The sequence below is a fragment of the Lithobates pipiens genome, unplaced genomic scaffold (genome assembly GCF_037356315.1).
Source record: "Lithobates pipiens isolate NorthernLeopardFrog02 unplaced genomic scaffold, aLitPip1_a1.2 Scaffold_13, whole genome shotgun sequence".
NCBI classification, from domain to species: domain Eukaryota; kingdom Metazoa; phylum Chordata; class Amphibia; order Anura; family Ranidae; genus Lithobates; species Lithobates pipiens.
This window is the reverse complement of record NW_027507718.1, coordinates 68409734-68553912: the sequence shown is the minus strand read 5'-3', so window position 1 is coordinate 68553912 and position 144179 is coordinate 68409734.

The following is a 144179-nucleotide window of genomic DNA, read 5'->3' as shown; positions in this document are numbered from 1 at the left end:
ATGGTTGGAGGCAGAGAAAAAAACCCTTCTATTTTGTATTTTTGTGATCGGTTTTCTGGCACAAAAAAAAAAAAAACACTAAGCGCTGCTAAAAGCTCTTAAACGCTAGTACAAAAAGCACTCAATTTTTTTTATTTTTTCTGCCAAGAGCACTGCTGTTTTTTTAAGCCAGTGTGCATTGACACTTAAAGGCAATCTCAATCCCTCTTTGTCATTGTATAAGGATGAAATGGACATCTTTGCATGTATGCTTGACTGTGGTGTCTGGGAGGGCATTTAGTATGCTGCATGAATCCATGAATCCATCTTATTATGATACAATAGGTGTGCTGTCACAACAGAATAAGGACAAATGAGCGGTGTCAATAGAGATAGTTTGTAGAATACTCCGATAGTCTCCAGTAGTCCAGTACTCTTTTACTTAGAAAACATGTCACACACAGTCAAACAATCATGGATCTCCAAATTTGTCACCTTGATAAAGGAGACCTACACATCCCCCTGAAATATCACATTGGTTATCCATCTGTATGGCATGGGTATTGTGAACGGGCCTAATGAAATGTATGAATTATTTTTATCAGTTCTGAAAAATATTGGTTAAGGCTCTTTTTCAGATGCTGCAAGGATTACAAAAAAATGTTCCTTCTGTGAAGATTATTCCTTCAAATGCACCCACACAACTCCCTATATTTAACCGATTCAGCCCCGGAAGATTTGGCTGCTCAATGACCAGGCCATTTTTTGCGATTCGGCTCTGGGTCGCTTTAACTGACAATTGTGCGGTCATGCGACGTTGTACCCAAACAAAATTGAAGTATTTTTTTTTCCCCACAAATAGAGCTTTTGGCAGTATTTGGTCGCCTCTGCGGTTTTTATTTTTTATGCTATAAAGAAAAGAAAAGCAAATCCACTTTGCACTGAAAGTGCACTTGGAAGTACAGTCACTCTAAATCTAAGGGGTAGATCTGAAATGAGTGGAAGCTCTACTGATTTTATCATCCAATCATGTGCAAGCTAAAATGCTGTTTTTTATTTTCCTTGCATGTCCCCCTCGGATCTACAGCGACTGCACTTCCAAGTGCACTTTCAGTGCAAAGTGAATTTTCCTTTAGTAAATAACCCCCAGTATCTTTTACATTTTGTTATAATAAATATCCCACAGTTTTTATAAAAAAAACTATTTTTTTTCCTCAGTTTAGGCCATTATGTATTCTTCTACATATTTTTGGTAAAATAAAAACACAATAAGGGTATATTGATTGGTTTGCGCAAAATTTATAGCATCTACAAAATAGGGGATAGTTTTATGGCATTTTTATTATTATTTTTTTTTTACTAGTAATGGCGGTGATCTGCGATATTATGGCGGACTTATCGGACACTTTTGACACATTTTTGAAACCATTGACAATAATACAGCGACCAGTGTTATAAAAAATTGGCCCGGCAGAAGAACCGAAGAGGGGGGCAAGACCCCTGAAGAGCGGGACAAGACCCCCGAAGTCAGAAGAAAACCCCCGGACGACGGCGACGAAGAAGAAATCCGGGCTCCTCCGCTAGTAAAAGAGCTAGTAAAAGAGCAGAAGATAGTGCAGGAGTCCGGCGAGAAGACCCCCAAGACGGAAGACCACCGGAGCTGTCTAATAAATAATTTTAACCACTACAATACAGGACACTTTCGCCCCCTTCCTTCCCAGCCCAATTTTCAGCTTTCATCGCTCTAGCACTTTCAATGACAATTGCGCGGTCATGCTACACTGTACCCAAATGAAATTTTTATCATTTTGTTCGCACAAATAGAGCTTTATTTTGGTGGTATTTATTCACGACTCCGTTTTTTATTTTTTGCGATATAAGCGCAAAAAAAGCGGAAATTTGGAAAAAAAACAATATTTTCTTTTTTCTATTTTAAAAGAAATCCAATAAAATCTAATTTTGTCATAAATTTAAGCCAAAATGTATTCTGCTACATGTTTTTGGTAAAAAAAATTCAGTTAAGTGTATAATAATTGGTTTGTGTGATCACGGACATATGTACGCAAATGATCATGTACATATGTGTGCAGGTGATCACGTACATATGTGTGCAGATAATCATTGGAACATGTGATTTTAGTGGGACATGTGTTTTTTTATTTGGGGACATGTCTTTTTATTATTTGGGGACATGTGTGTTTTGGGGACATGTGTGGTGACATGTGTATTGTGGTGACATGTGTGTTTACACTGTAGGTTTATACTAGACCGGTGATCAGTTAGTAAAAAGCTGTAAAAACAGCTCATACTCACTGATCACCAGCCGGCTGCAGCGATCTGCTCTCCTCTCCTCAGCGACGACTTCCGTGTGAGGAGAGTTTGTTTACATCACATGAGGGCCGTGATTGGACACGGCTGTAATGTGATCAGGAGGGCCAATCACAGAACCCTCCTGCCGATCCGAGATGCGCCGTCTGGGTGACACGAGCACATCAGGATCGCGCCGCTGCGCGGGCACATGCGCGTGCGCGATCCCCCTCCTTCTGAAGGACGTTCCTGAACGTCCTCTCAGAAGTAGAGAGCTTCCACCCGGTCGTATATGTACATTGGCTGGGTGGGAAGTGGTTAAAAACTTGTGCTGTTTTTTTATTTACACTTTTTTCACCAGGTGAATGGGTAGGGGTACATCATACCCCATACTCATTCACATAGGGTGGGGGGCTGGTATCTGGGGGCCCCCTTATTAAAGGGGTCTCCCGGATTCCAATAAGCCTCCCGCCCGCAGACCTCTATAACCAATGGTCAGGGTTGTCGGGAAGAAGCCCTTGTCCTCATCAACATGGGGACAGGGTGCTTTGGGGTGGGGGGCTGCAGGGCCCCCCTTTCCTAAAGCACCCCCCATGTTGAGGGCACGGGGCCTGGTATGCTCAGAAGGGGGGCTGCTCGCTCGTTCCCATCCCCTTTCCTGACCGGCCAGGCCGCATGCTCGGATAAGGGTCTGATATGGACTTTTGGCGTAGGGCTTCCCTTTTAAGGCCATACCAGGTGCCGCTGGGCCAGCGACATGTCAATCTCGCCGATGGAGGCGGCGACAGTGACTTCTTGCGCTAGTCTACCTGGAGCCGCGTTCAAAATGAATGGACTTTTCTCCGTGTGTGGGCAGGTCCGTTCATTATAAAGGTCCGGAAAAGTCCGGTCGTGTGTGGGCAGGTCGTTCGGAAAGTCCAGCGGACCTCCGCTGCAAAGTCTGGCGGTTTGTCATAGTCTGATCGCGTGTACGCGGCATTACTGTGAGGGGGTGAACACACAATCTGTCTCCTCTCCGCTGAAAGAACCACACACAGTAAACACACAGATGCCGGTTCTCGCACTGTCACAAGCAATAACGGGAGCCCGGCGGTCATCGCGCCTGCCGGGGACTCTCATCGAGGTCGGGCACACGCTGCACACGTGCACGCGCCCTAAGTAGCCATAAGGCAAAGTGACGTAACGTAACGTCGTTTCGTCCAGCTGCAGTGGCTGGTCGGCAAGTGGTTAATATAGGGCCTGTTTTGGCAGACTTTGGGCTTGTGTTAATGGGTAAATGCAACTTGCTTTCAGGTTAATTCCATCTGTATTTGAGATTGGTTAGAGACACTTTTAAGATTATTCAGAGTTCATTGATAAGTGCATTTGGCCTCATTTTGGCTTACTTTTGACTTCCTTCTAAGTTGCATAATCCTGCTTAACCACTTCACGTCCCGCCTTTAGAAGAATGGGGGCCTGGCTGTTGTTCTGTTATCATGACTCATATGATGTCTTTCAAGATAACAGCCGGTGCGATCGGTGGTGCGGCGTGTCAGTCTGAAACACTGCAACACCGACCTGACTAAAGAGCCCCTGATGGAGGCTCTTTTCCATGTGATCAGCTGTGTCCAATCACAGCTGATCATGATGTAAACAGGAAAAGCCGTGTAGTGGCTTTTCCTGCTCATGTCTAACAGACGTGAGTAGAGGAGAGCCAATCGGCTGCTCTCCTGACAGGGAGAGTCTGCGCTGATTAATTATCAGTGCGGCCCCCTGAGGATGCCCACTTCAGACCACCAGGGATACCACCAGGGAGTGCCACCACCGATTACCACCGGTTATGCCACCCATGGCCACCAGGGATGCCAATCTGTACACAAAATCGATGCCAATCAGTGCCCACAAATGGTGCCAGTCAGTGCCCAGTAACAATGCCTGCCAGTGCCTCCTTATCAGTGATTCCCATCAGTGCCATCTATCAGTGTCCATCAGTGTCCATCAGTGCGAACTATCAGTGCCCATCCATGCCCATCAGTGCCAACCTATCAGTGCCCAACAGCGCCACCCATAAGTACCCATCAGTGCAGCCTTTTAGTGTCCATCAGTGCCACCTATCAGTGCCACCTATGAGTGCCCATCAGTGCCGCCTATCAATGCTTATCAGTGCTGTATACCAGTGCCACTTATCAGTGCTCATCAGTGACGTCTATCAGTGCTGCATATTAGTGCCCATCAGTGCCCGTCAGTGCCCACCAGTGAAGGAGAGAACTTATTTACAAAATGTTATAGCAGAAACAAAGAAAACCTTTTTTTTCAAAATTTTCGTTTTTTTTATTTGTTGTGCTAAAAATAAAAACCCCATCAGTGATCAAATACCATCCAAAGAAAGCTCTGTTTGTGGGAACATAATGCTAAAAAATGTGTGGGGGTACAGTGTAGCATGACCGTGCAATTGTCATTCAAATTGCAACAGCGCTGAAAACTGAAAATTGGCCTGGGCAGGAAGGGGGGAAAGTGCCTGGTATTAAGTGGTTAAAGCTGCTTTTCATTCCCATTGACTTGTATGAGGAAAGAAACATTTTTGACACAAACACAATCAATCTGACACAGGGCCTTGACCTAATATTGATAATGAAAATCTACCTGGAAGCTACAAATCAAAGTAGCTGATATCCTGACTTGATGCTTTGGTTCTCCCATTCGAAAGCTGTCATTGTTCCTTCATTTCCAGATGGCAGTCCTGCACATCTTCATTGTTGTAGGCAAAATACAATGTTTTTTTTTTTTTTTGCAAACTGGGGACAAGAGTCCTTGCAGGCTTATGCCACAAGCTATATGAAAGCAACAAATTATGTTTATGGGATTATGAATGGAGCCATGATCTCCAGTTACACCTGTAATTTCTATATAAATATAAGTGTTTATGATTATGTTTCTCCAACTGTATCTAAATGTATTTTTATTGTTGGATGGAGAACTTAAGGGATAGAAGCTCTGTCGGGTTTTTTTATGTTGTGAGGGTCTCCATAGCAGATATTCGCTCTCTGTTTTCCTGAGTAATCACTGTATGTATGGGAAAATGCAAAATTTTGAGCTATAACAGGATTAGGAAAAACAACTGTCTAAGAAAGGATCTCCTTCACTTTGAAGCAAGTTGCTCCTGCTTCCACAGTTTTTTTTAACATACTATCACCAGTCAGTATCCCTGATCACCATCACACCAGTCATATGATGATAATATATTGCACTGGTGATAGCATGTAAAGAAAGAAATGTAGCAGACTACATTTTGACCTAAATTTATGCAACATTTTATAACAGAAATTAAAAAAAAAATATAGCAAAAAAACAAACAAAAACCCAGTGGTGATTAAATACCACCAAAAGAAAGCTCTATTTTTCTGTGAAAAAAATATATATAATTAACCACTTCATTACCCACATATATTCATATGACATCCACAGGTGGGATCTCCCATCCACGATTGCTCATCACAGATCAGGAATGTGGATCAGTGTGTGTAAACACACAGATCCACGTCCTGTCAGGGGAGAGGAGAGACAGATCGTGTGTTCCTAGTATATATAGGAACATCGATCGGTCTCCTCCCCAAGTCAGTCCCATCCCCCCATAGTTAGAATCACTCCCTAGGTAACACAGTTAACCCCTTGATCGCCCCCTAGTGTTTAATTCTTCCTGCCAGTGTCATTTATACAGTAATCAGTACACATTTTTTTTAGCACTGATCACTGTATAAATCACACTGGTCCTAAAATAGTGTCAAAGGTGTCCGATGTGTCTGTCGCAATGTTACAGTCCGGATAAAAATTGTAGATCACCGCCATTACTAGTAAAAAATAATAATAATAAAAATGCCCTAAATCCTTCCCCTATAACTTTTTTGCAAACCAATCAATATACGCTTATTTTTATTTTTTATTTTTTTTACCAAAGATATGTAGAAGAATACGTATCGGCCTAAACTGAGTAAAAAAAAACTTTTTTTTTAAACAATTTGTGATATTTATTATATTAAAAAGTAAAAAAATATATTTTTTTTCTCAAACTTGTCGCTCTTTTTTTGTTTATAGCGCAAAAAATAAAAATTGCATAGGTGATCAAATACCACCAAAAAAAGCTATATTTGTGAGGACAAAATGATAACAATTTCATTTGGGTATAGTGTTGCATGACTGCGCAATTGTCATTCAAAATGTTACAGCACTGAAAGCTGAAAATCGGCCTGGGTAGGAAGGGGGTGAAAATGTCCTGTATTGAAGTGGTTAATTTGCGTGCAGTGTTCCATGACTGAGCAATTGCCAGTTAAAATAGTACAGTGCTGAGTAGCAAAAAATTACCTGGTCATGAAGGATAAAACCGTCTGGTGGTCAAGTGCAGGGGCGTAGATAAGGGGGGGAGTCAGGGGTGTTCAAACCCCCCTAGATCATCCTGGAAAAATGCCCAGACAGTGTCCCTTCTGTTAAGCCTCAGCATAAGCACAGTAGAAGCAATCAGAGTTTCAGAGTGCAGCAGCCAGCCCCCCTTCTATTGTGCCCCATCCTCTCATTTTAAACACTTGCCTACTGGGCACTTAAACACTCCTCCTGCCCAGACCAATTTTCAGCTTTCGGTGCTCTCACACTTTGAATGACAATTACTCAGTCATGCAACACTGTACCCAAATGAATTTCTTGTTCTTTTTTTTCCCACAAATAGAGCTTTCTTTTGGTGGTATTTGATCACCTCTGGGTCTTTAATTTTTTTGCGCTATAAATGAAAAAAGACCGAAAATTTTGAAAAAAACTAATTTTTCTTTGTTTCTGTGATAACATTTTGCAAATTATTAATTTTTCTTCATAAATTTTGGCCACCATTTATACTGCTACATATCTTTGGTAAAAATAACCCAAATTAGTGGATATCATTTCTTGTGACCCGAACAAGCCAGGAAAGTACAAATACCCCCCAAATGACCCCTTTTTTGAAAGTAGACATTCCAAGGTATTTAGTAAGAGGCATGGTGAGGTTTTTGATTTTGTCATTTTTTCCCACAATTCTTTGCAAAATGACGAATTTTTATTTTATTTTTTTTTTCGACAAAATTGTCATTGTAATAGGTTATTTCTCTCACATGGCATGTGTATACCACAAATGACACACCAAAATAAATTCTGCTACTCCTCCTGAGTATTATGATACCACATGTGTGGGACTTTTTCACAGCTTTTTCTGTTTTAGGAAGGAGGAAGTAAGAATTCCAGTCTGGGGGAGTTTCTTTTGGTGGGAGGTTAAGGAAAGCGCAGGGATTTGCTTCTGGGAGAGAGTGTGACTCAATAAAAGGAGATTTTCTTCATAATTAGAAATCTTTGCTGGGGCAGAGGGTATTGACTGAGGGAGATATTTTTGCTTTGGTGGGTCAGTTTAGAGACAGGTGGGTTTAATTTGTGGGGGGAATATTTGGGGGATGGGAGATATTTTACAGTGGCAATCTTTGCTCTGGGAGAGAGGGTTCTTAGGCGGGAGAGGGGGATTTATTTATTTTTTCCTTTAAAAGAGATGTTTTTTTTTTTAATTATATTTACCTAGGTGGATGGATCATTAATCCAATGTTGCATCTGTCCCCAGCTGCTTCTAAGCCCAACAACAGAGCGATCAGAGACCGCTGATTACTCAGTTCTCAGTCTTCAGTGAGCAAAGAGTGGTGACTGTAAGTCCCTGACTCTGCCCCCCCAGCTCACTGGAATGCCAGGCTGTGGATGGGGCAGGAGCGGCTGGCTCAAGGTCTCTGCAGCTCACTGAGAGGCTGAGCGAGCTGCTGGTCCAGGCATCTGGGTGACTTTAAAGTTAGGATCTTTCCACAGCCTGGACCTGCTGAGCGCTGTCAGCTGACAGGGGGCTATAGCTGGCTGTCGGCTAAAAATGGGTCTCAAAAGTGCAGAATGAACTGCACTCCTCCCCAGAAGAAGTACAGCCAAGCGGTAGGCTGTCCCTTCAGAGTGCATGCACCGGTGACATCACTGCATGCTTTCCATGTGACTCTCTCCTAAAGACCACAAGTTTAGGAGATATTCACTAGGTACAAGTTCAAAATATGGGTTTGCTACAGTTTAAGACCAAATAAAAGCCAAACATATTAACCAGGTGAAAAGGGCACCATCCTATGGTAGGCAGTGCACAATATTTTTTATTTTTTCATCTCTTTAAACATTTCATAAAATTTCTTAGGACACAGTTTTTTAAGGTTTAAAAAAATCACTGAATTTACTGCCCACCACAATATCAACTTGCACAGTAATGCCGCGTACACACGATCAGACTTTCCGGCGGACCAGAGTCCATTGGACAATTCGATCATGTGTGGGCTCCAGCGGACTTTTTCTTCCCCAAAGTCCGGCGGACCTAGATTTAAAACATGTTTTAAATCTTTCCACTAAAAGTCCACCGGACCCAGCTCCTGACGGAAAGTCTTCTCGTCTGTATGCTGGTCCGATGGACTTTACAAATGAATGAACTTGCCCACACACAGACTAAAGTCTGTTCATTTTGAACGAGAATTCAGGTACCGTCGTCTGGTATGGGTTTTAAGGGTAACCCCCTCCTGAACCATACAATGCCACATGCCCTCAACATGGGGGGTTGGGTGCTTTGGGGAAGGGGGGCCACAGGGCGCTGCGTGCTCAGATAAGGGTCTGGTATGGACTTTGGAGGGACGCTGTACTAATGAGTACACTACAGCACCACAACTGCGTGCATTGCGTTCTATTCAGTTGAATGGGGATAACTCTGTTGTCACATGTTTTTACCATACCTCCCCCAACATAACAATTTAAATAATGCCTTTAAGTTTGAAAGACCTGAAGCCCCGCCTTGGAAAAAAAATGATCTACGGCCCTGGTCAAGTGGTAAATGAAAAGGTTTCTGAGGGTACGGCCTCATGTTAGTGGGGCACTAGTGGCTCAGTTGCTTCAATGTTTTAGACTCTGATGAATCATCAAATGAGCAAGATTAGCATATAACTGTCTCCAAATGACAGCACTCTATACAAACAGTTGCAAAAAAGTATGTGAACCCTTTTGGAATTATATGGATTTCTGCACAAATTGGTCATAAAATGTGAGCTGATCTTCATCTAAGTCACAACAATAGACAATCACAGTCTGCTTAAACTAATAACACACAAGAATTAAATGTTACCATTTTTTATTGAACACAAAAAGGTAAACATTCACAGTGCAAGTGGAAAAATTATGTCAACCCTTGGATTTAATAACTGGTTGAACCTTCTTTGGCAGCAATAACTTCAACCAAACGTTTCCTGTAGTTGCAGATCAGATGTGCACAATGGTCAGGAATAATTCTTGACCATCCCTCTTTACAGAACTGTTTCAGTTCAGCAATATTCTTTGGATGTCTGTTGTGAATCGCTTTCTTGAGGTCATGCCACAGCATCTCAATCGGGTTGAGGTAAGGTCTCTGACTGGGCCACTCCAGAAAGCGTATTTTCTTCTGTTTAAGCCATTCTGTTGTTGATTTACTTCTATGCTTTGGGCCGTTGTCCTGTTGCAACACCCATCTTCTGTTGAGCTTCAGCTGGTGGACAGATGGCCTTAAGTTCTCCTGCAAAATGTCTTCATAAACTTGGGAATAGATTTTTCCTTTGATGATAGCAATCCGTCCAGGCCCTGATGCAGCAAATCAGCCGCAAACCATGATGCCTCCATTAGCATACTTCACATTTGGGATGAGGTTTTGATGTTGGTGTGCTGTACCTCTTTTTCTCCACACATAGTGTTGTGTGTTTCTTCCAAACAACTCAACTTTGGTTTCATCTGTCCACAGAATATTTTGCCAGTACTGCTGTGGAACATCCAGGTGCTCTTGTGCAAACTGTAAACGTGCACCAATGTTTTTTTTGGACAACAGTGGCTTCCTCTGTGGTATACTCCCATGAAATCAATTCTTGTTTAGTGTTTCACATTTTGTAGATTCGCTAACAGGGATGTTAGCATATGCCAGAGACTTTTGTAAGTCTTTAGCTGACGCTCTAGGATTCTTCTTCACCTCATTGAGCAGTCTGCGCTGTGCTCTTGCAGTCATCTTTACAGGACACCCATTCCTAGGGAGAGCAGCAGTGCTGAACTTTCTCCATTTATAGACAATTTGTCTTACCGTGGACTGATGAACAGCAAGGCTTTTGGAGATACTTTTATAACCCTTTCCAGTTTTATGCAAGTCAACAATTCTTAATCATAGGACTTCTGAGAGCTATTTTGTGGGAGGCATCATTCACATCAGATAATGCTTCTTGTGAAAAGCGAACCTAGAACTGGTGTGTGTGTGTGTTTTTTTATAGGGCAGGACAGCTGTAATCAACACCTCCAATCTAATCGCATTGCTTGGACTCCAGTTGGCAGATAACTCACTCCAATTAGCTCTTGGAGATCTCATTAGTCTAGGGGTTCACATACTTTTTTCCACCTGCACTGTGAATGTTTACATTGTGTGTTCAATAAAAACATGGTAACATTGAATTATTTGTGTGTTATTAGTTTAAGCGGACAGTGATTGTCTATTGTTGTGATCTAGATGAAGATCAGATCACATTTTATTACCAATTTGTGCAGAAATCCATATCATTCCAAAAGGGTTCACATACTTTTTTTTGCAACTGTATATACCAGTGTGTACATGTTTTGCAAATATATTTTCACTGTGAGACCCATAATTTTGTAGTCATTTTACAAAATGGCACATATTATTATTGCACAGATTATCAAATAAAGTTTTACTTTTTACACATTTGTAATGTTAGGTGTTTCCTGTGTGACTTTTTTCTTTACTAACAGAAATGCTTTCTTATTAAAATTAGTTTTATGAATGTAACATAAATTGCTTTAACCTTTCAAACTGTTTATCTTTGTCACTTCCTTGTCAATATTGACTGGACAGTGGCTCATGCAGGAATTTGCGTTCTGCTGTGAACCTGTGTTTCATTTGTTCTGATCCTATCTTTATATATTCGGTCTATATTCAATAGCATTGTGTGGGGAATATCATACTTTTTGTAGCTATTTATTTATAATATTTCTTAAACCTGGGAGAAGAGAAATGAGAGCTCTCATTTGTTTTTGTTTTTTATTTCAAGTGTATACATTGGCTAAACAAAACAAAAAAATATATATTTGCAGTACATCTGTGCAATACATAATATTTCCCCATGATCTTTTTTTTTCTATTTTAAAAAAAGACATTCCAGGTAATGGATACTTTATACTTTATAACTATGTACAACGTATATACCATGCTAGGCCAATGGTGCTGGAAGATGGAAATCATTGACGCAGACACCACTACTTTGGTGATCTCCAATTTCCTCTGGGTCACGTGCTTTTTTGTTTGGTATGATGCATTTTGAAGCATTAGGGTGCATTCTAATGCATGGATGACATTCAGAGAATGCTTTACATCTTCTGAATGAATGCAAAGTGTTCTCTGATTGGACGAGGTGGAGAGACAGGGTGGTGACATCACGGGACCTGGAAGCAAGTGGAGATCATTGGAGTAGTGGTGTCTACTTCAGTGATATCCAGCTTCCAGGGGCATCAGCCAGGTATGGCATATACATAGTTGCATTGGTCCAAGCTGGAACAATGTAACTATGTAAAAATGTACCACATCTGGAATTCATCTTTAAATATGTTGTAAATAGAGCAAAATATCCAAAATTATATGTGAAAAGTCGATGCTAAAATAAAATCCTAAAAGTGTTGAAATAAATTTGACAGCTGCTGTGTGAATATCAAAGAAAACTTTTGATATGGTAAATCTGTGTGACACAGCACTCAGTGGCATAAATATATGTAATGTGCAAACATAAAAAATCCATACTAACAATAAAGTGCAATCAGTACTACATCAGTAGCTAGCTTCGATAAGAACAACTGAAAACATCAATTACCCAGCACTTAGCACAATAACTATAACTAATGTACAAATGACAATAAATAAGCACACTAAATATCAGCAACTAGAATCTAACCCTATGCAAACACAATGCATAAAATGTGCAAATAGGCAAACAAGTATGTGCAAACCCAGATATGCAATATAGTCTCCTCTATACACCATGGGATAGCTCACAGAAATGAAAAAAAAAACATGAAATTAGAAGGTCAAAGCACCAGTCTTCAAGATTGTGAATAATACTACAGCACAAAGATGGTCTCTCAGTCCTTCCAAGGGTAATTTCCAGATACACCATTACAGCTATACCAATGAAAAACAGACTTACCAGAGGGAGTTGACCAGTTAAGTAAATAATCTGTCCTAACAGTATCTGTAATTGATCCTGGTCTTCTCCATTGTGGGCTTGGGAAATTTTGTATCCTCGTTTGAATGAATCAGGCAGAGAAGAAAGACATAATAATTTAACATAAAAAAGCCAGGAACAACTAAAAACATTCTCAGGAAATAGTATTTTCTCCCCATACTAAGGGTTATTTGTTCAGAAAAGTAAAGAGGAAGAACACCAGTTACTCCACTGCTGTTGACGGTTTATTTATGTTTATCAAATCTGTTCCATATATTTATATGTTCCCCTATTGTGATAGATAACTTTCTTCTTGTGTCATGCTTGTGGCTGTCAGAGTCTTGCTATGCACACTTGTAGTTCTGCAACAGCTGGAGGTCCGCTAATTGCATATCCCTGTTCTAGTGCAACCCACATATTGGAGGCCACAAGGGCACTCCAGCACATAGATTATATAAGTGGTGTCACATGAAATAAATCTATCGATTTTAAATAACTTCCCTCACCTATTTTTTATAAAATTACCCTTCTTTATAGGGTTAGTGCCTACCACTGTACTTCTTTCCCCCCAAAAATTTTTTACCTTTATAAAAGGTATGTTTTCTCACTGGTTGATTAATGATATTATGAAGTAACCTCTGTCTAAGAAAAGGGGCCTGTCTATATTAAAAGATGTGCTTTTGGCAATAGAGGTCTTAATGTTTTGTGTTTGAGAAGACAAGGCCAGTATTTCTTTAAAAGAATGCCATGTACACACGATCAGACTATCCGGTGGATTTAGTCCGGCCGACAACCTGCCAGACTTTGCAGTGGAGGTCCGCCAGACTTTCTGAACGAGTGGACCAGCACACACATGTCCACACATGACCGGGCTTTTCCGGTGGACTAGGTCTGACGGACGGCCGGACTTTTGAAATAAACGGACTTGCCCACACACGGAGTAAAGTCCGTTAATTTTGGACGTGGCTCCAAGTAGATGGAAATAGCGAAGGAAGTCAATGTCGCCACCTGCATCTGCGAGATTGACACCTCGTTAGCCCCGTCACCTGGTATGGATTTAAAGGGGAACCCCTATGCCAAAAAAACAGCATAGGGTCCCCCCAAAGTCCATAGAAGACCCTTATCCGAGCACGCAGCCCGGCCGGTCATGAAAGGGGGTGGGGATGAGCGAGTGGCCCCCCTCTCCTGAGCCGTACCAGGCCGAGTGCCCTCAACGTGGGGGGTGCTTTGGGGAATGGGGGGCCCTGCGGCTCCCCCACCCCAAAGCACCTTGTCCCCATGTTGATGAGGACAAGGGCCTTCTGTCGCTGTCGCCGCCGACTTCTGCTTCTTCTGTTTCTTCTTCTTCCGATGTTGACACAATGTTCTCTCTGGCCATAATGGCAGGGACGCATTGTGCGGCGACTTATATAGGGACAAGGGTGACATAGTGACCCTGCCCCTTATTATTTCACAGTCCCAACATCCTCCATCCAACCCGTGTTGTGTTTTTTTTTATGTACAATTTTTCCCCAGGTGAATGGGTAGGGGTACATCGTACCCCATACTCATTCACATAGTTTAGGGGGCCAGAATATGGGGGCCCCCTTATTAAAGGGGGCACCTGGATTCTGATAAACCCCCCGCCCACAGACCCCGACAACCAACGACCAGGGTTGTCGGGAAGAGGCCCTTGTCCTCATCAACATGGGGACAAGGTGCTCTGGGGTGGGGGGCCGCAGGAAAAATAGATAGGGTCCCATAGAAAATGTTGATTCTAAAAAGAAAATAAAAGTTTTCTCACAAATCTGTTGGGGTGTACTCATTTATGCTGAGCACTTTATCTATCATTCCTTTTTTTTTCTTTTCTTTTAACAGTTCTTTCATAAATGTACATATCATTCCCTTTTTTCTCTTCTTTCAATAGTCCTTTCATAAATGTACCTTTTTTGTCTGCTTTTAAGGTTTTAAATATATTCTATACTCCATTATTTGATTAAATTCTAGTCATCTTTTTCTTCCGTTAATACGTAAGACAATTTCCATTTCTTATCTGCATGTTTGATAACAAGATCCTTCTTCATTTCTATTTCTTTAATCCCTCCTTTAATACAATATAGTCTTTTGTTCTTTTTTTTACTCAAATTGCTAATATCCTTATGCACCATGGTTTTAAATACTTTAGTAAACTGATTAGATACCATAGAGGGAATAAACACAGACCTATTAGTCAATCCATTATGAGCATAATGAGTTCTACCAGATATGTTATTGGCTTTAGTTGTAGTGTCTAGATTAGAAAAATATATTTTTTTCCACATGTAATTACTATGTAGGTAATACATGTATCATGTGGTCTCTTATGTGCAAATTTAATACCAAGTCTAAAATCTTAGTATCTCCTTTGGTTAAAACAGTGTTGCTCAGGTTAAAAAAAATCTCTTCCCCTAAAATGTTTTCCCCATGTTTATAAAAGTTCCCTAAATGGTTTCTTCCTCTATTTCTTCTCTTAAATGTAAATTTCCTCACTTTTTCCTCAATCCTGAAGATTCCTTAGACTCCTGGGCAGTTTTTCATACCACCTGCCATTTATGTCCCCATACTTTTTTGTAATCATTAACATCTCTCTGAATTTTTTATATATTTTTTAACATGAACAATTTCTTTGTTAGACATTCCTGTAGCTTGTCACACAGTTATTAATAATATGGTAATTCCTTAAAAGGTACCAGTTTATTTTTAATCTCTGGAATCCTATTTTCAAATGTCCAAAATGTTGTTCTCCTCTGTAGTTACAAGGAATGTATTTTCATAACAATTAAACAAGGGGTTTCATCACAACAATTCATAATAAAAAATATATATGTGGGGGGCGTGGCTTGGCCAGCGGCGAGGATGGCGGCGCACTAGTTGAGCTCCGGGGAGAGAGTCAGCAAGAGCCCGAATTGTCCACGGTTAACAGCCTAACATGGGTCGGAAAACCCAGCTCACACCTCACTCCAGTGCCCGGAGGACTCATTCCAGCGGTACCACGCGGAACATCAACGAAATGTTCCGTTCCCAGAACGTGCAGAGACAGAGCAGGCCGGACAAGATGGCGCCGGAGCATGGCGAAGAAGAGGATTTCAGTGAGGACTCCCAATCCGCAGCAGAGGATGCAGGTAGGGGCCTCTTGAACACCGCCAAACCCCTTACATATGAACATATGTCTGGCTTTGCGGCAGACATCAAGTCCACATTCTCGGCCGCCATAACGGACCTAAAATCCAACCTGCTTGTCCTCACAGAAAAAATCTCCACAGTAGAGACTGCAGGGAAGCGTAGAGACAGGGAGTTGCGGGCCTTGGAGTCAGTGGCAGAGGCACACTCATCCCATTTCATTGAAATGAATCGCCACTTAGAAGATTTGGACAACAGGGGGAGGAGGAACAACATTAGGGTACGGGGGATACCCGAATCAGTAGAAACGGAGCAGATTGTCCCAGCCCTGCAGAGACTTTTTAATAGCCTATTAGACCGGCAGGAAGACACTGCAATAGAGTTTGTACGCGCTCACAGAGCACTCAGGATGAAAGGGCCGGACTCAGCACCTCCCAGGGACATTATATGTTGTCTCCAGAGTTTTCCCCTCAAAGAGGACATTATGAGAAGAGCCAGGAGAAACGATCGTATAATCTTTAACGGTGCCTCCATTATGCTCTTTCAAGACCTATCCCAAATCACTCTACGTAACAGGAGAGCTCTACGCCCCCTGCTGGATGTTCTCAGAGAAAAGGAGATCAGATACTCCTGGCGCTTCCCCTTCGCGTTAGTTGTCATGCATGGTGGCAAACAGATCTCACTCCGCACTCCCCAAGATCTTCCAGATTTTTGCGAAACCCTACATATTGACTTGATGTCCCTCCCGGACTGGTATCAAGAATTTCAACTGCCACTGGGCAACAGGTCACCTCCCAGCTCACCTCTTTCTACACCGGAGAAACGCCTATCGAAGCGGTCAAGGAACAACAAAGGTGGTCAGCCCAGTGTGGGGACTCCCAACGCCAGACCAACATCATCTAGGCCGAGAGAGGAGGTCCCGGGCTAATTTTCGGTTAGGTCATCTGCCTCATAACTGTTCCTGAGGCACTACTTCACTTCACGACAATGTTAATACAATCTTGACATGTTTGCCGTTGCTTTTACTTATCTCTTTTTGTGCCTCGTGAGTGAACCCTGTGCTTTATCTCCAGACTGCTTCAGTCTCTATGACATTGACCATCGCAGAGGAGTCCATAATTACAATTGATCCCAGATCCAGGAAGCTATATCAGATGCCTCGGTCAACAGGGAGTCTAGTTGAGGATTTGCGGGTTAAGGTAGCTGACACCCTTATCATGGGTTTGGCCCTCTCTTTTGTGTTTTCATTTTTACTCTATGTTTTTGTGCTACGGACTGGGAAGAACACAGGGGCTGTATGCCAAGCAAACTTTTGCTTCTGCACCAATGGACTCACTATCAGGGGCAATTGGTGCTGCTGGACTCTTGTTTTCTTTCGGTGACAACTGGAGCCCTTAGACTGTATTAGAAGCACAGGTGTTCACTCACAGGGTTAATTTCCCTTTAACAATTTACATTATGTAACCATTGGCTCAGGGAACTGATGTTCTAGGCTGGAAAGCTTGCAATGTTGGACCTCTTCTCGTGAGAGGCCCGGTTCTGATGACAATTTTCCATTATTATATTATTTGATAGTTATTTGGCTGATTCTCTCCCCTATCTCAGCGCAAGTTTATGTATTTATTTTTTCTGATTTAATTGACTTGACAGTCGCAAATATTAGTCAGCCCTCTGGATAGCATATTACGCTACCTGGTCTGACCCTCGCTCCTACCGAGCCTCTCTGGACCGGATATTTCTCCGATCCCTAGAGAGGCTAATTTACCACCCTGTTAGTTGGGCTCAGCTAACAGAGGTTTTAATATACGTTGTTTACTATCTAGAGACAGTCTCTTCTTTCTGGCTGTTTCCATTTTTTCTTTCCTCTCTTACTTCTTTGTCTACCTTACGTCTCCCACTCTTCTTTTCTCTCTTCTCTTTGCCTCTCTTTTTCCTCTCCTTCTTAGTCTTCTCCCTACCTTTTCCTTTCCTCTACTGCTTCTTCCTTTTTTCCCCTCTCTCTCTTTCCGTTCTTTACCTGAATCGCCTATTTTCCTCTGAGAGACTATACATAGGTATATAACTCCCAGAAGTTTCATTGCTTCATTGATAGTTGTTTGACTAACGTCTTCTTAACAGCTGTGTGATCCAAGCCATTTTAGGTTGCATTTGCCTGTACAATTTGGGGGGATTGCGGAACACAAAAAATACAAATGGCTTACGCGACACTGGGCCATATGCCCACGATAATATCACATAATGTGAAGGGACTTAACATCCCAGAAAAAAGAACCGCGGTTCTCAGGGAGCTGCAAAAGAGTAGGCCACAGTGTGTCTTCTTACAGGAGACGCACTTTGTCTCTCACCAGACTTACAGAATGACAAATAAATTCTTTACGAGATCCTTTCATGCAACGAACGTTCTCTCAAAGACGAAGGGCGTGTCGATCCTATTAGGGAAAGACGCCCCTTTCGTGGTCGCGGAGACGTTGTTGGATCCGGAGGGTCGATACATCTTCCTAAAGGGCTCCTATAGGGGTAGGCCCCTCACCCTAGCTAATGTTTATTTCCCCAATACAAACCATCTTCAATTTCGTAGACGTATGATGTCAGAACTACAAGGCTTTGCAGAGGGGGGTGTCATTTTAGGAGGGGATTTTAATATCCCACTAGATCCTCTGGCGGACACTTCCACGGGGAGGTCATGTGTCTCTTTCCAAATTTTGAAGCGAATCAAACGTCTGTTACAGACACTGCAATTAGTAGATGTATGGCGTATGCTTAATCCGGAAGGAAGGGATTACACGTATTATTCGATCCCACATAATAAGTATTCCCGCATTGATTATTTATTTGTGACGCAGCGTGACCTCCCAGTGGTTAGTGCGGCCAAAATTGGTACACAGGTTATTTCAGACCATGCCCCCATTGCAATTTCCCTCGACCCTGATAGACAGACCCAGACATACAACTCTTGGAAACTGAACCCCTCCCTCCTGACGAATCCGGTGACTCTACCCTTGATTGAGACAGCTCTTAAGGAGTTTTTCGTAAACAATGACCTACCGGACACAGACCCATTGGTGTTATGGGAAGCGCATAAATGTACCATAAGGGGAGTACTAATCAAATTAGGGGCGAGACGTAAACGTGAAAGAGAGACAGAGATGAAGGATCTTCTAGTTAAAATAGGTAAACTAGATACACTCCACAAACGCACATTGTGCGAGAGAACGGCCACAGACTTAGTGAACTCTAGGAAGCAATATCTGGATCTGTTACATATGAAAGCTAGACGTATGCTCTTTTTTAAGAAAAAAATTTACTATGAAGGGGGCAACAAGGCAGGTAGGCTGTTAGCCAGCGCCCTGAAGGAACATAATTCTAGCCATACCATAACTGGCATACATAGTGCGACTGGTTCCCTAGATGTGAATAATGAGGACATTGCAGCACATTTCCACAAGTACTACACTGAGTTATATAATCTTCCCCCCCAAAATAGACCTAGAGACCTACAGGGCGACAGATCCCAAATTATTGGAGAATTTCTGCGAGAGAGCGGTCTCCCCTCTCTAGGAGAGCAAGACTTAGATTCCCTAGACGTACAGATTTCTGACACTGAAATTAAAAGGGCAATAACAGACTTGAAGACGGGAAAATCCCCAGGACCTGATGGCTACTCAGCCATCTACTTTAAAACTTTTTCGGAGATTCTCTCCGGCCCTCTGAGAAAAGCTTTGAACTCTTTGTCCTCACCCCGGAAGGTTCCTCCCGAGTTTTTATCGGCCCACATAGCGGTGATACCCAAGCCTAACAAGGATCCATCATCATGTGCGAGTTATAGGCCAATCTCTCTCTTAAATCTGGACCTCAAAATATTAACCAAGATATTAGCTAATAGATTGAACCCCTTTTTGGCCGAACTGATTGGTCCAGAACAGGTTGGCTTTATGCCAGGAAGAGAGGCTAAAGACAACATTATTAAAGCGCTTTTGCTTTCGCAAGTGGCTCACAGGGGGAAGATCGGAGGCCTTCTCCTGTCCACGGACGCGGAGAAGGCCTTCGATCGAGTGGCGTGGGACTACATGACTGCCACATGCCAACAGATAGGGTTGAAGACACGGATGATGACCTGGATCTCAGCTATATACCAAAATCCCACTGCTAGAGTGAGGGTGAACGGTTCCTTGTCTGCTCCTGTGAGTATTGCAAATGGAACCAGACAGGGTTGCCCTTTGTCACCCCTTTTGTTTATTTTATCCCTAGAACCGTTCATCAGATTGATCAATAAGGATGCCTCGATAGGGGGACTCGGGGTACAGGGCAGAGAGTTCAAAGTTGCGGCCTACGCCGACGATTTGCTATTTTTCTTGACAGACCCACACACGACGATTCCCAATTTATTGAAAGCCTTTACTAAATTTGGATACTTGTCTAATCTAAAAATTAATTATTCCAAGTCGGAGGCCTTGAACATTGCTCTATCCCAAGACGAACTGAATAGAACCAAGCATAATTGCCCCTTTCGTTGGGAGGCTGTGGCACTAAAGTACCTTGGGGTTTGGATTTCTCCAGACTCCAAAAAAGTCTTTGAACACAATTTTATTCCAATGCTGAAAACGATAGAATGTGACCTAAGTTCATGGAATACGGGGTTGTTCTCGTGGTTCGGTCGTGCGGCGATCTTGAAAATGTCGGTATTGCCCAGACTGACCTATTTATTTAGAGCATTACCAATTTCCATCCCCAGAAGCTTTTTTCTTAAACTTAACTCCTTGGCCCTACGCTTCCTATGGCACAATGGGAGAGCGAGGATCAAGTATGCCTTCTTGTCGAAACCAAAAGTTGATGGGGGGATGGGACTACCCGACTTTAAGAAATATCAGGTAGCAGCACATATTACTAGGATAATTGATTGGCATTGTCATATGGCGGACAAAGATTGGGTAAGATTGGAAGATATGCTAACAGACAACAGATTGCGCTTTTTTCCCCTTGGCTCTCTTTGAACAGCCTCAAGAACACGATTAGTTTGAACCCCCTGACAGAGACTACGCTATCAATTTTACACGCAAACTCAAAACGGTTTGCGGTGACTACCCCCCTCAGCCCTCTAACACCGCTCTACAGTAATCCCAACTTTAAACCAGGTATAGAGAACGTCCTGCTTCACGACACAGATTCTAACGCCCCAAGACTGGTAAAAGACTGTCTCTCGGGGGGCAAATTGAAAGATTTAGAGACCCTTAGAAGAGACTGGGGGGATCCAGCGTTTCCCTTATGGAATTATTTCCAGATCAGGAGCTTTGTCACCTCCTCAAACCACAAACGACACTTCATTAGACAGCTCACAGACCTCGAAGAGGTATGTGCTTCAGGCGAAAGATTACACAAGGCGACCTCGTTGGCCTATAAGTGGTTGCAACAGGTGAAGGGGCAAGAGGTGGACAGATTCAGGAACAAATGGGCACAGGGTTTACAGAGGAACATTACGGATTCCCAATGGGGAAGGGCATGTACACTGGCTCATAAGTGCTCTATTAGCACGAGAACACAAGAAACGTGCTATAAAATGTTGACACACTGGTATCATACTCCTGATAAACTGCACAAATGGTTTCCTCAGGTCCCGGAAATGTGCTGGAGATGCCAAGGTGAGGTGGGCACGCTTACACATATATGGTGGGGATGCTCCAAACTGGCGCCCTTCTGGGATGAAGTGAGGAATTTGATAGCTCAAATCACGGACACCTCAATCACGTTAGATGCGGCTTGCTGTCTCCTCCACATTACTGATGTACCCCTGAAGAGATACAAACACTCTTTGCTTAAACACCTACTCAATGCAGCCAAGTCCCTAGTGCCACTGCACTGGAAGTCCCCCAGAGCCCCAACGGTGGGTGAATGGCTGCTCAGGGTTTCTGAGACATACACCATGGAAGAAACAGTGGCTCAAGCCACTGAATCAGTGGAAAAATTTCATGCTACTTGGACACCTTGGATAGTGTTCCGTTACTCTACAAAATATGCTCAGCTTCTAGGAGACAAAGGTAATGCTAGAGGTTAAATTGGTCAATCTACTTTCACTCTTTCCTTTTTCCCTTATTTTCTTTATTTGTTCTTGTTTTCTTTCTTTTGTTAAAAATGAGTGAATTATTAGACATCGACTGTGGACAAGGTCAGAATATTGACACAGTATGCAAATATGTTCAGTACAGACTGGCTTTAGTCATGTGACTTGATTACAATGTTTGAATTATAGTTAGCCTTATCACCCCAGGTATAGTGGATAACATCATTTTAGGGTACGAATTGTATGCTGAATTGGGGTATAACGCTGTACAATACTATCTGTATTTCCTTAAGCTTGTTTGCAGTTGTATTACTGTTTACTTTTCCTTTAACTCAATAAACGCTTTTAATGTGAAAAAAATATATATATGTATCTGTATATTTCACAGAATAAAAAAAATATTGTACAGACTCCATAGACACCAGTACACTACAGCAGTTAGAGTAGGCGACATTTTAAACATGACACAACATGCAGATTTAAATCCCAACAATCCACATTAAAATGTATATACTGCATTTCACCAAAAAGAAGGAAACATTGTACTAACTCTATAAGTAGTGTTTATTTTGGTAAGCCATATTTGAATTAGAGAAACAACATTCAGCTTTTAATCCAAAAATACACATTAGAGTGTATTTATTTCACATAAAAAGCAAGATAAATATTGTACAGACCCCATACAATGCCTAACTGTATTAGTACCTATGGCAATAAGGGGATTTAGGATATAATACTATGCCGCAGGAAATTCTACTGCACTAGTATGATATGAAAGACCTAAACAAAATTATATTTAAATAAAATGTACCTACCACGTAAAAATAAAACCTAAAACATTAAACTACAAACCTAAAACACTAAACCCCAAACCTGTATATTTTCCATGGTTTCTGTTAACTAACTGAAAATAAAAAATAATAATGAAATATAAATACATAAAGTAAAAGCAAAAGAAGTTTTTTTTTTTCTACAGAAAGGCAGTGTTAGGAAAAACTGCGAAAACATTTTTTGTAGCTTTCAGAAAAATCCCAAAATGTTAGATATGCTAAACATATGTGAACACATATAAACAGAAAAATACATCAATAAATAAAAAAAAATAATATTTAAAAGTCCCAGATATATTGTGCTGTGATAAACTGCTATAGATGAAATGCCAAAATAAACATTTTCTGTCCATCAGATGTGAAACTCCAAAATGTAAAGTGCCCGTGAGAATTCTTCACCTCTCTCAAAATCCACATTCACAGAAAATGATGGACCTCAAGTTATAAATGTCTTGTTTTTCATTACATAATCCAAAAATTAAGGAAATTCTGCTGTACAAACAACTCTAATACCATATTATCGGTTTTATTAAAAGGTAATTAAAAACCTTCATAAGGTATTCTCACATTAATAAAAAGTACACCGAGAACCATGAATCTGCTGTGCAACTGTGCGTCTCTAACACCTTACTTTGCGCCCCGTTAAAGATATCCACAAGTTCAAACCCATGATTGCATTGACAGACAGTTCAGCCAGTAAAGGGAATAGCTTTTGCGCAGTAAGCCTACATTCCTCAAATCAGCTTTTGACCCCATAAGTGACATGCCTATAGCGCTGCCCTTTGCAAAATAAGTGCCATGCCGAGACCAACTGCACACTCCCACATCTCAAGGAACAAGAGAGCGGAGGACACACAATCTCTTCAATCAGCCCTCACTAGCCATACTGTAGATATTACAAACAATAATGTTCACAAGACTGCTTTATGAAAAAAAAAAATACAGTATTTCATGGATTTTTTTTCCTATGAGCAAGATGAATATGTTACATTATAACTTATAGTGTACTAATATCTTTCGACATTTAACATCTTTAGTATTTGTATACACTTTAAAACTTCAATGTTCCTAAATTACATTTGTAAATTCCCAGGGTTTTCAGCCACTCATCTAACTATATAGACCTTTCTGAGCTATGGCTAATTTGTCTGATTGTTAGTGTAGACATAAAGGTAACAATATTACAGCAGTTCTTCTTTGTTTTTACCAGAATTTAAAAGCGTTTTATTTGTGAAACAGTGCGACTATATGTGACTTTATAAAAGGTTTTCATTAAAATGAAAGTCAACATTACATTTAACACACTCTTTATCTGGAAAACATCAAGAATCTTTACAAGGCACAACACATAATAACCTTTAAAATCTTTTAAAGGTTTATATTAAAAGGTTATAATAAAAGCCTATTGACAGAGAGTTGTGATCAATAAATAAAAAGGTTTGGCATTAATGCCTTGCCTTGGATGAACACTAAAAATATTAAATGTTACATAAAACATTTTGCTGACCTCTTGGTGAAAGGATTAACGTAACATTGTTAAGCTAGTGATATACATGCTATAAACTGTTAATAATTACATTCTATACAATTTCCTGTTTGTGCTAGAGCACCTTGGAGTTTTTAGACTTTGAGGATGGAGTTATTGGGGCCTGTGAACAGGAGGATCCCCAAACGAAGTACTCAATCACGCACCAGTGAGAGATGGGTGTGGCTTACTCTAGTGGGTGGGTTTAAGTAGGATCAAAAACATTTTTATTCTTTTTTTTTTTTGCTAGTGCTTCCATTTTTAAGGGACTGCTAGAAATCACTTTTTTATTCCAAGAAATTGCACTTTAGCTGCAGATTGCTTAAGGTGACCCTGTTTCTAACAGTATGAAATTGAGCTAAAACCAGCCAGTTAAAGGAAACAATGCATATTTTCCCACGTGTAATCCCCCCGCCCCCACCTAAGAACTGGCTGCAAAGTTGTGGTTATTTACATTATCCTTCCACCTTTCTATCCAATGGCAGTATGTGCTAGAAAGAGGGGTTAAATAGTAGCATCACCTTTGTTAGCATATATACACAACAAAAACTGCCACAGCCATGTGACTGTAATATCCAAATATCATTAAACACTGAAAATAACTAATTTTTTCACTTTCACCTTTAAGGTGGTTAGTGCTGACTCCAGGTATGTAGGCTATCTGTACATTGCTAAATATGTCTCATAGTTGGCAAACTTCAATAGTTTGAAGTTACAGGCCACTTTAGAGGTGCCTTTACAAGGCTGTCTGGCTTCTACATATGTATACAAAAGTGTGCAGCTAAAACAAACATATTCCTTTTTTTTTTTCAGGCCCCTTTCACACATGCCAGTGAGTTTTTTAAGTGGACCTGAACAGACGCTCCATACAGTTCTATGGAGTGACAGATGTCAGCGGTGACATCCGATCCGCTAATTTCAGATGGATGGAAACCCTTTTCACAGAACTCTGTGAATGAATGTGGGGGAAATGATTTATGCGGCCGTGCTGTTTTTGAACTTTGACAATAGGATCGGGGAGAAGATGCCCGTTTTCACAGTGGGAGATAAGGTCAGGGTTCAGGCAGGTGCTTTAGTAACATGTTGCACCCTATGGGCATATTCCCCCCTATTGAACCACTTGCATCATTGTGGTAAGTGCACATACAGTGATACTATGTTCACAACACAGCTAACATCTCTGGATCCCCTAGCTCTTTGCTATTTAATGATATATTCACTAATTCTTAACATTTGGAGTGTAGTACAGATGTGAGGGTTTTGACCGTTGGGGGTCCTGTATCATAATGCAGCATGTACATTTGTCCTTCCCTGGTAGCTGCATATCTGCTTTGTCTGTGTTTTTGTATTTTTGTGGTGTTTATGTGGTTGGTGCATTGGTGCACTTCACTTCACCTCTTAACCCTCCCTCATTCCATCCCATGGGAGGGGCCATGGCTCTCACGTCATGGGTGGGTCTGTAGGGTATAAGTAATGTGAATTAAGCCATTTAAAGCTAGTCTCTAAAGAAGAAGGCCAGTCTTTTTCTAAACGTGTCAGCCTGAGGATTCTCACCCAGGACCCCCCACTCCCAGGTTCGATGATTTGAGCAACCGATGATAGATAGCCACACATGTGGCCTGATGAGCGTGTTTTTAAATTATGTTTGTGAGTAGACATCTTTATAATTTTATGATTTTTTTCATATCTTTTAATACATCTGTTGGATAATGCACTAGGCCAGTGTTATTTTTTTATTCTTACACCACTGTCAGGATGACCCCAGTCCGAAGACAGCAAGGCATCTATGAGATTATCAATGACATTACACAGTCAGCTGACTCTAGCGCAGGAGTGTTTTATTCTTTTCTGCTGTGGCCCCTGGTTTAACCTGTTGATGCCAACTGTATGTATACTGATAAGAATATCAAAAAAATAAAATAATTGCAATTTACTCCAATATTCTTGTAAACATGGGCTGCCCCCTTAAAGTTTTAATATAGATGTGTGCTCTAGTCAAAAATGTGATGTGTGGTAAAGCCAGCATGGCAAATCTGCATACTTGTTTCAGATAAGTGATTCATTACATAATGAGGAGCATGAACACCTGGAAGCTGGCAACTTGTTAATGGCAGCACAGGTATTATTTGAATTCAGTATTCAGATTTTATTAAAGACATTGTTTCCCGAACTGCAGGTAGATATACGAGACACAAAAGACTGCATCTCTATATCTATTAATACACTTTTATTTATTTATTGTTTTAATGCAAGACGTTTAAGAACAATGAACTGTCTTCTAATAAGGAACCTGCTGATATGAGGAGAGCAGAATTGAGCTAATCAATGTGTGCTGCTTCTCTTTTCACTGTGCAGTCACAGGCTGAAGGATCAAAAAAGCCTGTACGTGTTAACTGCAGCAGAGAAAAATTGGGACTTCTGCCCTGCCTGACAGGTCTGTTTTGTGAGAAAGATCTGTGTACTCTCAGAATGCAATGAACAGAAATACAAATCCTTTGGCAGGTGAAACAACTTTAAATATGTTTAAATATGTTTTATTGCAACTTTTTTTACAAAGCTATTATTCTTTTAGATACTTGTTGATTACTAGTACTCTATTCTGTGCAGTTTGGAAGTGTGTCATGCTTTTACTGGTTTGTTCTTTGTCCCCACTCCTTACTATGATGGTCTGCCCTGAAAAGTTGAAATGAATGAAATATATTTCGTAATTAATTGATTTATAGTGCACCCTATTAAGAGGAGTAGGAGGCATAACTCATAATTGCTATTCTTTTAATGAAAGCATCACAAATTGTACAATGTAAAATTCATAATGGAACATTCCAAACAAATGAATAGTCTTTGCTAAAGACAGCATATAATTAATTGGTGTGGGATAGGTCCAGAAAATACATCAAACAGGTTAAGAAACTAGCTTGGTATGTAGAAAGAGCAATCAAGAAGGTTATGAAATGTCGAAAGTGTATGCTTCCCGGACTGAACTCAAATATTACAAAAGATGAACGTTTGTCATTCGATATGTCTGGAAATCAGACATTAAAATACATTTATGCATCTCCAGTTGTAATCTCCACCAAAAATGTGCCTGCAGACCTACTGTTCACATTCATAGTTACATAGATGGTAAGGGTGAAAAAAGACGCAGTTCCATCCAGTTGAATCTACAGTATATGTGTGTCTGTGTTTATGTTGCTACTTAGATGAAATGGTTTTCTCCCAGTGATACAGTCATCTTTTAAAGGTTTTTATATTGAGGTTATAGCCCCTTCTAAACACCTTTTCATGTAAATTTTTGTAGCTGTTCCTCTTATCTGAGGTACTCCAACTGCCTTGTTAGTTTTGTTGCCCTTTTTTGGACACTTTCCAGGTCAAAGACATCCTGCCTGAGGATTGCTTACCAAAACTGGACCACATACTCAAGATTTGGCTGAACCAGGGTTTTATAAAGTGTTAGAATTATAACACTTTGTTGTGCTTTTTAAGGAATTTTCCCGCACAATATTTACTAAGTAATTTTTAACGAAGATATTTTTAAGATACAGAATCAGTCTATATGACACAGTCTATATATGTGAAACTTATTCACAGAGACGAGTGATCATACAAAATAGCTACATTTATTGTTGACAGAAAACAATATTGACATGAAATATTAAAATACAGATTACATTACTTGATCATTTTGACAATTACTGGAAACACCCTCAAACTGGGCGTAGTAGTACCTTGGACACAATTATCACCATTATCACTTCTCGGTAGATTCAATAACCTTTTGATACTTGACAATTAAACAGAATGTCTGTATTTCACACGTCCAACCGTTACTATACTGCAGGTAAGTAAGTGGTTAACAATGTGAAATAAATTAGACATTTGTTTGTCAATAAAATTGGCATCTATGCAAAAAGAAATGTATGAAAAATTTAATTTAGAGAAAAATCTAAAAGGCGGTTATTGATTCGGGAGAAGTATTTCAATAATAGAATATTCAAAAACATCAATATTTAAGAGAACATAAAATAGATGATAAACATATATTTACCCATTTCCTAATATGGCTATTAGTGTGGAGTATTAGTTACCAGGAATTTTAAGATGGCTGCCGTGGCTTCAACATTCCAAGGAGCAGGGATCTTCATGAATGTAAAATGTGTATTCAGGCATGCCTTCCAGTGTCCCTTCTCAGGGGGGGTCCCTAAGCTTCCCCCTGACTCTCTTCCCCCAGCTCTCCTCCGAGCTTCCTTCTTTTCCTTTTTTTTTTTTCATCTTTCTAGTTTCTTAAATATCCTCTTCAACAAAAGGATTATAAAATTATACTAAGTTCTGCCCAGAGGGTATGTGTTCCCCCCTCATTGGCCGACAGACTTAATGGTTAGCTTTCCCGGGAGTCTCGTGATTTTAAGGTAATAGCACCTTCCACCACCAGGTGTCTCACCTATGTTGGGTGTTTTATTTCTTTAAGTGAATATTTTTCTAATTCTGTAATATGTGTTCGTTATTTATATGTTCTAACGAATATATTCGAGTGTTCAAGAATTATGGCATAATGTAGAATACTCTTTAACATAAATTTCAATAATCACTTGCATAAATTGTTGATATATATGTATATCAATGTATATCTGTTAATCTTTAGTCCGTTTAGAAAGGACACAGGTTAGATATATCACAAACAATATCACATACAATTATTATCTATATGGATCCATGTATAATTTGGGTATCCAATCAATATTTGTTTATCTAAACATAGGTTAAATTCTTATACAATTATAATCATGATTATATGTTTTTCATAATACTAATTTGTTGCTAAAACACTTCTACTTATAATCACACTTTCATATATAATTCTTTATGACAAAGTTCTTTAGATCATTAGATACTAAATTTATAATCTCAGTTGTGACCTATGTATAAATTGAATGGCTTAGAAAAATATAGATGATACTGGTAGATGAATCTTACAGCATGTTTTGGGATGAACTCTGAGCTTCCAATAAATGATTAAATGGGTTAGCTGTGTCCTTCAATATGTTTTTGGATGAGGCGTCAGCTATTTGCACGGTTGTATATTGTCCAAATAGTCTTTTACTTACGTACAATGGGGTTCTCTAGTTAAGGGTTATTTCCATGTGATAAATACTTATGCAAGTTTGGCCTTCTCACTCTAACCAACAAAATAAGTAAACAGCTTTTTATTTGGTGACAGAAGATACCATTGTTTCAGCGAGTTTCTTTTTTAAACACAGGTTTTGTAAAAGTTTAACAAGAACTAATCCTTTCAACATTTGGAAAAAAAAACCTGCGAGATCTTGTACTTTGCTTTAAAGGTCTCCAAGAGGTCACAGTTCAATAAAATAATGAAATCCCTCATCTCGGCCAGTGAATATTAAATGTATTTCTTCATGAATTCACAACAAAGCCCCCCTTGTGAAGTGTTCAAATGCCGGAAGTCGTTTGAAAGACTTCACCAATGCAACAGTTTGAAGAAATATGGCTTCGCTCGGGCCTTGTAAGTTGAGTTGTGACGATGGATCCGGATTATGGATATATATAATTAAGAGGTATAGACACTTGCAGATGAGTGTAACTCTTTGAAAAACAAAATGGGTTTGTGATCGATGTGTGCATCTCAGGACCGTCATCTGTTGATTGGCAGGAAATGGACCATTCCGGGCACCTTTAGTCCTGGCCGTCCTGGTGGGTTCCGTCCATGTAGACTGGCCATCAGTGGTATCCCTGGATCCCCCATACGGTTCCTTCTCTGGATGTTCACACATGTTGGACTCTCGGTTCTGTTGACCGGCTCATGGACATCTTAGTCCTGTAAATGAAAATGGATTCCATGAGAAAAGATATATAAGTTTTTTTTAACATGATCTGTGTTTGAGATCTCAGTGTCAAGTTGGTATCCTGGGCTTCCTCAGAGCCCTCCTCTTTCCCATTATGTTATCAGTCCTTTAACTAAACACTCTGGAAATCAAGACAATGTATGACACATTGGCTATGGGAGACCAAGCTCCAGGGCTCATTATCATGAGGCCATTTATTAATATCTGTGGATACCAGACAATTCTGACTGACTTATGTTCTTCAGAACCATTTTTTTTTTTAGCTTAATTGTAGCGGTTCTGGAATAATAACAATTAAAAACATTTCAGTTTGACATGTGACACTTACTGTCAGTATCAAAATATTTGACATCATAGTCAACCTTCTACTTGGGAGGAATAAAACAGATAAAATCTTCCCCCTTTGGGGTGTCAATACAACTCATTTGAGGCAATCAAACTACCTTATACGGGTGACTCCTCATCTTTTACCAAAATATCAAACCATTTAGGCCTCCTGATATTTATGTCTTTAGGATTCGGTCTTCCTCTGGAATTACCGTCTTCGGGACTTCTTGAAATTTGGCTGTTTGGAGCGACCTGTTTATGTCAGAGGAATGAAGTGACCACTGAAAAATAGGAGAATAGTTAATATCTAACAACCACAATCCCTCGGTAGGGATTTCAGGATCCTCATTACTGTAACCTGGGGAAAAACATGGTGTTAGAACCTCTGCTTCCTATATCTTTATTCAGTGCATTCCTCTGATTTATTTTAACATAGGCGCTTAAAAGGCTCTGTGGCCCTTGGGCTGGCCACAGGATTTGCCCCTTGAAGAAGTGTTCTTCACGTTCCGTATAGCAATGAAATCATGTAACATATCCATAATTTTGTCTATTTTGGTTTCCGTATTGCTTACAGGCTGATCAGAATTGGTTCGTGGGACCCGGTTTCTGTACTTTCTGGGGACTACTGGCTCAGTTTTATCAGACATATCCACATCAGAAACATTGTCTTGATTCTGGGATAGTTGTCTGGGCCTTAGTTGTTCCCTATTGTTCTGGGGATTTTGGGGTGTCTTACCCTGTAATTTCTCCCTATTTACCCGTGTAGGCCCCCGAAGTCCATTACACCGGTAAAGGTGAGGGTGTCTACCCTTAGTTTTAAATCTGACCCGTTGGAGATATACCCTATAGTTTCTCCTAAACCTCGGGTCTGGATCCTTTGGATGAGACTCCTGAGGTGGTCTTTTAACTCCCCCTCTAAAGGGTGGTCTCTGCTCCCCCCTTCTGATGGGTGGGGACATTGGTTTCCCGCTGGGGAAACTCGGTAGCATCTTTCCTCTGACTATATCAGCGTATCTCTTTTTCTTGGTTTTGGACTGTAATGATTGAGGAGATACATAAAATTCATCCACAAATTTCATTATAGGGCTTTCAGGCCTTCCATTGTTTTCACCAGTTTGTTGGATAGAGTACAAATTGTTACTCTCTTTTACCAAAGACTCCAGTGAACACCCCCCTTTGTAGTCTTTCGCCAAATTCACTTTTATGTGGGTAGGCGGGGCCTCGAAGAACATGGGTTCAAACTCAAGTTCATTATAACTTGGCTCCTTTTCCGCTAAGTGGACAGCACCCTTGAGCACAGCCATAACTTCGGTGGGGCTTTGATCACTGGTACATGTGATATTGTGTATATCCACTCTAGCTGCGTTAACATTTTTATGTGGGACAAATCCTAGATGACAGATGTTTTTAATTGTTTGCCAGGCAGTACCCCACAGACTTATTACATCTTCGCAGAATGAACGGAGTTTGGGTTCAAATACCCACGGTAAGAAATGAATCTTAGATTGGTCATCTTTTAGGCCTAAAACTGATAAAGCATTTTCATAGATTTCAATGTGGTCAATAATGTGCATGGATCCCTCTTCCTTAAACACCGGGACAGCATCTTTTAAAAATTGTATTATTTCTGAGGCGTCCTGTTTAGGGGTGCCTGTATTTTTCTCTGATCCCAAAGAAAACTGATTAGGCATACCTTCATGTGGCGGTTCAATTTTTACCCCCCTTTGCTCTACAGATGGCTTGGGGTAGAATATAGTTTCTTTTTCTAATTCTTTTTCATTATGTAACTCCCAAATTTTAGGTTGAGAGTCAGATTTTGGAGTATTGTCAGACTCTATACTTTCAGGTTTAAGCATCTGAGCATTATCCTGAAGCATAAACTCCCCTTGTTCTTTTAATTCTTCTGGTTGCTTAATTAGGGATTCCTGTCCTGACCTAAGCTGATTTGTTTCTTCTTTTAAATTTCCACTGCATATTACTCGGCAACTTTCTTCAGGAGACTCGTTTTCCTGCAGAAAATTTTCCTTCTCCTCTCTTGTATTGTTTATTATTTCTTTATTTAATTGATAACATTTGTACAGCATTATTATTGTATTATTGTGCATCTGTTCTGCTTTAATTAAGAACCTCTCCTTCTCTTTTGATTGTTTATACTTTTTATTTAATTGGTGAAATTCGTCCAGCATTATTACATCATTTTGTAACTGTTCTGTTTCATATTTCACCATTTTCGCTATAGCCTCATCAAAAAAAAAAAAAAAATAATCTGCCTTGTCTTTAATCTCCTTTAGCTTTTTTTTGAGCTCACATTCCCCTCCTATTAACTGGGACTGGGATTCTAAGATATCACTCTCTAGTTGGGTATATTGACGTTTAAACTCACTATAAAGATACATCAGGTTAGTGCTTGGTTCAAAATGCATGTGATCAGGCCTTTCTATTTCCTTTGTCTCAGATGAGCTGTCTGTGAGTTCAATGCTTTGACCTTCCACGTTCCCTACGTCTTTTATTGATTGACGGGTGTGGTTTATAAGGTCTTCAATGAGTGCTTCTAGACCATTCTCATTAGACAAACTTTTTTCGGCATGATTTATCATGTTACTTTTTGACATTATATCCCACATTTCCTGTTCTTGTATCCATTTTGTCTGAGTACTCATATTACCACTAAGGGCTAACTCTTGATAATCCCCATCAAAATAAAATTCACTTTGACCAGACATTTTTCTTGGCAACATTTTTTTTTTTTAAAAGTTAATAATTAATAATTTCATGCGAAATATTATTTCTGTCACCACCGTAACTATGATTGATCCTGTACAAAATATCGACGTTATCTCACGCAGTGCCTCCATTTATATATGTCGTGCTTTTTAAGGAATTTTCCCGCACAATATTTACTAAGTAATTTTTAACGAAGATATTTTTAAGATACAGAATCAGTCTATATGACACAGTCTATATATGTGAAACTTATTCACGGAGACGAGTGATCATACAAAATAGCTACATTTATTGTTGACAGAAAACAATATTGACATGAAATATTAAAATACAGATTACATTACTTGATCATTTTGACAATTACTGGAAACACCCTCAAACTGGGCGTAGTAGTACCTTGGACACAATTATCACCATTATCACTTCTCGGTAGAATCAATAACCTTTTGATACTTGACAATTAAACAGAATGTCTGTATTTCACACGTCCAACCGTTACTATACTGCAGGTAAGTAAGTGGTTAACAATGTGAAATAAATTAGACATTTGTTTGTCAATAAAATTGGCATCTATGCAAAAAGAAATGTATGAAAAATTTAATTTAGAGAAAAATCTAAAAGGCGGTTATTGATTCGGGAGAAGTATTTCAATAATAGAATATTCAAAAACATCAATATTTAAGAGAACATAAAATAGATGATAAACATATATTTACCCATTTCCTAATATGGCTATTAGTGTGGAGTATTAGTTACCAGGAATTTTAAGATGGCTGCCGTGGCTTCAACATTCCAAGGAGCAGGGATCTTCATGAATGTAAAATGTGTATTCAGGCATGCCTTCCAGTGTCCCTTCTCAGGGGGGGTCCCTAAGCTTCCCCCTGACTCTCTTCCCCCAGCTCTCCTCCGAGCTTCCTTCTTTTCCTTTTTTTTTTTTCATCTTTCTAGTTTCTTAAATATCCTCTTCAACAAAAGGATTATAAAATTATACTAAGTTCTGCCCAGAGGGTATGTGTTCCCCCCTCATTGGCCGACAGACTTAATGGTTAGCTTTCCCGGGAGTCTCGTGATTTTAAGGTAATAGCACCTTCCACCACCAGGTGTCTCACCTATGTTGGGTGTTTTATTTCTTTAAGTGAATATTTTTCTAATTCTGTAATATGTGTTCGTTATTTATATGTTCTAACGAATATATTCGAGTGTTCAAGAATTATGGCATAATGTAGAATACTCTTTAACATAAATTTCAATAATCACTTGCATAAATTGTTGATATATATGTATATCAATGTATATCTGTTAATCTTTAGTCCGTTTAGAAAGGACACAGGTTAGATATATCACAAACAATATCACATACAATTATTATCTATATGGATCCATGTATAATTTGGGTATCCAATCAATATTTGTTTATCTAAACATAGGTTAAATTCTTATACAATTATAATCATGATTATATGTTTTTCATAATACTAATTTGTTGCTAAAACACTTCTACTTATAATCACACTTTCATATATAATTCTTTATGACAAAGTTCTTTAGATCATTAGATACTAAATTTATAATCTCAGTTGTGACCTATGTATAAATTGAATGGCTTAGAAAAATATAGATGATACTGGTAGATGAATCTTACAGCATGTTTTGGGATGAACTCTGAGCTTCCAATAAATGATTAAATGGGTTAGCTGTGTCCTTCAATATGTTTTTGGATGAGGCGTCAGCTATTTGCACGGTTGTATATTGTCCAAATAGTCTTTTACTTACGTACAATGGGGTTCTCTAGTTAAGGGTTATTTCCATGTGATAAATACTTATGCAAGTTTGGCCTTCTCACTCTAACCAACAAAATAAGTAAACAGCTTTTTATTTGGTGACAGAAGATACCATTGTTTCAGCGAGTTTCTTTTTTAAACACAGGTTTTGTAAAAGTTTAACAAGAACTAATCCTTTCAACATTTGGAAAAAAAAACCTGCGAGATCTTGTACTTTGCTTTAAAGGTCTCCAAGAGGTCACAGTTCAATAAAATACTGAAATCCCTCATCTCGGCCAGCGAATATTAAATGTATTTCTTCATGAATTCACAACAACTTTAATGATAATAGTCTGCTAGCTTCACTTGTAGTTTTGTTGCCCTTTTTTGGACACTTTCCAGGTCAAAGACATCCTGCCTGAGGATTGCTTACCAAAACTGGACCAAAAAAGACGCAGTTCCATCCAGTTGAACCTACAGTATATGTATGTCTGTGTTTATGTTGCTACTTAGATGAAATGGTTTTCTCCCAGTGATACAGTAATCTTTTAAAGGTTTTTATATTGAGGTTATAGCCCCTTCTAAACACCTTTTCATGTAAATTTTTGTAGCTGTTCCTCTTATCTGAGGTACTCCGACTGCCTTGTTAGTTTTGTTGCCCTTTTTTGGACACTTTCCAGGTCAAAGACATCCTGCCTGAGGATTGCTTACCAAAACTGGACCGCATACTCAAGATTTGGCTGAACCAGGGTTTTATAAAGTGTTAGAATTATAACACTTTAATGATAATAGTCTGCTAGCTTCACATGTAGTTGTGTTTCCCTTTTTTGGACACTTTCCAGGTCAAAGACATCCTGCCTGAGGATTGCTTACCAAAACTGGACCGCATACTCAAGATTTGGACCCTCAAATCCTTTTCCATCCTCAATTCCCCAGAGGATCTGCCCCTAGCAAGTAACTTGCAATCATATTTTAACGTCCAAGTGCATTACTTTACATTTTGACCCTCATCTGCCATATAGCTGCCCACCCCTCTATTTTTATTAGGTCTTCTTGTAAAGTTTCTCTATTCCAGTGTTTCTCAACCTTTTTACAGTTGGGGCACCCTTGAAAAGTATTTTCAGTCTTGAGGCCCCTCTGTCCAACGTTACTGCGTGCCATGGAATACACCCAAAATTGCTCTCATTCCTGACACACAGACAAGCATTCTGCTTATTAGGGGTGCCGTTTTTGGTGTGGCACTATTTAAAAAAAAAAAGGATCAGGGACTTGTTTCCCTGCCTTTCTATGGGTAGGGTAGCGCATTGAAATACATGGGCTGCCCTACACATAGCACACAGCCACACAGATGTGAACAAAGTGCTTATATACTTGGGTGGTTGGGGGTGGTAAAATCACATGGTTGAGCTGTTTTTATGACCCCCAGCTGCTCCTCCTTTAGCTGCAGAGGCAGAGGGTGTACACATGCCGTAGCCACAGCTAGAAGTATACCCCCAGGTGAATGGGGCTGCACTGCAACTACCCCGCACCTGTATGCATTGCATGTGGTTGCAGTGGGGTGATGCTGCATTTACAGGGTTAAAACAGGTGGTAAGTACTGAGGAGGCAACATTTTGCCTCTTTACCGCCTATCAAATGCCTCTGTAAGCGATTTGAGTATGGGCATGTACAAAATAAAACAAATGTAATACAGCGCTATTTAAGATTCAAATAATTGACAAACCAGAAAAAATTCATGAAAATAAAGCTGCAACCTAAATGTGAGATACCCACAATTTCAAATACCAATTTTTCAAAAAAGGCCGCGTTTTAGTGATTCAATTCAATATCTATGAATATAAATTAATTTATTGTGCAGAAAAGACAATGAATAAATAAATCAATAAATAATTTGTGCAAAAATGAATATACAAAATATTAGTCCATCTCCAGCTAAACAACGTTTTTGCTTGTGATCTCCACCGTGATGAACCACACCGCACCAATGAAAAAGTGTCACCAAAACAGCAGAAAGGGACTTTCCACCACCAAAAGTACTGACGCTTACCAGCTACACAGATCTCATCTCAGAGATCTAATATCGCCACTGTCATATCCCTCCTTCTGGACCTGAGCTGCATGGAGGATGTATCCCTTTAGGCACTCTGTTCCAATTGCTGGTGTATTCCTACGGCCACACCGCTCATTTCCAATCACATAAATAAAGAAGGGGAATCGCCATAGTATAATATTGCCAGGATATTTTAATACAATTAAAGAATCACACTTACATAACTCGTAAAAGAACTCGCATCCAATAAAAAGAACTCTGCCGGCCGGCTACATGTAACGCTGCCCGTCGCTTCCGGGTTCAGCATAGATCACGGTGACGTCAGCACGTCGCTCCTCCCTACGCCGCTTCATTAGAGATAACTGCACAAGGGAAAAAAAAAAAAAAGCTGGGGGACATGGGGGACAAGGGGACTTTATATGAAATACAACACTCAGGGTTGGCTGAGACATTAATTATAGTATAAATAATGTTCTGAGGTGACAATAATGGGCATAAAGCAATAATTCATTGAGTATTTAATTGAAATCAATAGGTAAGATATACAATAAGAAATAATTGATACAAATACAATATATTAATATGTAATTAATTAAATCAATAGTATAATAAATAAAATATGATTAGTATAATATCTCACAATATAATTGCACATCATACAATAAATCATAATAATAATAATAATACTAATAATAATAATGATAAGTATAATAACATAATAAATAATATATCACATAGTAAAGATAAATAGCAGCAGTACACCCAAAATCGACACGACCATGATGAACATATTGTAATAAAAAATAAATAAATAATAAATAAATCAATGTCTCCGCCCTTTAATAGAGCCCATGGTATAAACTATGGATACTGTGATATAGCAGCAAGGGTAAAAGCTTGACGCGTTTTGTGGACTTATATTCACTCATCAGGAGCAGCTGGTTGGGAATATCTACAATGAATTATATGCAAAAAGTTAATAATGGTTTAAAATCAATTGATACAGCTGGTTGGGAATATCTACAATGAATTATATGCACAAAGTTAATAATGGTTTAAAATCAATTGATACAGGAACTGTATCAATTGATTTTAAACCATTATTAACTTTTTGCATATAATTCATTGTAGATATTCCCAACCAGCTGCTCCTGAAGAGTGGATATAAGTCCACGAAACGCGTCGAGCTTTTACCCTTGCTGCTATATCACAGTATCCATAGTTTATACCATGGGCTCTATTAAAGGGTGGAGACATTGATTTATTTATTATTTATTTATTTTTTATTACAATATGTTCATCATGGTCGTGTCGATTCTGGGTGTACTGCTGCTATTTATTTTTACTATGTGATGTATTATTTATTATGTTATTATACTTATTATTATTATTATTATTATTATTATTATTATGATATATTGTATGATATAAAATTATATTGTGAGATATTATACTAATCATATTTTATTTATTATACTATTGATTTAATTCATTACATATTAATATATTGTGTTTGTATCAATTATTTCTTATTGTATATCTTACCTATTGATTTCAATTAAATACTCAATGAATTATTGATTTATGCCCATTATTGTCACCTCAGAACATTATTTATACTATAATGAATGTCTCAGCCAACCCTGAGTGTTGTATTTCATATAAAGTCCCCTTGTCCCCCATGTCCCCCAGCTTTTTTTTTTTTTTCCCCTGTGTATTTATAGATTAGGGATGGAGACCTTTGTACGGGATGTCCAAGGTCTCATAAAAAGTCAGATACATGTATACAGCTTTTTTTTTTTTTTCTTTATTAAATGTATTGCGTTTTTCAGAATAACAATACAGCAGACAAATGAACAAGTCAAATAAATGGTACAGATTACAGATGGGGGGGGAGAGGGAATAGGGGGTGGGGTGGGGGGGAGGGGACAACAGATCAGATGGTGAGGAGGGAGGGAGTGTAAACCCTGGCCATTATAACTACCAATGGGCTATCCCTTAACTTGGGTAGGTAACTTAGGTATGTTGCCAACATGCAAACATAACTGCAGACAAGAAGTCCTAGCAGAGCTGTATGAATCGGCACCTGTAACGATCTAAATGAAGGCCCGTCTGTAATATTCTCATTGCTTTACTGTCCAGAAGAGTGTCCGGAAATTATGGGGTGGGGGATATTGGATGGGGGCATTTGATCCAATGGTGGAGGTGGCGATGGGGGATGGTTAGACAGCAGTGTGGCCTTAGAACACACTTGAGAAGTTCTAAGGCATCTGGTGGTGCTTAATGTTGTGTGTTAGATCTGTTAGGGCCTGCCTGTCTGCTGGAGAGAGCACTTGGTCCATGAATGGGGCCCATTTGAATCAAATGGATTTTCTAGAGTCCTCTGGGTCACTAAGGATCACATGATCCGTAACTATCTCCTCCCGGCCACATACAACTCCTTGGGTTTCTGGGGAAGGAATTCCATCCCTTGAAGACTGCTGCTGAGTGTTTCGTCTACATCCATGCTGACACAATCCTCCTCTTCTTCCTGCGTGTTTGGTGGGCCTGTAGGAATGCTATCTGGATAGAAGGGGCCTTAAGAGGTAAGGAAGTCCTCCTCTTCCTCCCACTGTTCTGCTTCAAGTGCCCAGTTCATTATTCCACGAAGCGTGTGCTCCAACAGGAAGACTAGAGGGACAGTGTCACTGATGCAAGCAGTGTTGCTGCTCACATACTTGCGGCCTCCTCATATGGTGACAGAGCAGTGCATGCATCCTTGATCAGTAGCCACTGGCATGGTGAAAAGAAGCCAAGCTTCCCTGACCCTGTCCTGGCGCCAAACTCGCAAAGGTACTCATCGATGGCCTTCTGCTGCACGTTCAGCCGCTGTAGCATTGCCAACGTTGAGTTCTACCTGGCGGGCAGGTTGCATTCCCTTTGAATGTCAGCCAGCTGAGCACTGGCATTGTAGGACCAACGGAAATGACCACAGACTTTTCTGGCCTGCCTCAGGAGATCCTGTAAGCCTGGGTACCTGCTCAAGAACCACTGCACCACCAAATTCAGGATGTGTGTCAAACATGGAACATGGGTCAAGTTTCCCTGTTGGAGGGCGGAGAGAAGGTTGGTGCCATTGCAGCATACAACCATTCATGGCTGAAACTGGCGTGGCATCAACCACCTCTGAGCTTGCCCCTGCAGAGCTGACAGAATCTATGCCCCAGTGTGGCTCCTGTCCCCTAAGCAGACCAACTCAAGCACCACATGGCGTCTTTTTGCCTGACTGCTTGCGTAGCCCCTTGAACGCTTACGGAACACTGCTGGTTCAGAGGACAAATCTGCAGAAGAGGCCATAGAGGAAGAAGAAGAGGAGGGGTGGAGGAGAGAACTGTGGCAGAATCACCGCTAGCATTTTGGAGGCGTGGTGGCGGAACAAGCTACAACAATACTGAACCATGTCCTGCATCCTTCCCAGTTGCCAGCAAAGTTACCCAGTGCACCATGAAGGAAAGGTAACGTCCCTGCCCATGCCTGCTGGACCATGAATCAGCAGTAATATGCACCTTATTGCTGACCGCCCTGTCCAACAAGGCCAAAACATTGCCTTCTACATGTCAGTAGAGAGCCGGAATGGGTTTCTGTAAAAAGAAATGGCGTTTTGGAACCTGCCACTGAGGTACAGCACATTCCACAAATTCACGAAAGGGGGCAGGGTCTACCAGCTGAAAAGGCAGCAGTTGTAGTGCTAGCAATTTGGCCAAGCTAGCATTTAGATGCTGAGAATGTGGATGGCTGGGACCGAATTTCTTTTTACGGTTCAGCAACTGGAGTAGGGAAATTTGCCTGCTAAAATCAGATGGTGGTGTACTGCTAGCAGACTGGCTGCAAGTACTTGGGACACCTTTTGCTATACCTTCCTTCCTCGCAGTGCAGGTTTTTGAGAGGACTGGAGGTATAGTGGGGTTGGAGATCCCAGATGAGAAGCAAGGAGAAGTCTACCTTTTTCTTTAATGTGGGTCTTTCAAGTGCTGTTGCCAATGGACTGCATGGCAGGTCATTATATTTCTGGTCAAGTATGTGGTGCCCAAGTAGCTGCTGTTCTGGCCAAGCTTGATCCGCTTCAGACATAGGTTGCAAACAGCAATGGTGTGATCTGCTGCACATGTCGAAAAAGGCCCACACCAAGGAACTTTTAAAAGTCAGCGGGGAGTCAGCAGCACCCTGCACCTGCAGAGCTCTGTGGTGTGAAGAAATAGGGTGACTGCCCTTAAGCTGCCCACTAGAGGACATCCTGCCTCGTTGGAGTTGTGCCTCCTCCTCTCTTCTCTCAGACACCCAAGTACAGTCAGTGACCTAATCATCCTCTCCCTCCTCGCCACTGGAGCAAACTTGGCAGTTTGCTGCAGCAGGGGGAACATGACTGCCAGCTTCTTGTTCTTCTAGGGCTCCCCTTCTCTCTAGGCTCACGTTAGTCCCTTCCTCATCCAACATCAGAGCCTTCAAATCGCTGCGTATCCTCCAGCAGCATGTACCCGACACTGTGGTTGAATAATTCTGGGGAAATAACTCCATGCATGATAGTGAGGCAATGAAAGGAGTGACTGCGGACAAGGAGCCAGTGGAATAGGCTGCTTTGGCAGCTGCATTGGAAGGCAAACTACTCTGAGCCTGGGTGACAGAGGATGAGGAGGATGAGGACGGATTTGTTATTTACTCCACTAACTATTTTGCATGTTCTGGTTCAATAACATGGCCAACAGCAGAAAAAAAGAACAAGCGTGCCCCATGGCCACCTGCAGAGGATGCACCATGTCCATGACCAGCACTGTTGACTGTAGACACAGAGGCTGCTTGCCCTCTTTTAGTAGCCTGTAAGCATCTGCCTCTCCTTGGTGGCCTTCCGGACATGTATATGTATATTTTGTTTTGCAACACCACACTACACTGTATTAGATACTGTGTACACCACCAGAAGTGTAGTAGGAACTGTACGCAATGTATTAGATACTGTGTAAACTGCCTGCACTGTATTAGCAACTGTACTACGGTTGCACTGTATTGTGTACTGTGTACACCACCAGAAGTGCAGTAGAAACTGTACACACTGGATTAGAACTGTGTACATCACCAAAAAACTATACTACGGCTGCATTGTATTGTGTACTGTGTATACCACCACACTACACTGTAGTAGATACTGTGTACTAGGGATGAGCCGAACACCCCCCTGTTCGGTTCGCACCAGAACCTGCGAACAGACCTAAACTTTGTGTGAACTTTAGAACCCTATCAAAGTCTATGGGACTCGAACGTTCACAATCTAAAGTGCTCATTTTAAAGGGTAATATGCAAGTTACTGTCCTAAAAAGTGTTTGGAGACCTGGGTCCTGCCCCAGGGGACATGGATCAATGCAAAACAAAGTTTTAAAAACGGCCGTTTTTTCAGGAGCAGTGATTTTAATAATGATTAAAGTGAAACAATAAAAGTGTAATATTTCTTTAAATTTCGTAGCTGGGGGGTATCTATAGTATGCCTGTGAAGGGGCGCATGTTTCTGGTGCTTAGAACTGTCCCTGCACAAAGTGTCATTTGTGCAGGAAAAAAAGTCTTTTAAAATCACTTGCGGCTAAATTGTCGGCTCCCCGTAATACAGAGAACACTCAATGAGTGTTCTCTGTATTAGCCGACAATTCATTCATTCATTGATAAAAAAAAAAAAAAAAAAGCGTGGGGGTTCCCCTAAATTCAATTACCAGGCCCTTCAGGTCTGACATGGATATTAAGGGGAACCCCGTGTCAAATTAAAAAAAAAAAATTGACGTGGGGGTCCCCCTAAATATCCATACCAGACCCTTCAGGTCTGATATGGATATTAAGGGGAAACCCGCATCAAATTAAAAAAAAAAATTGACGTGGGGGTCCCCCTAAAAATCCATACCAGACCCTTTATCCGAGCACGCAACCTGGCAGGCCACAGAAAAAGAGGGGGGGACGAAAGAGCGGCCCCCCCTTCCTCCTGAACCGTACCAGGCCACATACCCTCAACATTGGGAGGATGCTTTGGGGGTCTGTGACCCCTCAAAGCACCTTGTCCCCATGTTGATGAGGACAAGGGCCTCATCCTCACAACCCTGGCCGGTGGTTGTGAGGGTCTGCGGGCGGGGGGCTTATCAGAATCTGGAAGTCCCCTTTAACAAGGCGACCCCCAGATCCCGCCCCCCCTGTTTGAAATGGTAAAGGGGTACAAAAGTACCCCTACCATTTCTCAAAGAAAGTGTCAAAATGGTTAAATCAGACAAACACACTTTTGAAAAATTCCTTTATTAAAAATAAAAAAATGTTTAAAAAGATTCCAGCGGTGCTAATCCACTCTTGCTATCCAGCGATGGATCTCCGGGGTCCAGCGATGGATGATCATATCCAGCGACGGGGGATCTCTCAGTCCAGCGCTGTCCATACATCTGTCTTCTGTCTCCACTCCGGAGACACTGCAGAGAGCCCAGCGCTGACGTTTCTTATATTAGGAGGGCAGGGCCACCCGTCACCTGACCCCGCCCCTCTGACGCTGGAGAGGGAAGCCAGGGGTTCCCCAGTGACGTGTGGGTGACCCCGCCCCCTCTGATGTAACGCAGGTTTCCGTTACATCAGAGGGGGCGGGGTCACCCATACTTCACTGGGGAACCCCTGGCTCCCTTCACCAGTGTCAGAGGGGGCGGGGTCAGGTGACGGGTAGCCCCGCCCTCCTAATATAAGAAACGTCAGTGCTGGGCTCTCTGCAGTGTCTCCGGAGTGGAGACAGAAGACGGATGTATGGACAGCGCTGGACTGAGAGATCCCCCGTCGCTGGATATGATCATCCATCGCTGGACCCCGGAGATTCGTCGCTGGATAGCAAGAGTGGATTAGCACCGCTGGAATCTTTTTTTTTTTTTTTTTTTTTAATAAAGGAATTTTTCAAAAGTGTGTTTGTCTTATTTAACCATTTTGACACTTTCTTTGTGAAATGGTAGGGGTACTTTTGTACCCCCTTACCATTTCAAACAGGGGGGGCCGGGATCTGGGGGTCCCCTTGTTAAAGGGGGCTTTCAGATTCTGATAAGCCCCCTGCCCGCAGACCCTCACAACCACCGGCCAGGGTTGTGAGGATGAGGCCCTTGTCCTCATCAACATGGGGACAAGGTGCTTTGAGGGGTCACAGACCCCCAAAGCATCCTCCCAATGTTGAGGGTATGTGGCCTGGTACGGTTCAGGAGGGAGGGGGGGCCGCTCTCTCGTCCCCCCTCTTTTTCTGCGGCCTGCCAGGTTGCGTGCTCGGATAAAGGGTCTGGTATGGATATTTAGGGGGACCCCATGTCAATTTTTTTTTTAATTTGACATGGGGTTCCCCTTAATATCCATGTCAGACCTGAAGGGCCTGGTAATTGAATTTAGGGGAACCCCCACGCTTTTTTTTTTTTATCAATGAATGAATGAATTGTCGGCTAATACAGAGAACACTCATTGAGTGTTCTCTGTATTACGGGGAGCCGACAATTTAGCCGCAAGTGATTTTAAAAGACTTTTTTTCCTGCACAAATGACACTTTGTGCAGGGATAGTTCTAAGCACCAGAAACATGCGCCCCTTCACAGGCATACTATAGATACCCCCCAGCTACGAAATTTAAAGGAATATTACACTTTTATTGTTTCACTTTAATCATTATTAAAATCACTGCTCCTGAAAAAACTGCAGTTTTTAAAACTTTTTTTTGCATTGATCCATGTCCCCTGGGGCAGGACCCAGGTCCCCAAACACTTTTTAGGACAGTAACTTGCATATTACCCTTTAAAATTAGCACTTTAGATTTCTCCCATAGACTTGTATAGGGTGTTCCGGCTTTTCGAATTTGCTGCGAACAGCCCAAATTGTTTACTGTTCGCTGAACAGGCGAACAGGCAATGTTCGAGTCGAACATGAGTTCGACTCGAACTCGAAGCTCATCCCTACTGTGTACACCACCAGAAGTGTAGGAGAAACAGTACACACTGTATAAGATACTGTAATATTAAATACAATAAGACAAAACCATACCCAGTGGAGCCTGTACGTCTCTTTTTTCCACATGTGATACTTACAGTTGCAATAAAAAGTATGTGAACCCTTTTGGAATGATATGGATTTCTGCACAAATTGGTCATAAAATGTGATCTGATCTTCATCTAAGTCACAACAATAGACAGTCACAGTCTGCTTAAACTAATAACACACAAAGAATTAAATGTTACCATGTTTTTATTGAACACACCATGTAAACATTCAAAGTGCAGGTGAAAAAAATGTGTGAACCCTTGGATTTATTAACTGGTTGAACATCCTTTGGCAGCAATAACTTCAACCAAACGTTTTGTGTAGTTGCAGATCAGACGTGCACAATGGTGAAGAGTAATTCTTGACCATTCCTCTTTACAGAACTGTTTCAGTTCAGCAATATTCTTGGGATCACTGGTGTGAATCGCTTTCTTGAGGTCATGCCACAGCATCTCAATCGAGTTGAGGTCAGGACTCTGACTGGGCCACTTCAGAAGCCGTATTTTCTTCCATTTAAGCCATTCTGTTGTTGATTTATTTCTATGCTTTGGGTAGTTGTCCTGTTGCAACACCCATCTTCTGTTGAGCTTCAGCTGGTGGACAGATGGCCTTAAGTTCTCCTGCAAAATGTCCTGATAAAATTGGGAATTGATTTTACCTTCGATGATAGCAATCTGTCCAGGCCCTGACGCAGCAAAGCAGCCCCAAACCATGATGCCCCTACCACCATACTTCACAATTGGGATGAGGTTTTGATGTTGGTGTGCTGTGCCTCTTTTTCTCCTCACATGTTGTGTGTTTCTTCCAAATAACTCAACTTTGGTTTCCTCTGTCCACAGAATATTTTGCCAGTACTGCTGTGCAACATCCAGGTGCTCTTGAGCAAACTGTAAACGTGCAGCAATGATTTTTTGGACAGCAGTGACTTCCTCTGTGGTATCCTCCCATGAAATCAATTCTTGTTTAGTGTTTCACATTTTGTAGATTCGCTAACAGGGATGTTAGCATATGCCAGAGACTTTTGCAAGTCTTTAGCTGATGCTCTAGGATTCTTCTTCACCTCATTGAGCAGTCTGCGCTGTGCTCTTGCAGTCATCTTTACAGGACGCCCATTCCTAGGGAGAGTAGCAGCAGTGCTGAACTTTCTCCATTTATAGACAATTTTTCTTACCGTGGACTGATGAACAGCAAGGCTTTTGGAGATACTTTTATAACCCTTTCCAGTTTTATGCAAGTCAACAATTCCTAATTATAGGTCTTCTTAGAGCTTTTTTGTGGGAGGCATCATTCACATCAGGCAATGCTTTTTGTGAAAAGCAAACCCAGAACTGGTGTGTGTTTTTTTATAGGCCAGCTGTAACCAACACCTCCAATCATATCCAGTTGGCTGACACCTCACTCCAATTAGCTCTTGGAGATCTCATTAGTCTAGGGGTTCACATACTTTTTTTCCATCTGCACTGTGAATGTTTACATGGTGTGTTCAATAAAAACATGGTAAACTTTAATTCTTTGTGTGTTATTAGTTTAAGCAGACTGTGATTGTCTATTGTTGTGACTTAGATGAAGATCAGATCCCATTTTATGACCAATTTGTGTAGAAATCCATATCATTCCAAAAGGATTCACATACTTTTTATTGGAACTGTTTGTCAATGAATAGCGTTACCTGGGGATGCTGCGATTCTTGCCCACGGATTGTGAAGCGAGTCCCCGTCCTAGAGAGCTGATGGAGTTGATAAACGGTATAAGTACCCCGACTCAGGCGGAAGTGCTCTCAATTTGTGTAGGTTGGATTGTCCCACGGTAAGGTTCCGCGTGCCTGAAATAAAACAATATAACAATAAACAGTAGAAAGATACGTATTGCTAGGAGCATTCCTGTAGGACTACAGGTCTAGACTTAAACGCAGATACTTTTAAGAACGTGGTTGCGCTAAGAAGGAGAAATTAGTGATGCAAAATCAATGACCAAGGACAGAGATCAACGAATTATGTTACGACCAGATGAATCAGAGAGGCATAGCTTCTTAGTCTGGTCTTTCCTCGGGCTGCATTGTTCTCTCGGATTGATAGTGCGATAGGGGGTAGGGGGCTTGAAGGTGCTGAATAGCTTCTTCCGGATGAGAAAGGGTTTCGGGATCGCCTGCAGGATCTGAAAAGCAGAGTATTGCCGGTTAAGCCAGAGTGAACTTAACTCCCTTTTGGAAGACAGCAGCACATGTAGGTTGGAATGCCTTGCATCTCCTGGAGACCTCTTTTGAGTAGTCTGCAAATAAAAATAGTTTGTTGCCGTCCAGCGGTAAGGATTTGGAATTTCTGAATGATTTCAGGATATTGACCCTGTCAGCATAATTCAGAAAGCGGACAATGATGAGTCTCGGTGTACGTCTGTCATTGGAAGGAACCCCTAGCCAGTGGGCCCTCTCAACTGTGCAGGGGGATGAAATTCCCAGGGCACGTGGAGTGCATGTGGCGCAAATGTCTGCCAGTGAGTCAGCATTGTATGATTCTGGGAGGCAAAAACCCCACAGGTTATTGCACCTGGAATGGTTCTTAAGGTCATCCAGTTTGTAAAATATAACCTGCTATACCTGTTTGGACTGCTGTTCTGTAGTGAAGGAGTTTTGCATCTCATCTTCCTGATCAGATAAACGGTGCTCTATTTCAGAGAGCCTAATGACGTGCTCACCTAGGGGCATGCTCGCCTAATTCCTTCCTCAGCTGTGTGATCCCTGCAGCTATTGCTCTGTCAACTGCTGCAGTTATTGTGGGAGACAATAATGCTGCTACTGCCTTGGCTAAACCCGCATATTGCTCCTTGGGTGGAGGGGGCGCTGCTGCCATATGATTAGCAGAGTCTGAAGGGGTTGTGGAGATGCACGAGGCATCCACTCCATCCTCCATGTTGGCTGTGTGAAGGGGGAGCTCTGGGCCGGAGGCTGCAGCAGCATCAGAGGTGCTGTGGACAATGAATTTGTCAATCCACCTGAGCCTCTGTGCGGGTGAGAGGCGGACCAGGAAGTTGTATACAGCTTTTTAAAAAGTTGCAGTACAGTACTTTCCCTCACACAGCTGGGTATTGCACTGTAGGGGAGACAGAGAGCACAGCACATTCTCACTCTCCCTTTGGTTTCACTTTTTTGAGTTTTTTCAACAGTCTAAAAAAGACAAAAATAAACTCAGCGCTCGTTTGAGGAGAGACTCTGGTGGTGTACACAGATCAAACAAAAGTGATTAAAAAAGTCTCTCAATAAGAGGGACAAAGTACATAGCAACAGTATCTAAGATGAAGAGGGAGATAAATCCATGTACCAGCACTAAGGGCAGCCAGTTTAAAGAGCTAGAAGCAGTCTCCGCAATGCAACAAAGGAAAAGAAACACAGCTCCTCTAAGTGCAGTATTGGTAAACCATTTAATAATAAGTCAAAAGTGAAACTACTCACAAAGGGAGTTTAAGGAAGGAGCAAGCATGCTCCGAACGTGAAGCCGCCTCTTCTCATCCGGCACCCAGAAGTGATGTCATCTCCGATCGCCCCCATGTTCCCTGCTGTTCTCATAGGCTGTGAATGCTGGAATACACCCGCACAAGCTGTCAGCTGCACTTCAGAGACACGGACGTTTAGGAGAAAACCACCCCCAAATTTTACTGCAGGATTACTATTATGCTTGTGTTTGTGCTCCCTTTGTGAGTAGTTTCACTTTTGATTTATCATTTAATGGTTTACCAATACTGCACTTAGAGGCGCTGTGTTTTTTTTTCTTTGTTTTCAACAGTCTGACCGAGCTCCCAGTGCCAATGTACAGCTCGGCTAGGGATCGGGAGCTTGGTCTGATTTGACAGCTCTTCTCTAACAGGAAGTCGCGGCACCCCTAAGGACCTCTGGCGCAACCCTATGGTGCCTCAACACCCAGGTTGAGAAAAGCTGCTCTATCTTGTTGCAAAGTTATTGTGCTACTTAGCATTATATCTTTAGCACATAGATTGAGCAATTTATTTTATGGTTTATATAATTTATGAACAAGTTAAACAGAATTGGTCCCAGAACAGAGCCCTTGAGCACATCACTCACAACTCTCTCTATTCGCTGGATGTGCTCCTACAACCCGTTTTCTATCCAGGTTTATGCAATATCATCAATACTAAAATACCTTCCTTTTTAAATGAAGCATTTGTGGGGTACTGTATCAAATGCCTTATTGAAATCTAGATACACTACATCCATAGGCCTTCCTCTACTTAAATTAGATGTGTCTAATCATCATCCTTGAGGTTAAGGGGCCTATAGTGTACATCCACAATTCTCCTTTGTACTTTTTTGTTGTATGTAGAAATATTGGACAATGCTCTTATACACAGACAGCAGAAGGGAAGGATATGTGGTCACAATTGAAACTGAAATTGTGGAGAAGGTTCTTTATAGTCAGAGCAGGAAAAATGTGGAACTCCCTTCCCCAAGTAGTGGTATCAGCTGGGAGCATTGACATATTAAAAAAAACTTGAACTTGGAGTTTGCCCAGTCCAGAAGAAAAAAAAACATTAAGCTCAATTCATTCAATGCTAACACACCAGCATAAGGATACTTATTTTTCAAAAAGTGAGTTAATTTCAGTGGAGACCAATGAGGTTTGAAAAATACTGGGTAAAATAAAGATTTGTATGCTTGTGTTAAAGCTTTGTGAATTTAGTCTAATGAGTATTTTCCACATCTGTCAGGTACTGTAGCTGGGTCCTATAGAAATCTTTTTTGAAGTGATGGCAGGTCCTCTTCCTGCTGCTCAACTTCTAGCACTAAGGGGGCTAATTTCTCAGAGTCTACTGTGAGCTGCAGCAAAAAAAGATTCTACGGCTGCCTGCCCACCTTCTCCTCACCTCTCATCTATTGAAGAAAGCATGTGCATTAAACTGCAAATAACGTGATCTATGAATGGGGAGAGTCAGATGAATGACTAAATTCTCTCCCACGGTGATACTTACCTTACCAGTGCATCACCACTGCTCCTTCCACCACCCCAGCCAATGTAATTTGCCTAGTCTTCTGGGTATGGGGGAGAATGTGACATCCTCCCATGTGACAGTGCTTAGGCCTAGTGCACATGGCCCTTTACACATGGGATGTTTTGGTGTTAGCTGAGACAGAGGAAGAAGTGATGGGTGAGAGCTGGCAAGGTCAGTATTATCAAGTTGGGTCTGGAAGGTCATTTTAAACAGACAATAAATGGGCAGGTAGGCCATCCTCCAGACATTTCTGAGTGCCATTGACAAATAGGGCCCCAGAAAAAAAAGGATTGTATCCCTTTTCCAAATCAATAATGGATTCATCTCTTATCATTTAAGTTGGAAACAAATATTTTTGCCTAATTGTCTCCCCCTAAAATTGATTTGTTTTTCATTTGCAGTTGTGTTTTTGTTATTTAGTGAAAAATGACTGAAGGTTGAATTATTAATCTAGAAATGTGTGACCCTACAGCTGTTTCTGTTCCACAAGTCCCATCATCACTCCTCAGCAGCTGTGTGAAGATCTTGTAGTTTAACAATATCTGGATAACCACAAAGCCCACCCCTGCTGTTAATGTTTCATACAACTCTAATGAAGAACACATTTTATGAAAAACTTGTAAAAGTATGTGATTTTCCTTTCTGGTCAGCAACATTAGAATATATAAAATTTGGGAGTATATATACATTTTTTATTATTTTCCTTTTGTCATGTGTTGAAGAAAAGAAAATGAGTGTGGTTAATTGCAACCACTCAGATTCCAGCTTTCATTTTTCCAGAGATTTTTTTGTTTTTGTTTATTAAATGACCCTTTTTCCATTACAGATACTTGTTAAGCACATGTAGAATAGGCCAGTGCTACAGTACCCTTCAGTGGGTATTAACAGGAACTGCAGTATTGCCCTGTGCTCATGGTGTTGCTGCAACTCCTAAAGTTCTGTTGCACTTCAGTGGACCCTTAACGTTAGATAAAAACCTTTAGCCTATAGAGCCCACTGTGATGATCACACTACCAGCTTCCCCCAACATAGAGATTTTCCAGTTCACGAGACAACAATCTAAGAACCAGCAAACTGAGAATGATTGTTAAAATGTATACTATCCCAAGCAACAGTTCATATTTTTTATATGGTCTGCGTTACCATGTACTTGTACTGTATTAAAAAGTGTCATGTTCTCTTTGCATTTCTTCCTTTGTTTGAAATCCCTGGAGATCCTGTCAGTCCCCTTGCTTTCCTAGTCCAAATTGACCAAACCAGGACATGGAAACTCACCAATCAAATCATGGTTGGTTTGCCTCTTCGCATTCTACTTGGGAGCACATCCTGCCTATACTTCAGTGGTCTGACTTCTGCTGACATACCCACCTACACAACTCAACAGTGAGAAGATCAGAGTAATGCTGTCTCTTTGCCTCCTACTGACACACCCACCTGCACAGCTCTTCACTGGGAAGATCAATGTACTGCTGTTTCTCTAAAAAAAATGATGTCAGACGGTAGCTGGTGCCACATCCTTTAAAGAGATAAAGAGAAAAATTATATTATGGATGGGACTTTACAGGCACTGTAAACAAAAACACAGATAACATACAAAAAGTTTATTATACAAAGACATGTAAATACCTATCAGCAAAGACCAATACAAGATCATAAATTCTAGGGGTCTTTGTTGATGGGTATTCACGTGTCTTTTGATATGTCAATTATGTATATGGGGTCTGTATTTTTTTAATCCCCTTGATCTTTTTTTTATATATTTGTATAATAAACTTTTTTTTATCTTATCTGTGTTTTTCCTTATGGTGCCTGTAAAGTCCCATCCATAGTATATTTTTTCTCTTTACTGCTGTTTCTCTGCCTCTTGCTGACACGCATCCCATGACTTGCTCTTTACTGGAGAGATAAGTGTACTGCTGTCTCACTATCTCCTACTGAAACACCCCCCCCAGCACAGCTCTTACCTGAGAAGATCAGTGTACTGTACTTCTCTGCCTCCTACTGACATACCCCCCTGCAAAGCTCTTCACTAGGTAGATCAGTAAACTGTTGTTTCTCTGCCTCCTGCTGACATGCACCAATGAACACCGCCAGCCTGTCATTGCTTTCTATGGGCTTCCCATCCCCAGCTATCTGCAGCACACCTGGGCTCCTATACACAGTGTTTCACAAGAAACTGCCAGTACCATGGCTTATTCAGCCATGTGAATAATGCCTTCTCATTCCTTTATCGTTCTAAGTCCAGTGCTGCTAATGCAGCCATCTTTTTATGTTCCTGAAGAGGGAGTGTACAGATTTTATACAAAAAATTGAGTCTGAAGGTGGTGCTGAAGAGGTGTTGAAATGTTTTAATATGCTCCTGTGGGCACTCCTTTAATACCATGTATTCTCATTTATATTCTATTTATTTACAGTATATCTAAATTTCAAGATTTCACAATCTGACAGCCAACAGATTATGAACAGAATGAAATTACAACTTGTTAAAGTATGATATGCATCTTATGATCCAATTTGTTTGATTAGTCTGCTGGACCAGGTAGTGCAGGTGTGTTTGGTGTCTAACCATTTGGCATATTCTCAAATATCAGAAGAACCAACTTTTTTTCAACGTACCTCAATTACTGTAAGGATTATGGTATTTGTATAAAAAACATAATTCTGCGCTGTTCATCTGTATGTCAGTATAGGTCAATACCCCTCTAACAGATGTGCATTCTTCACTAGACTGTTTACACTTATTTACAACGGGGCCATTAGGTGTCTTTTGATTCTGTTCATGAGGTTTATCTGAAACTGAAACTCGAATACTATGGCCACCTAATGAGAAGCGAGGACTCATTAGAAAAGACCCTAATGCTGGGAAACATGGAAGGAAAAAGGAGAAGAGGATGACAGAAAACAAGATGGATAGATAGAATCATCAAAACCATGAACATGAAGTTAAACAAGCTCCGGGAAGCAGTGGAGGACAGAAAAGTCTGGCGCGCTATGGTCCATGAGGTCACAAAGATGCGGGCACAACTAAATGACTGAACAACATTAGGTGTCTCTGGCTAATAGAAATTAATTCCAGCTTGGAATGTTTTAGTGGGATCTTAATCTTAGAATGGCCCACTAGGAATGGGCACTAGGGGGTGCACAATTGAACTTGTCTGTAATGTCTGCATCTGTATGTGTAATGGGAGGAACAGCATTTAAGGCAGTGTGCTGGTATGTACTACATTGCAATTAGAAAATTTGGACTTGCATAAGGGGATCTCTGGAAAATGTTTCTGAAGGAGAACTTACTCTTTAAGCTAACGCAGATCTCTGAGTGGTGCCTTGCACTGACCAGGTGCAACTTATATTACCTTTTTACTAAACATGAGATGGTTGCAGCGTTTCTCCTCGGATGACTGTCGGGAAACCCACAGCTTCTTCCCCAGGTGTCTACACCAAATGATTGTATTACCTGCACTACATTCCACATACGGGTGAACTAAGGTCACCCTGCACAACCTGATTCTACATCAAGTTGCATAACTTCAGGTACGTGTACAGTATAAGTGCATGTTAAAAACAACGAAAAATATAAGACTGCTAACACTAGTCTGTTACTGTGAACTACATGTAACAATACATATTAAACCAAAATATAATTGGAGACCTCTTACAATTCTTTCAACGCTTCACAGTTAATATTTGAAAGGATCTTTTTTTGTTTATAACTTGTCACCCAACAATGAACATGGATGCCATTTGTCTCTTATTATAAGCTCTATCAAGTTTTGCTGCCAAAGATGCAGAATGTACAGAACGTCAGCTGTTTCTGGGAAAATGCTAACGCAAAGATCACTTAAGGACTCTCTTTCTCTAGGCCATCGTATAGATATATTGGCTAGAAGCCTGTAATATGTCATCTTTGATTATGGTTTTCACTTATAATCTGCTTGACGATAAAAACATGGAAATGCTTTGAGACTTATTGATATTAAACAATGTTTGTTTGCTTTTCTTGGTTTTTAATAAGCCATATACTAAATGAACATTACTAAATACTATGTGAATGTCTTACATTTTTTTTTTTTTTACTAACACATGTTTGTAGAAGCTCTAGTGGCTATTAATCCAGTATCAAAACATATATTATATCAGCTGTGCAAGAACTAAATTAAAGTGGTTGTAAAGGCATAAAGTTTTTTCTACCTTATTGAATTCTGTGCAGTAAGGTAAAAAAATCTTCTGAATGCAGCACCCCCCACAGTGCCGCTCCCCCCAAATGCATACTTGAGCCCGATCTCGATCCAGCAGTGTGCACGAGGGCTAAGGCTCTCTCTGCTCTCTCCCTCCTCAATTGCTCCGATAAAGCATTGGGAGCCATTGACCCCCACTGCTGTCAGTCACAGCCAGTGATGAGGGAGCAGGGGTGGAGCCACTTGGCGGAGGGAGAAGCCAGAAGTGTCGATGGGGGAACCAAGAATAGGGGGATCAGGGCTACTCTGTGCAAACTATTGAGCAGAGCAGTTAAGGTAATGCCGCATACACACAAATGGACTTTCCAGCAAACTAGGTCCGACGGAATGATTCCGTCGGATAGTCCGATCGTGTGTGGGATAGTCCGATAGTTTTTCTTTAAAAAAATCAGACGGACCTAGAAATAGAACATGTTTCAAATCTGTCCAACGGACTCAATTCCTGTCGGGGAAACCGTTCGTCTGTATGCTGGTCCAACGGACCAAATACGACACAAGGGCAGCTATTGTCTACTGGCTATTGAACTTCCTTTTCTAGTCCCGTCGTATGTCATCACGTTCAAAATGAATGGACTTTTGAATGGACTTTAGTCCATTTGTGTGTGGGCAAGTCCGTTCGTTCGGAAGTCCCTCGGGAAGACCACCGGACCTTTTCTGCTGGAAAGTCCGGTCGTGTGTACGCGGCATAAGAGCACCAACAGAAAAGAAAAGATAGTGTTTGTCCACATAATAAATCCTCTATAAGATGTGATTGTAATCTGCATAATCAGGGCTGAAGTTGGCACTTATGCACCTAGCTGTCTTTTCTGCATTGTTTAATTATAAATTAAATAGTCTGGGAGTAAAAAGTACCAATTTGTACACTACTAATAAAAATAATATAAATTTTTCTCAATAATTGTTGTTTCACAGATCGCAGTATTTATCATTTTTTGTACACTACTAATGCCTGTTTCTGTATAGCTTCCCATAGTGGAGTTAAGCATGAAATCACAACCAAATCACCTGATCACTTTTTTTGGACAAATGTTCTTAATTTATATTGCCACATAACCCCTCCCCTTCACCCTGGCAATGAATGAGAAAATATTTTACCATTTTTAGTGTGTTTCATACAGGTTGGTTTTGTACATGTTAATGAATAAACATACATGCATGTGGGTCATTGTGGAAAATATCTGTAGGTAGTGCATAAATGTGTCTTTAAAGATAAGGTGATGCTTAGTCCATGCCCTTGATATGTTTCTTTAAGGAAATTAATTTGTGGAGTCAAGCTCCAGCTTTTCTAATCAGCTAAGCAAAAATGGCAACCACTGAGATGCACATGGAAAAGCATCTAAAGCAATGGATACACAAAGGGCAGGCAAAGGATAAATGAAGGGGTCCCCACGACAATTCCAACAAGCCAATTAAAAATGGCAACCACCTCAATATATAACTAACTTTAATGCCGCGTACACACGATCGGAATTCTCGTCGGAAAAAGCTCTGATAGTTTTCCTGTCGGAATTCCGTTGGAATTCCGCTCAAACTGTCTTATCTACACACGGTCACGCCAAATTCCGACTGCCAAGAACGTGGTGACGTACAACACGTACGACAGGACTAGAAAAAGCAAGTTCAATACCTAGTAGCCAATAGCTTCCACCTCGTAGTTGAATCTGAGCATGCGTGAGTTTTTGCGTGTTGGAATTGCATACACACGGTCGGAATTTCCGATAGAAAGTTTTTCCATCGGGAAAATTGAGAACATGCTATGAAATTTTTGCTGGTGAGAATTCGGACAGCTAAATTCCAATGGAGCATACATACGGTCGCATTTTCCGATGAAAAGCTCTCATCTGTCTTTTGCTGGCCGAAATTCCGATCGTGTGTACGTGGCATTGGCATAAGAGTAAGATGCACATAAAAGAGCTTTGCAAAGAGCAAGCAAAGCAAAATGCATTTCCAGGAACATTTACCAGCTATCCAGCAAAAAAACAGAATTACACTGTCTAACAATATGTGTTAAAACTGAGGTAATGCCTCGTCAAAGCCCCTCTGTGTGGTTCAGTCCTAATTTTAGTCTATGAGAGTCTCAATGTCAATGTTTTATATATCAATGGATAAATGAAGGACAGGTATGCCTGGAGTGAGACCATTCCTTAAAGTCATACACCAGAAGCTTAGCATATCACAATGGCAGCTGAAGGCATCCACATAAATTCCAGCAAGCTAGACAAAAACAGCCACTACTCCAATTTTTAATTACTATTAGAGTAAGGTGCACATGGAAGATTTTCTGTATAGACTAATAAACAAATAACTTGATACTTGATCAGACATCCCAACTAGCAAAAACTAATTTCAGGGAGGTGGGAGTGGCCTACACCTTGCTACATATTGAGCGCGACTTATATGGGATGTGGTTTTTTGGAGTCTGAGATGACTTGATGATGTTAAATAGGGAATGTACAGAGCGGAGTTTATGGCGGTGGGTAGTATGTGCAGGAGAGGAGTGCGGAGTGTATGTAGCTGGGTATAATGTGCATTTGAGGAGTGTGGAGTGTACAGCGGTGAGTAGTATGTGCAGGATGGTGTCAGTAGGACAGTGGACGGTATCAGTAGTTCTATATTTTTATTATTTTTTTACAATTTAATTTTTTTAATTATTTTTTAAAATTTTTGTTTTTCACAATGATTGGGGGTGGGGGTAGTGGACAGTGTCAGTAGAACAGTTTTGTTTGCTGCTTCTCTATTGTTTTTTTACAATGTTGGTGTTTATTATTTTCTTTAAATCATTTTTTTAAATATTTTTTCATAGTGCTTCTGGGGAAGGGGTGGGGGTTATGTAGTGGTGATGGTGTCAGTAGGGCAGTGGATGGTGGCAGTAGTTTTTATTTTTACATATTGCTTTTTTTTACAATACATTTTTTTTTTTTAATGCTTTTTAGGGGAAGAGGTTGGGGCAATGTACCGTATTGGTAAGGCAGGGGGTGGTGTCAGTAGTTTTTTATTTTATATATATTTTTTATAATTACATTTTTTTATAATTTTGGTTTACAATTTAATTTTTTTAGATTTTTTGCATTTTTCTTAATCAAGCCTGTTTGGGAGGGGAGCTTTGGTAGGATAGCAGGGGGGTCTGAATAGAACCCTGACATCTCCCCTTTGAGACAGAGAAAGAGGCTGAGGACACAGATTCCCCAGTCCCTTTCTCAGCACTGAAGATGAATGGACAGAAGACAGCGGCTCCTGTCCATTTATAAACTGAGTAACACACAGGTTACTCTGCTCAGTTTTCACAGGACACAGGAGCCATCTCACTCACTGTGTACAATTCAGAAAAGGCAGGGGCTGCTAAATGACCCCTCCCTCTGCTCCCCATCATGATAGATCCCCACAGCCGGAAGGAGAGGAGAGAAGGGAAGCCAGCTGCGGGGGATGAGGGGAGTGGAGGAGGAGGGCAGGTAGCCGGAGAAGAAAGGGGGGTGAAGGACATGGAGGGGAGCTATAAAAGAACTGGGGGAGAAGAACAGGGAGGTAGAAGGACACGGAGGGTGGCTGGAGGAGGAGGATACAGGGAACAGTTGAGGATGATCAGTGCAGCAGGAGAGACAGCGGATGTCAGCTATACAGGGGGATCAGTGTTCACAGCTGTCTCTCCTGCTGCACTGATCATCCCTGACTGTGAACCAGGGGACAATCAAGGATCAGCCTCACGGGCAGCACTTGCGGGAGGCCCCCGCCCCTTGCAGGAGACTTGAGATGTCTGCTTGATGAACTTGACTGACATTTATTTCCATAATTCTAAAGGGGAAATGGGCAAACAAGAGATGGATGAAGCTTATCATTTTATTGGATTGCAATAGAATAGTAGGAACAACTAAAAAAAAGCTAATGTTCATTGTCTTGCAAAATAACCTTTTCAAATTTTTCATGTGGTGTGTGTGTGTGTGCAAGCAGGACAATAGAACTGTGAGTAGCCTAAGGTGACCTGGTACTAGAATGTACATTTAACAAACATTGGGCTAATTATCCCTCAAAATCTTGGGAAAACAAATGTCAGGGCCTGGACTTAAACGTGTGACCTCTGCTGTGTCTGGCAATGCTTGCTGAGCCACCTGGAGTGCTGTACAGTTCCCTGGACAATACCTTGAATAATTCTGCCTTGAATATTATTTGTCTTGAACCTTGAACACTTTGCTCCTCCCATGGATTTCCTGATTGAAACCATGGGGTTGATTTACCAAAGGCAAATCCACTTTGCACTACAAGTGCACTGCAAGTGCACTTGGAAGTGCACTTGGAAGTAAAGTCGCTGTAGATCTGAGGGGGACATGCAAGGAAAATAAAAAACAGCATTTTTGCTTGTACATGATTGGATTATAAAACCAGCAGAGCTTCCCCACATTTCAGATATTCCCCTCAGACTTAAAGCAACTGCACTTCCAAGTGCACTTGCAGTGCACTTGGAAGTGCAACATGGATTTGCCTTTACTAAATCAATCCCAGGCCTCTGCATTTCCTGCTCCCTCCAGCCAATATCTCTCTTTTTTTTCTCTCCTGCTGCCATCCGTATCTTCGCTACCATTTGTTACTGACCTTTGGTTTGTTTCTCAACTATGCTTCTGCTTAATCCCAACCTGCAACCATTTGTTACAGTACCCTGTGCAGGAAGCTGTCACATACATGATAGTTTTCCAGCACAGATATTCTGAATACTGATATAATTCCGTACAGCTTAGAACTGATTTTAATTACTTCCATTTTCCTAATCTGTAAAACAGCTGTAAATAAATGTGCCTCGAGTTCTGTCCACTGATTTCCCACTACAAAAAAGGCATGCTTACATACAGTAGTTGTACTCACAGCAGCATTGTCCCTGTGGTGCTCACCCATGCCATGTCTATTCATAATCTGGGCATGGTAGAGGTGTCAGAACATGCTTTCCTGAATAATTCTGGCTCAACACTTTTTATAAAAGCCTGTGCCACAGTCCGGAAGGGAGTAAACAAGACATGTGTAAGAAGCAGAAGAAAAGGGTTGCTGTGAGCATACCTGTGTTGGCCAGTGTTAAACTGACACTAGACATGTGCGGTGCATTTAGTTCCCATATAGAACTTCGGAACTTCGGACACATTTTTTGTTATTCGGAAATTCAGATATATCCGAATTTCTGAATTACAATAGTGACAAATTTAAACAAATCTGAAATACGAAGACGAAATTCAAATTCAAATAGTTTTTAAAACAAATTCAAATTTCAGAAGAGAATGAATTAGAATAGAATAGAGGCCATATTTGGTGGACATGTCCGCGGGTATGCAGACTTAGGCCAAAATTCCTTCCTGATCCCCCAAGAGGCAATCTGATTTTCCCTGGATCAACTTTACCTATGTTATATTATGTACATTCATGTACATAAATCTTAAAAGAGATCCGTTTGAGGCACTCCTTGGCAAACCAATCAATGAATTATTACGCCCAGAACGGCAACTAGCACAACATCCCTTTACTGTGACTAAGTTGACAATAGCGAGCGCATGGAGAACCCCAGCCCTGAGTTTTGAGGCAGTCAAGAACCGCCTGAACGATGTTACGGTCAATGAAAAATTGTCTTCTGTTCTTTCTGACACTCATACCAAATTTCTTAGCCCTTGAACACACGGTCGGAGATTCCAACAACCAAATCCGTTTGAGTAATTCCGACGGATTAATTCCGGAAGAGGTCTGGAAGTGATGTTGCATACACACGGTCGGACTAAGTTGTCAGAAAATCCGATTGTACATAACGTGATGCCGTTATTTCGTTACGACAGGACTACGTTCAGGCTAGTAGCCAATAGCTTTGGTCTAGGAATTTGATCTGAGCATGCGTGGCACTTTGTCCGTCGGAGTAGGCTACACATGATCGGAGTATGTCCGATAGGAGCATTTTGTCCGAAAATTTTACAGGCAAGTTGGAAAACTTGGTCCGTTGGATATTCTGACGGAAACAGTCCGATGCAGACCACACACAGTCGGAATATCCGACAAAACGGTCTGATAGTAAACATTCCGTCGGAATCTCCGACCGTGTGTACAAGGGCTTAGGGTTTGGCAACCCTGGATTGTATATCATTATTCTCCTAGATTCGATGTCGCTTTACTATCACTGTAGGAGCTCGACTGGGCACACCCCATAAACCCTTTGACTTCTCCCTTTTCCCCCCTCCCTTCTCTGAAATCCCTTTCGTCTCTCTTGACTCCCACTACTCCTCCTCTACTTTCCACTCTAAAAGCTCTTCTAATCTATTCTTAGCCTTTCGTACATATCCTTCTTCCCTTCTCCTCTTTTCTTCTAACCAATTTTCTTAAAATGATTACTATGGGCTTTCTGTATGTTGAATGACACTCTTGTGTTGCAGTTATGTAAAAACCCGGAGCCGTCCGGGTCCAGGAACTGTGTAAATTGCTAGGCAACAGCCTGCTCAAATTTGTACTATACTGTGAAACATCTGTATTGAAATCTGAATGTCAGCCTATTGTATTGGAACATAAGTCTATAAGTTTATAATAAAAACCTTTGTAAAAGAATAGACTGTAAAAAAAATAATATTATAGAGTAAAACTGAACAGAATAGAAAAAATAGATTAGAAAATAAAGGGATAGAATAGAAAATAAAGGAATACAATAGAAAGTAAAAGAATAAAATATAATAGAAAAGAATAGAGTAAAACAGAACAAAATAGAATAGAAAAAAATAAATAAAAAAAAAAGAAAATAAACTAATAGAATAGAATAAAAAAATAGAATAGAATAAAATAGAATATAACCATGTTTTGAAACTCAAATTTCAAATACAATAAATTTGAATTCAAATAGTTTAGAAAAGAATACAATAGAATAAATAGAATAGAATAAAATGGAAAAAAAAACAATAGAATAGAATAAAATAGAAAGAATATAACCTTCTTCTGAAATTTGAATTTTGAATAGAACAAATTCAAATAGAATAGAAAAGTATAGATTTGAATAGAAAAGAAAACAATAGAATAGAAAAAACAATAGAATAGAACAGAAAAAAATATTGAATAGAAAAAAAGGAATAGAATAGAAAAAAATAGAAAGAATATAACCATCTTTTGAAATTTGAATTTCAAATATAAGACATATGAATTCAAATAGAATAGAAATGAATAGAAAGAATATAATCATCGTCTGGAATTCAAATTTAGAATAGAATACATTTGAATTGGAATATAATAGAAAAAATTAGAATGTAATAGAAAATAAAATAAAATAATATATTATAAACTACAATAATAGAATAGAAAAGAATCGGATAGAAAGAAGGAAAATAATAGAATTGAATAGAAAGAATATAACCATCTTCCAAAATTTGAATTTTGAATAGAATAAATTCCATTTCATTTTTTTTGTTTGCCCTCTGTGTCCCATAGGGGAAATTACTTTTTTTGGGGACAGTCCAAAATTTGGAATTTCCTTTCACTTTGACTTCCGGTGGTAATGATAAACAGGACAAATAGAGAGGGTGAATTTGCCGGGGGCACAGAAAAATAAAAGATTCTAAAAAAATTGTCTTGAGTTATACTTTAACCACTTCAGCCCTGGAAGATTTAATCCCCTTAATGATCAGAGCATTGTTTGCAATACAACACTGCGTTGATTTAACTGACAATTGCACGGTCGTGCGATGCTGTACCCAAACAAAATTGATGTCCTTTCTTTCCCACAAATAAAGCTTTCTTTTGATGGTATCTGATCACCTCTGTGGTTTTTATTATTTGCGATATAAATAAAAAAAGGCCGACAATTTTGAAAATTAAGCAATATTTTTATTTACCCCCCCCCCCCCCCCCAAAAAAAAATAAAAAAATTCTTCCTCAGTTTAGGTCGATATGTATTCTTCTACATATTTTTGGCAAAAATCGCAATAAGTGTATACTGATTGGTTTGCCCAAAAGTTATAGCATCTACAAAATAGATAGATAGATTTTTGGCATTTTTATTATAATTTTTTTATTAGTAATGGCAGTGATCTGTGATTTTTAGGAGGACTGCGACATTGCGACATTGCGGTGGACAGATCGGATACTTTTGACACTATTTTGGGATCACTGACATTTATACAGCAATCAGAATTAAACATTTAAGTTAAGGTTAAGTGTGTTTCCTCAGCGAGTTCTAACTGTGTGGGGGATGGGCTACCACTGATATCACAGAGATCGATGTTCCAGATGACAGGGAGCAGTAGATCTCTGTCATGTCACTAAGCAGAACAGTCATGCCTTGTTTACATAGGCACTTCCCTGTTCAGCCTCTCCTCACCGCAATCGCGGGCTGCCGGCAGATATCGAGTCCGTAGGACCCGTAGGCACACTCCCCCTGGGGGGGCACGTGAGTGCCCGCTATCCTGCTTTTGCTGACTGGCATATGGGTACATCAGTTTGCGCAGGAGTTCCATTCTGCCGACGTGAGCCAGTCGGCAAGTGGTAAAGCTTATTTTTATGATGAACATAAAGATGCCAGAAACAAAGGGGAAGTTAGTATCAAAGATGATAATGTTTATTAAGGGCTTCATTGTTTACAAGGAAAGCACTTTAGTTGTGTGAAATCCACATTCACTCCTTAGATTTTTTCCTTGATTGCCTGAGAATGTAAAATCTAAATCAAATGAAAAAAAAATGTATCATCTTTTTTTTTTTTAGAAAGATGACTACTGGCAGGTTAATATCAAAACAAAGATATGATCACTACTGTGTAATTTTAATAAATTCTTCTTGTGGATACCATTTGGTATCAGCCAATAAGATGTGTCACCACAAATACAGACATATTTGGAGACAGTGAAGATATTCAAATACTAGCCAAAGACATGATCATAATTGGAAGAGGATTGTACTGATATTCTATACAAAGTTATGGGAACAGCCATAACCCTAAGGCCTCATGCACACTGGACGTTTTTACAGCTGCTGTTTTTTGGCTTCAGCAGTTTTTTCCTGCAGCCAATAAACTCCCCAGCATGTTATCCTGTGTGTCCATGCACACATAGGCTGTTATCCGCGTATTTTGGCTGGGAGGCGTTTTTTTTGCTGGAAAAAAAAAAGAACTACCGTATATACTCGAGTATAGGCCGACCCGAATATAAGCCGAGGCCCCCAATTTACCCCCAAAAAAACTGGCAAACTTATTGACTCGTGTATAAGCCGAGGGTGAGACATGCCTGTCCATCCCTGTGTGTGTGTCCGTCCATCCCTGTGTGTCCGTCCATCCCTGTGTGTCCGTCCATCCCTGTGTGTCCGTCCATCCCTGTGTGTCCGTCCATCCATCCCTGTGTGTGTGTGTGTCCATCCATCCATCCATCCCTGTGTGTGTGTGTCTCCATCCATCCATCCATCCATCCCTGTGTGTGTGTGTCTCCATCCATCCATCCATCCATCCCTGTGTGTGTGTGTGTCTCCATCCATCCATCCATCCATCCCTGTGTGTGTCTCCATCCATCCATCCATCCCTGTGTGTGTCTCCATCCGTGTGTGTGTGTGTGTGTGTGTGTGTGTGTGTGTGTGTGTGTGTGTGTGTGTGTGTCCAGCCTACCTTTGTCCCGAGCCTCCGTCCCGTGCCTTGCCTCCTTGCCTCCGTCCCGTGCCGTGACTTGCCTCCTTGCATCCGTCCCGTGTCGTGCCGTGCCTTGCCGCCGCCGTCCCGTCCCGTCCCGTGCCGTGCCTTCCCTTGCCTCCGTCCCGTGCCCTCTTCGTCGGCGGCCATTGTAAAGTTCAAAAGCTGCGCCGCCGCCTTCGCCTGTGATAGGCGGAACACTGAATTTCCCAGCAGCCTGTGTTCCGCCTATCACAGACGTCGTATCATCCTCGTCCGTAGTACGAGGATGATACGATGTCCGTGATAGGCGGAACACAGGCTGCTGGGAAATTCAGTGTTCCGCCTATCACAGGCGAAGGCGGAGCCGGAGGCGCGGCTTTTGAATAGAATGGCCGCTGTCTGTCTGCTCGACACGCTGATCGAGCGGGCAGACAGCGATGACTCGAGTATAAGCCGAGGGGGGCACTTTCAGCCTCAAAAAAGAGGCTGAAAATCTCGGCTTATACTCGAGTATATACGGTAGTTGGGTTTTAGAAGGAGTTTTAGAGCTGTAAAATGCTCTAATGCCCTGTACACACGGTCGAACTTTCCAACGGAAAATGTGTGATCGGATCTTGTTGTCGGAAAATCCGATCATGTGTGGGCTCCATTGGACTTTTTCCGTCGGGATTTCCGACACACAAAGTTTGAGAGCTGGATCTAAAATTTTCCGCCAACAAAATCCGATCGTTTAAATTCCGATCGTGTGTAGACAGATCCAACGCACAAAATGCCATGCATGCTCATAATAAATTACGAGACAAAAGCTATTGGCTACTGGCTCATTTATAGTCCGGACGTATTTCTTTTACGTCACCTCATTCTGAACGATCACATTTTCCAACAACTTTGTGCGACCGTGTTTATGCAAGACAAGTTTGGGCCAAAATCCGTCAGAAAAAACAGACAGATTTTGTCGTTGGAATGTCTGACCGTGTCTACAGGGCATCTCTGATAAAAACTTAAAAATGCTGAAAAATGCAGCTATTCTGCATTTATCAGTATTTTTGGCCCATAAGCTTTTGCGTGAGTAAAATTTTGCTTAAAAAAATCTAAAGAGCCAGCTAAAAAAAACGCTAAAAACCGCTACTGCAAAAAAAACTTCAAAAATCATTCTACAGCTACAGCTTTTTACAGCTACGCTACTGGCATTTTTATAACGTTCAGTGTGCATGAGACTTTAATAACAAGTGATGAGGATAAAATGCCTTTTTTCAAATGTTGTTAAAAAATAAAATTTATAAACTTTTCTTGAAACTAGTGAAAGTTTAAATATTAAAAATTATGTCCAAAACATGGGACAAATAGGTTAAGTGTACATATTAGGCAACAACTAAATGCAATACATTTCAATTAAGATTTTTCAACTGCATTGCTAAGAATATTACATTTTAAACATGCTATGACAACTGGGAACCAAACAGAAGAAAATCTTAAATCTACTCAAGACCTATAGATATAGCTTGACAGTGCACGTGTTTCAAGCTTTTATAACTTGCCCTGACATTTGAAAATACAAACAGATGTATCCAAAGATGGAGCATGTCTCACGCAAGAAAATTGCTATTTTATATACCAAGTGGAGTACAAAATTAGGTTAGCAGTTACAGCTGCAACAAAAATTCTACTAATACATGCCCTGTACACATGACAGGATTTTCCGACAACAAAACCATGGATTTCCAAAGGATGTTGGGTCAAACTTGTCTTGCATACACACGGACACACAAATGTTGTTGGAAATTCCGAACGTCAAGAACGCGGTGCCGTACAACGCGTATGACGAGCCGAGAAAAATGACGTTCAATAAGCAGTGCGGCTCTTCTGCTTGATTCCGAGCATACATGGACTTTTGTGAGTCAGAATTCTGTGCACACTACACACGCTCGGAATTTCCGACAATAAGTTTTGTTGTTGGAAAATTTGAGAACTTGTTCTCAAACATTTGTTGGTGGAAATTCCGACAACAAATGCTCTATGGAGCATACACAAGTTCGGACTTTCCAATAACAAGCTCACATCCAACATTTGTTGTCGGAAAATCCTATCGTGTGTACAGGCATAAGTGTAAAACCTTGTACGCACGATCGGACTTCCATCAGACTTTTCCGTGGATTTTTGTCCAAAGGGGCATTGGCCGTGAACTTGTTCTGCATACACACGGCAGAAGTTTTTCAGCCAACATTCCCCAAATCACTTGGTTTTTCAGCTCTTTACCGCCACCCTCTGGGTAACTTCTGCTACTGTCTGATCTTTAGCATTGGTTCTGAGCATGCATGTTTGTCCGATGGACTTGTGTACACACGATCGGATTATGCTCCATCGGACATTTGTTGCTGGAAAGTTTGAGAGCATGCACAGTGAAAATTTGTCTGATGAAAAAACAAAAACAATTGTCCAATGGAGCATACACACGGTCGGATTGTCCGATTAAACACGCCCATCGGACGTTATTGTCAAAAAGTCTGATCGTGTGTATGGGCCGTAAAATCTAACAATGAGCCACTGGAAGATATTCTGTGAAGACCAGTTGGCCATGCATGCAGCTCATCAGGGAATTCAGTACTCCCAGGCAAGTCTAATGCCCTGTACACACGACTTTCCGACAACAAAACAGTGGATTTTTGTTTGAAGGGTGTTGTCTTGCATACACATGATCACACAAATGTTGGCCTACAACTATAAACATAGTGACGTACAAGACGTATGTGATATCTCCATTACGAACACTAGTTTTACAAGGCTGATCGCTACCGGCTCGTACTTGATTCCGAGCATTAGTGGACTTTTGTGCAACGGAATTGTGTACACACGATCGGAAAGTACAAAAACAAACATTTGTTGGCAGAAAATTTGAGAAACTGCTAGCCAACATTTGATGGCGGAAAGTCCGCCAACAAATGTCCGATGAAGCATATGATTAAAAATAAGAATGCACACTAACAAGCATGAAGAAAAAGCAGGCTTTAAGTGGGCTGCTCCAGCCGGACGCACACCATCACAAACCCGTCCTCCCCAGATCGTATGCACAAGCAACGAGGTGATGTCAGCACATCGCTCCGCCCTATGCATTTCGTAATAAGTTACGTCGTCTGCTTTTTCTTCATGCTTGTAAGTGCGCATTCTTATTTTTAATCATATTAAATTGGGGTTTTTACACTATTTGGAGCCATTTTCTTTTTTATACATGGACGTCCACCTATGAGTCCCTGTTAATGGGAGAGCTATTTGGAGGCCAGTTACAGTTGGTGCATACACTGGAGATCATACATAACATTGGAGGAATGTGATGGTTGGAGAAGCTGCCATAACCTTTACAAGCCAATTCTGACCCTCTGGGGTCTGAACGTTCTGGTAAGGAGCCAATTCTCACATAGGTGGTAGTGTATTCTACACGGCTCACAATATTAGAAGATTATTGTGGATGGACTGTCATTCATTCATTTTTTATTCTAATTTGACACACTTCTGGTTACAAGTGGTGCACATATCTTCTATTGGACTTTTATTTTAGAGGACTTTAGTATGTGTTGCCAGTCATGTGCCTTCTCATTTACAGGTTCGGAGAAATTTAACACATATATAGTATCATCTTTGCACTATATTTTCAGACAATTGATTTGTGCTTAATTTTTCAATTCATGGTGTAAGTTTGGGGTATATCAACATTTTTTATTAATCACACTGTGGCTTTTTAGAGCAATCATAGTTGGTGGGGGGGAGTGTGACCCCAATTGGTGAGAACATTCCTTAACCAAATATAATTTCACCACGGGTTAGCGCAGTTCTCATAATTTTTAGTATTACCAAACTCAAGCCTGTGTTTACAACATTTGATATTCTAAGGGCTCTTGCATTAAACGCCCTTTCTTTTAATCCATTAGAGAAAACCAATAAGATGATTTAAACTGTATAAATTATTTTCAAAAAGTTATACAGTACATATGTTGATTTAGACTATGCATTTTGTACAGTTAGTACAGCTGTCTACCTAATGCCACGCACACACGACCGGACTTTTCGAGGGACTAGGTCCGACAGACTTTCGACAGAGTTCTGACGGAGTTCTGACAGAGTTCTGACGGACTTTCCGAATGAACGGACTTGGGCTGGGTCATAGTATCATGGACTATGGCTGTAAGCTTTTCCATACGGCTGATATGTTCTAAGTTCTGCAAAACCTGGGTGAGATCGGGCGGAATATGAGATAACCACCGTGTAGGGATGGCTCTTTTAGCCGCTAATAAAATGAAGGTGGCGAGCTTCTGAGCATGCTTAGAAAGTCCAGGAATCGATAACCCTAATAGGAAGTACAGAGGATCCAGTGGGAGGGAAATCTCAAACAAGTCTTGGATGAAAGACTGTACTGTCAGCCAGAATGGGCTAATCAATGGGCATTCCCAGAAAATATGAAAATGGGAACCTGTATCTCCTCGGCGTTTCCAACAGACCGCACGGGCCATGGGGTCATATTTATGTAGAATTTCAGGCGTTCTATACCACAAAAGCAATATCTTATAAGCCGTTCGCTTCTGTTCTACACAACGTGATGTCTGAGAGACGGCTGCCCATATTCTCTGCCACTGTAGGAGCAATATGGGGTGTTTTAGCATTTGCGACCACTTCCGCATATAGGAATGGGTAGATTCTGTAATGGGTACCGATTCCTGGAGTATTCGGTATATGTCAGAGATTAAATGGGCCTGGTACGGGCCTTGAGCGCATAAAAGTTCAAATGGGGTTGGCTTGTCTAGACTTAAGGTGGGGGATTTAGAAGCAAAATAATGTCTGATTTGTAGATAGGAGTGGAAAAGTTGTTTGGGAATCTGGTGTTGTGTCTGCAATTCCGCGAACGATAGAAGTTTCCTGGTGAGAGGATGCACTATTTTGCGGAGCTGAAACATACCAGCTTGGGACCAAGGAATCATCCTATCATAAGCCAGGCTGTCCGGGATATCTGGGTTAAACAATATGTTTATCAAAGGAGGGCATTGGGAGGCTAGAGAGAACAACTTTAAGCATTTCCTCCAGACATCCAGGGAGAATAACATCGGGGCTAGACAAATGCTACGAAGTGTGCCCATGGAGGTTTTAAGGTCCGTCCAGAGCATGGCACAAATGTGTGCAGGTCTGGTGATGCTCATCTCAATTTCTGCCCACACCGTAGGGGCTTTCCTGGATGACCAGATAATAACTGGTTTAAGGTGTGTAGCGTAATAATATTTAATCAGATCTGGGGCTCCCAGACCTCCGCGCCATCTTGGAGATAACATCACCGGACCTGCAACCCTATGCCATATAAAATTAAGAAAAGTTCTCTGAACCGCTTTTAGTTGGGACATAGGGACTGAGATCCGGAGAGTGTCAAAAAGGTAGAGGAGTCTAGGCATCACCGACATCTTCAGGACATTAATACGGCCCAGAAGTGAGAGGGGAAGCGAATCCCATTGCTTCAATAGCCTATCAATGTCGTGAAACAGTGGAGGGTAATTAGCCAAGTATAAGGTTGAATAGGAGGGCGTGATATTAATCCCTAAGTATTTAATGGAATCTGTACACCAGTGAAAGGTATAATTATCTTGCAGTAAATTGAGAGCAGAAGAGTGAATATGTATGGGTAAAGCTTCAGTTTTACTTGTGTTAATCTTGTACCCTGATATGGAGCTAAAGTCTTTCAGCAGGGATAAGAGGTTCAGAAGTGAGATGTGGTGACTAGTCAGCATCAAGAGGATGTCGTCTGCGAACAGGGACAGTTTATACTCCCTGTGGCGTAGACAAACCCCTCTAATGTCTGGGTGTATGCGGATGGCCTCTGCTAGGGGTTCCAGGCATAGAATAAAAAGAAGAGGCGACAAGGGACAGCCCTGTCTGGTGCCGTTACTCAAAGGGAAGGAGGAGGATAAATAGGATGCCAATTTGACCTGAGAAGAGGGGCAGGAATAGAGCACTTCAAGGGCTGCTACAAAAGGACCTGCGAAACCATATCTAGAAAGAGTGGTCAACATATATGGCCAACTAATCCTGTCAAAGGCCTTTTGAGCATCTAAACTAAGGACCAGGGCTGGGCGGGAGGTTTTGTTCAGTAGATCAATCAGGTCTATTGTGTGTCTGGTATTATCTCCTGCGTGAAGGGTTTGTACAAAGCCCACTTGGTCTCTATGGATGAGTGTAGGGATTATATGGGTCAGCCTGTTAGCCAGGATCTTTGTAAAAATGTTATAGTCTGAGTTTAACAATGCTATGGGCCTATAATTGTCCGGTAGGGAGGGGTCCTTACCAGGCTTTGGAATGACCGATATGTGGGCATGGAGGAATTGGGCATGTGGAGTAGAACCTTTAAGTAGGGAGGCATAGAGTGAGATCATGTGGGGGCTCAGGATAGGTAGGAAGGTCTTGTAATAGTAATAGGGTAGCCCGTCTGGGCCTGGAACTTTTTGGCTAGGGAGCTGCATGATTACTTCTTCAAGTTCATCGGGTGATATGGCTGAGTTCAGAGTTGCAAGATGATCAGGAAGAAGTTTAGGTAATTTCAAGTGCTTAAAGAAGAGATCGAATCTCTCTTGTGTAAAGTCATAATTTGGATCCGTCTGTAGGCAGTTATATAAGTTATGGTAGAAGTCTCCGAATATCCGTCAGGGGGCAATATGTAAGTGAGCCATCGGGTTGTCGTAGAAAGTCGGGAGAGGGTTGAAAGGGGCGTGGTTTTAACCTATTTACCAGCAGCTTATGAGGTTTATTAGAGAATTCATAAAACTTCTGTTTGGACCACAGAAGAGACTTGTCTATTTTGCTCATGGCTAAGGATTTGAGCCGATTGCGCAGGGAGACAACCTTCTGGAGCCTGTCCACCGTGGGGGAGGCCAACAGCAATCTCTCTGCCAGGCGCAAGTCAGTCATAATGGCAGAACGCTGGGATGCCGCGTCTCTTTTTAGGCTGGACCCCAGCGCTATACACTGTCCGCGGAAAACAGCCTTGTGGGCCTCCCACAGGGTGGAGAGCTCCGTGACCGAGTCAGTATTAAGTTGGAAATATTCCGTGAGACCATTTGTTAAAAGACTCTTAGTCTCTGGAGAATGGAGGAAAGTCTCATTCAGTCTCCAATGACAGGTCTTAGGAAAGGTAGATGAAAGGTGGATATCCAATTGGACTGAGGAGTGGTTGGACCATGTGATAGGGTTGATTTCAGAGGAGACCGCTGACGTTAATAGGGGCGAGGAGATAAAGCTGGAATAAAGCTTGTGGGGATGTGAGAAAAAGGTGTACTGTTGATGTCTCACAATCGCCTAGATCTTATCAGCTTACAGAACGATTTGGATAGGCGAGTGGCTCGGGGTGGGGAAGCTGAGGGAAATAGAGTGCATCTATCTCTGTCTGACGACATCGTCATATTTAAGTCTCCTCCTAATATCATAAACGGTTGGGCAAAGCGGTCGAGAGTGTCAAAGACTGAGGACAAAAAATTAAGCTGACCCGAGTTAGGGGCATAAATGTTAACTATGGTGAGGGATTTAGCAAGTAGGGAACATTTCAGGATGATAAACCTTCCATGAGGGTCTAAATGGGATGATGTGACCTTTAACGGGCAATGTCGACTAATTAGTATAGCAACACCCGCCTTACCCGATGGGTCAGATGCCAGAAAGGAAGTCGGGAAATGTTTTGCTAGCAAACTTAAGTGAACCTCCAACACGGAAGTGGGTCTCTTGGACCAATATCACGTCCGCCCTGGAGGCTTTAAACTCCTTCAGAGCCAGCCATCTCTTTTGAATGGAATTGAATCCTTTAACGTTATATATTAGAGGTTTTAAAGCCATAATAAGTCAACCAAGGGCCAGAGCATGGCAGAAAACCTCACAAGTGCAACAAGTAGGGTATAACAGTGGACCCAAAACAAATCTATATTACATAACAAAGCAATGTGCATGACATAAATATCGGTGCAATCGTTCAAGAAAATCTGTATCAGAGGCAAGTATAACCAGGGAAAGATCCCAGTGTCCCACCCAGAGTGGAAAAAACGTTCCAGAAAAGAAAAAGGGGAAGGGGAGAAAACGGGGGTAAAATGAGGGGTCGGAATTTAACGACCAACCAATAGAAACCTGGATGGCTCGGCGCCACCAGGGAGCCCAGGTCAAAGCCATGGGTCAGAAGTGGAGATTTGTACATCTCCAAAACATGCAAAAAGAAAAGAAAAGAAAGAAAGAGTCACATTCTTGCAGATCACGTAGGGAATATTGGATGCCGTCTTTAGAAGCGGAAAGGCAAAAAGGGAAGCCCCACCGGTAGGCCACTTTGTGAAACTGTAAATGCAAAGTCAATGGTCGAAGGGTTCTCCTCCTCGCCAGGGTAATGGGTGACAGATCACTGAAGATTTGGAGCTTGGAGCCTTTAAATTCAACTCTGGACTGGTTGCGAGATGCTAGAGTCAGGGCTTCTTTGCTGTCATAGTAGTGAAAACGTACAATCACATCTCTCGGGTTGGCCCCCAAAGGAGGTTTCGGAGCTAGCGACCGCTGTGTTCTGTCTAGGCGCCAGTCTATGTCTGGGACATTTGGGGCTCTAAAGTTGAAAAGGCTTAGGAGGTAGTTGCGCAGGTCCTTGTCTTCCACCGTTTCAGTAATGCCTCTAAACCTAAGGTTTTGTCTACACTCTCTGTTTTCCAGATCTTCCTGCTGGGCTTGTAATTGAGTCACGGTATTTTTAATGGTGGCATTGTCTTCCTTGAGAACCTGGACATATTGCACCATTTCGTCAAATTTATATTACAAGGACTCTGTGCGTTCACCCAGCTGATCAATCTCCCCTCTCAATTCCTTGGCTACTTTCCCTATCTCCTGTGCAATGGTATGGGTGATTGCTTGTAAGAGGGAGTGTAGTTTAGTGTCCAGTAGCTCCGCCGTTAGGGGGGGAGATAGGGAGGATGAGAGCGAGGAGGTGTCATTGAAGAACATGTTGGTGCACATGTCAGGCTGTTCCGGTGGGAACTGTGAGCCTTCGGGAGCCCCCGAGGCATTTTGAGAGGGTTTGCTCAAGTAGCGGGCCATCGCCGCGGAGGGCTGTGATTTTATAGAAGAGGAATAGGTGCGTCGTTGGTCCCCAATTTTGCCCATGGGGCGTGTGGCCGGTTGAAATGAGTCAAAAAGGAAACACCCGTGTCTGTAAAAGCTCACATGAAAGAAAGACGGGAGTCACGGAGAGATGATGGGGGAGCCAGGTCCCGGCCCTAGTAGTCTATCACATTTGTAGACCTTATGTGACTAGTATGAGCTGTTCTGGGTTTTCTTTCCCCCTTCTTTTGGGGGGGGGGAGGAGTAGGTGTATAGGTGCGGATGAGGTGTCAAGCTTCCTCAAAACTGTAAAGGGGGGGAGGAGAGGGTGTAGTGCCACCAAGTTATAATGTCTTTGATAGCCAAATGTCCGGATTTAGTAAATGAGGGGCTCGGAGCACACCCCTGGCGGAGGTAAGACACACCTGTTGTTTAGAGAGAAGTACGGTGGATTGCGAAGCACATCTATACTAGTAAGAGTATCTGCAGCAGTATGAAAGGTGGGTGAAGTCAGATGGGTGAAGCAATATGGCCGCCGGGTGTATGGCATATGATGGAAAGCCAGCACATGTCTGGGGGCTGCAGAGTAGCTGAGAAGCCCCTGGCTGCTGAGAGGTGGTTCAGGGGTGAAAGTAGCCAGGACACTTAGGCTGAGGCAGTCTGGTAGGGAATGGGGGGGATCTGTTCAGGTCTGGGAGTAGTGGGCCTAAGGTGTGCCAATATGGCCGCTGCTCCTCTCACCTGCCCCCCGTTTTTCGGGCTCATCCGCCGGTCCCTCTTCTCCTGGAAAGGTGGCTCTCGGGGCTCCTCTGTCAGGGGGCTCCCCGGGTGGTCCTCGGATGTGGTGGGGGATCCGCGGAGCGCCACAGGCCGGCGTTAGGCTTACGGACCCGGCAGGCCTCAAGATGGCGGTGCCGCGCCGTGTAATGTGGATCGGGATTCGGCGACTAAGGTGTCCGATATTGACACCGGACTGTGCCCCTCGCTGTCCGCACTCGTGATGTGCGGCGTGGAACTTCTGGGGAGCTCGCTGGGCAAGGATGACCTCGGATTAGCAGAAGGCCTCAGCGGAGCTCCTCAGATTCACGTCCGCCGTCCTCCGCTTCCGGTCACGACCCCCGACATACAGTATTATTAAAGTACAAGCACATAACAATTGTGAAGCATAAAGGCCTTCAGATACTCACATTGAAAACATGTATTATGCCAAATCCATAATCATGTAAGAATAAAAGAATCCAGCATTATGTGATGTAACGGACAACCATACTACTCTTTAAAAGGTATTTCAGAACTTAACATGTTTTGATATGCCTAATATTTTCCTTTAAGGTACATGCGTAACAGTCCCCAAGTTCCCAAGTAATAAAAAAGTTACAGGAGCCAATTTAGTATGAGCTTTATCATTTCAGAAATAAGCACTAGTTTAGAGTAAGTAACCTTGTAATTTGAGTTTGGTATAGTAAATTCTAAGGTATTTATAGGACAGCAGGCTGTTTCCAGCTTGAAAATTGTCTCTTACACATTATGGACAAAAAGAGCAGCAGGAAAACAGCTAAAACAACAATTGAGATATTTACTATATATAATTTGTGTATATATATATATATATATATATATATATATATATATATATATATATGTGTATATATATATATATATATATATATATATATATATATATATATATATATATATATATATATATATATGTGTATATATATATATATATATATATATATATATATGTGTGTATATATATATATATATATATATATATATATACAGTGCTGTGAAAAAGTAATTTCTCCCTTCCTGATTTTTTTTTTTTTTTCATATTTCTCACACTTAAATGATTCAGATCATCAAATAAAATTGTAATATTGCATAAAGATAACCAGAGTAAATCCAAGATGCAATTTTTTAATTATTATTTCATTTATTAAGGGAAAAAAGCTGTTCAAACCTGCCTGGCCCTATATGAAAAAGTAATTGCCCCCTCTCATGCTGAATCATGAATGAACTGTGATTAACCACATTTGTTTGGAAAGCTAAGTTAAATTTCACTTGCCATACCCAGGCCTGATTACTGCCAGACCTGTTGAATTAAGAAATCAAATAAATAGAAGCTGTCTGACAAAGTGAAGCATGCTAACAGATCACAAAATCCACACATCATGCCACAATCTTAAAAAATTCAAGAACAGTTTAGAAACAGAGCAATGCACATGTATCGGGCTAGCAAGGGTTTCAAAGCCATTTGTAAGGCTTTGGAACGCCAGTGAACCATGGGGAGAGCCATTATTCACAAATGGAGATAATTTAGAACTGTGGTGAACCCTCCCAGGAGTCGTCGGCCTACAAAAATTACACCAAGAGCATGACGGCGACTCATCCAGGAGGTCATAAAAAAAACCAGAACAACATCTAAAGAACTGCAGGTCTCACTTGCCCCAGGTAAGATCAGTGTTCATGATTCAACAATAAGAAAGAGACTGGGCAAAAATGGCATCCATGGAAGAGTTCCAAGGCCAAAGCCACTGCTGACCAAAAAAGAACACAAAGGCTCATCTCACATTTACCAAAAAAGATGAGAAGATGGTTTAGTGGTGGAGCAGATATGAAGAAGGTACAGTCGGGGGGCAGATGAAAAAGCGGGTTACAATGGTGGGGCAGATGGGCAGATAAGTTCAGTGTTAGGGCAGATGAGAAGATGGTTCAGTGGTGGGGCAGATCAGCAGGGGGTTACAGTGGTGGGACAGAAGAGAAGGTTGGTACAGTGGTGAAGCAGATATACAGGGGGTTACTGTGGTGAGACAGATTAGCAGGGGTGTACAGAGGCAGGGCAGATGTGCAGGGTAGTACAGTGGTGGGGCAGATGTATAGGGGATTACAGTGGTGATGCAGATGTGCAGGGAGTCACAGTGGTGGGCAGATGAGAAAGGGGGTACATTGGTGGGGCAGATGAGAAAGGGGATACATTGGTTGGGCAGATGAGCCAGGTTGTACATTGGTGGGGCAGATGTATAGGGGCTTACAGTGGTGGGGCAGATGAGCAGGGGAGTTACAGTGGTGGAGCAGATGTGCAGGGGGTTCAGTGTTGGGGCAGAAAAGCAGGGGGGTAGAGCAGTGGGGCAGATGTGAAAGGATGTGTATTGGTGGGGCAGACGAGCAGGGGGTTACAGTGGTGGGACAGATGAGCAGGGGGGTACAGAGGTGGGGCAGATGTACAGGGGGTTACAGTGGTGGAGCAGATCTGCAGGGGGATAAAGTGCTGGGGCAGATGAGCAGGGGGGTACCGTGGGCGTGCAGGGAGTTAAAGTGGTGGGGCAGATGTGCAGGGGGTTACAGTGGTGGGGCAGATGAGCAAGGGGGTACAGTGGTTGGGCAGATGAGAAGGGGGGTACAGTGATCTGAGGTGTGAAGGTGCAGGAATTGGGGCTGATCTGATGGGTGAGAGTGCAGGATGTTAAATTTCTCACTGCTACTCAAGTAGTTTACAGCATTTACTGTACTTTATAAAAAAATCCTTTTCGTGATTGAGAAAGGGAAGTTGACATTTTTTTGTTATAAAATCAGCACGCTCAATTTCTTTGAAAACATTTTTCAGCACACTGTGCTCAAAAGGTTGCCTACCCCTGGTCTAGAGTGTTGAACTGAATGGTTCTACACAAGTCTGCAACCGAATATTAAGGTGGATGTAAACCCAATTCATTAAATTTGAGCTAGGCACATATATCTGCAGTGTTTTCTTATCTCTCTTCAAAGAGCTAAGTCCTGTAGCTGTCTCCTGACCCATTCTTCTGTTATCAGCCTGATAACTCCTGATAAATTTTGGGGCACATCAGATAAAAGCAGCCTGAAATTTGTGTCGGGGGAGGTTGCTACACATAGATTAGCATGCAGCTGGCCCTGTTACAAAACACCTCTGAGAGTCTCTGCCTATGTGGAGAGGGGGTTGTTTCCTCCAATCAGCAATTTTAGCTATCTTGGCTGTATGCCCAGACATCACACTCTGTTTTAAACAGGAAGAGAACATTTCCTTACACGATCTGAACTTTCTAAACAGTATATAAATGTGAAGAGGGGGGCGTGTCCGGACCAGGAGCAGGGAAGACGTGCGGTGGCTGAGCTCCGTGCTGACCAGGAGTAATCCACCGCCATCCACCCCTTAAAACCTGGGATAACAGGATACCTGGCCTGTGCTGAACCCGGGGACCGCGGATCTGTCCCCGGGAGACCGTCGGACGGGGCACATATATCCCTAGCGGCATACCCATACCAGCCGCATCGCGGAGCACCCGGCGCCATATTGCGGCCTACAGGTTCGCCGGCCCACGCCAGCCTCTGCCGCTGCGCCACGGGAGTAAGGAGGCAGTGCGCTCGGCGGACGAACACCGCCGCTCACCCGGAGACATCGCGGGGCACAACGGGATACAAGCGGACTCCCGGAGCGACCATCCAGGCCCTGGAACCGGCCTACACCATCCCCAGGCCGCAGTGAGTACAAACACGGCACACCCCCCTCACGGCGGACTTTTTTTAATATATCTAGTGGGCGCAAACACTCAACACTGATCTGGGGAGCAGACACTGGGGTCATAGGACTCAAACAAAGTGGAGCACAGCTACACGGCCACCAGAATAAGGAAAGCCTGAGGCTCCGGCCTATTCACTGGAGACGGCGGCCATCTTGCTACTCCAAGTACACCCTGCATCTCCCCAATTAGCTCTGCTTGGTCTATATTCATTTAATTCTACCCCAGTACAACCCCAGCACTGGTGCATACCCCACTAGTAATACAGTTCTCCTACCCGGGAACTGGCAAACTCCATCACAGGGGCAGTGGCCTGGTGAACAACACACATGACTGTAATGTAGAAAAAACCTGGTGACCAGGGGGGGCCTGTGCACTGAAAACAGACCTGATAGACGAATTTGTCCACGCAATCAAGGAGAAGCACGCACAGCCATATTCTCCGCTCTTTAGGAACACCCCAGAAGAAAAAAAAGAACTCGCCAGCAAACCTTAGCAAGTTCAAATATTGTGGAGGGAGTAAAAGCTCCAAAATGGCACTGACACAGAGAAACAGTGTTGTTGAGGATACGGAAGACGACGAAGTCTCCCTACCAGCATCTGAAGATTCAGCCGCAGGCAACGGTAAAAACGACCAACTTCTTACCTACGCAGCTCTGACAGACATTGCCGCTGATATTAAAAGCTCTTTTGCTGCAGCAATCACAGATATTAAAACCGAGCTAATGAGACTGACTGAGCAAATGGCAATCTCAGACAGAGCTGGGAAAAGGAGGGACAGAGCACTGGTCAGGCTGGACGATATTACGAATTCGCACTCCCAACATTTGATCGATATGAATAGGCAGATTGAAGATCTGGACAACCGTGGTAGACGGAACAATATCAGGATCAGAGGAGTGCCTGAAACAGTATCCCCAGACCAAATTAGACCAGCCCTAACCGCTATCTTCAATACTCTAATCGAACGGCCGGAACAAACCCCCATCGAATTTGACAGGGCACACAGGGCTCTCAGACCCAGAGCGCAGGACGGTATCCCCCCAAGAGACATCATCTGCTGCCTATCTAACTTCAGCTTGAAGGAAGACATTCTCCAAAAAGCACGGATGAAGGAAAGGATAGTGCATGAAGAGGCCACGATTCAACTTTTTCAAGACCTTTCACCCATCACACTTAAAAATAGAAGAGCACTACGTCCACTTCTAGAAGTACTGAAGCAAAGAGGAATTAACTACAGATGGAAATTCCCATTCGCGCTACAAGCAAACTTCCTGGGGAAACAACATATGCTAAAAGTCCCTGAAGACCTCAAAACATTCTGTGAGGAGCTACAAATTCCACCGCTGGAACTTCCGGACTGGTATGCTGAATTCCTCACACCACCAGCAATTAACAACCCACAATTCTCAACGGGACCTCCTCACGCACAATCGCCCTATCAGCTAGGCTAGCACCGCAGAAGCACTGACAGACACAACTTCGAGTTCCCAGCATCCTCTAAAAGTGCCAGGAGCCCGAGAGCAAGAGAGCCAAGGGGCTACTGAAGTGGCCACAATTCCTACAATACATATCTCGGCTTGAAGCGAGCTATTACCCGGTTTCCAGGTATAACACTTTGATATGGCGCAACCCACCCTGTTTTGTTCTATTTTTTTGAGCGTCTCGCCCGTTATCCCACCTGGCGACTGTGACTATTTTTCTGCAGCAGGGGAGCCCACAACCCTAAGAGCTACAAGTTCACAATCCAAGGCTGCTCTCTGAGATCCACATTTGCAAATGTTACGAACTGTCTATCTGTAGCCCCTTTTTTTTGTTTTTTTCCTTTCCCTAAATACGGTTTAATCTACATACTCTGTGGAGAGACTATAATATCCTGCAGCAACGACATCCACTTCTATTTTTATTATGCTTTAACTTTTATCTTTTATTTAGGTTCTGAACTTGGCAAAAGCGTTAAGCGTCTTGCATGTCGCCACTTGCTTGCGTGGTTTTCCCCCACATCCCCCGAGATGCCTCTCTTATGACTGCAGAACCGTGAGTAACATTGCACGAGTCGCCGCTTCACATTCCCCTCCTCCAATATAACAAGGGGGAAAGTACACCTTAGCGACTCATGGCAGGCAGCAGCAATCGGTTGACTCTAAGGACACTATTTACTATATATTGTCTGCACCTTCTTTATGCATAACCCAAGCAACCATCAGCGAAGTTCCTCCTCCCTAACCCGCTTAGACTTATCTTGCTTTGGGATTGTAAGAATGGACTGGACCTATATGGGACAGAAACCAAGATGTGCCTTACTGTAGAAATGGACACACCTGTTATGGATCTTGTGGCTCCCCTACTTGATGTGGGAAACCCACCGTCCTTGCACGGGGATTACGGTGCCCCCGGGGTACACGGGGACATCTGGTCCTCAATATGCAATCAGGAGAGGTGTAAGTCAAATGCTCAGGATTTGGGTTAAATGTTTGAAGTTTTTTAAGCCAGTAATTGTTATACAGCCTGGCGCCTAGGCCGTCGTTTTTCTTTTGAATGGTTTATACTGTGTTTATAATGTTAATCTCTTCTGCACACTGGTTAATGGCAACCCGTACATCCCCCTTCCCCTCTCTCCCCCCATTACTCAAGTCTACTGTAGCTTACATTAGTTGCTAATAAATGGTCTCAGATACCTTACCTACGGATAACCTCTGGATGAGGCTTAGAACTGGAAGCTGTGACGGGCCCCTCCACTGGTCACCTTCACCACTACTACAGAGCAGTTCAAAGAAACAGTCGTTGTTAGACTGCCTACTGATCACCTCCCACTCTCCCCCAAAGGGAAAGTACTACCACATACGCACGGTAGTTAAATCCCAAACTGACCCACCACCAACTGGTGGCTGGTGGGCACTCCTCATTTTATACCCTACCCACATACGTCTTTTATCCTCCCCCCTCACCTTACTCCCCTTCCTCCCTACTCCCACCCCCCCCTCCTTACCCCCACGCACGTTCGCAATCTCCTTCTCAGACCCAAAGCATCGTATCCTAACACTCTCTGTGTCACTAACCTCTTCTGTGAAAACCACTCACAGACGCAGCTTCTCCAGAACACACCCATCCTATATTAAAGGCCAGGATGGCATATGCTTTTTTAGGAAAAACGCCAACTCTTATCTCACATAATGTAAATGGTCTGAATACTCCTGAAAAACGATCTAAATTGTCTAGAGAACTTAAAAAAGTACGCCCCTTAGTGGTATTCCTACAAGAAACCCACTTCAAAGATAAGAGTATTCCGAAACTCACTGATAACGTATACACAAAAGTTTACCACTCTACCAACCCCCATGCTAAAACAAAAGGAGTGTCCATCCTTGTGAACAAAGACGCGCCCTTTGACCTGAAACAACAACTTATTGATCCTGAGGGAAGATATCTGTTTCTGAAGGGCACCTGGGAGGGATCCCCTATAACACTTGCTAACGTTTACTTCCCGAATACTTCCCATGTGCCATTCTGTAGCAAAATAATTGAAGAACTTAAATGGTTTGCGGAGGGGTGTGTTCTTCTGGGCGGGGACTTCAACATTCCTCTTTCCCCCCTCAGGGACACCTCCTCTGGACACACCCACATCAGTTACAGTCTTCTCAAACGAATGAAATCACTACTGCAGTCTCTGACTCTGGTTGATGCATGGAGATCCGTCCATCCATCAGAGAAGGACTTTACCTTTTTTTCCGCACCTCACAAACGATATTCAAGAATTGACATGATCTTCGTCTCACAAAGAGATCTGGGCAGTTTACATGCAGCCGAGATAGGCATTATTGCCCTTTCTGACCATGCACCCACGGCTATCTCCATAGAACTGGGTGCACACCACAAACCTGCATTTAATTGGAGACTCAACCCTACACTCCTCACTGACCAAATAGTGAAATATGATATCCACAACATGATTAATGCATACTTCCGCAACAACATTGACAATGATACAAACCCGCTAAACAACTGGGAAGCCCACAAATCAGTGGTGAGGGGTGAACTGATAAAATGGGGCGCCAGGAAGAAAAGGGAAAGAGAGGGAGAAATTACAAAACTATCCCAGCAAATCGCTAACTTGGAATTGCAACATAAGCAATCTCACTCTCTCCGGGTAGAAGCGCAACTGACCGAATGCAGAAAGGCATTACGCCTTTTACTAGATCTCAAAATTAAAAGATCCCTGTTTTTCAAAAAAAATATTTTCTACGAACAAGGGGACAAAAGTGGGAAACAACTAGCCAAGGCCCTGAAAGAAGCAACATTATCAAGTCATATACATGCCATTAGGGACAAAGAGGGGACTCTGAAATATAAGTCTAAAGAAATGGCAGACCTGTTTCACAATTACTGGACGACGTAAATTATTACGAAACGCGTGGGGCGGTGCGAACGTGTCGACGTCACCCCAGTCGTGTTCGTTCTTTTTGGACCAGGAAGGACGGGTCGGTCTCTGCGTTGGCGTGCATCCGGCCGGTGCACGCTTCTGTTTTGAACCTGCTTTTAAAGTCTTTTATGTAAGTGTATACGTTCGTTTTTGCAAATTAAAGTCATTTGGTTGTACACTATCTGGAGCCTATGTTTTTCCCTATGTGATACCACGTTGAGTTGGGAGTGATATGTGGAATAACAGCCATAACCCTATCGCGTGAAAGATTCAGGATCGCTTGAGGAGGAATCGCTATCCGGATATCCTTTGACTATTGTCGCCTGTGGTGACCCTCTGTAACGGGGGGTCGCTTGGATCTGGTAAGGAGCCAATTCACACATTCGGTGATGGGAAAAGCACAGTACATCTTTGGAGAAGATTTTAATTTGTGTACTTATAACTCAGCTGTTTGAGGATTGTTCTTCACTGCTGTACTCCACTTGAAGCTTCACTTCACTGGTGTTTGTTTACTATATGGACAGTCTATTATTATTTTTTGATATATGACTATATGGACATTATATAGAGTGTCTCTAAATACAATCTCTTTTCCTGTTAGTTCATTTATGTAAAAAATTGCAAACATTTTTTTCATATTCTATTCTATTTTTTAAATTTTTTTATTTTCTAGAGGTATATGCACTGAGTTTGATATACTCATATTGTGTTTGGGAACTCACACTATTGACACGCATTTATGGTTTGTTTTTGTATTTAAATCGCACTTATTTGTATATGGTTTGCACTATATTTTGGAGGTGGTCTTGGAGACATTAAGATACTAAGACCCATATCGTGGGTCTGGCACATATACATACCCTACTCACATTGGGTATTCGTGGTTAGCGCAGTTCTTTCTTTTTTCTATTTCTGTTTGGTGTATTCTTGGTGTACATTTGAATTGCAGCTTCCGTTCAATACCATTTGTATTCCGTAGCGCAGTTTTTCCCTTTTTTCGCTCTTTTTCTGTTTCACAATTATTATGCCAAATTATACGACCTGCCGGCCCAACACAAACCACCCCACATAACTCAGACAAAACAAGAAGCAATCAAAGACTTTTTGGAACAAAGTAATTTACCTTCCCTGGCAAGCGAGGACGCACACAGACTGGATGACCCTATAACTATATCAGAAATCTCTGACGCAATATTAGATTTAAAAGCAGGAAAGAGCCCTGGCCCTGATGGTTTTACATCACAATACTATAAGACATACACAATCTCCCTCTTGAAACCTCTCCAATCTGCTTTTAACTTTCTAGCAAAAAACAGAAACAACTCCAATTCATTCCTAATGGCACACATAGCTGTGATCCCCAAACCTAACAAGGACCACTCCGAATGCGCAAACTTCAGACCCATCTCACTCCTAAATGTTGATCTCAAGATCCTGGCCAAAATACTTGCTAATAGATTAAAACCCCTTCTGGCAAAGATCATTGGCCCGGAACAAGTGGGATTCATGCCAGGTAGGGAAGCTCGTGACAACACCACGAAGGCACTGAATCTAATCCACTTTGCTCAAACCTCTAAAACAGCTGGAATATTGCTTTCCACTGACGCAGAAAAGGCTTTCGATAGAGTCTCCTGGGATTACATGATGGACACCTGTGCCCATATTGGACTAAAGGAAAACATGCTATCATGGATCTCGGCCCTCTATCGAAATCCCCAGGCTCAAATTAAAGTAAATAATATACTCTCTGACCCCATATCGATCCACAATGGAACACGCCAAGGATGTCCTCTATCACCACTCCTCTTCATCATCACCTTAGAACCCCTAATAAGAACAATCAATTTACATAGAGATATTCAGGGCTTCATAGTGAACGAAAGAGAATACAAAATGATACTCTATCACCTTAGAACCCCTAATAAGAACAAACAATTTACATAGAGATATTCAGGGCTTCATAGTGAACGAAAGAGAATACAAAATGACACATACGCGGATGACCTTTTACTCTTCATCACCAACCCACATATATCCTTGCCAAACCTTCAAAAAGTGTTTCAAACCTTCGGGTTTATTTCTAATTTTAAAGTGAATCAATCGAAATCTGAAGCACTCAACCTTACCCTCCCACCTGATCAACTTAAGAGACTGAAAGACAACTACCCTTATAAATGGGAACAGTCTGCACTCAAATACTTAGGAATAAACTTAACTAGCAACCTCAATGCTTTATACAACTCCAACTTTAAGCCTCTATTGTCCACAATAACGAAAGTCCTGCGGAGGTGGCAACCGAAAAAATTCTCATGGTTTGGTAGGGCGTCTATTTTGAAGATGACGATACTGCCTAGACTATTGTACCTATTCAATGCTCTACCCATAAAAATTCCGGAAACCTTTTTTAGCACTCTTCTTAAAGCACAGAGAAGCTTCCTCTGGGCAGACAGAAAACCCAGAACCAACTTTACTTTACTAACGCTTCCCAAAAGTAAGGGGGGTATGGGCCTTCCTGATTTTAAGAAATACTTTCAGGCTGCACACATCACCAGACTCATAGACTGGCACTGCCACGGCACAAATAAAGATTGGGTCCAATTAGAAAGCAACCTAACCTCACATAAAACGCTATACTATCCATGGTCCATACACTCCAAAAAGGATAAGCAGATAGGACACCCACTGATCGAAAACACAATCAATGTCTGGCACAAAATAGCGAGTCTATACAAAATCGCATCCATCCCGGGCCCACTGACACCGCTTGCCAATAACCCTGATTTCCCGCCGGGTATACACCACAAACTGCCACGTGACCTTCTCATTCACCACTGCATGACAAACTCGAAAATTAAAACATTTGACGCACTTAGCTCCGAGGTGGGTGGGACATTTCCTGGCATTTGGTTTTACATGCAATTACGGGACTTTGTGGTAAACAGTAAGCACAAATCTAAATTTAAACTCCCGTTGACTCAACTGGAATCCATATGCCTAAAAAGATCACCAGTAGCTCACACCACGTCCCTTGCCTACTCATGGCTGAATTGTACGCCACACGCGGATAACAATAGGCACAAACAGAAGTGGGAACGTGACCTTAAAATTAAAATCTCAGAAAAACAATGGGAAAAGGTGTGTATTTTGACGCACAAATGCTCGTTAAGCTCCAAATACCAAGAGATTTCCTATAAGGTCCTCACTCGGTGGTATATGTCACCACAAAATGCTGGGAGATGGTCTCACCCCACCTCGGATAAATGTTGGAGATGTAAAACTTGTATAGGCTCATTTATACATATTTGGTGGGAATGCCCTCTCATCAGCACGTACTGGGATGAAATTAAGACATGGACAAAACATATAACGGAAACGAATCTCGAACTAAATGCAGCCGCATGCCTGATCAATTTAGTCCCAACTACCTTGAGTAGGTACAAAAAATCGCTCTCTAGACACCTACTTGTTGCTGCGAAAACACTCATACCTATCTACTGGAAATCCCCCACAGTCCCAGGAGTTAAGGACTGGTTACACAGAGTGCAATACATTTTCAAGATGGAGGAAATAGTGGCAATGAAAAAAGAGAACAGCACATCCTTTAACAAAACCTGGCAGCCCTGGCTGGCTTTTACCCTCTCTTTCGATTACCAATTACTTATGGGTTGAATTTCCCTTCCCCGTTACTCTACAGAGGAAAAGGAGACAGAAAGGAGAAAACACACTGAATGAGTTATATATACCCCTATTAGACACACACCTCACCTAAAGAAATGTACCCTAGTGCGATGGAATCCCCCCTTGGCTTCCTACCCCCTTTACCCTATACCCTCTTTCACCCTTCCCCAAATACATACCCTATCCTGTGGTTTCACTAGTTTCTATCTTATCTATTTGATTTGGTTTTATCTTCTGTTCTAATTGAGATAAATGGTTACACCATACATGCTATCTAATTATATCAATGCTTGTATACATTCCATTGTTGACAACATTTATAATTTCATGCTAATTGTAAACCTTAATATATTTTCAATAAAACCTTTTTTGATTGTGAAAAAAAAAAAAAATGTGAAGACAGCCGATATGGATGTAAAACCTATGTAGGGAGATTTGTTTCATCCCTGTGTATCATCTGAGGCTGTTCACTTCACTGGGTGTATGGAGGGTTTATGTCCACTTTAAGGAGAATTAAAATTTGGAGATGAGGGATTATTTTGCTTTACGTATTACTCATCAGACTTCTAAAGCAGTTAGGCTAAGTTCATACTGACTTTAAAAGCAGGTGTACGAGAGGCATTAAAAATCCTCAAACACCTATACAAATGATACAATGGACAGCCCACAGTGCCCATAGGGCATTTGGAAAGCATTTTTAACTCGTCATTAAAGCTTATAGAATGCCAGTCTAACGCCCATACCAAAGCTCATCAATGCAAGTCTAATGCCCACTATAGGAGCGTTTGTTAATCGTTAGAAATTTAGTCAAGTGTGAACAAGCGTATACCCCAAACACACGATCGGAAATTCAGCCAGCAAAAGACCGATGAGAGCCTTTGGTCAGAAAATGCGACCGTGTGTATGCTCCATCGGACTTTTGCTAGTCAAATTCCTGCCAGCAAACGATTGAGAGCAGGTTCTCTATTTTTCGGTTGGAAAAAGTTCTGATCGGAAATTCCGATCGTCTGCGTGCAAAATTCCTAGGCATGCTCGGAAACAATTCGGCGCATGCTCGGAAGCATTGAACTTCATTTTCTCGTAGTCTTGACGGTCGAAAGTTCAGAAAACTTTTGTGTGACCGTGTGTCTACAAGCCAAGCTTGAGCAGAATTCCGTCGGAAAAACCATCCAAGTTTTTTCCGACGGAAAATCTGCTTGTGTGTATGGGGCATAAGGCATGAAACCTGATATGATCTCCTATGGTCCCCTAAATATAATTAGGTATGGAAGCATCCGAGTAAAATTCAAATAGGGGAATATTTTCCAGTTTATTGTAGCCAGACCCATGATAGGTGAAATCTGACTGGTTGCTATACTTTTTCAAAATTGACTTTATTAATGATCTCTGTTTAATCCTAAACTGGAACCAAGGAAAAGACTATCAACTTAAACTCCAGCGAGTACATCGGTACATCGCTGGTCTTTGAGTGGTTATATCAGGTTATCCCGGTATTGTACTTTAGAGTCGACGGTCAGCTTTCTCATGAAAGCAATCCTAGCAGGTATTTAGCCGCTGGATTGCTTTTACAAGCAGTGGAAGAGGATGTCCCTCCTCCTGCCACCTTCAGCAGCTTTCTCAGGCTTTCCCGTCCCACTAGGATACCTGAGCGACCAGCAGAACTTCCATCAGATGATCATAGAGGTAATCAGAGACCAGAATGCCTCTGATCACTTCTATGAGAAAGGAAACCATAAGCGATGAGCATACATAATTTCCGATTTCCCTGGATGTAAACAGTGCCATTTTTAAATAGGGAAAGCATTTGATCACACTAGTCTTGGTGTGATGAAATGCTTTTAAGGGCAGAGGACACATCTGGTGTCTAATAGACCCTGGATCTCTCCATGAAGAGTCCATGTCACTACCTATTGCTATCACAGGGGATATTAATTTTTCCTGTGATAAAGAATATTTAAAAAATAAAGCAACATTGTAAAAAAATTCTCTCTTTTTTTTTTCCAAGTGTTTTAATTTTTTTACAATTTCGTTTTTTACATACTGTCGCTAGAGCAGTACAGTGTCACCATAGTGACACCATGTTTAAAAAAAAAAGAATGTTACAAATAAAAAAGTCCTATCACAAGAAAAAATGATATCTTCCATCGCTTATCTCCTTCTAAAAATGCTAACTCATTGGCTGTAATGCTTACCAGGGCCGGGACAAGAGGAGCGCCTGCGCTGGGCGTAATGGTTTACTGTGGGGATGGGGGAGCCTTCCTTCTGTTACAAGGCTGACAGAAGTAGAAACAGCGGCTGTGATTTTGACAAGTGAGTGACTGCTGGGAAGCTTGCACATCATGAAGGGGCGGTGGTGGGGGCACAGTTTGGCATATTTACCCTGGGCACTGGACAACCTTGTCCTGGCACTGATACTTACCCTTCTGGTTTCAATACATCTTAAACCAGGAGTTCTGTCTTCTCTTTGACTTTCATTTGTTACTTGTTTACTGCAGGCCAATGACTAAGGCATCAAGTACCATAGTTACCATTTTCAGAAGGTCGGTATGCCACCCTTGGCAGCCTCCTCATTTCACCCTAAAAAGAGCACCAATTGTCTTATTGATAAACTTAGTTTACATCAGAAAACTCAAATGCATTTCAGAGCTAAAACTGACTTCCCTGCTTCGGGGCTATAAAAGCTGACACACAAGATATAAAGAATTAGCTGATCATTAAAAATCTAAAGCTGTCACATTTATCTCATGAAGAAATGGAACAGAGGGTGCACCAGCATAGTGCATTACCTTTGCAACAATTTATTATTTAAAAAAATTTATAACTATGCTCACAACCAAATTAAAGCGGAGGTCCACTCTAAAGTGGACCTTCCGCTCATCGGAACCCTCCCCCCCTCCGGCGCCACAATTGGCACCTTTCAGGGGGGAGGTGGGTGCAGATACCTGTACAGTACAGGTATCTGCACCCACTTCCGGGATAGCTCTCTGCGGAAAGGGGCGTAGATTACGCCCCTTTCCGTAAGTGCCCCGCTGCCTGCTGGGAAACACACAGATCCCAGAGGCAGCGGGGACCGTCCTTATTGCCCAGCGCGACTCGCGCATGCGCAGTAGGGAACCGGGAAATGAAGCCGAAAGGCTTCATTTCCTGATTCCCACACCCAAGATGGCGGCGGCAGCACCCGAGAGACGATCTAGAGATCGGCTTCGGGTGCCGACATCGCGGGCGCGCTGGACAGGTAAGTGTCACTATTTTAAAAGTCAGCAGCTGCAGTATTTGTAGCTGCTGGCTTTAAAAAAAAAAAAAATAAAACGCGGAGTCCCGGCGGACTCCCGCTTTAATATGTCAAGCAAATAATAGTCCACCATATGCTCTACCCAGCATGATCTGCTGGTAAGTACTAATTGTGGAATGAGTTAAAAAAATATGACATGTTTTGAGCGATGTCCCCTCGAGCCCCCAGAGCTCTTATTCACGTATTCACTTATTTGTGAGTATAATGTATACATTTTTTAAATAACAAATTTGTTGCAAAGGTAATGCGCTAGGCTGGTGTGCCCTCTGTATCTTTTTTTTTTTATAGCATTCCGCTTGGGTTTCCCTGACCTGTTTTGAGTGGTAGCACAGCCAATGTGGTGGCTGAACCAGTGGAGACACTCGTTTTCAACCAGCCGCACAGTAACTTCTCAAGTGCAGGAGTATTGGTTCTCTTTTATGTACATTTCTCTCATGGCAGGTTTTCTTTAGTGACTAGAGTTGATCACTAATTGTTGATGATGTTATATTTAGACCATATTTCATTAATACAGATGTCCCAAGCCAAATCTGATTTTCAGTGGTATTTCTGGCAACTCAGATTTCAAAAATGCTTCTGGAAGGAGAGGACCAAAGGCTGCTTCAAAGGCTAGTTCTGCATTATATCAGCATCTGCTATTTCCTGATTACCCTTAACTTCACTGTTAGTGCCAATAGATACCACCCATTCCTAGTTTAATTATTAATGTAAGTGGTTTGGACTGTTTTGGTCCCATCATATTATCAGGCAAGTCTGCCAGGAGCTTCCCAAACCATACTACACAATTTTGCATTATTTGGGGCTCTGCAATACACATGTTTTGGAACCACGTTTAGATTCCCATTGACCTCTAAGGGACTTCCAGTTCTGCCAAACCACAACTGAATTTTTTTCAGAAGTTTGCACATCTCTATTAATTACTGAATATAGAAGACATAATTCCCTATCTTAATATATAATCTGAGAATGCTGTGATATTAAACAAGCTTACTATAGCATGCTGTTCCTATGAGACAACATCTCTTTGTACAACTCTGATGCTGGTTTACAAATGTATATTTTATTACACATTCATGTTTTTCCAAACTTTTTTTTTCTTATTTATAACAGTTATTGAAGCCAGCATTTGACTGTATCAGCAGTTCTCAATAAATCATTGGCTGACACAGTTCATCAGCATGATTTAATGCTGAAATATCCTTAACAGAATATATCACAAATTATCATAGCATAATGTGCTAGCATGGTCATCTTCATATACAAACACAGATGCCAGAATGTATTTCACTACATCCAAGTGAATCACAAGAAAACCTACTGTTCCCTCGAACTAATCACACACACACACACACACACACAAAGCAAAATGCGTTCCATATGTTCCATTTGCCTGGTTTCCTTGTGTTTTTTAACTCCATCTACAATAACAATACTTAGCAACCTTCATATTTATGTCAAACACATTACATCAGCTTAACATTTATACGTTTTATATGAACACTGTTAAAGTTGCATAAAACTAATCATAGTAACATAAACATCGCTGCCATTATTATAAACAGGCCTCCAATGTGTTTTGTGAAATGTTATCAATATTGGTGTAAACATTGCCGTTACTATCTTATAGGTCCTTTCACACAGGCGGTCTGCTCAGTGGACTCCGCTTTGCTCTATGGGGGATCGCTCCGCTGATCTCCACTGAGCAGGCAGATGATGGGTCCATCTCCGATCACTGTGCAGAGACAGACCTGCCCCACTCTCCTCTATGGGGAGATCCCATCCAATCTGATCCACCAGACGAATGGAAAATAGGGCCCCCATCCATCTTGATTTGGTGGACAGGATCGGATAGCAGCGGGTCAGGCGGCATGTCACTGCTGACATCTGCTGCCCCATAGTGGTGAATGGAGCATCCCATCATATCCACCTGAAAAACTGACAGGCGGACTTGATCGGAAAGCCCGCATGAAAGGGCCCTATATGTCGGTGTGTCATGCTGTGAAAAGTCACACAAACAGTTAAAAAAAAGAGTTAAACAAAACTACCCTCTAGGTATAAGAAATTTAGCTTAGGACTAGGGATGGTCCTGATGTTCGAATCAAATGTATGTTAGACTCGATTATTGGTGTTTGTTCGCAAATGAACCGAACATATGGAGCGTTCGCTGCAAATTTGAGTGCCACAGAGCGCCCCATAATGCAATGCGAGATCGCAGTGTATTGACGGCTGCTGATTGATCAAAGCTTACACCTGACCTGCATGCTTTGGCCAATCACAGCTCAATCTGCTGTGAGAGCCATTATTGGCCAAATGAATGAATGAATGAATGACTTATATAGCGCTACCTATACGAACTGAATCGCCTCTGGGCGCTTTTTCTTGCCACCGGTGTCCATCTGCAGCTATTTATGCGGTCCTTTGGCCAATCATGGCTCAGGTGGCTAAGTCCATGCCCCACACTATTTTAGACTGCTTACGCAGCAGCCTTATGTAATGTGATACGTGGTGGAGATGGGAGATTGAAAGAAGTTAGTTAGTGGTGAGCAGGCAGTTTTATATATATATATATATATATATATATATATATATATATATATATATATATATATATATAGCGCAGGCAGTATATATAGTATTATGCTCGTAACTGTACAGTAGTTATGCTGTGAGGAATTATCAGATAAAACATATATATATATATATATATATATATATATATATATATATATATATATATACAGTGCAGTCTATATATACAGTGCAGGCAGTATATTAATATATAACATATACATATATATTTTAAAAAACACTGGCATATTTTAAGTTTGGATAAGGTGTTAACCACTTGACCACTGGGCACTTAAACACCCTTAATAACCAGACCAATTTTCAGCTTTCGGTGCTCTCACATTTTGAATGACAATTACTCAGTCATGCAACACTGTACATATATGACATTTTTGTCCTTTTTTTCACACAAATAGAGCTTTCTATTGGTGATATTTAATCACCGCTCGTTTTTTTATTTTTTGTGCTATAAAAGAAAAAATACAGAAAATTCTGTAAAAAAAATGAATTTTTCTTTGTTTCTGTTATAAAATTTAGTAGATTAGTAATTTTTTCTTCATAAATTTTGGCCAAAATTTATACTACTACATATATTGGGTAAAAATAAGTACAAATTGGTGGATATTATTTGGTCTTTGTGAAAGTTATAGAGTCCACAAGCTATGGTGCCAATATCTGAAAATTGATCACACCTGAAGTACTGACGGCCTATTTCAATTCTTGAGACCCTAAGGGCCGGTTCACACAGCGGGCGATGCGAGGCGACACGACTCGCCTCGCCTCGCTTCCGCAAGTCGCCCCCGTTCTGTACAATGGAACCGTTCTGAGAGGAGCGACTCGAGTCGCTCCGACTCAGAAAAAAGGTTCCTGTACTACTTCTGGGCGACTTCGGGGGCGACTTGCATTGACTTCTATACAGAAGTCCTCTGCAAGTCGCCGCTGAGGTCGCCGCAGGTCGCGGCGAGGCAAGTCGGAGACGCCTCGCCGCGCCTGCAGTGTGAACCGGCCCTTACATTCCAGAAAAGTACAAATACCCCCCAAATGACACCTTTTTGGAAAGAAGACATTCCAATTTATTTAGTAAGAGGCATGATGAGTTTTTTGAAGTTGTAATTTTTTCCCAAAATTTTTTGCAAAATCAAGATTTTTTTTACTTTTTTTTTTTTCACAAAATTTTCATATTATCAGTTAATTTCTCACACACAGCATATGCATACCACAAATTACACCCCAAAACACATTCTGCTATTACTCCAGAGTACGGCGATACCACATGTGTGAGACTTTTACACAGTGTGGCCACATACAGAGGCCTAACATGCAGGGAGCGCCATCAGGCGTTCTGGAGCAACCAGGACAATTCTGACATTTCTCTCCTACATGTAAAAATCATCATTTATTTGCTAGAAAATTACATAGAATCCCAAAACATTATATATGTTTTTTTAGAAAAACACCCTGGAGAATACAATGGTGGTCGTTGCACGGTATTTGCGCAGCAATTTTTCAAATGCTTTTTTTTGGAAAAAAAACTGTTTTGTGCTTAAAAAAAACACAGTAAAGTTAGCCCAATTTTTGCATAATGTGAAAGATGAAGTTACGCTGAGTAAATAGATACCTAACATGTCACCCTTCAAAATTGCACACGCTCGTGGAATGGCGCCAAACGTCGCTACTTAAAAATCCTCATAGGCGACACTTTAAATTTTTTTTACTGGTTATATGTTTTGAGTTACAGAGGAGGTCTAGGGCTAGAATTATTGCTCTTGCTCTAACGTTCGCAGTGATACCTCACATGTGTGGTTTGAACACCATTTTCATATGTGGGCGGGACTTACGTATGCGTTCGCTTCTGCATGCGAGCACATGGGGACAGGGGCGTTTCAAAAAAAAAAAAATTATTGTTCATTTTACTTTATTTATTTTAGTTTGACATTTTTTTCCCCCAAAAATAAATTTTTTGATCACTATTATTCCTATTACAAGGAATGTAAACATCCCTTGTAATAGGAATATGGCATGACAGGTCCTCTTTACAGTGAGATATGGGGTCAATAAGACCCCACATCTCACCTCTAGGCTAGAAAGCCTGAAATAAAAAAAGATTCTGGCTTTGATCGTATTGGCGAGTCGGTAGAAGCACCGGAGGGGGGCGGGAGGGGGGGGGATGTCTATGGCTGGGTATTGCAGGGTATCACCGACTATGGCTGGGTATTACAGGGTATCTCCGAGTATGGCTGGGTATCTCCGAGTATGGCAATTTATGGCAGGGTATTGCAGAGTATTGGCTGGAATTTTACTGCAGAGTATTGGCAGGTACTGCAGAGTATTCAAGGGTAGTGCAGAGTATTAGCTGGTATTGCAGAGTATTAGTGGGTGTTGCAGAGTATTTGCGGGTGTTGCAGAGTATTGGCGGGTGTTGCAGAGTATTTGCGGGTGTTGCAGAGTATTGGCTAGTGTTGCAGAGTATTAGCGGGTGTTGCAGAGTATTGGCGGGTGTTGCAGAGTATTGGCAGATGTTGCAGAGTATTGGCGGGTGTTTCAGAGTATTTGCGGGTGTTGCAGAGTATTTGTGGGTGTTGCAGAGTATTGGCTGGTGTTGCAGAGTATTTGCGGGTGTTGCAGAGTATTTGTGGGTGTTGCAGAGTATTGGGGGGTATTGCAGAGTATTTTGCTGGTACTGCAGAGTATTGCAGGGTATTGCAGAGTCATGGCAGGGAATTGAGGGGTTAAATTTCGGTGAGCAGCGATGTGGGTACTGCAGATGCAGCCCACAGCGCTGCTGACACCGATCTCTTCCCCCTCCGCTGTACCGATCGTTGTTTACAAGTGATCACTCCGTCATTTGACGAAGCGATCACGTGGTATACGGCCGCGATGATGCGCCGGGTCACGGATGCGCCCCTGGGGCGCGCGAGAGCGGAATTCTGGGAGGACGTCATATGGCGGCCTCCCAGAGTTAAACAACCGCCCTGTAGCCATCATTCGGCTATGGGCCGGTTGTTAAGTGGTTAAACAAAGCTCTACCAGAAAAACCTATGTTTATTTACCATAAAGCCCCCAATTTGGGCGATAAAGTAGTGAAGAAAGTACTTGGCCCTCCAAAAAAGCCCAAATCTTTTTGGGATAAGGCTGGCTTTTTCACCTGTAGAAGGTGTAAACCCTATCGGCAAATTAGTAATCCTGTCAGGGGACTTGATAGATTTATATCTACGGCCAATAACAGAGAGTTTGATATTAAAGAATTTATCACTTGTAATACAGACCTTGTTGTCTATGTCCTGTGCCCATGCGGTTTAACGCATGTCAGTCGGACCAAACAAATTTTGAGAATACGCATTGCAGAACATATAAACAATATAATTATCATATTCAAGTATCATAGTGTGTCATTACATTTCAAACAATGTCATAACCGGGATTCATCAGGGTTACATTTTTGGGCAGTAGATAGAACTTTCCCAATATGGAGGGGTGTGAATAGAGTAAGGGAGTTATCAAAAAGTTAAACCAAATGGATATCCTAATGAATACTTTATCTCCAAATGGGATGAATGTAGATTTAGATATTAATTGCTTTATAATTGATTACTAACATTATGGGTCTGAATATAAAATTGGTTTCCATCTATCTATAACTAACAAATTAATTAATCATTATTTGATTTCATCTTATTTACTGTTCTGATATCATTACTAGGAATGTTAAAGTAATATCAGTATTAATTAAATCTCTGCCATTTTATTTAATTTAAATATTGATTTTTTTTTGTAATTACTGTTCAATGACATTACATTTTTTCTGGAAATCTATAATCTAATTTTTAATTTATTTATTAGAGGATTTGAATTTTTTATCCTTATGATATAAATAATTGAATCATTTTTGAGTATATATGGACCTAATTCATATATAACACAAATCTCCTATTCCAGTGATGGCGAACCTTGGCACCCCAGATGTTTTGGAACTACATTTCCCATGATGCTCATGCACTCTGCAGTGTAGTGGAGCATCATGGCAAATGTAGTTCCAAAACATCTGGGGTGCCAAGGTTCGCCATCACTGTCCTATTCCATCAACTGCCCAATCTCTAGTCAATTTAGTAAATTATTATTAACAATAATTGTTATATGGAATTACTTGATCCAATTTAGGCTAATAAATACTGCCTTAATAAATATTATCTTTATTTCAAAGATTTTAACTGTTAAACTCTGCGTTCAATTTTAATTTAAATGAATTTATAACGAGGGACGGAGTTCCCAATTATGTGACTAATAATATGCGCATATATCGGTGCATATCCAGAAGATATTAACCAAGATAGTTTATATTTGAGAGCATTCATTTGCTGAATATATTCAGTGACTCATATATTGGTATTAGTAAAAGGCGTCATTTAGGGGTTTAGAGTCCAGATGATTATTTTTTTATACATTTGTAGATTAACAAGATTTTGTATCTTTCATACAATTTGTATACAATTCGGCTGTGAACGATACCCTGATGATACGGTATGCTGCTCCTCAAAGCCATTGTGGAAGAGAAGTAACCATAGTGATCATCTCTGTATCACTCATTTGTTAGACTGAAAGGGAGGGGTTAACGTACCTAAAAGGAAGTTTATTTAAGGACCGATGTCTTGCTGTGTGTCTCTAACCTCAGATGAAGTTAGTTTGACGAAACATGTCAGGGATTCAGCACACAGTGTTTAACTAGGGTCAGTTAAGATGCAAGAGAGACGAGAGAGGGGGTTTTCAATTAGCTACTATCCAGAAATAAGAAAACGCATATCATCCGGTGTTTGTGCTTACAGCTTTTGTAACCATCCAAGTTTTTGAACCTATGCACATAGCATATGTGTGAGGATGATCGGGTGACGGAATGATCAGCCAATAATTTCCTGATTTCCAGAAACACCCAGCCCAAAATCATTCAGCAGTGTTATGCCGTGTACACACGTAGCCGTCTATCCGACGGACTTAGTCTGGCGGACTTCCCGCCAGACTGTCCATCGGACTTTCCGTACGTGCTACTTGCCCACACACGGCACTTTTTCAGCGGACTAATACGGCGTACTAAGTTCGCCGTACTATCCGTCCTACTTTTGAAATGAACGGACTCGCCCACACACACGGAGGAAAGTCCGCTCATTTAGAGCGCGTCTCCAGGTAGGCGGGGCCCACGAAGGATACGCCACTCGCCCCGCCGCCTGGTATGGACTTAAAGGGGAACCCCAACACCGAAAAAATTGTCGTGGGGGTCCCCCCAGGTCCACATCAGACCCTTGTTCGAGCACGCTACCCGGCCGGCCAGGAAAGGGGGGGACGAAAGGGGGGGCCCCCGGATACCGGCCCCCCACCCTAGGTGAATGAGTATGGGGTACAATGTACCCCTACCCATTCACCTGTAAATAAAGTACAAAAAAAACACAACACACAAGATAAAATAGTTTATTGCACAGCTCCGGGGGTCTTCCGTCTTCGGGGGTCTTCTCGCCGGACTCCTCCGCTTTCTTCTTCTAGCTCTTTTGCTAGCGGAGGAGCCCGGCATTCTTCTTCGTCGTCGCGGCCTCTTCTTCCGACTTCGGGGGCCTTGTCCCCCTTTTCGGTTCTTCTGCCGGGCCACTGCGCCTTCTTATAGCTCTTTTACAGGCGGTGGCCCGGTCTTCTGTCGCCGACGCCGCCTTCCATTCTTCTTCTTCTTCTTCTCCTTTTTCTCCTGGAGATGTTGACTCAAAGCTCTCTCCGGCCGCAATGCCAGGGACGCGCTGGGCGGCGACTTATATAGGGACAAGGGGCGGGGTCATTGGTTGATGTCACATGGGTTGATGTCACATGGCAACAGTCCCAGCATCCTCCGGGACTGTGCCATCGTAAGGGGGTGGGGTCACCATGTGACATCAACCCATGTGATATCAACCGAAGACCCCTCCCCTTGTCCCTATATAAGTCGCCACGCAGCGCGTCCCTGGCATTGCGGCCGGAGAGAGCTTTGAGTCAATATCTCCAGGAGAAGAAGAAAAAGAAGAAGAAGAAGAACGGAAGGCGGCGGCGGCGGCGGCGGTGACACAGGCCACCGCCTGTAAAAGAGCTATAAGAAGGCGTGGTGGCCCGGCAGAAGAACCGAAGAGGGGGACAAGACCCCCGAAGTCGGAAGAAGAGACCACGGCGACGAAGAAGAATGCCGGGCTCCTCCGCTAGCAAAAGAGCTTGAAGAAGATAGCGGAGGAGTCCGGCGAGAAGACCCCCAAAGACGGAAGACCCCCGGAGCTGTGCAATAAACTATTTTATCTTGTGTGTTGTGTTTTTTTTGTACTTTATTTTATAGGTGAATGGGTAGGGGTGCATTGTACCCCATACTCATTCACATAGGGTGGGGGGCCGGTATCCGGGGGCCCCCTTATTAAAGGGGGCTCCCGGATTCCGATAAGCCCCCCGCCCGCAGACCCCGACAACCAACGGCCAGGGTTGTCGGGAAGAGGCCCTTGTCCTCATCAACATGGGGACAAGGTGCTTTGGGGTGGGGGGGCCACGCGGCCCCCCCTTCCCTAAGGCACCCCCCATGTTGAGGGCACGCGGCCTGCTACGGCTCAGGAGGGGGGCCGCTCGCTCGTCCCCCCCTTTCCTGGCCGGCCGGGTAGCGTGCTCGGACAAGGGTCTGTCGTGGACCTTGGGGGGACCCCCACGCTGGTTTTTTTTGGCATTGGGGTTCCCCTTTAAGTCCATACCGCCTACCTGGAGACTCGCTCTAAATGAGCGGACTTTTCTCCGGGTGGGAAAAGTCCGTTAATTTCAAAAGTACAGCGGACTGGCACACACACGGCCGGATTGTCCGCCGAAATGCGAGTCCGGCGGGAAGATTGGAGTGCAAAACTACTTTCTAAGTCCGCCGTACTTTCGGCTCAAAAAAGTATGCCGGAGGCTACACACGGGGGGATTGTCCGGCGGACTTGAGTTTGCCAGACTTTTCCACCCGCTTGTTTGATCGTGTGTACGCGGCATTACTAACAGTCCATGAGGAGGATTGATGAAACTACTCATTCAGGCTCTACACTTGCCGGGGTCTGTTAAGTGTTCACTTCACAGGGAGTGGGATTCATATATATATATATATATATATATATATATATATATATATATATATATATATTTATTTATTTATTTTTTCAGAGTGAGAACAGGTGTCTGAGAGTTTTTTGCACAGCGGAGCACCATCTCTTTGATCCCCTTTTGGAACTATTTGTGTTTATTCATTACTAGCACTGCACTTTATTTGCATGTTACATCAACTAAGGGTAGATGTAGGAGCGCCGTTTATGTTGGTTACAGATAAATATATATATATAAATAAATATATATATATATATATATATATATATATATATATATATATATATATATATATATATATATATAGTGCATTCAGTGTAGGCTATATATACAGTGTAGGCAGTCTAGTATATATACAGTATCTCACAAAAGTGAGTACATCCCTCACATTTTTGTAGATATTTTATTATATCTGTTTATGTGACAACACTGAGAAAATTACACTTTGCTACAATGTAAAGTAGTGAGTGTACAGTTTGTCTAACAGTGTAAATTTTCTGTCCCCTCAAAATAACTCAACACACAGCCTTTAATGTCTAAATCGCAGGCAATAAAAGTGAGTAAACCCCTAAGTGAAAATGTCCAAATTGGGCCCAATTAACCATTTCCCCTCCCCAGAGTCATGTGACGCGTTAGTGTTACAAGGTCTCAGGTGTGAATGGGGATCAGGTGTGTTAAATTTGGTGTTATTGCTTTCACTCTCTCATACATAATGGTTACTGGAAGTTCAGCATGGCACCTCATGGCAAAGAACTCTCTGAGAATCTGAAAAAAAGAATTGTTGCTCTACATAAATGGCATAGGGTATAAGAAGATTGCCAAGACCCTGAAACTGAGCTGCAGCATGGAGACTTAGACCATACAGCGGTTTAACAGGACAGATTCAGAAACAAACAAACTCAGAATAGGCCTCACCATGGTCAACCAAAGAAGTTGATTGCATGTGCTCATCGTCATATTCAGAGGTTGCCTTTGGGAAATAGATGTATAAGTTCTGCCAGCATTGCTGCAGAGGTTGATGGGATGGGGGGGTCACCCTGTCAATGCTCAGACCATACGCCACACACTGCATCAAACTGGTCTGCGTGGCTGTCATCCCAGAAGGAAGCCTTTTCTAAAGATTATGCACAAGATGCACAAGAAAGCCTACAAATAGTTTGCTGACAAGACAAGCAGCCTAAGGATATGGATTACTGGAACCATGTCCTGTGGTATGATCAGACCAAGATAAACATATTTGGTTCAGATGTTGTCAAGCATGTGTGACGGCAACCAGGTGAGGAATACAAAGACAAGTGTGTCTTGCCTACAGTCAAGCATGGTGGTGGGAATGTCATGGTCTGGGGCTGCATGAGTTTGGGGTGGCACTGGGGAGCTACAGTTCATTGGGGGAACTATGAATGCCAACATGTACTGTAAAATACTGAAGCAGAGCATGATCCCCTCCCTTTGGAGCCTGGGCCGCAGAATAGTATACCAACATGATAATGACCCCAAACACACCTCCAAGATGACCACTGCCTTGCTAAAGAAGATGAGGGTAAAGGTGATGGACTGGCCAAGCATGTCTCCAGACCTAAACCCTATTGAGCATCTGTGAGGCATCCTCAAATGGAAGGTGGAGGAGCGCAAGGTCTCTAACATCCACCAGCTCCATGATGTTGTCATGGAGGAGTGGAAGAGGACTCCAGTGGCAACCTGTGAAGCTCCGGGGAACTCTATGCCCAAGAGGGTTAAGGCATCACTGGAAAATAATGGTGGTCACACAAAATATTGGCACTTTGGGCCCAATATGGACATTTTCACTTAGGTGTGTACTCACTTTTGTTGCCAGCGGTTTAGACATTGATGGCTGTGTGTTGAGTTATTTTGAGAGGACAGCAAATTTACACTGTATACAAGCTGTACACTTACTACTTTACATTGTAGCAAAGTGTTATTTCTTCAGTGCTGTCACTTGAATAGATATAATAAAATATTTACGAAAATGTGAAGGGTGTACTCACATTTATACTGTATATACAGTGCAGTCAGTGTAGATTATATATATACAGTGCAGGCGGTCTAGTGTATGTATGTATATATATATATATATATATATATATATATATATATATATATATCTATACAGTGCAGTCAGTGTATAGTATACAGTGCAGTCAGTGTATAGTATATAAAACAGTGCATTGAAGTGGTTAAGGGGAACCCTATGACAGAATTAAGAAGGAAATTACATGGGGTCCCCCCAAAAAACCCATACCAGGCCCTTTGGGTCTGGTATAGATTTAAGGGGGACTCCATGCTAAAATGTTTTTTAAAAATTACGCCCCCCCCCCCCAAAATCCATATCAGCCCTTCGGGTCTGGCATAGATTTTAAGGGGAGCTCCATGGCAAAAAAAATAAAAAAATGGAATGGGGTTCGCCCTAAAATCCATACTAGACCTTTATCCAAGCAAGCAGCCTGGCAGACCAAGAAAGGGGCGGTGAGCAAGCGCCCCCCTCCTGAACCATGCCAGGTTGCTTGCCCTCAACATGGAGAGGATGCTTTGGGGTCCACCAAATCACCTTGTTCTCATGTTTATGGGGACAAGAGCCTTTTCCCGACAACCTTAGTCATTGGTTGTTGGGGTCTGTGGACGGGGGGCTTATCAGAACGAGGGGGACACCAGATCTTGACCCCCCTATGTGAATGGGTATTGGGTACATTGTACCCATTCACTAAAAAAAGTGTCAAAAAGTAAAAACCACAACAGACAGTTATTGACAATTCCTTTTTAAGGCAGACCCATTATAACAGGTATGAATACACTTACCGAACATATCTCAAGCCTTGTAGAAAACATGTTAAAACCTTTAGTCATGAACACTGCGAGTTTCCTGCAAGACATCACTGATTTTCTGAACAAGCTTAACAATATACAACAATTACCACCAAATACACTTCTAGTCACTATGGATGTAGAATCTCTGTACAGTAACATCCCTCACAAGGATGGGTTGGCAGCATGTCACAGATTCTTATCAACCTCACCAAACCACAAATACATTGCTGAGGATGTGACACAGCTCATCGAATTCATTCTTACACACAACTACTTCACTTTCAATAATGACATCTATCTCCAATGTATGGGTACTGCTATGGGAAGCAAAATGGCACCCCAATATGCAAACTTATTTATGGTTGACCTTGAGGACAAATTCCTGAACAGCATACAACAAAAGCCATACAGATATTATCGCTATATTGATGATATCTTCACGATATTGACTGAAGGTGAAGAAAATCTAAACCAATTCTTCGCATTGATAAACACTTTTCACCCATCTATCAAACTAAAAATGGATTATTCAAACACACATGTCAACTTCCTAGACACTACAGTATACATCAGAGATGACAAGCTTTACAGTTCTCTTCACAGTTCCAGTTTTCACCCCCAACTCACTAAATGGGCCATCATACACAGCCAGGCCATCAGATACCACCGAATTTGTTTAGACCCAGAAGACAGTGATAAACATCTTAGAACTCTGGCAGACTCCTTCCATAAGAAAGGTTACAAAGACAAAACCATCAACAACAGCATAAACACAGCCTTGAAAACCCGAAGAGAAAATCTCCTAAAATACACAGAGAAAAAAAACAAATAACCGAGTACCTCTAGTCACCACATACAACCCAGCACTAGAAGGGATCAAAAAGATAATCAAAGATTTACAACCCATTATAACAGGGGATGAAACTCTGAAAGGAATATTCCAACAACCCCCATTATTGGCTTTCAGACAACCACCCAACCTCAGACACAAACTAAGCAGGAAACTTCACTCTGATTTTGAAGTCACAAAGAATGGAAGCAAACCCTGCAATAAAAAACACTGCAAACTATGCAACCAGATCAATCTATCCAAAAGTGTCACACACACAAATGGGATCTTCAATATCATGGGATCTTACAACTTTAGCTCAATTAATGTAGTGTACCCCATCCAATGCAAAAGGTGAAGCAAAGGATCTTATGTTGGTGAAAAAGAACAGAAGTTGGAAACGAGGGTGAATTTGCACAGACATACCATCAAGGGACATAAAGAAGACAGTTTATGCACACCTGTGGGACATCACTTCTCACAACCGGACCACACTATAGAAGACCTCAATGTTTTAGTTATTAACCCTATGAGGACCAAGGGACGTATTTGTCCCATGTTTTTATTTGCCTGTATCATCTGATTAAGAACTTAAAATACTTTTTCTTGGTTTAAGTCAAAATATTAGTTCTTATCAACAAATGGATCTAGCTTTTTGCCAATTATTTCATGAAATTGCTTAGTGACAGCAACTGAAGTGTACGGACTTACAAAAATGTACGAAAATAAAAATTGCTTCTTTTTTTTTCCATAAAAAGTAACCTAAATAGTCAGATGTTATTGGATCATAATTCCTCCCCCAAAAATGACACAAGTGTGGAAATGGTTTTATTTATTATTCTAATACATTCTTAGGAGAAAAATATAATTATTTTTATATTGATGATGGTAATCTTATGGTCCTCATTAAAGGGAATTTCAGAACTATACAGGAAAGGAAAATGTTTGAACTAAGGATGATAATTCTTTTTGACACAAAAAATAATGACCTGAATTTAGATATTGGTTTTCTAGCACCTCCCCCCCCCCCCCCCCCCCCTCCATTCTATAGCTCTCCCTCTGTCTTATCTCACTAACTCTGCTGCTATCTTTATTACCATTGATTTGTATGTGTTTGTTTTTCTCTCTTGTTTTTTTTTTTTTTCTCCCTCCTTTCCCCCAGAGATGTGTTGTTTTAACATTCTGCTTAAAAATGTGTGAATCATTACTGCTTGTACCTTGAAGAAGGGGACATACCCCAAAAGTTTGTCCTGAAAAATTGTATGTTAGTACAAATAAAAAAATTATTATGGACAGTACTCAATTTTCTCTGTCACAATTGCACTAATACGGCTGCAATCACATCAAGTATTGAAATTTTACAAATGATAAATACGTTTTAACAGAAATCTCCACTGATCCCTAAATATACGTAGTCTTACACAGTCTTACATAGTCTGGTTGAAAAAAGACACAAGTCTATCTAGTTCAACCAATGAAAAAAAACATATATATATATATATATATATATATATATATATATATATATATATATATATATATATATATATACAATACCATATACACAACACTTTACCCACAGTTAATCCTGAGGAAGACAAAAAATAAATAAAAAATAACAGCAAAGCATGATCCAATTTGCTCCAGCAGCGAAATCAAACCCTTTATTATGTTCAGAGAGGCAATCGGATTTTCCCTGGATCACCTTTACCTATAAATGTTAGTATCCAGTTATATTATGTACATTTAGGAAAGAATCCAGGCCTTTTTTTTAAAGCAATCTACTGAGCTGGCTAGAACCGCCTCTTGAGGGAGTCTATTCCACATTATCACAACTCTCTTACTGTGAAAAACCTTTCTGTATTTAAAGAATAAATCTCTTTTCTTTTAGACGTAAGGGGTGCCCCCTTGTCATCTGTGATGACCCTAAAGTGAATAACTCAACACCAAGTTCACTATATAGATCACTTATGATTTATGCATTCATACACTTATACATGAAAAAAAACAGAAAAAACTCGGCCTCCATGGGATGCTCCCACTGACTGCAGGTTTTCTGCATTGACAGCTGTTATATAGCTGAGGGTGGGGCCACCCGGTGACATAAATGGGTGACTCTGCGCCCTTCTGACATCATGTGACATAATGTAATGTCAGAGGGGAGGGGTCATCTGCTTATGTCACCAGGTGTCCCCGCCCTCAGCTATATAACAGCTGTCATTGCAAAAAGCCTGCAGTCAGCGAAGGAGGAGTGTTTTCCTTTTTTTCTCTCTCAGGTTCTTGGACGCTGTGATCGAAGAAGAATGGACATTGCGGGACACTTTTTTAAAAAAAATAAAGGACTTGTCTCCTGTAATTTTTACCATTTTGACACATTTTTTGGTGAATGTGTAGGGGTACAATGTACCCGATAACCAATCACATGAGGTGGGCCAGGATCTGGGGGTCCCCTTGTTAAAGGGGGCTTCCAGATTCCGATAAGGCCCCGGCCCGCAGACCCCCACAACCACCGGGCAAATGAGTCTACACAGGGAGCTTTTATATATAAAAATGTTATATAAAAGTTTGGCAATGCTGTATGTCCGCCCGTCATATGCTTTGGCCCCATTGGTTCAGCACAGGGGTCAACAGGGGTTGATTGTGGTCAGCCCACACAGCTTCTGCCCATCAGAAATCACAGTTAGGTAGGCATGTTTTCTAATGGCAGCCATGGCTGCCATGTGAATTACTGATTCATTACAGGGTGAATTTACATATGTCCATTTGTAGATTGTCTCAGACTAAATCACGCAGTTATTGTTTGTGAAAAAGACACTATCTATAACAGATAAGTATCTGTTATAGATAGTGTCTTATCCACAAACAATAACTGCATGTCCAGCTATGAAAATTTCTCATCAACTGTTGGAGAACTACCTACAGTTACACAAGAACCAACTATATTTATTGCCTTTAGGGCCCCTGTACAGTTTACAATGTCAAAAAGAGGATACAAGTGGATATACCCCATTATGTAAATTGACATGCTATTTTTATTCTAAATGCATTTACCTCTTAAATAGAAAATCCACTTTATGGAGAAGATTTTTCAGGATGCAATCTCCTTCACCACTGGTCAGGCCATAACCCTTGGCCCCTTGACTCTTGTTATTGGCTTGGATCATTTTATTAGATCTCTTGGGGAATCAACTAAAGAGAGTAGAGTACATTATTCTGCTCATTAATGGAATGTCCATAGGAACTATTAAAAACGCTGAGGCCAGTGACACCAAATACTAAACTCTGAGACCATTACAGCTGCTGGAGTCACTGGTTGCAGTGGCAGTTTGACAAGGTAAATAAATCTACCCCACTGACATCCATTTGGTGCTAAGTTACTCAGTTACAGTTTCCTTTCTGACATTTAAAATACTTGTATCTGTTACTGTGCTGATGTCTGCATAAGCAATCCCTCAACTTCTAACTCAAATGGGAATTGGCTGTAAATATAGGTTTATAGATATAGGTCTTTAGCAACTTTGTTACAAAATTTTAGAGACCTGTCAAACAATGTGTTTTGCACTGCCCTATATATATATATCATATATATCAGAGATTGCAGTTCTGTAGTTTTGTCTTAAATACTTTCCAAGTGATTAAAAAAGGAAACTGACAACAGATTTCTGTTTGATGTAGGAACTGCCTGGCCTAAGGAACTGTAATGTAATGTAAAATTTAATCTGAAGGTATTGCAGAGGGGCCTCGTTGTAGAGATTACATGTTGAAGTTTATACAAAATGGGATTTTATTACTGCTGTTGTCACTTTTGACTTCCTTTTTCTTGGAGATTGGTTACAGATATAATGCCATGTTCCTTGACTCTATTGTCTCTAGGGTTTGAGTTGATTCCATTCATTAATATGCAGTACTCCCAAAGGGTAATCCCAAAGGCCCACCAACATATACCATATTTAAAAGGATTGATTCTCTACACTTATTTCTGCAAACACCAATCATTTTGATTGTAAAAAATTACTAAACCAGGAAAGGTTGACAGTTCTGTTTGCCTTTCAAAATATCACTGATATAATGCAGCACAGTGCTAAGATTTGCAATTTAAGGCGGAAGGAAAAGGCAGCTCATTACTGAAAAGATTGGGGATGATTTACTAAAGGCAACTAGTCTGTTCATTTTGCAAGTGAATTTTCCCCAGAGCTTAGTGAATGAGGTGAAGCACTGCTGACTTACATCATCTAATCATGTGCAAGCAAATACACTTTTTAAAAAAAAATTCTGAGCATGTGATTGGGTATTCTTTGCAAAGAGAATTTTTACCACATTTTATGAAAAATATAATTCCAAAGTTCAAATTTGCTTTCAAAGTGAACAGCATATGTGCCTTTAGTATATCAACCCCATGAGTATGGCAATAAAACACAATATTTATGGTCTTGCGATGTGGGGTGTGTGTTGTCGATTGTCAGGGACTCATTTGTAAGGCTCTTGTCCAAACAATCAGTTGGGTCCCAACTATGTTGAACTCAACTCCCACTCTTCAGAATTCCTCTGATAAACATCCTGGATTTTTATTCTCTCCTCTGGTGTGTCCTCCTGAACTTTCTTTAGCACCCACACACCTGATGCCATGTTTCCTCAGACCTTGATATCACCAGCAGGAACATGACTGCTTTTAATGATCCTGCCTTGCCTGATTTTACTAGTACTTTGCTTGTCTTGACTTCAGCTGTATTATTTGACTGTGTGTTTATAACTTGTTTGGTTTTCACATTTGGCTCTTGTTTATCCCACCAACAACCCTTAGTAAATTCCTGACTATAATTCTGATCTTTTGACATTGACTCTACCTGACTGGATAACATCTTTTGTCTGTCTTATTGGTAGCTGACCTCGTGTGCTAAGGGGTCTTCTTGTTAAGATCAGATAATCTGGTGCTTAAAGAGGAGCCCCAATCTCAGCCCAAAAAATTTAAAGTCAGCAGCTACAAATACTGCAGCTGCTGACTTTTAAAATAAGGTCACTTACCTGTCCAAGGATCCAGCATTGTTCTCACCCTAACCATTTCTTTAGTTGGCTTGGGGTCTAGGCGCTGGCATCTTGACTAAGGGGAAAACCAGCACTGAAGCCTTCACAGGTGGTTTCCCATTATGCATGTGCGAGCCACGCTTCGCTTGTGCATAGTCCCACAGTCTTCCGGGTATTGTGAAGTGTTCCAGAAGGCTGCAGGGATAGAAAGATGGCACCGACCTTCCATTCAGATCACCGTGGCAATCTGACCGAAAGTGGGAGCGAGTACCTGACAAAACCATGTACCCGCCCCCTCCAAAAAAGTGCCAAATGTGACAGAAAATGGGGAGGATTTAAATAAGTAGAACTTTCCCTTCTGGGTGAAGTTCTACTTTAAGTTTCTGGGGGCACGTGAGTATTAGTGAACATGCAATCATAAAGTGTTGACAAAAGTAACTGCTGCATATGAATAGTACTGCAGTAGTGGGCATCTGGCCTTAACAGAGATAAGACCCCCCCCCCCCACACACATACTGATAGGAGTGAGGTTGTAAAGGCCATCCACAAAAAAAGGCTTTTTAATAGTTTTTTTACTACAAACCTCAGCATGGAACAAGTTCTTCATTAGGGATGAGCTTCGTGTTCGAGTCGAACATACGTTCGACTCGAACATTGGCTGTTCGTCCGTTCGGCGAAGTCCGAACATTTTGGTCCGTTCGCGCCAAATTCGTGTGGCGCTCACGGCCCACAATGCACTGCGATGGCGCAGTGCATTGCTGGCTCATGATTGGCCAAGCATGCACTGTGACCCCGCATGCTTGGCCAATCGCAGTGCCAGCAGCGAGGAGAGCCATGATTGGCCACAGGCAGGATGCCTGTGGCCAATCATAGCTCAGGCTGTGTAGTGCACGCCCCACACTATATAAGGCCGCCAGCGCGGCAGCCTTGTGTAGTGTGTTGGCGTCTGAAGCAGTGGGTGTTCTGTGTACCTTCAACACAGTACACACCGATCATTTTCGGCCGATTTTCGATCTTGCTGTTGTGTAGTGGTTATTGTCTGCATGCCCTGACCGCAGTATACACCGCTATATGCACCTCACCTATAGTGAATGCGTGCTGTCTGCGTGCTCTGTACCCAGTACATACCGCTATATCCACCTACATAGCTGTTCTCTAATTGAGCCCACTTGCCATCTGCAGGAGTTATTGGAAGTTGTGTGTGCCTCCAGCACAGCACAGTATACATCTGTATATACCCCTTTATCTCTGGTGTTCTATAATAAAGGCATCTGCAGGAGTTAGTGGGTGTTGTGTGCCTCTAGCACAATATACACTACCCAACTGCTTTTTTACCCAACTCCCTTCAGGCCATTACCATGTCTGGAAGGCCAGCAAGGAGAGGCAGACAGGCACGAGCCGATAAAAGAGGGCAAGCAGGCTCTGTGTCTAGAGACAACAGTGCTGGTCGTGGACGCGGTGCATTGTCATCAGCACGTGGCCATGGGACACGCTTGTCCTTCTTTTCGGCAGCTGGACATGTTGAACCGCAACATGCCAATGACTTGGTAGAGTGGATGACCAAGCCCTCTTCATCCTCCTCATCCTCTCTCACCCAGTCTCAGGGTACTAGCAAAGCAGCTGCCAACGCATCATCTTCCCTCCTCTCAATGTCATCATCAGTGACTCCTTCCCTAGACCCACCATGTCCTCCTGAGGAGTCTCCTGAACTCTTTGAGCACAGTGTTGGGTACATGCTCCAGGAGGATGCCCAGTGTTTTGTGGGCTCTGATGATGACACTCAGCTAGAGGAAGGCAGTAGCGTGAGCTCAGAGAGAGGGGATGCTCAAGAAGGACAGCAATCTGGCAGTCATGTTCCACAAGCTGCAGCATACTGCCAGGTTTGCTACAGCGATGAAGAGGGAGGGGATGATGAGGGCACTGACTCCACGTGGGTGCCTGGAAGGAGAGAGGAGGAGGAGGAGGAGGCACATGTCCAACGAGGCAGGATGCCCTCCGGGGGCCAGCTTAGGGGCAGCACACCGACTGAATCACACCGCAGAGCTCCGCCTGTGCAGAGCGCTGCCTCTGCGCGTTATTCTAAAAGTTCTTTGGTGTGGGCCTTTTTTGAGACGAGTGCATCAGATCGCACCGCTGCTATTTGCAACATATGTCTCAAGCGTATCTCACGTGGCCAAAACATCAGCCGCTTGGGCACCACATGCTTGACCAGACATATGTTGACCTGCCATGCAGCTCGTTGGCAAGCGTACCTCAAAGACCCACACCAAAGAACAAAGCGGACCTCTCCTTGCTGCTCATCAGCTGGCATCTCCAACCCCACTAGACCTTCAGTCCTCTCTGAAACCTGCTCTGAGAGGAATGAAGGTGTAGAATTAGGTGTGTCACAGCCAAGTGCTTCCGGGAACTCTGCTAGCGGTACACCCACGTCCGATTATAGCAGGCAAATGTCCCTGCCCCAACTGCTGGACCGGCGAAAGAAGTTCACTCCCAGCCATCCACATGCCCAGCGGTTGAATGCTAGCTTGGCTAAATTGCTAGCACTTCAACTGCTGCCTTTTCAGTTGGTAGACTCGGCCCCCTTCCGTGAGTTTGTACAATGTGCGGTTCCTCAGTGGCAGGTCCCCAAACGCCACTTTTTCTCACGGAAGGCGATTCCGGCTCTCTACCGGCATGTGGAAGGCAATGTCCTTGCCTCGCTGGACAGGGCAGTCAGCGGTAAGGTGCATATTACCGCTGACTCATGGTCCAGCAGGCATGGACAGGGACGTTACCTGTCTTTCACGGCCCATTGGGTTACTCTTCTGGCAGCTGGGAAGGATGCAGGACAAGGTGCAGTAGTGTTGGAGGTTGTTCCGCCACCACGCCTCCAAAATGCTACTATTGGTTGTGACACACCTCTCTCCTCCACCCCCTCCTCTTTTCTTCCTCCATGGCCTCTTCCAGTGCTCTGTCCTCAGAACCAGCGGTGCTCCGTAGGCGTTCCAGGGGCTACGCAAGTACGCAGGCAAAACGATGCCATGCCGTGCTTGCGCTGGTTTGTTTGGGGGACAGGAGCCACACTGGGGCGAATGTTTTGTCAGCTCTGTAGGGGCAGGCCGAGAGGTGGTTGACGCCACGCCAGCTTAAGCCAGGAATGGTGGTTTGTGACAATGGCACCAACCTCCTCTCCGCCCTCCGACAGGGACAACTGACCCATGTGCCCTGTGTAGCTCACGTCCTTAACCTGGTGGTGCAGCGGTTCTTGGGCAGGTACCCCGGCTTACAGGATGTCCTGAAGCAGGCCAGGAAAGTCTGTGTGCATTTCCGCCGATCATTTAATGCCTGTGCTCGGCTGGCTGAGCTCCAAAAGGAGTTGAACCTGCCCAAGAACCGCCTTATATGTGACATGCGCACCAGATGGAACTCAACATTGGCTGCAGTGGCTGCACACGCAGCAGAGGGCCATCAATGAGTACTACGGCACCAGGACAGGGTCAGGGTCAGGGGAGCTCGGTTTTTTCTCACCACGCCAGTGGGGCATGATCAGGGATGCACTGTCCTGTCACCATTTGAGGAGGCCACAAGGATGGTGAGCAGTGACAGTGCATGCATCAGTGACACTGTACCTCTTGTCCACCTCTTGGAGCATACGCTGCGTGGAATAATGGACAGGGCACTTGAGGCAGAACAGAGGCAGGAAGAGGAGGACTTCCTTGCCTCTCAAGGCCCCCTTTATCCAGACAGTGTTCCTGCTGTGCCACCCATCACACAGGAAGAGGATGAGGAGGAGGAAGAGGAGGAGGAGGATGATTGTGTCAGCATGGAGGTGGAGGCTGGCACTCAGCATCAGCAGCAGCAGCAGCAGTCTTGTAGGGATGATTTACAGTCCCAAGAAACACGTGGACTTGTACGTGGCTGGGAGGAGGTAGCTGTGGATCATGTTGTCCTTAGTGACCCAGAGGACTCCGGACCGAATGCCTCAGCTAACCTACGCTGCATGGCCTCCCTGATCCTGCAAAGCCTGCGGAAGGATCCTCGTATTCTTCGGATCAAGGAGAGGGACCATTACTGGCTGGCCACTCTCCTTGATCCACGGTACAAGGGTAAGGTTGCCGACCTTATCTTGCCATCGCAGAGGGAGCAGAGGATGAGACATCTCCGGGAGGCCTTGCAGAAAGGTCTGTGCAACGCGTTCCCAGAGACTGGGAGGTTACAAACTCCTGGTCCTGGACAACGTGTTGCTGAGGTCAGACTTGGACACCTTTCCCACCGAAAATCCTCTGCCTTACTGGGTCTTGAGGATGGATCACTGGCAAGAGCTTGCACAGTATGCAATTGAGCTACTGGCCTGTCCTGCATCCAGCGTTCTTTCGGAACGCACCTTCAGTGCTGCTGGTGACTTTGTTACCGATCACAGGGTGCGCCTGTCCACCGAATCAGTTGATCGACTGACCTTCATCAAGATGAATCAGTCTTGGATCACCCACAGCTACAAAGCACCTGAAGCTGATGTAACAGAATAATTTTTTTTGAAATATCACATCCCTTCAAGACTGCCTATGCTGATGCTGAGTGACTGTCCTGTTATGTTGATTGTCTATCCTCTTCCTCCTCCTCTGATATGTTGGAACAACATTTCTGGTTCTGGTTGATGCCATCAGCCCAATTTTTCTGCCCCTGTTCAACAGGGGCATTTAAGTACAATTTTTGATGCAATGCTTTGCAGCAGGGCTAATTCCTGCAATCAAACAAGAGTATATGGGAGAGGTTGCAGTGTGGTGGCACCAGCACCAGTGCCTAAGGCCCAATTTTTCTGCCCCTGTTTAACAGGGGCGTTTAATTACAATTTTTGATGCAATGCTTTGCAGCAGGGCTAATTCCTGCAATAAAACTAGAGTATATGGAAGAGGTTGCAGTGTGGTGGCACCAGCAGCAGTGCCTAAGGCCCAATTTTTCTGCCCCTGTTTAACAGGGGCGTTTAAGTACAATTTTTGATGCAATGCTTTGCAGCAGGGCTAATTCCTGCAATAAAACTAGAGTATATGGCAGAGGTTGCAGTGTGGTGGCACCAGCACCAGTGCCTAAGGCCCAATTTTTCTGCCCCTGTTTAATAGGGGCGTTTAATTACAATTTTTGATGCAATGCTTTGCAGCAGGGCTAATTCCTGCAATAAAACTAGAGTATATGGCAGAGGTTGCAGTGTGGTGGCACCAGCACCAGTGTCTAAGGCCCAATTTTTCTGCCCCTGTTTAACAGGGGCGTTTAATTACAATTTTTGATGCAATGCTTTGCAGCAGGGCTAATTCCTGCAATAAAACTAGAGTATATGGCAGAGGTTGCAGTGTGGTGGCACCAGCACCAGTGCCTAAGGCCCAATTTTTCTGCCCCTGTTAAACAGGGGCGTTTAAGTACAATTTTTGATGCAATGCTTTGCAGCAGGGCTAATTCCTGCAATAAAACTAGAGTATATGGAAGAGGTTGCAGTGTGGTGGCACCAGCAGCAGTGCCTAAGGCCAAATTTTTCTGCCCCTGTTTAACAGGGGCGTTTAAGTACAATTTTTGATGCAATGCTTTGCAGCAGGGCTAATTCCTGCAATAAAACTACAGTATATGGCAGAGGTTGCAGTGTGGTGGCACCAGCACCAGTGCCTAAGGCCCAATTTTTCTGCACCTGTTTAATAGGGGCGTTTAATTACAATTTTTGATGCAATGCTTTGCAGCAGGGCTAATTCCTGCAATAAAACTAGAGTATATGGCAGAGGTTGCAGTGTGGTGGCACCAGCACCAGTGCCTAAGGCCCAATTTTTCTGCCCCTGTTTAACAGGGGCGTTTAATTACAATTTTTGATGCAATGCTTTGCAGCAGGGCTAATTCATGCAATAAAACTAGAGTATATGGCAGAGGTTGCAGTGTGGTGGCACCAGCACCAGTGCCTAAGGCCCAATTTTTCTGCCCCTGTTTAACAGGGGCGTTTAAGTACAATTTTTGATGCAATGCTTTGCAGCAGGGCTAATTCCTGCAATAAAACTAGAGTATATGGAAGAGGTTGCAGTGTGGTGGCACCAGCAGCAGTGCCTAAGGCCAAATTTTTCTGCCCCTGTTTAACAGGGGCGTTTAAGTACATTTTTTGATGCAATGCTTTGCAGCAGGGCTAATTCCTGCAATAAAACTAGAGTATATGGAAGAGGTTGCAGTGTGGTGGCACCAGCAGCAATGCCTAAGGCCAAATTTTTCTGCCCGTTTAACAGGGACATGTAATTACAATTCTTGATATAATATTTCACAGGAGGGCCCCTTCCTGTGCCCACCCAGAGTAACGGTGAGGACTTATAGTGTTGTGGCACCAGCACCACAACCACCAAAGGTCAATTTTTCTACCACTGTTCAACAATGGCATGTAATTACAATTCTTGATATAATCGTTCACAGCAGGGCGCTCCAGCGCCCACCAAGAGTCACTTTGAGGGCTTACAATGTTGTGGCAAAACCAACACCTTGTTCCACCATTTCTGCAGAGCATATATGGCAGGCCCCTACTTTCAAACATCCAATTTACAAACATCTCCTACTTGCAAACGGAAGGAGACAACAGCAAGTGAGATGAAAAAAGATGGACGACAAAACAAATTATACAGGGGTGATAACCCTTCCCTATGTTTTCCAAAAAGCTTAGAAATAGTTTTTTTGACTGGAGCTACACTTTAAAAATGTACCAGTTGAAAATTACAAACAGATTCAACTTAACACAACAAACCTACACAGTCCCTGTCTTGTTTGCACCGCCTGTATACTGCTGTTCTGAGTATATAGGGCCTGGGGGCCACACGCATTTCCTTTTTTTAATATGGGTACAGGGTTCCCCTTAATATGCGTACAAGACCCAAATAGGTTGGTAATGGGCAGGGAGGGCTACCCATGCCATTTTTCTCAATGATTTTCAACCATATTGCAGGAACTAGATATAACATTAAAACCGCAAGCAGTTTTAAATGGTGTTATTTCCGTTTAATGTCATTTTGTGCAGGGACTGTTCTAAACACGGGAAACATGTGGCACTTCACAGGCATACTACAGACACCCCCCAGGCACCATATTTAAAGGAATATTTCACTTTTTTTTTCACTTTAATCGTCATTAAAATCAGTGCTCCCGCCAAAACGGCCATTTTTAAAAACATTTTAGGCATTGACCCATGTCCCCTGGGGCAGGAGCCAGGTCCCCAAACCCTTTTTAGGACAGTATCTTGCATATTAGCCGTTAAAATTAGCACTTTTCATTTTGAACGTTCGAGTCCCATAGACTTCAATGGGGTTCTAAAGTTCGTTCGAATTTGGGGTCCGTTCGAAAGTTCTGGTGCGAACCGAACCGGGGGGTGTTCGTCTCATCCCTATTCTTCATCTATAGCTGTAGGAACACTTAAAAAAACGAAATATCTAATACCTAAAAGTAATTTTGTGCTAGTAAGTAGCTTTTCAAGGGATGGCACCAGACATTGTTTGACCAAGCCAGAAAAATAGTAGGTCTATTTTTTCTCTAAGTAGGAACCTTGACCACAATGGGGTCTTGGCACTGTTACTTACATTTGCTTCCAGTGGCCATGCTCACACTTCACTAGCTACAGCTCTTTTCACCACTAGACCTGTCTAAGGAGCAATCATTGTCTAAGTGTTCTACAGTGCTTCTTAATTATTACTTATCACCAGGGCTTTCTTTCAGCAGGAACGCGGGGGAACGTGGGGAACGCGGGGGAACGCAGTTGCGCCACCTCCAGCACTAAATGTATGTAATACCATGGGGTGTGCTGGAGGGTCAATTTATGTTGGCTGTTGGGGGATCTATTGTCACTGGTGGGGATGTGATTTTGTGTGAGGGTCTGTTTTTGCTGATGGGGGATCTATTGTTGCTGGGGGTTCTTATGTTGCTGGAAAGGATCTGCTGTTGAGAGAGAGGTCTATTTTTACTGGCTGCTGGAGGATCTATTGATGCTGGCTTCTGGGAGATCTGTTGTTGCTGCTGGGGGGGGGGGGGTCTAATGTTTCTTGGGTGGATATTTTGTTACTGGGTGTGATATTTTGTTATGGGCAGTTCACTGTTGCTGCAGGGATTCTATTGTTGTTGGGGTGGAGTCCATTGTTGCTGGGGGAGTCTATCGTTGTTTGGGGATCTATTGCTGGGATTCTATTGTTGCTGACTGCAGGGGATCTATTTTACTGCTTTTCCTTTTTATCATCAACATGTTCCATTCAAATGATTTAGCACCACAAAAGGATACTTGGTTCTGTTTTCTCTAAAAGGGGTAGTACTGGTAGGTGGGTAGGGGGTGGAATCAAGGGACAGTGGTCAGAGGTTGGTAGGGGGCAGAGACAATGGGGTGACTCAGACGGGGGGGGGGGGGGGGAGTTCCTGCACCTATTCTCGGAGGAAAAAAAAGCCCTGCTTATCAAGATCTTCACTAGTGCATTCAGTCTTTTATGACATGTGTCACACATGCACATTAGGCAGCTGGCTGTGAAGCTCTATTGCTGCTGCTGACATCTTCTATGGATCTTCTTAATTGGTAAGCCCAGACTAACATAATTCCCATGCATGTGCACTTTACTTTGTACTGATGTGCATAACATGCTGGGATTGTACACTAAGCTGCATAGGCAGAAAAGGAACTTTTATTGCAGAAGAGACCTATAATGGCATTTCCATATAGCCATTGGTTCCATTTTAACTTTCATGCCCTGTACACACAGTCGGACTTTCCGACGGAAAATGTGCTATCGGAGCTTGTTGTCTGAAATTCCGACCGTGTTTAGGCTCCATCTGACTTTTTCCATCGGAATTTCCGACACACAAAGTTTGAGAGCTGGATCTACAATTTTCCAACAACAAAAGCCGATTGCGTAAATTCCGATCGTGTGTAGACGCACTAAGTGCCACGTATGCTCAGAATAAATTATGTGACGGGAGCGCTCGGTCTGGTAAAACTAGCGTTCATAATGGATATAGCACATTTATCACGCTGCAATATTAAAAATTGTTTAATGCAGCGCATTCTCTTTTTCTTTATAATTCTAGAAGAATGAAGTTGTTTTGCTGTTCATATTCACACAGACTTCTCGCAAACTTCTTTCTTTATTATTTCTCCTGATTTATGAATATAATATTTTTATTTGTCGAATCATTTTTTATTTTTATGTTTTAATATTTTAAAAAAATGTTGTGGTTGTTTTTTTAATCAAGATCTCCTTTTTTTTGTTTTGTGTGTCAACTTACCATAACACCATTATTATCTTTTTATTTTATTGTTTTATTTTTTAATCTCGAGGAGGTTGTTTGGTGTTGGTGTCCCTTGTTAATTTGACTTTGTATTTTTGAAATGTACCTGCCTACTCACAAATAAACTGTCCTTTTTTAAGTAAAACACAAGTATGTCTTTACAAGTATTTATTTAACAAAAAACACCTTTATTAAGGGTCATAACCAAATAAAGAGGAAGGCAACACTGGAGAAACTGCTGAAATTGGCAAAGATTTTAGCCCCCAGGGCACACATCAATTATTTAAAGGCAAAATTGGTGGCCTGAGGAGTCCATATATAAGGGAGTACAATCTGGTCCACAAGTCCAAGAGATCAGGAACAGCAGCAGATGACATATCTGTCCCCAGGGTGTGGTCATACAAAAGCCTGCATCTTTTGTCAGACCAGACTGGGCCCAGGCCATCACTTTCTGGTCTTACTTCCATGCTTCCTTCCAGGCTGTGGTTGTGGTGTTGGAGGTGTGGCAGAAGAAGGAGGAGGAGGAAGGTGGTCCAACTCACACAGGTGGGTTTTGTTGGTGATTTGTCCCCTCAACCCCTTATTTAGTGTGTGATAAATGAGTTCTTCACACATGAGGTGTTGCCCCTCCTCCATTTTCTGCATTTTGCATGCAGCCATGGAGGCAAAGGCCTCTTGAAGAGTGGTGGTGGTTTTGAGGGCCGCAGAAGCCTCCCCAATCAGCCTAAGTGCTGACTCCTCCACGTTCCTTCCATTCCTGGGCCTTTTGGTTGGAAGGCAGAGGGGAGGGACCTGGCATTCTGTGAGGCTCATGGGCCTGCCCACCTCCTGGCTGCCACTAACCCTTGCCTCCTCCTGGCTGCCACCTTCCACAGCCACCTCCTTGCTGTCACATTTCACGGCCTCCTCCTGGCTGATGTCTTCCTGTGTATGAAAAAGAGATTTACGTTTTTGGTTCATCAATCACACACAATTTTCAGCTCATGACTGTTGCAAATTGAATGTTAACAAATAGAAAAGACTATCATTCTAAGCCCAGCATTTTTCATTCTTGTCCCAATTATTTTTGGATACTACTGTCTATTGATATGTAAAACACTTTATTAAATCAGCAATTAGTGATCAATAATCACATTTAGTTAACCTCATTCGTTTTTACAAAAAGAATATGTACAACAATACTATACTTGGCTCAAGCTGGGCTCCACCACTTCTTCCTGGCTGGAAGTCCCAGGTTGGACATCGGAAGCCTCAGCTGGGGTGGAAGGAAGCGTGGAAGGAATTCAGGATTTCAGTCTGGTCTAACAGAAAATGCAGTCTCTCATAGTACCACAGCCTGGGGACATAAACGTCATCTGCTGCAACTCCAAACCTCTGGGAATCCTGGACCTTCTTGCGCGCCCTCAGATATGTGCTCCTCAGGCCACCAATTTCAACTTTTAAATAGCTGATGGTTGCCGTGGGGACCACCTCACCAACTCCAGCAGTTTCTCCAGCGCTGCCTGCCTCTTTATTTTGTTATTGTAATACGGGTGTTTGACCTGCCACAGATAGGGCAGCTCCCTGTACTTGTCAATGAAGAATGGTAGAGAGCTGTGGTCTTTGAACCCATCCATTTTCTCTGCAAGACACAACACAAGACAAACCCTAATGTCAGGCTAAACTCTCTTGACCCAATATAGGCCTCAATCTATAAGCAGTATAGGCCACTGATGCACCAGGTTTAAGTTGTAGCTTCGTTCTAAAGATCGTCGCTTCTGATACTCCGTCCTCTGCTCACAGATCGTACGTATGATGCACGAGTGTTACATTTTATATACCCTGTGCATGTGTGAAACTCTGCCCGCCCCTGATGATCTTTCTAGTCTATTCCCCACCCCTTCTCTTTCAGTGCAGTGGGGAAAGCACATGGCGGAGACACAGCAGGCGCATGCTAATTTCAGCAACGGGGAGGACAAGGAAGGAGGAGATTTAAGGCCTCAAATATGTCCTTTGTAGAGATGGCGGAGATGGTGGACATATTGAAGAGGAACAACTATGATGGGAAGTATGGCCCTTACCCAAACCCAAATGTGAGAAAGGCCAAGATCATGGCTAAAGTTGTGAAGAGTCTGCAGAAGAATTTTGGGGTATGACGATCCAAGGATAAACTTAGAAAATGCTGGTCAGACCTGAAACTGAGGGAGCACGATCAGTACAGAAAGATCAAGCGAGTTCTTCAAAAAAGTAAGTAGTTGTCCTGTGCTCATATTATTATTATTAGTTGCATACTGCTCCATGTGCTTTTCTTTACTGTTGTACAGTTTAAAATGGCAATGGCTTTTATGGGTTCAATCGGTCGTAGATAACATTGTTCATGCACCCACTAAAATACAATGTTTTGGGAAGCTGAAGTTGCAGTTAAGTAAATTTCTTCAGGCCTATTTCTATTCAAAGATTATCGTCTAGATGGGTTTGTAACTAGAATGAAATTCAAACTTGATTCAGTGTAAAGGAGAGGACACTCAGCAGCTGTTTCCACATCTGGACTCAGGAGCACTAGTGTGGGACACCAGAACACCCTTTTTATTTGGGTGTCCCACACACACGTGCTCCAGTGGATACTATAGGGGTGTCTCCATCTGTGAAACTTGCACAAAACAGGTAAATATTCCAGCTTTAGAAAGTGTAAAAAATAATGATTTCGGCTTTGAACTCTGCCAAAAAAGACAATTGTGCAATACTTCCAAGCAATGTTTCATATTCCTATTTCTGCCCTCAAATATCGGTGTGCTAAGTATTCCGTTTTTATATTCTCATAGGGGAGAGAAGACTCGAGATGTCTGAGGACACCAGAGAACCCACAATAAGGGGAAATCCCAAAACCACAAGCAGAGGAGGAGAAGGAGGGAGAGGTTGTTGAAATTGGAGAAATTTTCACCACAACAGGTGAGTGTCTGATACCACAGCTTCAGGTAATAGATGGATGCCTGCATATTTATATTACATGGTGTGCTTTTTTGTTTATTTTTAGGTGATGTGGATGTTGTGGAAGAAGAATGTCATTTTACCAGTGAAAGTGCCCAGATCCTCATCGGGGAGATAATGGGGTGCAATCGCGATTTAGAGAATCTAAAGAAAAACATCAATGATGTTCAACAAAAAATGAAGAACATCATTGAGAGGGAGAATCTAAAACACACAAAACTAACTAGCATCGATTTGAGATTTTAAAAACCAGTTTAAAATTTTTAGAAAAGCCAAATTTTGAAGATGCACACAGTATGTCAACATGTGCTATCTGACATCACGGGAGATCAATGTCTGCATTTTGTGGGTGCAACTCCTTCCTTGCTACTAAAGTGGCTGAGATGAAAGGGTTTCACCCCCAAATCACATCCATTGATCTCCCATGATGGGAGATAGCACATGTTGACATTAGGCATTGGATCAGGAGGAAAACGCCCAGTTTGAATCACAATTTGTGCGCATTTTCAAAATTTGGCTTTTACAGGGGTGACATCACCCCATCTGATGAAGGCAATATCAACACAGTTTGGACATACTCATTTCTGATACTGCCTTCACTTTTCAAAGTTGAACTTTGTAAGTTCCTGAGATGTGTATGTTATGCTTTGAAACATGCCTGGTTTAACAAAAACGGCTAGTTATATTAAAGTTACCAATAATAATGTTATATACACCAAAAATGTTGGTTTGTTGAAAAACCCTTTTATAAACGCACATGTGAATGTGCTTTGAGTAAAAACTTTTATTATCATCAACAATGTGTGGCTTCTTCTTTGAATGCTCAAAAGCAGTTTTTGTAGTAAAGTTGGTGTTTTCTGTGACAATGGGGGTTATTTACTAAAGGTAACTCCACTTTGCACTACAAGTGCAGTTTCAAGTGCACTTTTAGAGTGCACTTGTAGTGCAAAGTGGATTTGCCTTTAGTAAATAACACCCACAGTGCTTTCTAATATGCCCCAATCATGCCTTTTTTCATGACTCCACAAATTTCTGTCATGGTACTGAAAATGTTGAATATTTTTGTCAGTAATGCACTACATACATTAACAACAAAAACAAGGTGTGTGTGTGTAGCCATCCCACAACATAATAATAATATTAGCTGAAGAAGAGACTGTCGCCTCATGTCTCAAAGAAATTTGGTTTGCACTGTTGAAGAAAAAGGCACAAAAAAATAAAAAAATAAAAAACCTAGGAGACAACTAAAAGAAACCCAAGCAGTAAATGAAAGCAAATATTATTCCAGTTTCAAATATAAATGTATTTAAAAAATGTCTCAGACATTGTCTGGCATATCAATGGCCCCCCTACCCACAAAGTACTCCATATATCTTCTTCTGACCTTGCGGGTGCTTTGGGGGGGGGGGGGGGGGCAAGCAAGGACGGCCAGCTTCAAGTGCTGTCATGGATGTAGCATCAGGAAAGTTGGACCCAACTGAGGCCAGATAGTTTGTAGCATTTTTTCTTAGAAAATTGTGCAGAATGCAGCAGACAAGCACTATATGGTTCAGATTATATTCCGCCACGTGGATCGGTGTCAAAAATAGGTGGAACCGACTGGCCATTATCCCAAAAGCGTTCTTCACCACTCTTTTGGCTCTGGCTAGCCGGTAATTAAGACCTCACTGGTCCGGCGTGAGGATCTTCATAGGGAATGGCCGCATAAGAAGGTTTCCCCGTTACTTACACTATTGGCAGTCCACTGGACAGGTAAAAAGTGTCATAATAAAAAATAAAAAACACACTGAACAAATGGAAGCACATTTTTACATTCTGCTATTACCTATCAAGATAATAATATGAGAAACAAACCTCAAACAGTACCATTTGAAAGTATTCAGGCAGGCCCTTGCACTACATGCTTAGGTGAATTTATCCAAAAATCTGGCCACAAAAGAGGTAGGTATAGTGTGTATGGGTTGCCGAAGTCAGCTTGCTATCAGCTGACTTAGCGGTTGGGGGGGGGGTTCCAAAAAAAAAGTCTCCAGCACTCTGCATGAATTTAAGGACACAAATACATTTTGTACACATTTTCGGGGGTTTTTAGGGGAAAGCACTACTATGGAGCTGACCAAATGCATTGCTAAGTGACTAGGCTTTAGGTGGCCCAGGAGAGCATGCTGGGGAGGTTAGTGAAGGCAAATATGCATGAAGGACAAAAAAGGAACTTTAAAAGCTTCCAGCATGCATTAGGACAAAGGGGCACAGCATATTACAGCATATTACAATCATGGTAATTATGGAATGATGAAAGAAATACAATACATTAGCAAACATTAAATACATAGAATGTGATGTAAAAGGATAAAACTTACCTTAATATAGTCCTTCTGCAGGACTTGAATGATGGCAGAACAGGTCTCTGGGATAATGATCCCCAGAGCCTGGGGGGAGATGCCTGTTGAGAACTTGAGGTCCTGCAGGCTTCTCCCAATTGCCAAGTACCGCAACGTGGCAACTATCCTCTGCTCCGGAGTGATGGCTTGCCACATGCAGGTATCCTGCCTGCTGCTATAAGGGGTCAGCAAAGCCAAGAGATGGTGAAAAACGGGGTCTGTCATCCGGAATTGATTTCTGAAATCATCAGGATTATTCTCACGGATCTCACGGAAGCAAAGGCATATGAGAGAATTGGTCACGCTGGAGCAACCCATTCTTTGTCCATGAACTCCTCCCCACCCTGTTGATGGACTGGGCTTGTGTCAAAGCTAGAAGCCCAACACCAAGCCCTTGCACAGCACGAACTCTACGACGAGTACGTACACGCAACATGGCTTCAAAATGGTCAGCTGGTCAGAACGAACTAACAAAAAGCACTGAAAAACAGCAAGGCCTGAAAGAACGAACTGAAAATCAGCATCGAGCGGACAAGAACGCACTGAAAATCAAATACGGTACTATAAATAGCACGCACTGACAAACAAATGTGAACTGACTACATGCACTGAAAAGCAGATACGAACCCACAAGCACAAACTGAAGAGTAGTAAAGATCTGAAGCACAAGTCTGAAAAGCGCAAATCGTTTCTAACCAAACTTCTACTAAAACGTGATAAACACGAGATCAGCTGAAAGAGCCCAAAAGGTGGAGCACGTGGTACTGAACTTCTGTTGGATTTTCTTGTCGGAATTTTTGATAGTGTGTATAGGGCATAAAAATGTGCAATTTTTATATATTTAATTTTACAAAGAGTGAAATAATATTACTGACATTAGTGTTTTAGATGCTATATTCTACATTTATTGGCTATCAACTAGTCTGTAGCTGTGTAACAACAGCCCTGTCTAGCACGTTATCTTGCTTTTACTGGCCAAACTCTGATTCAGAACATATTTAAAGTGGTAATAAACCCAAAAGCAAACATTTATTATATTGCATCTTACCAATTCTTAGATGTTGTGTCTGCATTCATTTTATTTTTATTTTTTAAGACGTTTTAATTTCACCTTCTGATCCAGACAGTAAGTCTGTTGTTCTTCAACAGAACAAGCTATCCTCAAAAGTATTAGTTAAAAGTGTTGAAACAAACCATTTACCACTGACAGGAGTGCGTACAATAATATGCTTTTATTTATTCATGTAATATATATGTTACTGTAACTTTTTGTGTAACTGCAGGCTGAGCCGGAGCTTGGCTTCAGTTTGATAGTGTATCTAAATCTGCTAATCCATCTAACACTCCCCTCCCCCTAGATTAGCAACGCTGCTGTCTGTTGTGTCCCCTGTGCTCCTTCATCCAGAGTGGAACCACTCTAATACAGGAGTTGTGTTACTGTCCAGATCACCAGGTGAAAACAGAAAACAGAAAGGAAAAAGCCAAACAAACTAATGCAGCCACGACATCTAATGATTGGTAAGCTGCAAGATATACATTTTTTTTGTTTTGGATTTAATACCACTTTAAAGAAGTCCTTCACTTCTAAATATCCATTTGCCTCATTGTATTCCTCCCCCTACTTAATCTAAAAAAGCTGACTCTTTATTTTGTGTTTATTTGCCTTATTTTTTATCGCTGGTCCACCCAGCCACCTGCCTTCATTTTTTCCTACAGTAGGTGAGATAGGTGTTATTCTTCTCCTGTAGTCTCTTGTGATATCCACATCAAATACCCCGCAAGATATTCAGCTGAAGCATCACAGCACTGGAGAAATAAGGACTATGGGCTGCACCATTAGGGGGACGGCTGCAACAACCACCTATGATGAAAAAGGGCAGATGGCAGTGCGAGACTTGGTGTATGGCAGCTATGTGGCCAAACTGAAGGCAAGCACCTAAGATGTGCATGAATACTCCTTTATTGTTGTTATTCTAGAACAGAGCCTACTTCCTAATACATTTTTTTGTTACTTTATATCTAGAGTTTTACATATTACACTTTGAGGTTGATTTACTAAAACTGGAGAGTGCAAAATCTGGTGCAGCTCTGCATAGAAACCAATCAGCTTCCAGGTTTTTTTTTTGTCAAAGCTTAATTGAACAAGCTGAAGCTAGAAGCTAATTCACTACCATGCACAACAGCACTCAATTTTGCACTCCCTAGTTTTAGTAAAGGCACTTTTACACTGAGGCGCGGGGGCGTCTGTGGCAATAAAGCGTCGCTAGTTTTAGCAGCGCTTTACCGTCTTTTTAGAGGCACTTTTTGGCCAAATAAAGGTTTAATAGAACCCGTGGTGCTTTGGCAGCGTGGCTGCTTTAGGAGCGGTGTATACACCGTTCTTAAAGCACCTCAAAGATGCTGCATGCAGGTCTTTTTTTAATGTCCCACAAGCGCACCACTCCAGTGTAGAAGCACTCAGGCTTTCACACTGGAGAGGTGCTTTACAGGCGCTATTTTTAGCGCTACATCGCCCGTAAAGCGCCTCAGTGTGAAAGTAGCCTAGATCCACCCCTGTCTGTTATTTTTCTAAAATAGTCTCCAAAGAAAATCGTTTTTTTTCAAATAGGTTTAAAACAATTATTTCACTGTTTCACACTATTTTTCATCATATCGTTACTGATGGTTTCCATGGACTGATTGCTGCATACCAGAGTATAAAAAAAATATTCAGAATAATTTCTGCAAAGGTTATTTCCACCTTTTAAAGGAAGCAATGAGTGATATTTCCAATTTTCAGCTCCACCAGCACATTCCAACACGGCTCTTTGGAACTATGTGGGAGCATATTAGCTTTTCAAAATATTTTAGCTCTTTTTATTCTCTCATGGCAATAGTCATGCTGAAATATCTACAAATCTTTATACAAGAAATATATAGTAACCCCCTCAACCGAGAAAAAAAAGAAAAATCTGAAAGCAGTGGTAGAATAAAGGAACTATACTTTTAATTTTGTACTTCCCACAATACTCCAATAATTGTATGCCAATCCTACCTTTATATGAAAAAAAGATAAATGTATAAAACCTATCAATAGCACGCATGAACACAAATTTAACTGCAAAACTGCAATGATATTTACTGAATATAATCTATGATGATTAAAGTGGAACTTTAGGTCATAAATAAAAACACTCAAGCTCCCTGTAGAAATTCAGCATTTTTGAAGCAGATGGAACTCCTGCGCATGTCATCCAGTCCTAGCCAATGAAAGCATCCAGCGTTTGATACCTAGAAGCCAGCCCCTCAAAGATGTCAGTGGCTGGTGGGGAGCTCCAGGACATTGCTTCGCTGGAGCCAAGGTGACTATATTTCCATATTTCCACTTTAACTATGTTGAATCTCTCTACAGTACATCTACAGTTGTTTTTAAGGAATGGTTAAAATACCTTCCTAAGGCCTAGCATATAAAGCTAAAACAAACATGGTACCTTAGTGGTTAGCGCTTCTGCCTTGCAGTGCAGTGGTTCTTTTGCATGGAGTTTGCATGTTTTCCTTGTGCTTGTGTGGGTTTCCTACAGGTACTCTGGTTTCCTTCCACACTCCAAAGACATGATGGTAGTTTAATTGGTCCAAATTGACCCTAATTAGTGAATACATATTGATGGGGACTGATGTGAATGCACTGTGCAAATTGCTGGAGCTATATAAATACTTGTAATAAAAACAATAATTGGTATCATGTACATAGAGGGGTTGATTTACTAATGGCAAATAGACTGTGTAGACTGACTGCACATCCCTGATGTAAATATCTCTTAAACGTACACCATTTAGGAGATACTTACATTACTGGTGCATGCGCTCTGAAGGAATGGCATCCCGTGCTGTTCCTTCCAAGCCCTGTGTCGTCAGCGGCGGCTCCCGCGGGCGTGTGCACATTAGAGGTGGATGATGGAATCATTCCCACTGAGCTATTGTATTCAGAGGTGGCTCAAGGCTTTGTGAGGCCTTAGGCAAAACTTACACTGAGGCCCCACTCATGCCCATAATGGGGAAAAAAATTCAATCAATAAAAATGGCTGCAAAAAGATGCACAGATCTAGCACACACCTCATCAGCACCACTTCCAGGGCACTCTCCTCACCCATCAGACATATGCAGCCAATAAAACATTCTGGGATCCAGCAAGGTGGCAACCCCTCTAAGAATTTATTGTGTCTTGGCAGAATGGGGAGGGGATGTTGCTGAGTCGTTCCACACCCACAGATGAAGTAGAGTGGGGGGGTCCAAGCACAGCGCAGGGGGAGATAAAGAGGAGGAGGGAGCTAGAGAGAGGAGGAGGGAGCTAGAGATTGGGGGAGGGAGATAGAGAGAGAGGAGGAGGGAGATAGAGAGAGGAGGAGGGAGATAGAGAGAGGAGAAGGTAGGAGATAGAGAGAGGGGAGGAGGGAGATAGAGAGAGGGGAGGAGGGAGTTAGAGAGAGAGGAGGAGGGAGATAGAGAGAGAGGAGGAGGGAGATCAAGATAGAGAGGAGGGAGAGAGAGTGAAAGAGAGGGGGAAGAAAGAGAGGGGGGAGAGAGAGGGGAGGAGAGTGAGAGGGGGAGAGAGAGATGGGGAGGGAGAGGGAGAGAGAGAGGGGGGGAGAGAGAGGGGGAGGGAGAGAGGGGGGAGAGACAGAGAGAGGGGGAGGAGAGAGAGGGGGTGGAGAGAGAGGGGGGACAGAAAGAGGGAGAGCGAGAAAAGGGGGATGGGAAGAGAGAGAGAGGGGAGGAGAGTGATAGGGGGAGAGAGAGAGGGGGAGAAAGAGGGAGAGAGAGAGAGGGGGAGAGAGAGAGAGGGGGAGGGAGAGAGGGGGGAGAGACAGAGAGAGGGGGAGGAGAGAGAGGGGGTAGGGAGAGAGGGGGGAGAGAAAGAGGGAGAGCGAGAGAAAGAGGGAGGGGAAGAGAGAGAGAGGGGGAGACAAAGAGGGAGGGGGAGGGAGGGAGCAATAGATTGTGAGACAGAGGGGGAGATCGAGGGGTCGAGAGAGGGGGAGAGAGAGAGGGGAGAGAGAGAGAGTGGGGGGAGAGAGAGGGGGGATAGAAAGAGAGGGGGGAAGGGAGAGAGAGGCGGAGAGAAAGAGGGAGTGGGGGAGCAAGAGAAAAAGGGAGGGGAAGAGAGAGGGAGGGGGAGACAAAGAGAGGGGGAGGAGAGAGAGGGGGTGGAGAGAGAGGGGGGAGAAAAAGAGGGAGAGCGAGAGAAAGAGGGAGGGGAAGAGAGAGAGAGGGGAGGAGAGTGATAGGGGGAGAGAGAGGGAGGGAGAGAGAGGGAGAGAGAGAGGGGGGGTGGGGAGAGAGGGGGGAGAGAAAGAGGGAGAGCGAGAGAAAGAGGGAGGGGAAGAGAGAGAGAGGGGGAGACAAAGTGGGAGGGGCAGAGCAAGATAAAGAGGGAGGGGAAGAGAGAGGGAGGGGAAGAGAGAGGGAGGGGGAGGGAGGGAGCAATAGATTGTGAGCCAGAGGGGGAGATCGAGGGGTCGAGGGAGGGGGAGAGAGAGAGGGGGATGAGAGAGAGAGGGGAGAGAGAGAGAGTGGGGGGAGAGAGAGGGGGATAGAGAGAGAGGGGGAAGGGAGAGAGAGGCGGAGAGAAAGAGGGAGTGGGGGGGCGAGAGAAAAAGGGAGGGGAAGAGAGAGGGAAGGGGAGGGAGGGAGGGAGCAATAGACTGTGAGCTAGAGGGGGAGAGCGAGGGGGGGTGAGAGAGGGGGAGGAGAGAGATGGGGAGGAGAGAGAGAGAATGGGAGGAGAGAGAGAGGGGGAGAGAGAGAGAGGGGGAAGGGAGAGAGAGGCGGAGAGAAAGAGGGAATGGGAGAGCAAGAGAAAGAGGGAGGGGAAGAGAGAGGGAGGGGAAGAGAGAGGGAGGGGGAGGTAGCAAGAGATTGTGAGTGAGAGGGGGAGAGCGAGGGGGGAGGGAGAGAGAAAAAGAGGGGAAGGGAAAGAGAGAGGGGGAGAGAGAGAGGAGGAAGGGAGAGAGAGAGGGGGAGGGAGAGAGAGGGGGAGGAAGAGAGAAAAAGAGGAGGGGGGGTGAGAGGGGGAGCAAGAGATTGTGAGTGAGAGGGGAAGGGAGAGTGGGTGAGAGAAGGTGATAGAGAGGGAGAGAGAGGGGGAGAGAGAGAAGGTGAGCGAGAGGGGGGAGAGAGGTGAGCGAGAGGGAGAGAAAGAGGAAGAGCAAGGGGGAGAGCGAGGGGTATGGAGGGGGGGGGGGGAGGTAGAGAGGGGGAGGCAGAGAGAGGGGGGAGAGGAAGGGGGCAAGAGAGAGAGAGGGGGAGGTGAGAAAGAGGGGGTGAGGGAAATGGGGCAAGAGAGATCTCTGCAGCCCCTCCTGTGCCCCATGTCCTAGTCTGTGAGAGCACTGGGGGGCAAAGAGCAGGAAGGACCTGGAGTGTGCTGGGGGTGGCAAAGAGAGTGCTGGGGGTGGGGGGCAGGAGAGTGCTGGGGGGTAGGGGAACGGAGAGTTCTGGGGGTGGGGGCTGTAGGGTGCTGGGGGGTGGGGGCTAGAGAATGCTGGGGGCTAGAGAGAATTGGGAAAGGTGGAGTGCGCAGCAGGAGTGGGAGCTGGAGAGGGGGAGGGGCGGAGTCATGGAGCATACGGAGGGGCTGGAGAGCAGGAGGGGTGGAGCCAGGGAGAATACAGAGATTATGGTGATCAGGAGGGGCAGTGTCAGGGAGAACACGGAGGGGCTGGACAGCACGTGGATGCAGAAAAAGTTAGATATAGGGAGCGGTGGGGAGACTGCACATAGTGGAATTTATTTTTTCAATATTCCTCCATGCAGCTGCTGAATGATCACTTCTCCTCCTCTCCTTCCTGCAGACCTTCAGCAGCTGCAGCCAGGAGAAATATGGAAAAATCAGTTCCACTATGTGCAGTCCTCCTATTCAGGCCTACAGGGAGGCTGCACGGGCACTCACCATCTCTCTGGTCAGCCGGGCAGCATAAGAGCTCCTTCCTCTTGATAATCATGGGACACTGCAGTTCAGCTGGATAGTTTCAGTGACCCCCCCACTACTGAACCAAATAGGAGGCAGGTGCAGTGGAGAGGTCGGGTGAGGCGCAGGCTGAAGCAGCAGCTCAGCTGTGGGTCCCACATGGACATGCTGCCCGCATGCCTTGGAGCCAGGTGATGTCATCCAGCCGCTGTGCCACCTAGAGGCCTCTACTGTCTCTCTCCCCGCACTTGCTGCCATCGGATCGGGACACTCCGTGATGAGACCTTGACATCAGCGTTTGATCACAGGCAAATTAGGCGGCCGGAGAGGCCCTGTGAGTGCGGGGCCTTAGGCGATCACTTAATTTGCCTAATTATAGAGCCTCCTCTGATTGTATTCTGACAATGGGGAAAATTCCCTGCTGTCAGAACACACTGATCAGTGCTGCTGGCTATAGGCGGCATTTATCTTATTGATAAATAGATCAACTTCTGTACAACCAGGGTGCCCATTCACTTTTGTTTGGTCTCTGCTGAACTGGCCACATTTCGATCTATGTATGGCCGGCTTAAAGCAATTTCCAGTTTTATTGCAGAAAAAGCAATTGCTACGATTAACTATGTATGTTGCTGGAATTTTAGGAAAGTCTTGATATGGCCTTCTGTACTTCTCTAGATATTGAGATAATGATCTTTTAAACTGAGTCAGCTTAGTGTGAAGTTTTCCCTTTACTATAATCACATGATTAGTCCCACACTTCTCATAAAATATTTCATCCCTAGCATTCCTGTTTATTTTCGACTTTTAAACCACAAATTAAAATTTTAGAGTAAGAAACGTAAGGACGTGCCTGGAATGTTTTATACCACGCAAATGATGTCTGTAATTTGACCTCAGGTTTATTGCATACTTCGGGGAGAGTCAATGATCCAGTTACAGTATAGGGAGGTGAGAATTCTGGGAAATTCTGCACTGTAGCTATGGTAGCATGAAAGGGAAGTTTATTTTATTTTTTTTGGAAGTTACAGAAAATCATGGTACTTACATTTAAAATGGTGTCTGCAGTAATTATATATTTTGTGTCAATATTTACAAAAAATAAATTGTATTTTTAGAAGGAAAAACTCGAATAAATTTATTGAGGAAATGTATATGTCCGCTTTAAGACACACAGCTGCATGTTGTTGTTACTAGAACTTCAGGTCTTGTATGGTTTGGCATCTGGCCTTAGATTTGTATTGTTTTCCTAAGCTTAGAGAATAATAGCTAGAAAAATAAAAAGATGATGTTAGGCTAAAGGCCATGAGATGGTTTTAAAAAATCTGCTTTCCAGGGAGCTGTCTAAACTAAATTTTCATGGGAATGCAATGGCATTTCCCTCTTGTCAACAGTACCACCTCCTAGAGTACCTCTGCAGATATCCACTAGTAAGGTGACAGCTTCTCACAGGAGATAGCATTACTATAGGTCATGTTATTCTAAAAGGTGGATGCCCAATAGTGTCAAAGCGAAAGATAACACCTGACAAAATAAGTTAATAAAAATGTAGAATACACTAGTACATTTATGAATGAAAATAGGTCACATGGCAAGTTTATGTTCCATGGTGTAGCAAAAATATGCAAAGATTTGAATACATAATCAGGATTAAGTGCAGATTTGTAAAGGCAGGCAAGAATTATGCGATGAACTGAACATTGTTTTAATGGTATCCATGTGTGTAATGTATGTGAGGGAAATCTGCTTTCACATGTGGATGGAAGGCCCATGTCCACTTTTAAATCAAGGACACATGGCACATAAATTCCCTGATCCCTGAAAGTCATACAGACCCACTGTATGTCACATCTGTGTCAATAGAGATAGGTGTGTGATGTCACCATTATGAGCCCAAGAAGGAAATGGGGATTTTTGCTAGGTAACTCTAGAAAAATGAAAACTCAAAGTCTGTGACATCACCACAACACAATTTGATGACTGAAATCCTGCATCCAATACATACTGGCTTTAATGAAGAAGAATTCTGAAAGAGTACCATTATTGAAAACAATTGTTTTCAGCTGATATTCTCTTCACCTCTAATGTCACATACGCATGATCGGACTATCCGGCGGACTTACGGACAATTCGTTCGTGTGTGGGCTCCAGCTGAGTTTTTCTTCCCAAAAATCCGGAGGACTTAGAAATAAGACTTGCTCAAAAATTGTCCGCCGGACTCGGCTTTTAGCGGACAATTCGTTCGTCTGTGTGCTAGTCCGATGGACTAAAACTGACACTAGGGCAGCTATTGGCTACTGGCTATGAACTTCCTTATTCTACGTCATCACGTTAGAATCCGTCTGACTTTTGGAGTGATCGTGTGTGGCCAAGTCCATTCACTTAAAAGTCTGGCTGCAAAGTCTGTTGGATTGTCCGCCGGATAGTCCGATTGTGTGTACGCGGCATTAGGCCTGTTTCACACAGGCTTCAGTTTGTTTAAGAGTAGTGTGAACAGCAAGCTTTGACAAAACATTTGCAGACCTTTCAACAAGCTTTGTTGATGCTTTTAATGAAGGTCCCTTGAACTTCCATATCAGGGCTTGGCTCCTGCTACTTAACAAGCAGCTCTTTTCTTTCAGTGCTCAGAATCTGCTCAGCTGTCGGTTAATTGCCAACCACTCATTGTTACCACAGTGACTCATCTGGTTACCATTTTACCTTCTCATTAGTCCAGCCTACAGTCAGACCCTTTTTGCTATCTAAGCAGCTAAACTCACTTCCTCCTTGCCCTTGCGTGGTCTATGATCTCCCATGTGTTCCTTCCTGTGTTCCTGTTTATGACTTGGCCTGGCTGACATCCCTTCCAATTCCTGTTTCTTATTTTTGCTGCTGACTAGGCTGACTTCTGGTTTCCTGACTCCAAACCCTGGCTTCTGTTCATTCCTAAACTGTGTTATTGTTTTCTATTTCTTTAAAGCTGTGATTTTAGTTGAACTTTCTGTCTCCGTCTGGTTTATGGTTGCTGACATTACATAGGAGCCATGAATCCAGAAGATGCAGGCAATCCACCTATTTGTAATATTTTTTCCAGATTGGATGAGCAGGACTCCCCCATGGATCAGTTTGCCATAGTGTTACAAATGCCCCTGATTCAAACTCCTTATCTGGATCCTCTTACTCCGGTTGTTCCAATACAAACAGTGTTGTAAGCTATCCCTGCTGCTGCTCTTGTCTCTGTCTCTGTTCAGGCAGCTGCCTCTAACACTACAACTGTAAGAGGTATGACTGGTTTGCTCCACTTCCCCAGCATTTAGGGGGCAATCCAGCACACTGTGGAGGGTTTCTCAGCCAGGTTGGAATATATTTGGAGATCTTGCTCCAGGCATTCCCTACTGAGAGGAGCAAAGTAGACTTCATTATTTCTTTGCTTTCTGACAAAGCCTTGGCTTGGGCAAACCCACTGTAGGAGACACAAAAACCTGTTGTTCAGAATTACCCTGAGTCTGTGGCCTCCTTTAAAAGGGTATTTGATATTTCCGCTCACTCCACCTCTGCTGCCAAAAGCCTAATGTCCATCAAACAGAGTATGAGAACTGTTGCCAAATACACTATTGAATTTCATACTCTGGCAGCAGAGGTTGGTTGGAACAATGAGGATCTCATGGCTGCTTTTTCCCATGGCTTTTCTGATAACATTAAAGATGAAATTGCTGCTTGAGATATACCTGAGAGCCTCGAGGAGTTGATCTCATTTGCCATTCTCATTGATATCAGACTCTGAGAGAGACCTTTCTTAAGGGGGCACTTGCCTTAGGCGTCCTATATGTTTGCATATCAGACTCTGAGAGAGGCCTTCCTTAAGGGGCGCTTGCCTTAGGCTTCCTGTATGTTTGCATTCCCTCATCTCCCATGCCTCCTGGGTCCGAGTTCTCTAGCCAAGTAGAGCCCATGAAGATGGGCTTCACATGTCTCTCTGCTGAAGAGAGGGAGAGATTCTGCCTTTATTGTGGCCAAGCACGTCACTTCTTTAAGTCTTGTCCAACCCGTCCGGGAAACGCCTGCACCTGAGGTCCTGTAGGGCAGTGGTCATCAACCCTGTCCTCAGGGCCCACTAACAGGCCAGGTTTGCAAGATAACTGAAATACATCTCAGGTGATATCATTTGCTGCTCAGTGATTGCAGTATTCTAGTCTGCATCTCCCCAAGGCAATATATAAAACCTGGTCTGTTAGTGGGCCCTGAGGACAGGGTTGATGACCACTGCTGTAGGGGACAGACCCAGCTTTTCTGAAAGATAAAACTCTAGTTCCGGTTATCCTTTGCTGGTCTGAGTTTTCAATTGATATCCAGGCATTCATGGATTCTGGGGCTTCAGGCTTGTTCATAGATAGTGCCTTCATGTTGAAGCACTCAATACTGCTGCAGCTTAATGCCTCCCCACTTGTCATTGAGGCTATTAATGGGAGAACTCTACAACCTGCCCATGGGACCCATGAAACTGCTCCATTGACCATGGCTGTAGGGGCTCTTCACCATAAGATAATCCAATTCCAAGTCATTTTCTCACCTCATTAACCAGTTGTTGTTGGTTATACTTGGTTACAGAGGCACAATCCTTCATTTGATTTACGTAGAGCCGAGGTTCTGTCATGGTCACCACTAGGGATGAGCCGAACACCCCCCGGTTCGGTTCCCACCAGAACTTTCGAACGGACCCCAAATTCGTATGAACGTTAGAACCCCATTGAAGTCTATTGGACTCGAAAGTTCGAAATTAAAAGTGCTAATTTTAACTGCTAATATGCAAAATATTGTCCTAAAAAGGGTTTGGGGACATGGCTTCTGCCCCAGGGGACATGGGTCAATGCAAAAAAAAGTTTTAAAAATGGCCGTTTTGGCGGGAGCACTGATTTTAATGACGATTAAAGTGAAAAAAAAGTGAAATATTCCTTTAAATATTGTGCCTGGGGGGTGTCTATAGTATGCCTGTGAAGTGCCACGTGTTTCCCGTGTTTAGAACAGTCCCTGCACAAAGTGACATTTAACGGAAATAACGTCATTTCAAACTGCTTGCGGTTTTAATGTTATATCTGGTTCCTGCAATATGGTTGAAAATCATTGAGAAAAATGGCATGGGTAGCCCTCCCTGCCCATTACCAGCCCCTTTGGGTCTTGTACGGATATTAAGGGGAACCTCGTACCCATATTAAAAAAAGGAAATACGTGTGGCCCCCAGGCCCTATATACTCAGAACAGCCGTATACAGGCGGTGCAAACACGACAGGGACTGTGTAGATTTGTTGTGTTAAGTTGAATCTGTTTGTAATTTTCAACTGGTACATTTTTAAAGTGTAGCTCCAGTCAAAAAAACGATTTTTAAGCTTTTTGGAAAACATAGGGAAGGGTTATCACCCCTGTATAATTAGTTTTGCCGTACGTCTTTTTTCATCTCACTTGCTGTTGTCTCCTTCCGTTTGCAGTAGGAGATGTTTGTAAGTTGGATGTTTGAAAGTAGGGGCCTGCCCTATATGCTCTGCAGAAATGGCCGAACAAGGTGTTGGTTTTGCCACAACATTGTAAGCCCTCAAAGTGACTCTTGGTGGGCGCTGGAGCGCCCTGCTGTGAACGATTATATCAAGAATTGTAATTACATGCCATGTTTGAACAGTGGTAGAAAAATTGACCTTTGGTGGTTGTGGTGCTGGTGCCACAACACTATAAGTCCTCACAGTTACTCTGGGTGGGCACAGGAACAGGCCCTCCTGTGAAATATTATATCAAGAATTGTAATTACATCTCCCTGTTAAAAAAATTAGGCCTTAGGCACTGGTGCTGGTGCCACGACACTGCAACCTCTCCCATATACTCTAGTTTTAGTGCAGGAATTAGCCCTGCTGCAAAGCATTGCATCAAAAATTGTAATTAAACGCCCCTGTTAAACAGGGGCAGAAAAATTGGGCCTTAGGCACTGGTGCTGGTGCCACGACACTGCAACCTCTCCCATATACTCTAGTTTTAGTGCAGGAATTAGCCCTGCCGCAAAGCATTGCATCAAAAATTGTAATTAAACGCCCCTGTTAAACAGGGGCAAAAAAATTGGGCCTTAGGCACTGGTGCTGGTGCCACGACACTGCAACCTCTCCCATATACTCTAGTTTTAGTGCAGGAATTAGCCCTGCTGCAAATCATTGCATCAAAAATTGTAATTAAACGCCCCTGTTAAACAGGGGCAGAAAAATTGGGCCTTAGGCACTGGTGCTGGTGCCACGACACTGCAACCTCTCTCATATACTCTAGTTTTAGTGCAGGAATTAGCCCTGCTGCAAAGCATTGCATCAAAAATTGTAATTAAACGCCCCTGTTAAACAGGGGCAGAAAAATTGGGCTGGTGGCATCACCCAGAACCAAAAATGTTCTTCCAACATATCAGCGGAGGAGGAAGAGGATAGACAATCAACATAACAGGACAGTCACTCAGCATCAGCATAGGCAGTCTTGAAGGGATGTGATATTTCTAAAAAAATTATTCGGTTACATCAGCTTCAGGTGCTTGGTAGCTGTGGGTGATCCAAGACTGATTCATCTTGATGAAGGTCAGTCGATCAACTGATTCGGTGGACAGGCGCACCCTGTGATCGGTAACAAAGCCACCAGCAGCACTGAAGGTGCGTTCCGAAAGAATGTTGGATGCAGGACAGGCCAGTAGCTCAATTGCATACTGTGCAAGCTCTGGCCAGTAATCCATCCTCAAGACCCAGTAAGCCAGAGGATTTTCGGTGGGAAAGGTGTCCAAGTCTGACCTTGCCCCTAGGTATTCCTGCACCATGTAAATCAGACGCTGGCGAAGGTTGCTGGAACCGATCATACCTTGGGGCTGCGGACTAAAAAATTGCCTGAAAGCATCGGTCAGACAGCCACCTTCTCCACCGCTCCTTCTGACCGATGCCTCAGCAACACGTTGTCCAGGACCAGGAGTTTGTAACCTCCCAGTCTCTGGGAACGCGTTGCACAGACCTTTCTGCAAGGCCTCCCGGAGATGTCTCATCCTCTGCTCCCTCTGCGATGACAAGATAAGGTCGGCAACCTTACCCTTGTACTGTGGATCAAGGAGAGTGGCCAGCCAGTAATAGTCCCTCTCCTTGATTCGAAGAATACGAGGATCCTTCCGCAGGCTTTGCAGGATCAAGGAGGCCATGCAGCGTAGGTTAGCTGAGGCATTCGGTCCGGAGTCCTCTGGGTCATTAAGGACAACATGATCCGCAGCTACCTCCTCCCAGACAAGTACAAGTCCACGGGTTTCTTGGGACTGTAAATCATCCCTACAAGACTGCTGCTGATGCTGAGTGCCAGCCTCCACCTCCATGCTGACACAATCATCCTCCTCCTCCTCATCCTCTTCCTGTGTGATGGGTGGCACAGCAGGAACACTGTCTGGATAAAGGGGGCCTTGAGAGGCAAGGAAGTCCTCCTCTTCCTGCCTCTGTTCGGTCTCAAGTGCCCTGTCCATTATTCCACGCAGCGTATGCTCCAAGAGGTGGACAAGAGGTACAGTGTCACTGATGCATGCACTGTCACTGCTCACCATCCTTGTGGACTCCTCAAACAGTGACAGGACAGTGCATGCATCCCTGATTATGCCCCACTGGCGTGGTGAGAAAAAAACCGAGCTCCCCTGACCCTGTCCTGGTGCCATAGTCGCACAGGTACTCATTGATGGCCCTCTGCTGCGTGTGCAGCCGCTGCAGCATGGCCAACGTTGAGTTCCACCTGGTGGGCATGTCACATATAAGGCGGTTCTTGGGCAGGTTCAACTCCTTTTGGAGCTCAGCCAGCCGAGCACAGGCATTAAATGATCGGCGGAAATGCACACAGACTTTCCTGACCTGCTTCAGGACATCCTGTAAGCCTGGGTACCTGCCCAAGAACCGCTGCACCACCAGGTTAAGGACGTGAGCTACACAGGGCACATGGGTCAGTTGTCCCTGTAGGAGGGCAGAGAGGAGGTTGGTGCCATTGTCGTCAACCACCTCTCGGCCTGCCCCTGCAGAGCTGACAAAACATCCGCCCCAGTGTGGCTCCTGTCCCCCAAACAAACCTGCGCAAGCACGGCATGGCATAGTTTTGCCTGCGTACTTGCATAGCCCCTGGAACGCCTACAGAGCACCGCTGGTTCTGAGGACAGAGCACTGGAAGAGGCCATGGAGGAAGAAGAAGAGGAGGGGATGGAGGAGAGAGGTGTGTCACAACCAATAGTAGCATTTTGGAGGCGTGGTGGCGCAACAACCTCCAACACTACTGCACCTTTTCCTGCATCCTTCCCAGCTGCCAGAAGAGTGACCCAATGGGCGGTGAAAGACAGGTAACGTCCCTGTCCATGCCTGCTGGACCATGAGTCAGCGGTAATATGCACCTTACCACTGACCGCCCTGTCCAGCGAGGCAAGGACATTGCCTTTCACATGCCGGTAGAGAGCCAGAATCGCCTTCCGTTAGAAAAAGTGGCGTTTGGGGACCTGCCACTGAGGAACTGCACATTGTACAAACTCACGGAAGGGGGCCGAGTCTACCAACTGAAAAGGCAACAGTTGAAGTGCTAGCAATTTAGCCAAGCTAGCATTCAACCGCTGGGCATGTGGATGGCTGGGAGTGAACTTCTTTCGCTGGTCCAGCAGCTGGGGCAGGGACATTTGCCTGCTATAATCGGACATGGGTGTACTGCTAGCAGAGTGCCCAGAAGCACTTGGCTGTGACACACCTAATTGTACACCTTCATTCCTCTCAGAGCAGGTTTCAGAGAGGACTGAAGGTCTAGTGGGGTTGGAGATCCCAGCTGATGAGGAGCAAGGAGAGGTCGGCTTTGTTCTTTGGTGTGGGTCTTTGAGGTACGCTTGCCAATGAGCTGCATGGCAGGTCAACATATGTCTGGTCAAGCATGTGGTGCCCAAGCGGCTCATGTTTTGGCCACGCGAGATACGCTTGAGACATATATTGCAAATAGCAGCGGTGCGATCTGATGCACTCGTCTCAAAAAAGGCCCACACCAAAGAACTCTGCGGAGCTCTGCGGTGTGATTCAGTCGGTGTGCTGCCCCTAAGCTGGCCCCCGGAGGGCATCCTGCCTCGTTGGACATGTGCCTCCTCCTCCTCCTCTCTCCTACCAGGCACCCACGTGGAGTCAGTGCCCTCATCATCCCCTCCCTCTTCATCGCTGGAGCAAACCTGGCAATATGCTGCAGCTTGTGGAACATGACTGCCAGATTGCTGTCCTTCTTGAGCATCCCCTCTCTCTGCATTTACGCTACTGCCTTCCTCTAGCTGAGTATCATCATCAGAGCCTACAAAACACTGGGCATCCTCCTGGAGTATGTACCCAACACTGTGCTCAAAGAGTTCAGGAGACTCCTCAGGAGGACGTGGTGGGTTTAGGGAAGGAGTCACTGATGATGACATTGAGAGGAGGGAAGACGATGCGTTGGCAGCTGCTTTGCTAGTACCCTGAGCCTGGGTGAGAGACGATGAGGAGGATGAAGAGGGCTTGGTCATCCACTCTACCAAGTCGTTGGCATGTTGCGGCTCAACATGTCCAGCTGCCGAAAAGAAGGACAAGCGTGTCCCATGGGCACTTGTTGATGATGATGATGCACCACGTCCACGACCAGCACTGTTGTCTCTAGACACAGAGCCTGCTTGCCCTCTTTTATCGGCTCGCGCCTGTCTGCCTCTCCTTGCTGGCCTTCCAGACATGGTAATGGCCTGAAGGGAGTTTGGAAAACCAGCAATTGGGTAGTGTATATTGTGCTGGAGGCACACACAACTTCCACTAAGCTATGTAGGTGGAGCTATGTAGGTGGATATAGTGGTGTATACTGGGTTCAGAGCACGCAGACAGCACGCACAGTCTCCTACCACTGACTGCAAGCTCTATTTAAAACGAGCAAGATAGTTAGCTATATAGGTGGATATAGCGGTGTATACTGGGTTCAGAGCACGCAGACAGCACGCACAATCTCCTACCACTGACTGCAAGCTCTATTTAAAACGAGCAAGATAGTTAGCTATATAGGTGGATATAGCGGTGTATACTGGGTTCAGAGCACGCAGACATCACGCACAATCTCCTAACACTGACTGCAAGCTCTATTTAAAACGAACAAGATAGTTAGCTATATAGGTGGATATAGTGGTGTATACTGGGTTCAGAGCACGCAGACAGCACGCACAATCTCCTACCACTGACTGCAAGCTCTATTTAAAACGAGCAAGATATTTAGCTATATAGGTGGATATAGCGGTGTATACTGGGTTCAGAGCACGCAGACAGCACGCACAATCTCCTAAAACTGACTGCAAGCTCTATTTAAAACGAGCAAGATAGTTAGCTATATAGGTGGATATAGTGGTGTATACTGGGTTCAGAGCACGCAGACAGCACGCACAATCTCCTACCACTGACTGCAAGCTCTATTTAAAACGAGCAAGATAGTTAGCTATATAGGTGGATATAGTGGTGTATACTGGGTTCAGAGCACGCAGACAGCACGCACAATCTCCTAAAACTGACTGCAAGCTCTATTTAAAACGAGCAAGATAGTTAGCTATATAGGTGGATATAGCAGTGTATACTGGGTTCAGAGCACGCAAACATCACGCACAATCTCCTAACACTGACTGCAAGCTCTATTTAAAACGAACAAGATAGTTAGCTATATAGGTGGATATAGCGGTGTATACTGGGTTCAGAGCACGCAGACAGCACGCACAATCTCCTAACACTGACTGCAAGCTCTATTTAAAATGAGCAAGATAGTTAGCTATATAGATGGATATAGCGGTGTATACTGGGTTCAGAGCACGCAGACAGCACGCACAATCTCCTAACACTGACTGCAAGCTCTATTAAAAAATAGAAATATAGCTAGCTATATAGGTGGATATAGCGGTGTATACTGGGTTCAGAGCATGCAGACAGCACGCACAATCTCCTAACACTGACTGCAAGCTCTATTAAAAAAGAGAAATATAGCTAGCTATATAGGTGGATATAGCGGTGTATACTGGGTTCAGAGCACGCAGACAGCACGCATAATCTCCTAACACTGACTGCAAGCTCTATTAAAAAAGAGAAATATAGCTAGCTATATAGGTGAATATAGCGGTGTATACTGCGGTCAGGGCATGCAGACAACAACCACTACAGAAGAGCAAGAACCAAAAATCGTCCGATAACGATCGGTGTACACTGTGTTGAAGGTACACAGAACACCCACTAACTGCTACAGACGCCAACACACTACACAAGGCCGCCGCGCTGGCGGCCTTATATAGTGTTGGGCGTGTACTACACAGCCTGAGCTATGATTGGCCACAGGCATCCTGCCTGTGGCCAATCATGGCTCTCCTCGCTGCCGGCGCTGTGATTGGCCAAGCATGCGGGGTCACAGTGCATGCTTGGCCAATCATGAGCCAGCAATGCACTGCACCATTGCAGTGCATTGTGGGCCGTGAGCGCCACATGAATTTGGCACGAACGGCCCATAACGTTCGGAATTCGCCGAAACAGCCGATGTTCGAGTCGAACGTATGTTCGACTCGAACACGAAGCTCATCCCTAGTCACCACAATGCACCAATACATGTTTTCAGAAAGTGATATAGATCATGTGCACAACCTCAGTCTCTTAATTAAAAATAAACAAATGCAGCGCTATGTGATATATCACTCACTCAAGTGAAAAAAATATATATAATTACCATGGGCAATGTGTGAGTGAATGTTGTATGTTCTCTATAGCCTGGTGCACTGCAAGCACCCATAACGTGTAAGTACCCTGATGTTTACCTACAATATATTTCTATACTCTATAATTATGAATCCTGCTACTTAAAGCCCAGAGGTGGTTCAGCTGCTGTTGTGGACCAAACTTAATTGTGTGGTCACACAATTGGAGGTGAGCATACTTACACGGGGGGGGAGCACATGTGTGAAGTCAAGGTTAATATTATTTGGATCATCATCACAGAGTCACTTTAAATATTTATTTTCACTTAATATATTATACACAGATTATGGGACTGTGAATATGCTTAGCGGCTGTGGATTGGTTCTCTTACGTTTAAAACATTCTTTGGACACTCTTCATTAGTAGCTCACAAGACATCTATCTATATCACATTGTTCAGTCTCTTCATTGCCAGAGGAGTACCGTAAATTCTGTGATGTCTTTTTCAGGGGTCAGGACGGTATTTTGCCACCACATCAGCCTTATGACTGCACACTAGACCTTCAACCTGGTGCCATTTCTCCTTGTGGCCGGGTTTACTCTCTGTCTGTCTTGGAGAATAAGGATTTAGAGGAGTATGTTGTGGATTCACTATCCCGGGATTCATCTGCAAATCCAACTGCAAATCCTCTTCTCCTGGTGGAGTTGGCCAGTCCTCACTAAGCTTAAGTTGAGAGGGGCATACAAAATTATCATGAGGATTAAGGAGTGCCACGAATGGAAAACTGCATTTAATACTAGCAGTGGCCACTACAAATACCTCATAATGCCCTTTGGTCTCTGAAATGCTCCTGCAGTTTTCCAGGAATTTATTAACGACATCCTCTGAGATATGCTGCTGCAATGTGTGTTGGTTTACCTCAATGATATTCTCATTAATTCAAAAACCCCTAGAGAACCGCCACACAGATGTCTCCTGTGTGCTACAGAGGTTGAGAGAAAACAACCAGTATTGCAAGTTGGAAAAGTGCGAGTTTCATCGTAAACAGGTCAAATTATTGGGTTATGTTACATCTGTTGCTGGATTTTCTATGGACCTAGAGCAACGATCTGCAGCCTTACAGTGGCCTTGACCCATAGGTCTTCATCCTCTACAATGTTTTCCTGGCTTTGCCAAGTATTATCAGAAATGTATTCATAAGAAATTATCCCCAGATTCCATTAAAGCCTTTGAATCCCTCAAGGCTGCTCTTGCTGAAGCTCCAGTGCTGGCACATTCTGATCCTACATTACCCCTTTTTCAGGTTGATGCATCTGAGACTGGCGTAGGTGCTCTCCTGTCTCAGCTTCCAACCTCTGAGAGCTCTATGCGTTTTTGTGGCTACTTTTCTAAAAAATAGTCTACAGCAGAATACAATTACGAATTTGTGGACAATTAATTATTAGCCATCATTTTAAGCTCTTAAGAAATGGAAGCATCTCCTCGAGGGTACTTCTGTGCCGGTCCTCATTTTGACTCAAAGGCGGCTCTCTAATTAGGAAAATTAGGCGATCGCCTAAGACCCCGCACTCCCAGGGCTCCGCAGGCCGCCTAATTTGCCTGTGATCAAACGCTGATGTCAAGGTCTCATTACGGAGTGTCGAGATCTGATAAAAGCAAGTGCATGAAGAGAGACAGTAGAGGCCTCAAGGTGGTGCAGCTCCCTGTGGGCCTGAATAGGAGGACTGTACATAGTGGAACCGCTGAATGTCTGCAGAAAGGAAAGGAGGAGAAGTGATCATTCAGGAGCTGCATGGAGGAATATGGAAAAATCAATTCCACTATGTGCAGTCTCCCCACCGCTCCTCCTATCTAACTTTTTCTGCATCCCCATGCTGTCCGGCCCCTCCATGTTCTCCCCGGCTCCACCCCTCCTGCTCTCCAGCCCCTCCATATGCTCCATGGCTCCGCCCCTCCTGCTCTCCAGCCCCTCCTCGTCTTCCCTGACTCCATCCCCATTTTGCCAGCACCCCCTGCTCTCCACTCCAATTCTTTCTGCTCCCCCCCCCTTGTTAATGTATGTAGTGCATTATAGACAAAAATATTCAACATTTTCAGCACCATGACAGAAATTTGTGGAGTCATGAAAATGGCGTGATTGGGGCAAATTAAAAAGCACTGTGGTGTTATTTACTAAAGGCAAATCCACTTGGCACTACAAGTGCACTGCAAAAGTGCACTTGAAACTGCATTTGTAGTGCAAAGTGGATTTGTCTTTAGTAAATAACCACCATTGCCACAGAAAACACCAACTTTACTATAAAAACTGCTTTTGACCATTGAAAGAAGAAGCCACACATTGTTTATGATAATAAAACTTTTTTACTCAAAGCACATTCACATGTGCATTTATTAAAGGGTTTTTCAACAAACCAACATTTTTGGTGTATATAATTCTTTTTGGTAACATTAATATAACTAGCCATTTTTGTTAAAACAGGCATGTTTGAAAGCATAACACAACTCAGGAATTGACAAAGTTCAACTTTGAAAAGTGAAGGCGATATCAGACATTAGTATGTCCAAACTGTGTTGATATTGCCTTCATCAGATGGGTGATGTCACCCCTGTAAAAGCCAAATTTTGAAGATGCACACAAATTGTGATTCAAACTGGGCATTTTCCTCCTGATGCCATGCCTAATGTCAACATGTGCTATCTCCCATCATGGGGGATCAATGGACGTGTTATGGGGGTGCAACCCCTTCATCTCAGCCACTTTAGTAGCGAGGAAGGGGTTGCAGCCACAAAATGTGTACATTGATCTCCCCTGAGTCAACTGTGTGCATCTTCAAAATTTGGCTTTTCTAAAAATATTAAACTGGTTTTTAAAATCTCAAATCGATGCTAGTTAGTTTTGTGTGTTTTAGATTCTGTATAAAACTTCAATGATGTTCTTAATTTTTTTTTGAACATCATCAATGTTTTTCTTTAGATTCTCTAAATCGTGATTGCACCCCATTATTTCCCCGATGAAGATCTGGGCACTTTCACTGGTAAAATTACATTTTTCTTCCACAATATCCACATCACCTAAAAATAAACAAAAAAACACACCATGCATTATAAAAATGCAGGCATACATCTATTACCTGAAGCTGTGGTCTCAGACACTCACCTGTTGTGGTGATAATTTTGCCAATTTCAACAACCTCTCCTATCTCCTCCTCCTCCTCTGCTTCTGCTGTTGGTATTTCCCCTTCTTTGGGAGGTGTAGTGGTCCCTGGTGTCCTCAGACGTCCTGAGTCTTGTCTCCCCTATGAGAATGTAAAAAATGAATACTTAGCACACTAATATTTGAGAGCAGAAATAGGAATATGAAACATTGGTTGGAAGTGTTGTACAATTGTCTTTTTTTGTAGAGTTCAAAGCTGAAAACATTATTTTTTACACTTTCTAAAGCTGGAATACTTACCTGTTTTGCGTAAGTTTCACAGATGGAGACACCCCTATAGTATCCACTGGAGCATGTGTGTGGAACACCCTAATAAAAAGCTTGTTCTGGTTTCTTACACTAGTGCTCCTGAGTCCAGATGTGTAAACAGCTGCTGAGTGTCCTCTCCTTTAGGCTAGGTTCACACCATAGCGATGCGGGAACGCCGCGAATCCGCGGCGTTTTCCCGCATCGCATGCCTCCCACACTGCCCTATGCGGACTGCTGGGAGTGTCAATGAAATGTTAATGACACCCCCAGATCCGTCCGCATATCGCAGTGCGATCTGCACACTCGCACAGGAATCGGTGTGAACACCCATGCAATCCGATTCTGCTGCGGACCAAAAAAAGGGTCCCATGCGAGTTTGCGGCGGGAGCGATGC